The 144,179-nt window shown below is 36.9% G+C and overlaps 1 protein-coding gene and 2 non-coding genes across 9 annotated transcripts; 2 read left to right on the top strand and 1 right to left on the bottom strand.

Moving 5' to 3' along the window:
* Positions 1-40,247: 40,247 nt before the first annotated feature.
* Positions 40,248-139,282, top strand: NRIP1 (nuclear receptor interacting protein 1). Of its 7 annotated transcripts, none has more exons than XM_077878829.1 (5): positions 41,364-41,512; positions 59,736-59,817; positions 88,532-88,652; positions 118,304-118,480; positions 131,844-139,282. In XM_077878829.1, exon 5 carries the CDS (start codon positions 132,187-132,189, stop codon positions 135,703-135,705), a length of 3,519 nt encoding a protein of 1,172 aa, XP_077734955.1. In that variant the 5' UTR covers positions 41,364-41,512; positions 59,736-59,817; positions 88,532-88,652; positions 118,304-118,480; positions 131,844-132,186; the 3' UTR covers positions 135,706-139,282. The 7 variants fall into 7 exon arrangements, with proteins under 7 accessions (XP_077734954.1, XP_077734952.1, XP_077734955.1 ...); XM_077878830.1 differs by having other exon boundaries at positions 118,277-118,480; XM_077878828.1 differs by lacking the exons at positions 41,364-41,512; positions 118,304-118,480 and adding an exon at positions 40,248-40,357.
* LOC144302132 (small nucleolar RNA SNORA62/SNORA6 family) lies at positions 63,001-63,153 on the top strand. The gene has a single exon (XR_013369005.1). It is a non-coding gene; the product is annotated as a small nucleolar RNA SNORA62/SNORA6 family (small nucleolar RNA).
* LOC144302122 (U6 spliceosomal RNA) lies at positions 80,829-80,937 on the bottom strand. Its single transcript, XR_013368997.1, has one exon. It is a non-coding gene; the product is annotated as a U6 spliceosomal RNA (small nuclear RNA).
* Positions 139,283-144,179: the final 4,897 nt, after the last annotated feature.

Here is a 144,179-nt window from a genome sequence, read left to right as displayed (position 1 = left end):
TGCTTGGCATACATTAGGTGATTAATAATATTCGCTGAATGAATAAATAGGGGATAGGTGGTATCAATGCCATGTGAAGGAGCAATTTCTAAGTTAGAGAAAACCTCTATCTGCATTGGTTTGGGGTTCTTAGCTTTGTTGGAATTGATCCATAATAGATGTTGTCCTTATTGTATTCTAGGGAACTAATATAAAAAGTTATTCTATTATCTATAGTCTAATATGGATAGAATATTATAGTCTGTTATTCATAGTGGCTTTCTCAAATTCTTTTAAAATAATAATGGTAACAACAATAATAAGCAATACATATGGCACTTACAGTGTGCCAGGCACTTTGCTAAGTGCTTTTGATATCTAAATATATTTCATCCTCTCTTTAATCGTAAAGGTACGTACTATTATTATTCCCATTTTATAGATGAGCAAACTACACAGCTTACAAATCTAAGCTAACTACCTACCCCAACATTAGTTCAAGAAGGGAAATATCAAATACAGGTAAAATCCACAGCTATCTGTCTAGCAGTCAAGCCCAAATCTGAGCTCTGACCTCCTGTGCCATCTTTGGGGTGGTCTGGTCTCCTTTCTTATTTACCATTATTCATCCCTGATATAAAAGTTCCTTAATAAGAAGCGATCATCCCAGATAAATGGGTTTTGTTCCATTTGTCAAAGACAGTGGTGGCATCCTCACCATACAATGACAATACTAGTGACAACAGGAAAAGAAAAAGGAAGTCATAGTGTGTAAAAGGGGCTGTGTCACACTGTAGATTTCACAACATGTGTTTAACACAAGATGGAATTAACAATTTTTATTAGCCTCCAGGATTGATCATTGATATAGGATAATTTTCTTTTTAGGTGGTAGTTTTAATATTGCTGATTTTTGTGTCATCAAAACAGTCAGTTGGCATGATGACTCTAGTTAGGTTTCTTCCTCACCCGTTACATTCTCCTTCTTGAATTAACGTCGAGGTAGCTAGTGAGCTTGGACTCGTAGACTGTCAAAACAAAACTCGACCTTACATCTTGCATTACCACATACTTTTAACACATTTTTTTCTTTTATTTCACTTTTTGGTCACTTACACACAACACGAAATATAGAATAGTACTTTAGTGAGATCTGTCTTGAAAATACAATGACTTGGCTTTAAAAGCTAGAAACTAAGAGAGCCGTATTCTTTTTTTTACAGCAAATTCCTTTAGGTTATTAAAATCACCATGTATTATCTAAGTCAAATTTTCAGTAAATTTTTCCAGAGCATCCCTCTTGCTGCCAGTAATATTTTTTTAAAATTTAGTGTTCTATTTTCATTAAAATAATCAATCAAACAAACAAGACAGGTATCTACTTAAGACCAAACAGTTTCTATTCAACATAATCCTTTTGCTATTTAAAAAACACTCATCTTGGAATCCTGAGTGGCTCAGCAATTGACCGTCTGCCTTCAGCTCCCGGGCATGATCCTGGGGTCCAGGATGGAGTCCCACATCGGACTCCCTGCAGGGGGCCTGCTTCTCCCTCTGCCTGTGTCTCTGTGCCTCTCTCTCTCTCTCTCTCTCTCTCTCTCTCTCATAAACAAATAAAATCTTAAAAAACAAAACAACTCATTTAGTAATTTTGGATCCTGGTCTATCTGTTGGTTCATTAATTAGCTTCAGTCTATGCTACCTGACACTTTTTCAAGTCATAACTCAAGTTTGTATCACACTTTTTTCCTCTGAGAATTTCATGCTGATTTACTGATTTTCTTTCTAGAGTAAATTTTTTTATCATGACATAAATTAACTTGTGGGTTTTTAAAACAATGTCAAAAGACAACAATAAACAAAAAATATATATACTCAAAGAAACAATGATAGCCTTGCATAATGCTATGTGAACTCAAATTCACAGAACTAAGGAACATAAGACATTGCTTAATTTCTCCCTGGATTTGGAACCTTGAGCCTGCCAGCACTTTTGAGTTATCCACATACTAGAGGGAACTTCCACTTGGGTTGTAGTCATGTCCCTCTTTTCTCTCTTTGCCTATGTAGTATGAAAACCAAAAACTGTCAAAAAAAAATAGAATGTAAGTCATTCTCTTTAGCTTCAGAAAATATAATGTATGAAGTTTACTAAAACAGCTTCTAAGACAAAAACAGGAGACAAAAAGCAATGCAATGCTAAGACAAGAAGGAAAAGTATATACTGCTCACTTTCCACTACCTTCTACCTCTTAAAGGCTAAGAAAGGATGCAGAAGCATCTTAAACCCAGAGACCAAACCTAAAGCCACTCAGAGTATAATATGTGTATTTGGCATTTAGTTGATGAATTAAATCAGTATAAATACATAATCTAGATGAGTCCACTGACTTTTGGTCTGGAGGTTTATCATCTGGAAATTTGTACCATCTCCAATTCACCTAGTTTAAAGAAAAACAAAGAATTAGACCTTTTAACCAAGTGGATGCTAATATAATGGGTTATTCTACTTTATTTACTCTCTGGACTCTTGGTCCTTGAGCCTTTCTTTGATGATGCTTAGCTGGCAGTACTTCTGCATCAGTATTCTGAGCATCAATATTTATTGAACACCCACTGCAGCAAATGAAGAAGGTGCAGAAGATTAATCTAACTATGGACTGATCACAGGAAATGACTTATATGTCTTCTCTGGAGGGGCTTAAAAAGCAAATCCATGATTTCAGTTTGTTTTGTTTGTCAAGTGTAGGATGCAAACTTCTCCCAACTAAGGTTTTTAATAAATCATATTTATGCTTCTCCACCTCAGAATGATATGGTGTCTTCTGTTTCAATGAGTGAATCTCTGGTATTGTTTCAGTGTTGGATCTGTTTCATGATTAAGCAGTGAAATAATTTTGGCTGATGGTGTCATCTATGGTGAGCACTATCATGGGTCTTCTTTGTTTTTTTTTGTTTTGTTTTGTTTTGTTTTTAATCAAAAGAGAAATACTGAAACACTTGCTTCTAAAGAGTAATTAGAAGAAATATAGAATTTAAAAATAAAATTGGAAATTTTTCATGTCACTAAATAAAAGTTTAATTTGGAAAAAGACTTACCTTGAACAAATACGTCACACCTTTAAATAGGTTTAAGTAATGGATGTTATAACAAGCCACTGAGTTTTTATTGCTGCCCCGTGGGCAACAGTACCAATCTGTCAACCTGGACTTTGACCCAGGCCCTTGGGGACTCATATTCCAAATGTTTGACTATTATAGTGGAGTTTGAGATTTGAAGAAAAACACTGTAGATGAAAGTCACAAACTGTGGGTGTTGGAAAAAAGAGATGTATTTTCTGAGGCATTGACTTTTTTAAGTTTTTGTTTTGGCTTGGTTTTGGTTTCTGTCATTACTGCTTATGCCATAAAAGTGAAAACAAATATTATTTCCTTTCAAGACAATGAGTAATTTAGCCCCTTGCTTTAGAAATCCTGACACTAATGTGTTGCATTAAAACAAATGTTTTAGTACTCAAAAGACTCAAAAGAGTGCTAAATGAAATGTGAATGGTTTATGAGAATTCATAAATTCTACATTAAATGCAAAGAAACAGCCCAACTTTTGAATGACAGTGTTTATAATTGTTGACTTGGATACACAGTAAATCTTTTATTCCTGTCTTTAGGGTTTTAATTCTTAGGCTGGGTTATAAAAAGTAAATCGGGCAATTTAGAAATTCCCAAAAAATAATTTTTCTGACTTTTGTTCCCTCTCAGTGTTTCTATACTTAAATTATAAAATGGAAAAGATTAATGTGAAAAGTTAAACCAAAGATGTGGTGCAAAAGTCTCTCAAAATTGATACCCATAAAATTCATTTCTTTAGCTACTGTGTAATTTGTAAAACATTTCCATTGGTATCTTGGGCCAGTCTCCTCAGTATTTGATCTAATGGAAGGCATTGGAAAGATATTTGATCCTGCCCAGGCCAGCTTCTTAGGCCCACAGCAAGAGAGTACATAATGTGTATAGCAGTTTTGCAAATGAGCACTGCTATTTGCAAGGTAGAGCTTGGAGAATGTGCATGGCTCAGAATGAGCCTCAGTCTATGGTTGTCTGGGCTGTGCATGCAGGGGGCAGCCTGCCAAGGGTGTGGGTGGTTGTGAAAGCCAATCTAGATTTCATTCCCCAAGTGTCAGCCCAGAAGACAGTCCTTTTTTCTAATTTATCCACCCAGAGGGGCCCCTTTTCTCTGAATGGTCTGCCCAGGGGTCTGAAGTAGTGCCTTTTATAAAACACACACAAAAGATAGTCTGGCAATTGTGACATTGGCTCAGTCCAAACGAACATTTCTACTGAAAACACAATTCAAAATGCTTGTCATGAAAATGACAATAGCTCCTTTTTTTTGTATTTAAATACAGTAAATTTTACTCATTATGGAAAATTAAAATATTTTGTTTAGATTTACAACATTCTTGAGTCTATTATATATCGTCCATATGAAATAACATAGCTAGAACTAACAATATCAAACATGGACTAAGTGGAATTTTAAAACTTTGACATGTAGATAAACTAGGGAAATAGTTAAGAATAAAATCACAAGCAAGAGTCAGGCCTGGGTTCATACCCTGACATCACCTTTTGCTGGCCTGTCACTTCGGGCAAAGAACTTAGCTGCCTAAACCTGTTTTCTTATGTGAAAATAGAGCTGATGATAGCACCCAAGTCATAGAGATATTGTAAATATAATCCATATGCAGCACTCAGCAAAGCACCTGTTGGGCACACAACAAACACTGAATAAAATGTTGGCTTGGAGGAGGAGGAGAAGCAAGAAGAGGAGGATGAGGAGGGAGAGGACGAGGACGAGGCAAGGTGGCAGGCAAAATTTCTAAAATAGTTTCCAAAGATGTCCCCTACCTTATCCTTAATCTCCAGAATCTATGGATTTGATGAGTTATCACTTCTGTGATTATATTATATGGCACAGCTGACTTTAAGGAAGGGAGATTGTCCAGATGGTCCTGATCGAGTCCTGTGCACCCTAAAAGCAGAGAGCTTTCTCCAAATGGTGGCAGAAGAGGACACCACAGAAATTCATCACGTGAGAAAGACTCAGAGCCCCGTTGCTGGCTCTGAGATGGAGGGGGCCAGCCAGAAGGAATGCAGGGCCACCTCTAGGAGTAAGAACAGCTCCTTGCTGACAACCAGCAAAGACATGACAACCTCAGTCCTACAGCCACAGGAACAAATCCACCAACTTAAATGAGCTTGGAGGTGGATTCCTTCCTAGAGCCTCCACAACTCTGCAATATAGCCCAAGCAGGCCAACGCCCTGATTTCAGCCTTGGGAGACTCTGAGCAGAGAGCCCAGCTGTGTTCACATGACCTTCACAACTGTGAGATAATAAGTATGTGTTGTTTTAAGCTGTTAAGATTGTGGCAATTTGTTACACAACAACAGAAAACTAACATAGGCAGTCCGAGGTGTGGCTTGAAGTCAGGATAAGGTACCTGTTCTCATTGTTAAGGTGAATTCTCAAAAAGAAAAGTCATTTTTATTTTGGCTTAAAGAGATATCTTCTGGTAAAATTAAATTAAATTAATTAATTAATTTATTTTTGAGAAAATTTTTTTGACGTTTTTATTTAGTTATCCATAAGAGACACACAGAGAAGGAGAGGCAGAGACATAGGCAGAGGGAAGAGCAGGTTCCCCGTAGGGAGCCTGATGCGGGACTCAATCCCAGGTCCCCGGGATCATGACCTGAGCCAAAGGCAGACACTCAACCCCTGAACCACCCAGGTGTCCTATTTTTGAGAATTTTAATCAACAACTGAAAGGACTAAAGGGTAACATTTTGATTTGATTTTCCTAATAGCATACAAAAGTCATTTACTATAAAGAAGCAAATGTCAACCTTTCTGAGAGTATACAGAAGTGCTACCACTGGCCAATAAGGAAAACAAATAAGAGACACCTCCAGAATGAATTTTTCAAAATGAATGTATGGAATAAAATCCTCACTCTGGATCCAAATGGGAAAAAAAAAACAATTATTTTGCATTCATATATTGCTTGTACTGGCCAAATATGTTAAAAGATAGCATAGAACAAAAAAAAAAAAAAAAAAAAGGCACCTTCCGATAGTGCCTAGGCTATCACTGCTCAAAAGCATCTCAGTACAGTAAACAGCTAATACTTTGGTCTGCCTAGCATTTTTTTTCTTTGGGGAAGCTGCCCATCTTCCTGATGGGGTAGTTCTCATGGCACTATCTCTTCCCCCACAAGGCTGACATTTGCTTCATGTCAGCCAGTCAGAAGATCCCAAAGTGCACTTAGTAATTTCTGTGCATGGTGATTGATTCAGAGTTGTTCACAGTACCAAGCACTGACAATCCAGGGACCAATCAGGGACAGAAAGGAAACACAAACAAACAACAAATACCCCTAGCCTCTGTGGGTAAAGAAAGGCTGATTGTGTCCTGTATCAAACTCTTGATGATCCAGCCAGTGCTTTATTAAAGTTCTCTTCTCTTTATTTCTTCCTACAGCTTACTCTTAGGATTTTGCTATGCAATTATCATTTTACCTACTTTCAAGGTTATGAAAGGACAGGCAAAAGAGGAAATTTTCTGGATTACTATTTTTTGAGAGGTGGATAGTTGGGGAGAGCTAACTTAGATAATATGTGTGGGTATTGGGCACAAAGATTATTTCTGCATCTCATTTCCAGAGAACTCAAACTGGCTAGGCTACCCATTTACTCAATAAGTGAAGTCTCTTCAAACTGCATATATTCTAGGAAGCGAAAGCCTGGGGTTCAGCATCTCTGTGATTTGGTCACAAGTGAGGTGACTAGCTAATTTGGTGAATTGCTGTTTGAGCTTATTTTCAGTTGAACTTCTGCTGAGAGAAGAAAGAACAAGCAGGCAAGCAGAGAACATACTATATGCATCACTGAAACTTATTGCTTATCTTTATTGCATTTGAGTAAATGCTCTTTTTTTTGCTGCTGCCAAGTAAGTCATCATATTTTAGTTCTGCACTGAATCCCTCGGCAGGAGACGAGATTTGAATAGATCCAGAGTGCAGGAAATAAAAAGAATGCACATTATGGCTCAAATGCTCCTCTCTCCAGCCTCTCTCCCACTGCCTTCATTGGTCACTTGCACAATGAATACTACTCTGTGTGAAACGTATAGAAACAATAGTGAGTTTGTGTGTAAAAGTGTTATTCTAATTAAAATAGATCTTTGTTTATTCTTCTGATTAAAAAAAACACACGCTTGTTGTAAAAAGAAATACAGAAATGTATAGAAAAGAGATATACCTGAAGTCTCTCCTCTCAGAGGCCCATTAACATTTCAGTGACCATCACATAGCATCTTTTTTACATATATCTTCCTATATGCTATTATTTACATATACTCATAGTATGATTATCTAAATCCCATGAGCAACTTTATTTTTTTATGGAAATATAATTGACATACACCATTCTATTAGTTTCACATGTATGATGTTGTGATTTGATATTGTAGACACTGCAAACCTATCATCTCAATAAGTCTAGGGACCATCTAGTTACCATTTGTCACCATACAAAGTTAATGCAACATTATTGACTATATTCCCCACGCTGTACATTGCATCCCCATGACTTCTTAACTTTATGATATTTGTATCTCTTGCTTTCCTTCACCCATTTCTGGCAACCATCATTCTGTTCTCTGTATCTTTGAGTCTGCGATTTGTTTCATTTTATTTGTTTTATTTGCATAGATTCCACTTCTAAGTAAAATTCTGAGTTACCTGTCTTTCTCTATCTGACTTATTTCACTTAGACAAACTTATATTTTATACATTATTTACCTCTCCTCTATTTATCTTTTTCCTTCCATTCACACTTTTCTGCTAATCAATCATATGCCAATATATTATATATTTTACTCCAAAATGGACTTGTGTGCCACATACTTTTCTGTATGGGGCTTTTCCTGCCTAGCCACACATTGCTGAAATCCCTCAAGGGCAACTAGGATAAAATTAACACATTTCTTTTTAATGGTTGTGCAATCAACCTCAGTATGAAATCCTAAAATTTATTCAATTATTCACCCATTTATGAGTATTCAAATTGTTTCCAGTTTTGTTGCTATCACAAATAATGGTACAATAGGCATCTTTATATGTTGCTGCTTTTGTTTTTATAGAATAGTGTCTCAAAGTAGGATTGTTGAGCCAAAGGAATGCATGGGTGTGTATACACAGACATACATTTGGTGTTAGCACATATTGCCAAAGTGCTTCCCAGGAGAGCCTCAACAGTTCACATGTCTCCAGGAATGTCTAAGGATGTCTTTTTCCCCACAAGCCATTGAGCACCTGGACATAAACCATTTGTATTTACAACTTGATGAGTGAGATCCCATTGTTACTTAATTTCCCATTTTCCTAGTAACTGGTTAGGTTGACAAAATATATTTTACCCCCATTTTTATTGGCCACTTAGATGTTCTAATCTGTAAAATGTCTACCCATTTCCTTTGCCCATCTCTGGGCTCTCTTTACTTTACATAACCATTTAAAATCACAATGATTGTTATTTGAAGAACCAAAGGATACTGTGATCCTCATGTTTGTCTTTCCTGACATTACCCTCTGTCCTCATCTCTCCTTACATATGGCACAATTGGCCAACTGCTGTCTCTTTAACCATGTTTACTCTTTCTCTGAGAGTCCTGAAAACCTCCTACTGGGACAGCTCCTTTGGGCTGTTCTCCTTGGCTTTGGGGCTTTGGAGGATATTGCTATATACCAATTGTCATGAATAGATTATAAGCCTTTGGGGGAAGAAAAAGATTAATTTGCTTTTTTAAAGAAACATCTTATTTCTTATTTATCCAGGTATCTATTTATGGTACAACACACAAAAAAATAATGTCCTTCCCTAAAGTCCTAGAATAAGCTGTATTTCCTTAATAACATTCCTGGCCTGGGCTGGGGGTCTTTGCTGCAGTTATTTGAAAAAGAAAAAAAAATGCTATGTGAGGACACTGAGTGACCCAGTTCTTTTCATTTATTCCAGGTCACTGGTAACCAGATGAATTCTAGTTGTGCAGAAGGTTTAGTATTTGTGTAGACACGGGTTATGCTTCCAGTCTGTAGCTTTGTTTGAAAGCATTAAGTTTCTCGGCAAAGTGGGTGAAAAAGCTTGAGGGTTAGTGGGCAACCAAAATATGTGTATATTTAGCTCTGTTTGTTCTGGCAAACTTCAGAGCTCAGACTCGGCTGTCCTGGTCCTAGCACTGTGTGGCCAGATTTTACCTATGCCTATGATCCTATTTAACTTTTAATTTATCTAATCAGATGCCTCATTCTCATCACTGTATCCAAGACAGACCTCATACCCAGGTCCCTCCTGGCAGAAATGACAAAGTGGCTGATAAATCTTCCATCTAAATGGCAGATTCCAAACAATATAGCCAACACATGGACGTCAGAGCTGGAAATATAATATGCTCTCTCATTCTCGGTGCTCTCTTGTAAAAGATGGTTCACGCATATGCTGACAGTGGGGTGACTTTTAAGAAACTTGGAGCTCCGCACAAGAAAGCAAAGGAGCCGCTGGGCCTCCTCTGAGGCACTCAGGTAGGCCACGCATCTGGAGGCAGCCTGCGTGCCCTGCGACAGGCAGCGTGTAGCACCTGAACTGTGGAGCTCTCTCTCCATTCACTCATGAATCTTGCTTGTCTGGAAGCAATTCTTTCCCTTAAAGGGATCTTTTAATTACCAGCCTCTGGACTAACCAACCAAGCTGCAAAGCCCTGAGAGCAGCTGAGAGAGTCTTCCTTCCACCGCGGTCAAGTGCAGCCTCAGCACGTTTCCCTGCCTATGGAAGCAGTTTCTGTCAGCCACTTCCTGCCAAAGCCCTGAACCAAACAGAGTATGTTGTTTCAGATGCCACTTCATTATCCATAGGAACAGAAGACTTTAAAGGGAACATTTTCAGAATCTGAAAATTGTCACAAGGCTCTTATGTAAAACAAAAGCAGCAGATACCATGGGCCCTTTGGGTTAATAATATCCTTTCCCGGTGAGAGGAAATTTTTTTCTCTTCTCTAGTGTGGTGTGATGTTACTACGGGGAAAGCCCTGTGTGAAGAAGCAACCACAAATTTTCCCTGTTTATGAATCTCTCTGGCTGGGCCCCTCCTAAGTCAGGGCATAGGACAAGTGTAAATGGCAATGTAATAAAGTGGCCCTGTCCAGTAGTAAACTCAAGTTTACTGACACCTTATTCCAAACCATCTGAACAACAATGTTGCCGCTAAGTACAGATAAATACAGAAAGCCTGTGTAAATGGATTGGGATTGTGGGTTTTTTCCATGTTTTTGTCAGTGCACAAGGTTGATACATAGCCACTCTGTCTCCCAGCGAGAGGTAGACAGACAGATGCAGTCCAAGTTTCATCTCCATTAAAAAAGTTGCACCAATCGCTTCTAGGTTTAAGCTTGGTGAAAGGTTGTGATTACAGTTTGTAATAAGATGAGTCATTGTACCCAACTTAGTCATGAAATAGTAGAGCTAGAAGAGGCTTGTAGATGAGATCCAATTTTTTTGTCTGTCTCCACGTTAAGTTAATGAAACCAGCTAAGGCTACATTTTCCAAAGCGTTATTTTATGAAACAAAAGCCAAGCTATACACTCTGCCAAAAGAGAAATGTTTAAAGGAAGGCAAAGAAAGATTCTGGAAAACATGGAGACTCACAATAAATATTATAATATTAAAAGCTTTCGTATGACCTTCAATATAGAAAATGATTTAACTTGGTTTAACCTAGTGTTTCTCAAATAGATTTGACCACAGAACACTTTTTTTTTTTCACATGACCCGTTAACATGCAGTAGAACCACTGTTACACGGAAATATATTTTGAATGATGTTGATCAAATGATCGCAATTGCCAGAAGTTCTCCAGAGAAAATTTTAAACTTTCCTTCAGAAACTTAATGTCATCTCTCAGAAATTCTTGATTTCAAGAGAAATCTTCCTTTTGGTATTGGCCTATGTATTAAGAAAATGAGGATCACTGGCTCCAATTGTTGAGGGGGAAGGGCAGTTCTGTTACTCAGGTCCCTACTATTGCTATAGAGTAAAGAACACTTAAGCTTCCCTTCCTGAGAAGAAGCACTAACGGAGAACACTTTCCTATCTATTTGTGTCGCTTTTCTTCTTGACAAAATTTAGGCAAAATCATTGTTCTTGTCTGGCCTGATCTCTTGGTTCTCTTCTTTCCTTGAACTACACGTGAGGTTGGTTGTAAACAACCGTGTGTCTATGGTTAAGCATCTTATTTTGTAGCCCCAGTGATTGGGCTTGATTGGCCCTTGAGTTAAGATTTGTGAACTTCAGTAGAGGACGTAGCATGGTGAATGGAGGAAGGTAAGCAGCAAAGTAATAGAACTATACTTGGGTCTCAGCCCCAAGCCACACTCTCCAATTCAAGAAACCATGACTGTTAAGAGCAGGAGAGCTGATTCTATTCTTGAATTTTTACCTAATTGCTTGTGTCTGTTCTCAATCTGGTTCCAGAAATCTGAAAACCGGAAGTGAGGAGGAAAATAATTAATTGGCACCCTCCATCCCCAACACCTATTATCCTTATAATACCCTTTCATCAGTTGAAAATGATTATGAGGTCACCCTGCAGCAATTTCTTCTCCAGCTCAAATAATTCCGAGTTCTTTTCCCTTTTGTTCCCCATAGGTCCATTTGCCAACACTAATTATTTTTCTTGCTCTTCTCTGGTTCATGTCCAACTTTCTCAATCACTTAAAAAATATAGAGCCCCAAATGGGACAAAGACTTCTGTGGGTCTGGCTCAGTCTGAACTTCTAGATGGCTTGCTGGCCACCACAGCATTTTATGCTTAGTGGTGTATGCAAGTATATCCCCATGTTATATTAGCTTTCATAACAACAGACAGGCTGCAATGGCCCCACTCTGTGGCTCTACTATACTTTGCACTTCTGTCTTGTGAGAGTGCTTAACAACCACAATATTATGACAGTGGCACCACTTAGCATTTCTGACGAGGTTATCGATATTGCTCCTTTTTTAATAAGTGCTCCACATTATTATATGCTATTCCTAGTAGATCCTAGTAGGTGTCTTTCTAACTGTATCTCAAAAGGATTAAGTTGGTTTTGACTTTTCCTTGTGGTATAGGCTAAGAAAATTTCTTGTGCATTTTAAAAAACTTCAGAATATTTAGTCAAATGTACAACCAGTCATTAGAATCTTGAGTTTGTTCCTCAGTCTCCACATACTGCACTGTTTTGGGAAAGAACCCTTAATGTAAAGACCTTTCCCTACGTAACCCAAGAAATACTTTACAGCTTTGCAGTGTGCAGATCGCTTTCACGATACATATTCTCCTTCATTCACTAAACAAATATTTATTGACTGTATATCAGGAATTGAGCTGGGCACTACTGGGATAAAGGTGACTCCACTGTTATAAGTGACTCAGGAGGCTCACCGTCCTTGTGGCCAATGGGAATAACAGGCAGTGCCACATGGTAAGTGCAGGTGGGAGGAGGCAGTGCTTTTTCCCACGGGATGGGAGGAGGGTTTGCAGAGTAGGGGCCCATGAATGAGGCTCACAGTAACAGGGTCAATAGGCTCCAGTGGGGGAGTGGAAGAGAGAAAGCTAAAAACAGAAGTAAGCACAGATTCTGAAGGTCTTCACATGCTGAGTACTAACTCACTAGCTAGGGTATGTATCACCATCCAGTTCTGCAGATGACAACCCTGTGAGCCAGAGAGACACACAAATCAAATGTTAGAAGGAAGATAATTTCTGGTCTTTTGACTCCTGGACCAATTCTCTTTTACATGACATGTCTGTTATAAAAGTGATGAGAAGACTGCAAAATGTTTATGATTTCGTGTCCAATTTTTTCCTACAGCTTATTTTTTATTAAAGAAATTAAAACATGTTTATGATAGGATATTTTCAAAATAAAAATGAAGAATAAATAAAAATCCTAGGTAATGACATTTTGAAATATTTCCTGTCACTTATATATATGCAAATATTCATATGTATTTTATAAAATTAGAGCTAATGTGTATATAGTACACTGGTATCCTGCTTTTTCCTTGAACTAAAGTATATTGTGAATATTTTCCTCTTGCAAATAAATATGCTTCCATACCATGATTTTTTTTCCATACCATGATTTTTGATGATCACAATGTATTCTATTATTTGTAATCATTGTAGAATATTCCATTTATGGATCTAAAGTCACCAGTCTGTCCATTTCACTATCGTGGGACATTTAAGCAGTTTCTTTCTTTTTTTTTTTTTTTTTTAATACTTTATCTATTCATGAGAGACACAGAGAGAGAGAGAGAAAGAGGCAGAGACACAGACAGAGGGAGAAGCAGGCTCCATGCAGGGAGCCTGACGTGGGACTTGATCCCGGGTCTCCAGGATCACGCCCTGGGCCAAAGGGAGGCGCCAAACTGCTGAGCCACCCAGGGATCCCCATTTAAGCAGTTTCAAATAATTTGTATGAATAACACTTTCGTGAACAACTTGTCCACATTTTAGATTTTCTTTTTAGGATAAGAAATCATTAGGTCAGAAAGTATGGTGCTTTTAAGGCACTTGACACTTAAATGGCATATTGTCCCAATTTGCAATCCCACTAGAGATGAACAAAATGCCGGTTTTATTGCCAACACTGTGCAGAACATAAACAACTTCTTTTTGCAACAAATGGCTTTTGTATTTGATTCTTTACTAACTTTAGAGGACACGTGTCTCCACTGTACCAGGTTTAAGAATGGTATGCTAGGGCCCTATGGGAGTGACAGAGGAAGGGAGTGGAAACGAGAGGGATATATGTACTTTCCAACCACATTTGCATTTGATGACAAGAGCCTTCTATTTCTGGCCATCCTGGACCATTGTGGGAGATGTCTACCTGGCAAGTCATATAGAGACCAAAGTCTGTGTCATTCACATCTTGTGTGTGACAGATGAAGCGTCAGAGTGTAAGTCCTCCCTAGGCAGGAGAAGAGGGACACTTGTCATATGGCCTGGGGCAAGCAGCAGGAAGTTCGCCTGTAGGGAAGGCTGCACTGCCAGAGGCTGGACACTCAAAAAATGCCCTCCTAGCATCCTGTGGATATCCGCCCACTCATCCTCCTGGGCAGATGCCCACTCCCTTGAAGGGCAATTTCCTGAGCCATCATTCAGGCACACCTGCCACCCCCCCCACCCCCCCCACCCCCCGCGCCCAGCCACTGAGTCTTCACAGTTTCCACTTCCCTACCTGCCCTCCAACCCAAAACAAACACTTTAGTCTCCTCTCCATGACATTTTACGGAGAAGTATTGAGATTAATAGAGCAAATGCTCTTCTAACCACCACCCAAATGTAACAAATACCATTATTTTGCCAAATGTGCTTCCAGGGTTGCTTTCTTTCCAAGAAATAGAATGTTATACCACTCCTCATTCTAGTCCCTTTCCTCCCTCTTCCTCAGAGATAACCACAGGGTTGAGATGGTAGATCGTTCTATAAACTAGGTAACAGACTAAGGAAATTGCCAATTCTTTTTTCCCTTTCTGGGTCAACCAGATTTCTTCTCATTTACATATTCGAAGACACTGAGTTGGCCCTAAAGAGAAAAGAACTTCATTTGGAAGAGAAGAGTTCTTTTCCTATATATAAATGGTGTCATCAGAATGAAATGACAGGAGGATTCTCCTCCACTCTGGCCTCCATCAGATGACTATGAGCAAGAAAACAAACAAGAGGCAGTAAACATAAAAATCAGAAAATCAGGGGGTAGATAGTTGGTAGAGGTAGAAGCCTTATCAGAGAAAGGCAAACCTGAAACAGTCTTCAAAAATGAAATAAATTCTGAATGGAGAATTTAATGTTCAATAATAAAGAAATATGTAAGCCAAATATGCACAATATTTTGATGACATATGCAGGCTATAAAATCTTGTGTTTAAAGACTAATAAATATAGGGACATGTGCATGACAATGTTGAAACTTTTAATAAGGAATAAAAAAGGAAAAATTATAAACCACATACATAGTCCATAATACTATATATATGTACATATATATTCATATTTGCAAATCAAGTCATGGATAGAGAGATAAGACAAGTAGCAATCATTTTGCTTGTAGTTGCATGTATGTATGTTTATGTTTACATCTTAGGAAAAATGACTAGGATAAAAGTAAACTAAGATGTTAATGATTGAGTGATAGAATTACAAGTAAATTTTGTATTTCTTTTAATTTTCTCAAATTTTCTTTAGGGTTGCACAGGTATTTCTTTACATAATGTGTGTGTGTATAATAAAGTAGTGAATTTAGAGATAGGTTGAACTTAATTCAATAGTGAAGGCAATTTTGCATTCCTTTGGCAATCTTCAAAAAAACCAGCCTCTCTGAGAGCTACTCCATTGTCTGCAGTCATGAAAGCTAGAGAAATTTTAGTACATTTAAAAAAATGGATGCAAAATGGATCTTTATTTATAAGGAGGAAAACCTATTTGTAAAAAAGCTGATTTTGTGATTTCAATGTTTTTTTTTTTCATTGAATCAGGTTGAATAAGTTACCAATGTGATCAACTAAGCATAACAGAATTATCAAGTTGGAAAAAAAAGAGAGAGAAAGATTCAACTTAAGTAATTGATCCAATAGCCACATGTAGACACAGAATCAATGTCAGGGTCAAGATAATGAGAAAACAAGGTAAACACTTGTTTTGTAAAACTTATTCATATATGCTTAGGAACAATAATGGATAATCATGATTTTCGATTCAGCAATTACTCTTTTTAAACTATTTGCTTATGATGCTTGATAACAGGCAATATGTTTTTATAGTTCTCATTTTGACAGCTTTTCTAATGACATTTCTTTGCTTTTGGATGCAGCCCTCCTTTTTTCCTCCTTCACTACACAAACCACCAGAAATCTCAGCTGAATCAGGAATGTCTTGCTCTCAAAGAATTTTCTGTGAATAGAGGAGAAGCTATTATCCTACATTCCTTTACTTTTATTGTTGTTGGAATAATTTTTGCTCAGAAAATTTTAATTTCTGGTGACTTTATGTGAAAGACTAGACAAGCCAAAACTGAGTAGAAAGAGTTACTCATAAAATGAAACTTAGGTTGGAAGTCATAATAAAACGGATCTCACCTTCGATGAAAATGAAAAGGTCTCAAGAGATGAACACGCATAAACACATTGTCATCCACTAACGTATTAACAAACATTAGCGTGCATTAATAAAAGCCAAATGTCTTAGAGGTGAAAAGGGAATAAGATATCATCTAATTCAATTCCTTCCTCATTTTGTAGATAAGAAAAACAAAGATTTTTTTTAAAAAATGACTTGTTCAGATTGTAGCCAATGGTTCTCAAATCTCAATCTATTCTTTAAAAAATTTTTGAAATTTTTTCCAAATAGTTGCATGTGGTCATCTTTTTGTTCCAGTTGCACATTGTCTTAATCGTGGGCAGTCAGCACCAAGCAGATGCTTCATCACATAAACCAACAGGGCTTAGTGGAACAGACGCCTCACTGAAAGCTCCTCTGACCTGGGGACCTTCTGCCCATGCAGACCATACTGCAACTGACCAAGACAGTTTAGTTTAGTTTGGACAGCAGGTGAATCTAATGATGTCAAAAAAAAAAAAAAAAAAGAGAGAAAGAGAGAGAGAGACCACTTATAAGCCAATTGCTTTCAGAAGGGCTTCCTTAATATTGGAGTCCACTATAAAATTGGTGATTATTATATGTCATTATAGGAGGCCAATTTTTATGTGAAAGATCTATTTTGTTGATTAAATGAAATTCTTTTTAGTGCCATTGGGTCACACATAACATATGTCCAGTCAATTATTTTAGGAGTAGTTGAAGATTTCTCTTTTCACAGTAATAGTTTTTTTGGCAATCAATAGAGCTTTGAAGAACCATTTTTCTTGATAATGACCTAGATCTTTTTTATAGGAGGTTTTTTTCCCTCAAGATGGATAGACCTGGGTCATGAGAAAGGTTGATCATACATGCTTTATTGTTATGTTTTTAGTAGGATCGATGGTTTTGCATTCTAAAAGAATAGCACAAAAATAATAGTTTTTAGTAACTTGGAATAACTAAAAACAAATGTGGGTTTGAGTTGACAGATGTCAAATAAAAATATTGATAGTAAAGAGAGAGCTATACTTTTTCCAGGAAATCTCATCTCTTTTTATCCTACTTAGATCAATAAGACAAATTTAAGCTATATGATGGTCAATAATCTAGCCAGGTAGAAGAATCAATATTAGATATTTGGGAATTGACTTTCAGATCTAATTCTGACACAGTAATTTTTTGTCAAATAGTCATTTAACTTTTAATTGCTTCACAAATAAACTGTTAGTTTTTAGCCACCATTTGTGTTTGTGGGAAAAACGCTGCATGTTTACTAAAGGAAATACTTGTATTTTCTTTTCAGATTTTATTTATTTATTTATTTATTTATTTATTTATTTATTTATTTATGAGAGAGAGAGTGGGAGGGAGGAAAGAGAGAATCCCAAGCAGGGTCCATGCCCAGGACGAAGCCTGACATAGGGCTTGATCTCATGACCCTGAAATCATGACCTGAGCCAAAATCAAGAGCTGGATTGGGCCACCCAGGTGCCCCATAAATACTGGTATTTATGTATCATTCTTTGCTTCCAGTTTGTGCTCAGATTAAAATAAATAGTTCAGGTGGTCTGTTGACTTGTTCTTTAGTCCATATGTGTGATTTTATACTGTATAGTCTTTTCTCCCGAATAGGTTGAAGGGCTTCTGAAAGGCTTAACTAGTGACCCCTGTTGATATAAACAATGCTTATATTGACAATTTGTTTAAAAATCTCTGCCAAACTTGTCTGAGCTTTACCTACTCTGTTCATGATGGGGGAACCTTGTGGACTTATCCTTTCTCCCTCATTTTCATTCTCTAAGCAAGATACTTGAAGCTGTAGCTAATCTTCATGCCTGGTATCTATAGACTGTGGCACTTAGGAACAAAATTTAAAGGTTAGAGAGTGCCTTCAGGCTGCACTCACTGTCCTAGCTACAAATGGTAAAGCCATGATAATGGACTGCTCTGTATGCAGATGCCCAATGCAAGCGTCACCAGCCCACTGAAAAAGGAAGCAGGCCAAGACTCCTTTCTTATTGTCATCACACTTTAGGTGAAGAAGACCGATTTACTGCATCCCATGGAATTAGAGTTAGAAGGGTCCCATATCCAATTCTAATCGTGATAGATTCAGAGGGATCAGATAACTGCTTTATCCATGTGCTGATCCTGTGGACCCACCAATTTTCCTAAAAAGAAAGAAAAAAGTATATATATATATATATATATATATATATATATATATATATATATTCCTATGGGATTAGGCTGTGCCAGGAGAGCTTAAAGTTGGGAAATCTGGTAACACAAACTAGGCATGGAAAATTAATTTGTGCAGCTGCTTCTGCCCACCAACAGGTGTTTGTTCAGCAAGGACTTGCACTTTGTTCATTTCCAAAGATACATAGATAATTATCACCCCTTTTGGAAAATAACAGAAAAGTTGTTTTTTCCCCACCTACATCTACCATAGTCTTAATGAAATTCCCTTTTGAGATCCTTACCTATACTTAAATCAGCTCCATAGGAGTTGAGCTTACCTGACTCCATCCAGCTCCTGCATCTGCAAACTGAACACTTGATCTGAGCAGATGACAAATGGAAGACAGTTTTCAAACTTTCAAATGCATAGTGATTCCATTAAGTGTTCCAAGAGGTGAGTCTAAGGATTCTAGACCAAAGCTAATTACAAATATCGTTATTTTCATATATATCATGGAGCTCCATTCCACCAGTTCCTAACTAGCTGGGACTATTCTAAACATAGTGTGAATATACCATCTTGGCACCAAGACCAATATCATATTGAGAAGTTTCAAAGTGAAGTTTTTACAACTACATAAATATCACTAATCATGGAAGAAAAGGATAATCAAAGATGTCTGGTAATTCCTATGATTTTCTAGATAAACAGTGGTTCATGCCCTCCCTTTTCACTCTGACCATTCCGATAAAGACCTCCTCTGGAGCTGAAATGAATAATCTGACTCATGGAAAAGCCTTTAGCATTCCAACAGTTGGAAATTGACCCTTGTCCTGGACACTGCCTCATCTTCCACCATCAGCACAGCTAATGCTACAAGAGCATCCTTGCAAGTGAAGTCTCAGTGCCCACAGCTCTAGAAACCTGGTCCTTCCTGAAATCCATACTGCGTATGAATCAGTAAATTCTGGCAATCAATGCCAAGTCTGAGTCAAGTCTCCAGACAAATGACGACAAGGCATTTAAACACTGCAGCCTAGAAGAGCCAAGGCAAGCAGACTAGATAGGTGACATGGGCCATGTTCTTTAAACACTTCGACCAGTACACTGTCTAAATCTTGGGCACACCGTTCAGCAGGGTATGGTAGTACAGTCAACTCTCTGAGAGCTCCGCTGATCTGGGGACCTTCAGACCATACTGTAACTAACCAAGACAATTCAGTTTGGACCGCATACAAATGCCTGATCGTGTCAATGTCTAATAAAGGCACTACCCAGAGTCTTTCCCAGACTTTACAGGATCCCCATTATCTTAAAAAAGTGGCAGCATATCCCAGCAGAACCATTAACAATAGCTCCTTATTCTAGGCATGTCCTGGATCTCTGCCTAAATCCTGATCTATTGCTCTGCTCTTTGTCTATCTGGCTCCATTTTCTAGCCTCAGTATCTGTGACCCTTATCATTTGGCAACTGTCCTTTGGCATTTGGGGCCTTAGTTTTCTTCCTATTGTAAAAAAAATGAGGGAAAGAAACAAAAAGCCAAAATAAGAATTCCACATTTCCTTTCAATCACCATAAGTATTTTAATGATATGTCCTTACACACACACATTCACACATTTATGTGTGCGTGCACACCATAATCCTGCATCTATATGCACATATGAGATCCTATATGAAAGGTGTGTTTCACAGTGCCTAATATAACTAAAACACTCAGTAAACATGAGCTATTGTTATATTTCTGATTTTTAACTTGCTTACATTACTCAGCAACATATAATGAGTACGTTCCATGTTAATACTTATTTTTCTATACATAATTTTTTAATATTTTATTTATTTATTCATGAGAGACACAGAGAGAGGCAGGGACACAGGCAGAGGGAGAAGCAGGCTCCTCTCAGGGAGCCTGATAGGGGACTTGATTCCCAGACCTGGGATCACATCCTGAGCCGAAAGCAGTCACTCAACCGCTAAGCCACCCAGGCATCTATTTATACATGATTTTTAATAGATACAGAGGATGCACCATTATTCAATCCTCTATTGTGAGACACAATATTTACATTATTTACATTATTTTGCTAGTATAAACACAGCTACAACAAACATTATTCTAGTTAAATTTTTATATTCCAGGATAAATTCTTAACAATGAAATTGCTGGATTCAAAGAATATGCATAGCTAAGACCTTTCAAATAAAGTGATAAACTTGCCTGCAGAAGACAAGCTTATACTGGTTTACACTCTCCCAACACTCGCATATCTGGAATGTCAATTCATTTATTCATCCTTTTATTCAACAAATGGATTTCGTGAACTCCAATAAATGCTATAGATATGTTTGAGACCAAAAATACAAGGACCGTGATCTCCTGGGTATGCAGTTTTAAAGGGAGGGGGGAATAAATATTAAATAAATGTCACAATGATCAATTATAAAGTCCAAAAGCACCATGCCTATAAAAAACAAGTTTCTGTTAGATGTGTATTGGTTAAATATTGATGTGTAACAAATTACCCCAAACCATAGTGGTTTGAAACAACAAACATTTATTATCTTACAGTTTCTGTGGGTCAGGAATCTACTTGCAATTCAGCTATATCCTCTGAAGAGATTTAGTATGTATATTTGAAAGGATGACAGGGCAGGTCCTAGCGAAAGATTAAATGTAAATGAAGAAGAGAAATAAATCAGAAAATATCCCCAAGTTTCTCACAAATGACTATAAGCAATTTTGGTTTCATTATTACTATTTTATTGTTGTTATTATCATTTGAGTATTCAATAGATAAAAGTTATTTTCTCATTTGCTTTTTCTTTTGCATTTCTTTTTTATGTGTTCACTCGTGAGGGAGGCGTTTGGCTTAATTATTTTATGCTTACTATCATAGCACTCTTCCAAATGGTAGAATTCGTGTCAGAAACTTGGTCTTTTTTTTTCTTTAAGATTTATTTATTTATTCATGAGAGACACAGAGAGAGAGAGAGGCAGAGACATAGGCAGAGGGAGAAGCAGGCTCCCTATGGGGAGCCTGATGCAGACTTGATCCCCTCACACTCGGGATCACACCCTGAGCGGAAGGCAGATGCTTAACTGCTAAACCACCCAGGTGTCCCTAAAACTTGGTCTTTAACATCTTTTCAGTAATTTAGCCATTTTAAACTTTCTACCTAATAAACAAAAAAGTAAGATATGCAACAGTATGTTTATAAATGAGTATATAATATGAATTTATATTTGTAAAAGTACCTGTGTTTGTAAAGGTTTAGATTGTCTGTAGCACAAAAAAACGGAAATAGTGAGTTTTTCTGGAGATGAGAACTGGATAGTTGGGGGACAGAAAGAGGTTTATTTACCCTGTATAATTTGTCTTCCCTTAGAATTTAGTTCCTTATGCTGATATTATCAGTTTTAAGACATACTACTAACAAGTCAATAGGTATATAGGATGATTGTGCTGAAGTAAATAGGTGACAGACTTTAGTGCCTATTCTTTTGTCACCTTGTGGCTATTTTATCAAATGAACAAGATACATCCACAGGCCTCCAGGAGAATTCATTCTAGAATACGCTAGCTCAAAGACACGGGTTGTATCATTGTAAGAATTGAATATAAAGTCATTCTTGGTGTATGGTAGTTGGTAACCTAAGACCTTTAGTAACAATAGTATTTTGCTCTGTATATCATTGTCTCCTGTGCATTATCTACACCAGGTATCAATTATTTAGCACTCACTTTTGAGCTTGTGCATTATCTAGACTCTTTGATTCACATCCTTAGCTCCTCTGCCACCTGCCTCTTAATCATTTTCCTGCTCATTAATGGCTCCAGTGCGCATGGTCATAAAGGAGAGGCAAAACTGGAATAAAATTATTTGTTATTGTTAATTGCTCATATAAAAAGACTTTATGAGGAAAAAAGTTGAGTTTGGTGATAAAAATGAGGTGTTTTGATAATTTTAATTTATTATTTTTTTTCATTCTTGATTCTTTCACATCTATACACTCTACTTACTACCAATTACTGGTTTTTCTCTTCTGCTACCAAAAAATATTATCTGCATAAAAGACCACTTAGATGCGTTTCTGGCCACTCATTCAACATTCCAACATTTATCCCCAAATTGGACAATATAAAATGAAGACACAAAATACAGTAACAGTTGTTAAAATGAGATGTTTCAGGATAATAATCAAAGAAAACAACAACAAAATGTAATAATGCATGAAAAGGACAAAGTAAAAATGGTACGGGCCAACATAGGATGCATATAGAAAGGCCAGATGTAAGATGACTTCTCAGAAACAGTCCCAAAGAAAACACAGACCAACTGTTTAACATGCTTATTAAAAAAAACAGGGAGAAGAAACGGAAATGGAACAAAATCTAAAGATAGGAAGGAGTAGAACAGATAACTGAAATGGCACTCCAGGGGCCAAAAATTGTTTAGTAGGTGCCCAATATCCGTTCATTCTATTCTGATAACTGTTTCCAATTTATCTATTTGAAGATCTGTTCTTGGCCTCTAATCTCAGTTCTCATGATCTCTGATGTGAAAATGCAACCTTGATTCCAGAGACAGCATACAGTCCGGAGCTGGCCAAAGTATCACATTTTTCCAGCAACAGTAATTGGTTCCCAAAGATCCATGGCCCACCCCAAGCCAATCAGAGCCAGTAATGCTGATTTGGGGGACTGTATATTGCCCACTGGAGGAATCAGATTTGCCCCTTTGTGTTGAGCTAGGGATTGGGAAATTTAAAATCAGGAAATGTTTCCACCATCTTTTTTCTGTCACTAAAGCTGAGAACAAAGCTGTAAATGAAGCAAACACACCAAAAGTTCAGCACCCTGTCCTGCCAAGAGGAATGAGACAAATCCAGACTGGCAGGACACTGTGTGAACTATTGCCTGAACCAGCCCACATGAATCCATCCCTATCTCAGACTTCCCAGTTGCATAAACTAATAAATTCAAATTTCCCACTGCCCTTACAGGATTGAGTTTTCCTTGCACAGAAAAGAGTCTTAAATAATAGGTTTTATTCACAGAGGTTTCTAAGGGAAAGATAGATGGTTTCATTTTTGTCTGATCAACCAGTAGTTTATAGGTAGGGATCCTGTCATATGGAGACAATTTGCCATTCTTTTACTAGAAAGACCCAACTCAGGTCTAGTGGGGCCATAAGGAGTAGGCTCTTCCACTGGGCAATAAATACTAGTGGTTTCCCTTTCAAAAATTTAGAAAGTGGTAGACCCCAATGCGGAATCACTGAGAAAATATATGACAGTGGCTTACCTAAAAATTGTAATAGGAAATATTGACCTGTGAAAGAATAAGGCTTTGAGACTGAATAAAATGATGAATAAAATTGGGGGGCAAAGAAATGGGACAGTGAAATTCAGAGTAGAAGTGTGGGAAATGCAAAATTATTTCCATCCCTAATATAATGGAAATCTCTCTGGAGCTGGCAGCGTAACTGATGCCTGGAAAACATGGTCAATTTCACTGTGACATTGAAACTTGCTGAATTGAAACACTTTGCTGCCATCACACTTTGAAATCATCATCCTAGACTTGAACTTTTGGGAAAAGTTGAACAAGATCAAAAACTCTGAGTCACTTTTGTGATAGCTCGATGCCAGGAAGTGATGACCTCTTTGGAATAATGGGACAGTGACATCAGTTTACAGTGGGTCACTAGGTATTATGCAGGGTGGCAAGTTTTTGTGCACTATCCAGTAATATGCTTCTTGCATGAAATATGAGACCAGAGCTCTAATTCTAACAATGTTATAAACAAACCTATGCAATTAAAGCCTAGTGCATGACTGGAAGCAGAGATAAGCTAATAAGATTATAAACCAACTAAATAGATCCTGAAACCATATGATGACATCATGAAATTTTAGAAGATACAGCTGGCTTCCCGTGATATTTTTGCAGTTGGAAATATGTAGCATCTGCTCTTTCGCTTATCATTCTTTGCTGAAGTAGTTGTCATCTTAGGTTTCCTTTTATCATGTAGATGTGCTAAGTTTAAAAATAAAGTTGGAGGTTTTGATAGAACATTCCATCTAATTTCAAGGAAGAATTAAGCAAAAAATAATTACTGCTTCATAAACTAACTATAAATATGGGCAGTGCCCTGAGCCTTTGCACATGCATTAAGCAATTTTGTACTGTTGGAGCACCATCAACCTATAGAATGATTGTCTCTCATGCAACTGTAGAATGTTCAATCATTCCTTCTTGCATGCTTTTTCCTTCTTTCATGCTTTCGGAGGTAGTACACTATAGGTTTCTTTGGTTCAAGTCCCAATTTCTCCATTTACTAGCTGTGTAACTTTGAACGAGTTATTTAATCTTTCAAGTTCCAGTTTACTCTTCTATAAAACAGGAATAACAGTAACTGCTATTAATTGAGCCAATATTTGTTAAGTATTTTGCAGCATGTCCAACATATATAATTCTCAAATAAATATTATTTATTATTAGTCATTCACTTAACAAATATTTATTGAGGTCTAAATATGGGCCAGGCCCTGTGCTAATCCCTGGTAATACTTGGCCAAAAAAAAGAGAAATAGTCTCTTAACAATTAACTTGTGTGTAGGGATCATCTCTGACATTTTAATTGTCTGATACCAAACTGCTCCATTCTCTGACTCTCAACTAAGAAGAACTTTGGGAAACTATTTTCTGACATCCAGTGTTCAAGATGAGAAAGGATTCATCCAGAGAAACAATGTTAAGTGACACCTCTATAATAAAAGGGAATGTGTCCTCAAATTACATGCTATTATCAAAAATTTAATTCTAGGTGGTAGCAATGATGTGGGTGGACACATGGGAATGGATTCCGGAATCTGATTCTGCTGCTGATGGATGGACTTGAGGTCAGTCATACTGACTTCTCCTCTGGTTTCATTTCTGTTACCTCTCCTCTGCGTCTGTAACTCCTGCCACTCTTATGCCTGCTGGCAACTTTTCCTTTGCTGCAGGCCCAGCCACCCTTGCCATGTGTCCTGTCATCTCCATTAAATGATCTCAAGCTGTCTCCACTGGCACTGCCTCTAGTCGCTCCCAGATCTGACACGGCCCCTGCCTTCCAGAAGCTCACAGTCTAACAGGGTATAAGGTATTTGAACATTCAGCCATAGTCAGGCCTAGATGAACTAAGTACTAACAAAGAACCTTAAGAAACATTATTTTAAAAAAAGGAAAGTTTTATGAAGAGACTGGTATTTGAGCTGACTCTATCTTTTGATGGACAAAAAATAAAAGGAAGACCATCTCTGGCTACGGTAATGGCATAAGCTTCTAAAAAGGTCATCACTTTGCTGTTCTTTTAATAGTACAAAAACCCAAAACCAATGAAGGCTTTCAACACGATGATCTAATCACTTATATCTTCTGGAAGGGCATATTTAGGTCAGTTTTTCCAAGTATACATGTGTGAATGATGCTTCTGGTTTTACAGGGTGCCAGAAGAAACAGAAAGGTAGCTTTTTTGTTTTGCTTTTGTCCACTAGTTTCTTGCCTAACAATGTACAGCAAATGGTAGATGTTAATGCAAAGTCCATTATGATGTGAGTGTGTGGGGGGCAATGAGTACTGCCTGTGTATATGTGTGTAGGTGTGCACACACATGCACATACATACGTACGTACATACATAAAATATAAAACAATAATTTAGAAACAAGAACCATTTTGAATTTGAAAACAATTAGTCTAATTTCTATAAAATAATAGTAAATAATGGTAATATGAGGCATTATTATTTTCTGCTAGTATTAACTACTAATTTTATTTTGTTTCACATCCCAGAAGTATTGTAACTACCATAGGCTAATTCAAGAAGCATATGCAGAGTATCTGAACATTAATTACCAAATCTTTTTGTGATAACTTGATTAATATTGCTAATCCTCATTACTCACCTGAGCCTTCTAGTTATGATGCCTTTGATCCATAAGATATATAGAAACAGGACATGACTAAATGAGACAGTTTAGGCTCATGGTATTTAGCTATGTCAATGAAAAACCTTTAATGCCATCACAATACAGTTTCTTATCTCTCTTCACCAGAGTAGGACACAATACAGCATGAGAAATGCATATGCCCAGGTTTTAACAAAGAGCTCATTACCATGTTAGACTTAGCTGTGCTCAGTTAACTCTGAGGGATCAAAATAGAGGCAAATGATCCAAAGAGTGCACTTTATTGCCAAATGTTGTCCAAATTAAATAGATTATTTTAGCAAATGTTTCATTAGCGTTTGACTTAACAGACAAACCACTATTTTCCCTCTGAGCATGTTTTAATCAAAATGGAGAAGCCAGCAGATGCTGTTTGATAATTTTCAAGCCTATACCAAAATTTCTCCCATCATCAAATACATTTCAAGTTCCTTTAAAGGTGATATTAAGAATGTTTATGCCCAAATTAGATAGCTCAGTTCACTTCAGAGTTTTCTTGCTATTTTATGTCAATTCCCTTCCACACATCATTCAAACAGGATTAAATTATATATGCTTTAAACATACAATGTGTTGAAGTAGTGAAAGTCAGCCTAGCTTCCTGAAAAGATTAATTAAGTGCATCGGCTCTTTCCTGAATGGAAAGAACCTATAAATTTGGTTCTTTGATGCAAGACCGAGCTACTCCCCCACAAACGGGACTGGAAAAAAGTGTTGATCACAGGTAGGGCTATCCTAAAATTAGAATGTCTCATTCACATTATGTAATTGAGGAAATTTGAAAAAGTCTGACTAGCAAAAAAACTGACTCCTTCATCGGTGTATGGAGTATTTCAGATTCCCATTCTTCAATTCACTCCTTGTGAATTTTCTAAGACCTCTTCTAAGGAGTCCAACACAATAACTAGCCAATTTATTAGGAGGGATTAGTATATCGGAGCCACGGATACATCCTTGTCCCTGGAGGAAGGCAGGCTTTTAGGAGAATGAATAAAATAAAAGATTTTAGTATTTGATTAAGAAATTAAGCACTTGTGGCAAAATTTTTCTCATAACACCCTGAAATATTGCTTAAAATGAAAATGACTCTATGTTTTGTATAAATTCAATACCACGCGAAACAAGGTTCTAGTATGGTCAAATGGTAGCAGAGACTGGATTTAAAGACAAAATGCAAAAAGATTTTGACAACTATCTGACAGCTGATGCCCCCTGCCCCCGAACATTGAGAAAAGATAACCATTATTCGATTTTGAAAAACAGGAAATCTTGAAACATCAGTATTTTTCAAAAGCATGATTTGTGAACTGTTGGATTAAATTTTTCAATGGTGGAGGTATGATAAGTAAGAGGTTGAGAAACATAGTATAGGGCCATGAATACCCAAGAGGCATAATGAAAAGTAGCATAAATTGGTGGAAAGAGACTTAGGTTATGAATAAAATATCCCCGTTCTACCATACATAGTACCAACTCCACTTTTATAAGCTTTGGGGGACATCCAGTACTTTGCTTGTAAAATAAGAATCAATGCCTACCAGACTTACATTATTATGACAATATTCAAGAGATTCAATGTATGCAATAACACTTTAGGAGCTATCAAGTAATATCCTATGTCTTTGATTCTATGTCATATACCACTGATTCATCATTTGATGTATTAACATCTCTGAAATGGTGATGTGCCTTACCCTCACTGTCCGTGGCATCATTTGCCAGTCCATCTGCATCAAAACTTGCTAAAGGAAGGTCAGCAGCTTTGGAAAAAGATCCCAGAGAGAGTCATAGAGCACTCTTTTAAGAAATGCTACTTAGCAAATGCTTCTTGATGGCACAGAAGATTAAGTTGTATTATAACAAAACAAAATAAAACAAAACATAAGCATCAATGTTTGAGTCAAAAAGTGATCCTGGGGAGACAGACTCAATGTGAAAACATTTTAGGAATATCTTGAATATATTTCACTTATATCGTTCTTTGACTTATACCTAAGAGTGATAAAAGATTTAAAAAATCTATGTATAAGTAAGTTTAAGAGGGTTCTTCCAATAAGTATAAAATTAAAATTCTATGTGATGAAAAAGCATTCTGTTATTATCTTATTTTCTTACTTAATAGTACATGAAACGATGTGTTAGAAAGAAAATAGGTAAAAATAAATAAATAAATAAATAAATAAATAAATAAATAAATAAATAAAAAGAAAATAGGTACATAAATACACAATGTTACTATGAAGTTGTACTGAGTTGGAAAAAGGGCAGGTACTGGCACCAAAAGTAAGGCTGGCACATTGCATAACTTTGTTTGAGGAAGAGATCAGGAAATAACAACAACCAATACTGTAGACCTGTAAAGTTCTGATTTGCATGCAAGCCATCTGGGCATTAGAAAAGCAAATTTTACCCTCAGAAAGGAATCTGAATCTGCTTGCAATACCATTCTAGTCCTATATGTTAACACGTTGACAATCAACAAAACTTGCTGGGAGGGTAATAACATCTGCAAAATCCGTTTTGATGACAGGGCGTTATAGTAAGCAGCTTTTATAAACACTAATCAGTGATGACCATAAGAAAAAAATCATGTTGGTAAATTCATCATTTATGATATGGTTCAATAATCTCTTCAAAGGAAGAAATCCTTACTTGAACTCCCAAAAAACAAGCCAATGCCTCTTTCCCCAACAACACCCATCTTAATTACATCGTTATTAGAGAACATACCAAACTAATCAGCTGTCTCCTCAAATGGGTACCACAAAGCAAGTAACCATAGCGTGTTCATTTGATACCAAGAAAACCTTGATATAGTGTACTGCAGAATACTTAGTAGGAAATCAATACATAATTGGTGAAAGAATGAATATGTTTAATGTATTTTGTATATAAGATTCACAGGCATTCATTTGTAGGCAGACAGTCTGTAAATAAGATTAATGATGCTGTTACAATATTACAAGTCTTAATTTATGTGGTATAAAAGATAATGACTGTACTACAAATATTAGTTTATTGATCTACACACCCATCTTACCCTTCTAGTCTTACTAGCCCTCTTCACAGGCTTGGGAGCGTCAATCCTATGTAGTAAGTTAACTTTCCTTCACCTGCAATCAGGGCTACAGCTGATTAGAATGGGGTGGATACTTGTCCATAAAAGTACTCCACTGTCTGTTCAAGAGTCAATCAAATTTTCTTTTTGGAGAGTTGAACCAATAGACAGTTTGAACAAGTGGACAATGAAGACACGTTACTGGTGGAGCACCAGGATGAAGTTCTATGGTCTTCTGAGGGCTAATGGGACAGCATCTTCTTAGATTCCTTGTGCTTTATTCCTTAGAATTTCCTTTCTTTTCAAGTTAATTGGTATGTTTCTTTTCCTTAAAACCAAGATGCCCTATCCAAGAGCAAGGACATTTTTTTTTTGTATCCCATCAAGATCAAGATATATAGCATACTAGTTAACACTGGTTGATGAAATTTCCAAGAGCTAGAATACAATGAAATAGAATTAATGCAAAACATACCCCAATTTAATGATCATTGGATGAACTATTGTTTATTTTACAATGTGAAATATTTCACGTGCCTCAGAAAGTTTCGGTCTTGCTCTCTAGCAGAATGAACACTTTGGCCACTATGTTAAATACCATGGAATGACACACTAAATACCATTCTGATTTCTTTCTAGTATGCTTTCCTGCTTGCTAGAGATTGGAAAACTGAGTGTTACATACATACTAGTGAAGTTAGTATTTCACATGTGACCTGGTCTGTGCCAACCAGAGATGGCTTTATATCAGAGATGGGAAGTAGATAGATACAAACATGGCAGGCAGAAAGCATAGGACCGTTTCAGCAAGTAAGGTGGCTGAGTGTTTAGTTCTTCTATAGAGCTGTGATGGAGGTTCTAATACTTAATCTGTATCTTCATTAGTTCTAGAGGCAGGTGGTAGATAGAGTTTCTACTTGGCTATTCCCATAATGTAGCTGGACACTTCTCCTATGGATCTTTGAAGCCTGGTTCCTGGATTCAAGCCTGGTTCCTGGGTCCCAGCAAAAAGTTTGTAGATTGTCTATTATATCACATTATAATAAACCCTTCTGCTGCTTGAGCTGGCAAGAGTTAATTTTGTTTTCTGAAACCAAGAACCGTGGCCTATGTAGTAATTGGTACCAGAAGTGAGATGCTACCAAGTACAAATAGTGAGTGGTGGGGGTCTAATTTTAATGTGGTAGCCAAATATTTGCTTAACCTGTCATTTGCTTACCTTAAAAAAATCAGGCTATTTGCTGACTGAGTCTATAATGTTAAGAGAAGCAAAACAAATTTATGGCGTTGGTATGTGGTAGTTCATTTTTTGCTATTTTTAGCAAAATCCAATGCATTAAATAAACTCAGACTAGAACCAAACCTTCTTGAAACAGAGATGGAAGGAAGCAAAGATTTACTAAGGGAGGTATTCTCTGCCTTTGCATGTTAACGACACTGATGGAGAGTCCAATGATTTGGGCCTTGCAGTGTTGAAAAAGTCATCTGCCTCTGTACTTGAACTTGAAGAAGTTTTAAACTGTGGCCATGAAACTATAGTCTTAGCAAGAGGTAAGACTCTTGCTTTGTCATAAAGCAGCAGTGATATTGCTGGCAGTCGGTGATGAATTGTATTCCTTCTCCAACTAAGACTATTATTTCAGATGCTCTCAAGGTAACCACCATTAATTTAAGGGCCAAAGAGATGGGCAGAGTACAGAGCCTAGTAAATAAAAGAGGAGAATCTACAGGCTGAAAAACCATGTCTAGGCAAGAATTTTGGCCATGGTAGTTTATACATAGAACAGAATGAAAATAAATCAAGTCTGTTAAATGTTTGAAGGAATTATCTTCCCAAAGAAACGCTAGCTTGGTCTACAATAGTCTGTGGTTGTTAAAACTTGAAAGCAATCTCTATGTCCTGGTGTTTTAAAATCCATGTAGTCTCCAAGAAGGGCATCCTCCCCTGTGCCTACCTCATATATATTTGTTGAGGAAAATTGACAAGAAGAAGCCTCTCAGGAGCAGATCCAGGAGCAGCAGAGGTCAAAACATGAAGGAAAATATTCACGAGAAAGAACCAGGTAGCTGTCAGGTTGGCCAGCCAAGGAACTCCCTGCGGTGTTAGGGCAGGGAGTCCTGGCTATTCCTGCTTAGTAGGTCTTTATAATTATGATGGAATAATGACTGTTTCTCCTCCCTTTTCCGAATGGACAGGTTTATTTCAATAACCCATTCCTTCTACAAAATTTAAATGTGCTGATAGTTGAACACATGTCTTTAAAACTGAAGGTTTTAAAGGTTGCCGTCCTACAGGGAGTCGTGTCTGGGCTTCTTGGAGAGGGCTGCATATCACCCAAAAGTTTTGGGCAGTAGATTTGATGAAATCACAGGAAAAGACTTGTGTCTGTATCCCTGGAAAAGACAGTGAGACTGTTGTACGTATAAAAACAAAGGTGTACGTGCTGGTTTGGGAAACCAAAGAGGTAGATTACGACAGAAAATACTAATAGACTACTGTATGGTTTTAAACGATGCCCACACATTATTTGATACCCTTCCCTTCAAGATGACTTTCCTTTTAAGAGTGGAATTAATTTAACGACTTACCTCTAATTAATAGAATAAGGTGGAAATACTCCATGTGAATTAGGCGACCAGGTCACAGAGGACGTTGTGACTTCATCATTGCTTTCTCTTGGATAGCTTCATCTGGGGGAGTTAGCAGCCACATCGTCAGGATACTCAAGCTCATGTAGCAAGAACCCAAGGTCTCCTGCCAAGAGCCATGTGAGGACCTGAGGCTTCCTGCCAAAAGCCTTGTGAGGGATCCTTCTTGAAATTGGATACTCCAGCTCCAGGCAAGCCTTCAGATGATTGCAGACCCTGCCAATATCCTGATTGCAGCCACATGAGAGACCTTGTATCAAAATAATCCAGCTAAGCGGTTCCTGAATTTTATACCTCCCAGAAACTATGAGATAATGGTGTTTCTTGGTTTAAGCTACTAATTTTTGTGGTGGTTTTTTATGCAGCATGAGGTAACAAATCCACCCACTAAATATCAAGTCTCATCTTCTTAGAAACAAAACCTTGACTTTATCTGAGTATTATTCCTAGCCAAAATACTATGCACCCCACGCTCCCTCTGGATACATCCAATGGTATGTTAGGGGGAGTTATTTGATGGTGCTCTCAGGAAAACTAGTTAAAAAGGTGGTAGGCCACCCACATTCTTTCTGCCAGAAATGCAAATGTGATGACTGGAGCTGTAGCGGTCAACTAACATCAGGAGGCAAACTTTAGGGTGAAAGCCAAGAGCTACAGGTGACAGAATAGAAGCAATCTGGGTGCCTAAAGATGATGGCTTCATCAAGCCAGCTCCAGGAATATATTTGTGGACTTTTTTTACTTTCGAGAAAAATAAACTCCTATCTTGGTTAGTTCTTATCTCTGTTACTATCAACCAAATGTTGTTACTAGATGATGGAATTTGGAACTAGATTTCTTGGATATGACAGAGAGATATAATACAGTGAACTACCTAACAGGAGTAATCATTTAGTTTTGTAGAAATAGTTATTACTATAAATTACTGAGTTACGTATACATGTAAGCCAGCTTTGTGGGACATGAGCAGTATGTGCAATTTATACAGGATTCTCTTCCTAAGCCACCCCCAGAATTCCATATTGGCATTGCTGAAAGACCACACACACACACACACACACACACTTAGGATAGTGCACACTAAATTATTGGAACTTGGGCTGTCCTGATAAAACCATTCTTCTGTACTATGCCATTTAAGTATCATTAAACAGCTGAAGTTAATTTCCAATGTGTATTTTTTTTGGTTTTAAAGATTTATCTGTATCTATCTCTTTATATAGATACTATTTTGCTGGTTTTGGCAAATCATAGCAAGCAAAAACAATTTTGGGTTGTAACTATAAAAATGTTTAAAAAATAATTTTTTAAACATTTACAGACATTATTTTCTAATACATGTCAAGTTTTATTTTCAAAATTAGAAGACAGAAAGCTTCTTTAGTGTTTTTAGATATATAATAGTTTTATTTAGATATAATTGACATACCATATTACTCATTTAAAGTGTATAATTCAGTGGTTTTTGGAATATCCAGAGTTGTGCAAACATCACCACCATCAATTTTAGAACACTTTTGTCACTACAAAGAAATCCTATACCCATTAGCAGTCAATCCCCATTTCTTCCTATATCCATTAGCGATCAATCCCCAATCTTCAACCCCCCTTTCTACCCTGCTTTTGCCCTAGGTAGTCACCATTCTACTTCTATTTCTACGGATGTGCATATTATGAGCGTTTTATATAAATGTAATTATACAATATGTGGTCTTTTGTGACTAAATTTTTTTACTCAGCATAATCTCTTCAAGTTCGTTCATTATGTAGCATGTACCAGTTTATTCCCTTTTTTAAAAAAAGATTTTATTTATTTATTTGAGAGAGGGTGGGTACATGAGCAAGAGGGAGGGGTAAAGGGAGAGGAAGAAGCAGACTCCCCGAAGGGGGCAGGGGTCCTGATGAGGGGCTCAATCCCAGGACTCAGGGATCATGACCTGAGCCAAAGATAGACACTTAACTGATTAGGCCACCCAAGTGGCCCAGTTTATTCCCTTTTTATTGCTGAGTAGTATGTCATTGTAAGGATACACCACATTTGCTTATCTATCCATCATTTGATGGATATTTGGGTTTGTTTCTCTCTCTCTCACTCTTTTTTTTTTTTTTTTTTGATCTTGTGAAGAGTACAGATATGAACACTCATGTACAGATCCTTCTGTGGAGAAAAAGTCTTCATTTTTCTTTTTTTTTTTAATTTTTTATTTATTTATGATAGTCACAGAGAGAGAGAGAGAGGCAGAGACACAGGCAGAGGGAGAAGCAGGCTCCATGCACCGGGAGCCCGATGTGGGATTCGATCCCGGGTCTCCAGGATCGTGCCCTGGGCCAAAGGCAGGCGCCAAACCGCTGCGCCACCCAGGGATCCCCAAGTCTTCATTTTTCGAGGGTATATCCTTAGAAGTGGAATTGAAGGGTCATACAGTAACCATATTTAACCTTTTTTTTTTTTTAAAGATTTTTTATTTATTTATTCATGATAGTCACACACACACACACACAGAGAGAGAGAGAGAGAGAGAGAGAGAGGCAGAGACACAGGCAGAGGGAGAAGCAGGCTCCATGCACCGGGAGCCCGACGTGGGATTCGATCCCGGGTCTCCAGGATCGCGCCCTGGGCCAAAGGCAGGTGCCAAACCGCTGTGCCACCCAGGGATCCCCATATTTAACCTTTTGAGGAACTGCCAGACACTCTTTCAAAGTAGCCACAACACTTTAGTTTTTCACCAGCAATGTATGTGGGTTCCAATTACTCTATATCTTATATCCCAACATGTGTTTTTATCTCTTTTGTTTTGTTTCATTTGTTTATAGACATTCCTGGCAAGTGTGAAGTGGTAAAACATTGTAGTTTGGATGTGCATTTCCCTGGTGACTAATGACAAGGAGCATCTATCTTTCCATGTACTTAATTTACATCTTTGGAGAAATGTCTATTCAGAGCCTTTGCTCATTCTAAGTCTTTATTATTGAGTTGTAAGAGTTATAAAAGTAGATAATTTGCAATTTTTTCTTCTATTCTGTGAGTTGTCATTTCATGTTTTTTATAGTGTCCATTTAAGTACAAAAGATTTTAATTTTATTTAAGTGTAATATATCTACTTTCTCTTTTGTCACTTGTTCTTTTGATACCACATCTAAGATGGCTTTGCTTAACTAAGATCATGAAGATTTATTGTCACATTTCCTCCTAAGAGCTTTATAGTTTGTTTTTTACAGTTAGGTCTAAGATCCATTTTGAGCTAATTTTTGTATATGGTATAAGGAAGGGGTCAAATTTCATTCATTTCCAAACATATCTAATTGTCCCAGCATCATTTATTGAAGACTACTCTTTCTGCATTGAATTTTGTGAAATCTTAGGGGTGTGTATATGTGTGTGTGTGTGAGTGTTTGAAGGTGAGAAGTAATTTTAGTTCTGTGAAGAGATAAACTATATAAGAACTTTATGTTCCTTAAACTAAACAAATCTAAAACAGATACATCAGAGTTTGTATTTATTTCTTTTAAGGGTCAAACAAATGGTAAACGTACATTTGTAACTTTATAGCTTTCTTCTCTGTAGAACCCTGAATAATTCGGGAAAACAGAAATGCACTTTGCTTTAGTTGAAGGGTATCTGAAAAAGATGTCTGAATATTAATAGAATCATATTTCCTCAATTGATTTATTATATGGATGTATGTTTGTGAAATCCCAAAATTTTGTATTCATTTGACTGCTTAATGAGATCTAAATAACCTACTTCTCTCTCTTTTTTTTTAAGTAGGCTCCATGCCCAGCATGGAGCCCAACTCAGGGCTTGAACTCATGACCTTGAGATCAAGACCTGAGCTGAGATCAAGAGTCAGATGCTTAACCAACCGAGCCATCAGTGCCCCTAAATAACCCATTTCTAGATAAAAGGATAGGATTCCACTTCATACTTACTTTCAACTATTTAGACATACTAGACTGATATATCATCAAGATGGACATGTTTTCTTTAGCTTCATTAGGACTTTTTGCTTTTTGGATCCCTTAACTATACTAGAGATTTTCTTGTTTTGGGAATGAGAAGCCTTCATCCACATTTGCACTTCCCTGAAGTATCTGTCTTTTTCTTGCACATTTTCAGCTACTGGTACACAATCATTTTCAGACTTTTTTTTTAAGATTCAGTTTTCAGGATTCATTTCAGTGTAGATTTTGAGTGCCCTGGTTTTCTAGTCCTTGGCATTCGAGCCCTATCAAAAGTAAAAACGCTCCAATCTCATTTTGGAAAACTTCACAGTAACCTGCAGGCTGGGCATCTATACATCTTCATCTCAGCTCTTTAGACCTTTCTCAGTACCCAGGGTGCCGCGGCACATCCTTAACCACTGCGGCTTCAGGCAGGTGACTGCCTCAAACAGAGGCTGGACTGGATGGTATAGCCCAGGAGTAACTGGGCATGGAAGAACTGAAAAGCAAAACCTGGGCTTCTATAGAAGGTGCTTGGCAGTAACTAGCACAGAGGTAGTTCTATCTTCTAGGGAAGACTTCTTTAAAGCTCATTCAACCCCAAATTTATAGTGCTTTATTTCTGCCATAAAGCCAGTTTACGTTTACAGTCCACCACCAGAGTTAATAGAGATAGCCGTAGTTGTAACTACTGTATGGTTAATGAAGACACAGTACATAAAATGTAAACTTTGCTGATTTTCTAATTGGCATAAAAGCCTAGATACAAGAAAGTGGTTTTTATAACACAGTAGAGCTAAACACCAGTAATCAACACAAATAAAATCTTAGATTTAACAAGATTTAGATTTTCAACTTAAGGGATTTCTTTTCACTGTATTGTTAAATATTTCGTCTGTCCTCTAGAGCTGTTGCTGTCCAACGCAGCAGCTGTTAGCCACATGTGGCTATTGAACACTTGAACGTGACTAGTTCAAGTTGAGATGTCCATTGGATTGTGAAAATGCAGTGTGAATAAAAGAATTAAAAATATCTCATGGTGGGCAGCCCAGGTGGCTCAGCGGTTTAGCGCCGCCTTCAGCCCAGGGTGTGATCCTGGAGACCCGGGGTCGAGTCCCACGTCCATACGGGGAGCCCGTTTCTCCCTCTGCCTGTGTCTCTGCCTCTCTCTCTCATTGTCTCCCATGAATAAATAAAATCTTTTTTAAAAATCTAATAAATAATTTTTATGTTGTGCATCCATTAACATAATATTTTAATATATGGGGTTAAGTAAAGTATATTGTTAAAATTAGCTTTACCCGTTTCTTGGTATTTTTTTTTTTAAGATTTTATTTACTTATTCACGAGAGACAGAGACAGAGGCAGAGGGAGAAGCAGGCTCCATGCAGGAAGCCCAAGGTGGGAATCGACCCCCGGGTCTCCAGGATCACACCCTTGGCTGAAGGCGACGCTAAACCGCTGAGCCACCCAGGCTGCCCTCTTTGTATTTTTTTAAATGTGGCTACTAGAAAACTCAAAAGTACATATGTAGCTCGCATTTATGGCTCACTTTATATTTTTATTGGGTAGTGCTTAATCTAGAGGCTAAGGGGACTGTAGCAGGGTAGCTACACTGGAGTTCCATCTGTAAATATTTTTGTCAGTTGTCATAGTTTGCTAGTCCCTAGTTCATTGTGTATAATGGAGTTTCAATACTTCTCAATGTATATTTTTGTTTTCTTTATACCTCTCTACTGTCGAACAGCCTTTTTTCTTTTCTGAGAATCCCTTTCTTACTTTGCCTACCTGGTCAATTCTTACTTTTAATAGTTTGCTGAAGCATTATTTTCTTTGTGAAATTTTCCCTAAATCCCCTCCTCCCTCACCTATAACCCACCCAGGTAGAGCTAAACATTGTCCCCTGGACTATGACAGAATCTTGCCCAGTATCTACTGAGTGTTGTTTGCTGAGCACAGGCATACGTGGTGGAGATATCTAAATGTGAACCAGGGGGATATGGACCCTGTCTCTGCCAGCAGTGCTTGCATTTAGAGTGGGATACAGTCACAAAATGGTGTGAGAAATGCTGTAACAGCAGAGATTCAGGCAGCACATCATAAATGTACTTTTCCCAGATTCCTTCTTCGTGATGGATAATCATATTGAGAGTGAACCATAAACGTCTGATGCCATAGGAACCCAGGGTTTATAAAAATACTTTTGTGTTTAAGTGTGTAAACCGAAGGGCATCTTTTTCACATCACAATTGGTTAAAATGAGAGTCGTCTTCAAAATACACATTACTGAATAGGCATTCTTATATTACACATATGCCCAGTATCACTGCAATGACTCTCTTAGCCAGGAAACTTAGGTATTGATTTTTCAAAAACAAAGAACAACAACAAAAGAGCCCCACCACAATTAGCATGATTAAGTAAAAATGAATCCCACAAAAGGTGCGCAATTTACTTTCACTGATGCCCTATCAAAAAGAGTTCAGGATTTCAGGGACTGGATTTTTGTGGGGTTGAAGAGATAGATTAGTAAGAGGTGAAAGGCTTTGTTAAGTCCGCTAACAAATGGCGGTAGATTTTCTAACACTAGCATTGGAAGGCAGGACCAGTACTCTGCTTGTTGGGTCAAGAGTGTAACCTCACTTATTAGAAGACTGTTTATCTACCAGCCTCGATGATCCAAAACCCAGTTAAGGAGGAACACTAATGCTTTTCAAAGCAACATTTGGGTAGTCTGAATAGCCGTCCCAAAGTCTATGCGTTGAGGTTCATGTGTCTTACTCCTTGGTGAGCACATCAGTTTCTTATAGGACCTATTTAGTTTTACTTTACTGAATTGGGACAAGGGAGGTTATCTAGATTCCCAGTCTGCCCCAGACCAGAAGCTGCCAATCAGAAGAGGAGGAAAATATTAGAGACAGGCCCGCTGTGGCAACAGAGAAAAAGGCCAACAGATTGTCAGCGAAGGGGAATAGAGGAACTACAAAAGGCAGAAAAAAAAAAAATCACTAAGTCTTAACTTCCTAGAGTCCTTCAGTGCATTAATGGTGTATGTACCTCCTGGGAGCATCTTTTAACACCTAGGAAGAAGCCTGATGTAGAATAGAAACTTGATGTATTCGTTGAATCCACTACAACCTACCACAGTAAACACTTTTAATAATATTAACCCTCAATTTTCAAGAAAAAGTCAAATGAAGTCCAATAAACTGCTTAAGAAAAAAAATAACCCATTTTAGAAAATCTTTGTATAGCACTTAACAGTGTTGTTGTTGTTGTTTTTAAAGAAGTTTGACTCCTTAAAGGGCCAGATGCCAGTTCTGCTGATCATCACTTAATTGGAACAGTTCGCTTTGCATCAACCCTAGATAATGATGCATGTAGAACAGCCGGCTTGACTAAGTTGCCTTGAGCAGATTTCAAACTATGGTACATACACACAATAAGTCATCCTATGAAGTGTAAACTATATAAGATGGCAACAGATTGCACAGTTGAATCACTAGGGTGATGTAAAATAATTGTTCTAAAATGCACCATCACCATTCAGCAAACCCTTCGTACCCTGTGCCCAGCACTGGGCTAGGTGGTGGATTTATCTTTAGCATTGCTTTCACTCTTAAGATTCGAAGGTATGGCAGAACTTCCATTCATATTTTGAAAGGTTAAATGAAATTTTAAATGCACAGCACAGCCATTACATAACAGGCATAGAAAACTGTTTCATGACTAGGATAGTGGGTTTTTTGGTGTTTAAGTACTCTATTTCCAAATGTTATAGAATTCTTAAGGGTATGAAAACCTATATATAAGGATGGAGTGCCTCATTCACTCAAGTTTTGTATAATGTGCTTTACCGTAGGCATGCCCTCTCGGAGTCGAGGTTGGGGTTCAGCTGTACTTCAGCGTTTCTGTTTTGGTTTGGTTTGTTATGCTTGTTTTAATCAAGCAAAAAACAATTTCGGCGATGACATTCAGTTCCCCTGGTAAATTTTTTTTTTTTTTTTTTCACGGCGAGTTACTAACTGCTAGATGCTAGAGTCAGAAAGAAACCTGACGTCTGGGGAGGTGTGGAAGGGGTGTTAATAGTTCAGTTACGGTGTTCGGGGGCGCACTGGGGGTAAGGTTTGGAAGCAGGAAAGGCAAGGGGTGGGGTGGGGGAGGAATCACGGTTCGTAGGACGCTGTCTCCTCTGCACTTTCCCTCGCCGCCACCCCAGATCCCCCCAGTTCAGAGGCGGGTTCGGCGAGATTCGGCCGCAGGAACCCGGGAGGCTCCCCGGCGCGGCCGCCACGGCCTCGTGATGTAATTGTCACCTCGTACGGGGAGACCGGGCCGAGAGCGGGGCCGCCGAGGAGGTGGCAGCCCTGCTCTTTTTGCCTGGGCTGCTAGAGGGTCGGATTCTGGCCGGGATGCTGGAGATTGGCTGGCGGGCTCGCCGGGGACTTCGCGGTGACAAAGCAGCCGGAGAGAAGCCCTGCTCCTGGGTCCTACGCCCGCCGAGGAGCCGGACGCGCGCTCCTCAGGTCTCCCTCCCAGCCTCGCCCTCGGAGCCGCCCCCCCTCGGGCCCTGGGGGCCTCCCGCGGGCTGCGGCGTGGGGTCCGCGCGGCCCGGAGTTGGCGCCCCCGCCCCCCCCCCCCCCCCCCAGTGAAGCAGGACACACGGATGCGGGGGGGGGAGGCTGCGGGCGGGCGGGAGCCGCGGAGCGCGTGTCGTGCGGCGCCAGGGGACGGTGCCGGCCGCCTGCCCCGGCCCCCCAGCGCGAGCCCCCGGCCCGGGTCGCGGCGGGAGCCCCCGGCCGGGGGGCAGCTGTCCGGGCAGGGGCGGCGGCACGGAGCCGGGGGCCGGGGCCCGGGGGCCGGGGGCCGGGGGGGCGGCGCGGGCAGCCCCCGGCCCTCCCTCCCCGACGCGGGCCTCCCGCCGCCTCCGCGCCCGCAGCCCCCGCCCGCCGGCCGCGGGGCGCCCAGGGCGGGGGCTCGGCTCGCGCGAGCTGCGGGGCCCCGAGAGGCTGCCCCTGCCCCGGCGGCCATGGGAGGGAGGGGGAGAAAAGGGTTAAGAAACTTGGCTGAAGAGCTGAATGGCGTGGAGCGGCGAGGGGAGGGACCGGGCCGCGGCGGACTGGGCGGCGGAGGGAGGAGCGCGGCTGCGGGCGGGCGGGCGGCGAGCGAGGCGCTCAAAGTCAGCCTCGCAGACATTGCAGCAGAGCCCCGAACTCGGGAGGCGGCGGCGGCGGCGGCGGAGGCGGAGGCGGAGGAGGCGGCCGAGGCGGAGGCGGAGGCGGAGGCGGAGGCGGAGGGACTACCGGCCCCGCGCACGCCAGCCCGTGGCCCGCGGCCGCCCCTGCGCTCGGCGGCGCTGCTCGTGCGAGCGGAGCTCCCGGGGCGCCGGAGGACGGGGCGGCGGGCGCGGAGCCGCGGGAGCCTGGCGGAGCTCGGGGCGCGGAGCCGCGGCGGCCTCCGGTGAGTGGCGGCCGCGGCCGGGGGCGCCGGGAGCTCCGCGAGCTGCCGCGGGCGCCGCCGGAAACGGCCCGGGAGCGCGGCGGCGGCGGCGGCGGCGGCGGCGGCGGCGGCGGCGGCGGCGGGCAGGGCCGCGGGGGCGGCGGGGCGGCGGGGCGGGCGGGGGCATCGCCGCTCCCGCCGGCGCCGGGTCTTCCCGGGACCTCGGGGGGCCCAGGCGGCCGGCCCGGCAAGTTGCGGAGTTGGCCCCGGGCTCACGGTGGGTTCCCCGGAGGCGGCGGTCGCGCCCCGCTCGGCTGCCCCCTCGGCCCGGAGCCCGGGCGCGTGTGGCCGCGCGGCTCCGGGTCCTGCAGCCCGGGGCGACCTGGGCGGCGCCGGGCGCTGCCCCCCGCCTCCCGCCTCCCGCCTCCCGCCCGGTGCCTGCCGGCGCGGCGCGCTCGCTGGATTCCGGGCCAAGAAAAGTGATCAGGAGCAGGGACAGCTCTCCTGGCCCTGCCCGGGCCCCCGGGCCCCCGGGCCCCCGGGCCTGGCCGCTCGGCCCTTGCGCCCCCGCCCCCGCCCCAGCCCCAGCCCCAGCCCCAGCCCTCCCCGAGGGCGAGGCTCTTTGCACCCGAGGCCTCACCCATCACTCCCCCTGAGCCCCACGCGGGGCTCGCGTTTGGGGTGAGCCCTGCGGAGGTCCTGGGAGGCTTCCTTCCCCTCTTATCTGTGTCCTCCTTAGCTACTAGTGAATATTGTTTTATGCACGGTTTCCCTGGAAATATTCTACAAACCCTCCCGTCCTTTCCAAAGTAGTTTCCAAATTTCCACCAAGAGTTGCTGTGCAGTCTGAAGGAACAAAGGAATCAACTGTGTCTCACGGGCCAACAGGCTGGGAGTCTGACACATGTTGATCTCTGAAGCCTTACAGGCGGTCCCATCTCCCATCCTATTAGTGGTTTAATTGGCTGCTGAAGATAGTGAAAGAAGAACAGAGTGATGAGTACTTTTGCGTTAAATTTCTTAATAGGCTATTTTATTTCGGACGAAAAGGAAGACGTCCCTAGCTACAGGGACTTTTCACTCAGCCGGTGGGGCTGAGTTGGAGTTTGTCTCCGGTAATGTAAATGATTAAATCGTGAGATCGTGCGGGGGGTGAAAAACTGTCTTTAGGGGAAGAAAGACCGTCTGTTGATGTCCAAAGTGAAAATGGTTGTTGGGATCTATACGATGAATGCTTTTGCATTTCTGGGGGTGGGGGATTTGTGAAGCAGAAGGCTTTGGTAATTCATTCTTTAAAGTTATGAATTCCATGGAACCTGCTTATTAGTGAATCACAGGTTTAGCAAGTGGGTGTATTTTCCCGACGGATTATTCAGTGTTTAGTAACCAGGTTGCTACCTTCGTGGAAGAGACACTGAAATAAGTGGACTTTCTAAACAAGTCATGTTTCAATTGCTTGGCGCCCAAGTGTGGGTTGCTGCCTAGAGTGTGTTGAAATGTTTTTCAACTTAGAAATAAGTTGTTTTGGTTTTGTCCGGCGGTTTGGTAATGTCAGTTGGGTTTAGTTGGTTCAGAAAGTAGTGGCTTCATCACCAGTAGTAACTTTTTCTCTGTCTGGAATTAGTTCCTAGAGACAAAGAAGAAGAATCAGTCAATGGAACAGCTACTCCTCTGCAGACTGAGGGATAGTTAACTCTAGTCCGCTTCATTCAGTCTGGTGGGGGAAATACCTCTTTCCGTACTTACCTCTGAAAGTGCCCTAAGAGTGTCAGTTCAATACATATTAAAAAAAAAAAAAAAAGAGAGAGAGAGAACTGCTCATTGTTTGCTTTACTCAAGTGAGATCTCTACAGTGCTTTTGAAGCAATTGAAAACCATGTTTAATGTCTGTGGGAAAACTTGACTTAGATCCATTCCTTGCATTTATCTCCCAAACTCTGTAGAACTTGGATTTTACTAATTTAAGCACCCTGAAAGATTGTAAGTTTGCAATCAAGTGTCTGTAAAAGAGGCTAAATACTCTCCTGACTCTTTCAGTTTTAAGAGCAAAACATCATGATAAAAAATAACCTATACCACCACCTAGAGTCTGTTTGTTAGTTTATTGCTCCTAAAGCTTGCTTAAATTGACACGTCTCTTGTGGCTCCAGTATAACCAAAACATGATTGAGAAGTGCTAGTATTCGAAGGCCATCCAAGAGAACAATTATTTGTGTAATAAATAGCATGTGCCGATTTAAATTATCCATGCTACCTTTAGAAATGAAAATTATGACATATCAAGTTGAGTGGCTTTTCTCCAAAAGATACTAATTCAAAAGAATTTAAAACAGGGAATTTTCGGTTTGTGCTCCAAGGTAGTTCTCCCATTGCGTCAAGATCTCTCTGCATCGTTATCAGGGTATTTAAGAAATCTTGCAGATTAAACGTCATTAGGACTTTTCCAGGTCCACCTCAAACAAAAGCAGTAAGAAAAGTGTAAGGGAGTGTTTAAAACTCCAGAAACTCTGGAAATTCAAAAGGTAAGAGAGAATGTAGGCAAAGCAGACTTAACGGTTCAGAGATGTGAAAAGTAAATCAGTGTGAAATAAAGTGGTAATCTGTCTTGCTGGTAGTTTATACATGGTAAAGCAATCTGTTAAATGGGAGACTTGGGGATGGCAGCTTTAGTGCCATGTGGCTTATCACATTGTCTGGAGGAAGTAACGTTCCTTCTTTAAATGGTGTAACCTGAGAGAAAGATGGCCTCCAAGATCTTTAATTAAGTACCAGTTGAACAGAGAGAACTAGAGCACTGTATTAATTCTATCAAACATCACTATTTTAGAACATTGAGGACAACTAAAAATGAATTAACTCATATCTGAAAGCAGAGTTTTATGGAAGGTGACAGATGAGGCAAAATATGTCAATCTAATGGAACAAGTAGGGAGATAAGAAGATATGTCATCCTTGGCTCTCTAGAAAGATGAGAGGGAAGAAGGTTATTATTAATTGTACAGATTCCATTGCAAACCAATACTAGGAGGCAATGATAGAGAAGGTAATTTTAAATCGGAGTGGCTTGGGATATATGATGCTAAAGGGATTAAGCTTTTGATTTTAAGCCTTGCAGATTGTAAGAAACTCAAAAGCTCGTATTTTAAGTGTTGTGGAAGAGCAATACTAGTTTTGTGTATCAGGTTAAAAGATGATTCGGCCAAAAATAAGTTCCAACACATCTAATTTTCATCAAGAAAATATTGTTCGGTTTAAATTGTGATAGGTTCAGTTTTGTCTTTCAAACTTTAGATTGCTGGATACAGTTAGTGTTTAGAGTGTAGGTGAATAGAGAAGAATTGTACTTTATCTGTCAGTATTTCACCTTTCTCTGTATTGCTCTCTCATCTCTCACCCCCTTTTCTAAAATAAATAGCTTCTGCATTTTGGGGTGTGTTCTTTTATGAGAATCACCTTCATTTGTAGCTTCCTTTCTTGGCTGCGGCGGGTACAGTTTCTTTACTGCGGCGGGTACAGTTTCTTTACTGTGTGTTTTTTCCATATGCCCCTTCACGTGGCTAATGCATTTTGTTTTGTTTAAATACCAATTTACCATTTTTGTGGATGAAGACTGGGGAAAGAAGCATTTGCTCTTTTAATAAAGCCCCAGTACTCATGAGTTCTAACCGAGGACATATTTTTATGAAAAGCATATTGATTACCAAAAAGCACATTGATTACCATCGAAAAGTCAGACATCTGCAACAGAATATGGCAGGGCGAGGGACTTCAGGATATGTTCGAATCTGTGAATTGAATTGTTGAAGATTCATTTCCTTAGGTTGCTTTGGTGGGGGAGGGTTAATGGGCAAACTCCTTCTATAGTATTTAGATACCAGAACAATCAAAGAACTACAACATCAGGAGGGTCATTAAGACTTGAGAAGGTAAAACTCAGGAGTGTCAGATGATGAAGCAGGCCAATGGAATGGAACTGAGGAATATGTCCAGAGGTTGGAATGAACAAAAAGTAAATGGAGGAGAGAGATCTTGTTTCCGTATCCCGTTTGCATCTGATGCTGAAGCAGGGACATGAATTGCTGATGGTAATGGATTCCCTTTTATGAGGGCAGCAATATTATATAAACAGTGGTTGTTTGAAGGGGGGAAAAACAGCAAATTCCCCATTTGTGCCTTTGCACACTTTGCTTTTGAACGTCTCTAAAGTGTATCTAAGGTGGAAGATCAAAACTGGGTACCAGAAGAGAACCAGGAGTTACAGTTTGGAAGAAAATGAATTCGTCTTAGATCACCTTTTCTTTATTCTTTTAAGATTTTGTGATTTCTAAGGGTCTGGGTCTTACTCAACATGGGAAACAGTGCTGAGGTTTGGGTGGTGAACTAGAGACCCTTTTCATATGATTTCTGATAAAGATAACGATGTAAATAACTACAGAAAGAGTGTTTCCTTTAAGCATATTATCAAGGGCAGGGGAAAACTGTAACTAAGAGACATCTGAGGTCTTACCAGGATTTCTTCACAAACTATGGCATAAATGCCCATCTGTTATTTTCCAATTCCTTGAAAATTAACATTCAATTTGATGGATAGTGAATGTTTAGGATTCTCAAAATTAGAGGTCATTTAGAACAGACCTTTCCTTTCACCTTACTACAGTTATGAAGGGTAGTTTTAATTTTTCATAATAAATACAGCTGTTGAAATAATAGGATGTTATACTAACTGTTGTCACTGTAATAGTACACACTGTGCATTATGAACCTGGAAGTTCTGTCTTGCAAATATTACAAATAAAGCATTCCAAAACTTGTGGTATTTTAGGGTATCAGTACACCTGAAACAAGGTGATTTTCTTTTCATTCATCAAACATTGAGAAGAACAAGAAAGAGGGAAAAATGTGGCACATTTTACCACTGTATTAGCATTTTGTTAAAATTAATACCTTAAACCGTGCTAGGGATAACATTTGGCCTAGAACTCTAGGAATACTATAATGAGAAGCAGACTTAAAGAATTTATTAGGAGACTGGCAACTCAAGAATGTAGTTATGAAAAAAAAAAAAAGGACTGCACTATATTAGTAGTATTAAGATTTTTTTAAATGTCTTTACCAGATTTTAAGATAGATTGTTCTTGAAGATAATGTTATGGGTAATTAAGCTGATTTGGGTAATTCATGTGGGTTGTTTTTTGGTTGAATTAATTTCCAGAATAACTCCAGAATGTGTTGAACCTTTGGCTAGGAGGGTGCTTATGACATCCATTCCTCCCTTTATCCATCCTTCCACCCTCCCTCTCCTCCTCCACCTTTTCCTTTGACCTCTCCTCTTTCCCTCCCTTCCTTCCCATCTCTCCTTCCTCTTTTAATAAATAGGACTAGGGGAAGAGGCATTTTGTTAAGAAATTTGGAAATAGAATTCCTCCTCTGACAGGGTTGATAGTTGTGTTTGAAATTCAGAGCTAGCATGGTTCATTCTCCCCAGGAAATTTTTTGACTTATAACTTAGGGAATAAAAGCTCTAAATTAAAACTCATCTTGCCTCTTTAACTTTGCGTCATTTAGCAAAAATGTCTTTAAGGATGAAAGGAAGAGACCCTCATTTGCCTTAAATTCCAGGTCACTCTGACTAAGCCTGGTGTTTCAAGAAATATTAAACTAGAAGCCTGCTGGGAACTTGAGTCATCAGCTTAAGATACCACGAGGACCAGGACAACTCTTACTGACCTGATGTTGGTGTCTATTCAGAACTTTGATGGAAAGGAGTCTCTTGCGCTTGGACTTCTAATTAAGAAAGTTCTCTTTTTAGTCATGTGTTAAATGATAGGGCTACTCCTTATTTTCAAATCTGTAATTTGCTCATGAATTGAGGACAAATTAGGAAGTAAGGAGTTAGGAGCTCCTGTTGTTACTGGGGTGTCTTATTTTACTTTTACCTTCTTTACTAGCTACGTGAGGATACGGGGTAAAAGTCAGGTGATGAGCTTTAGGTAGATAAAAAGGAAAGCTTAAGTCCCATAGTGGCTACGCTAGCTTCTCCTTGTAGTTGTGTGCTTTTAACTGTTGAATTTGCCCATACTGTCTGCAACCTGTGAACATCTTGAATTATGTTACTGTGATTAAAAAAAAAGTTAGATGATAATTTAGCATTGTAACAGTTAGGAAACTATGTTTATATGCATTCTTAAAAATAAGAGTAGCATTTATGATTATTGTGTTGATTTAATGACATAATGTAGATAAGAGAGCTGACACCTGACAGAACATAATCCAAATTTGAGAATTAGAAGTTCAAAACAAAAAAGGGTCTTCTCCCTTGAGGGATCTCTCCAGAATTTGAGAGAAATGAAATCTTTAAGGGATTGTAACTGGCTTTTTCTTTTTTTAAAATATTTTATTTATTTATTCATGAGAGACAGAGAGAGGCAGAGACATAGGTAGAGGGAGAAGCAGGCTACCTGCAGGGAGCCCCATGTGGCACTCGATCCTGGGACCCCAGGATCAGGCCCTGAGCTGAAGGCAGATGCTCAGCTGCTGAGCCACCCAGGCGTCCGTGTAACTGGCTTTTGAAAAGCATACTTTCTTAGATACTTTTTTTTTTTGATTCTTGAATTTATGAATTTATAGTAATCTACAACAGCAGAATGGTAGATGTATACACTGGAAAAGAAATACAATAAGGAAAGGAGGGAGGACAGAAGAAGGTGGAGAGCACCAGGAAAAGGTGTTAGAAAACGTGTGAACCCCTCCCAAATAGGTTATAATAAGACGCATCCTCAAAATGAATTAATCACAGTTGCAGTTTTTTCTTGTAAAAGGAGTATTTGCACAATGGGTCATTAGGCTCAAGTTTGATTTTTGAAAAACAAATTTTTACATATTTGTTTTGTTATCCTACATGTACTTTTCCAGCTTAGGATCTGCTGCTATGACAATGTATGATATAGATAATGGGAAAGTCCTTTTATCTCTCTGGGCAACATCCGTAGAGTATAGAACAAGGAGATTAGTTGGACTTCTAAGTTCTTGAATTCTCATTCTGTGTATCAATGTATGCTGTTGTCAGTAAACAGTAAAGATTTCGAGCCTGTGGGTTTTTTTTAAAAATTCTTTTTATTTTATTTTATTTTATTATTCATGAGAGACACGCAGAGAGAGGCAGGGACATAGGCAGAGGGAGAAGCAGGCTCTCTTCGGGGAGCCCGATGTGGGACTCTGAGCCACCCAGGTACCCAAGCCTGTGGTTTGAAGAAGAGTAGACATGATAGGGTAAAAACTTAGAATATAGAAAAGCTGCCCTTTTTTGTGTTTTTCTTTTTTATTGAGAAAATAACAGGAAAAAAGGAATTGGGGGCAACTGCTTTGTCCAGGCATTGAGCTGGCTGCTTTACAGTTTCCATGTGACATTTAGGTGTCATTTTCTCTATTTACAAATAAAACTAGTCTGAGAAATTCTTTTTTTTAAATAATTTTTATGTATTTATTCATGAGAGATACAGAGAGAGAAGCAGAGACACCGACAGAGAGAGAAGCAGGCTCCTCATAGGGAGCCTGATGTGGGATTTGATCCTCAGATCGGGATCATACCCTGAGCCAAAGGCAGATGCTCAACTGCTGAGCCACCCAGGAATCCCAGAAATTCTTGAGATTGCACAGTTAATTTCATTGATAATAATTTGCTTTTTCATTGGAATATGCCATCTTTTTAAGAGAGAACCAGTCTCTATTTGATTTTTAAAAAGTCACCAAAAATCCTGCTCCCAAACTTGATAGGCACAGAACTCATGCAGCACCTCCAAATCTGCCCAGCCTGGATTCTCAGACCAGTCTCAGGAGAAAGGCACTCTGTTTCCAGTCGATAATTCTGCAGGATTTGCTGTTAATTCTCAAGAGAAATGTAGACAACAAGGGTAACCATGCAAACTCATTTCCTTCCTCAGATGCTAACCCTCGTGAAGTATATCACAGAATTACTGTGGAGTTCTGTGAGGCAGAGAAAGCAACTATGTGTCTTGATATAATTCATTAAAATACCTTGTCATGGTCTTAATCCAGGTATTCCCAAGGCTAATTATGTTTGTCTACTTCAAAGAGCAGTTGCCACAAATTCAGACCCCTAGCTCTTCCTGATTGAAAAGTTACAATTCTTGACTGTAACAGTTCCTGACATGAATTTGTTTTATTGCCCTATCTTCACCCACAATAATTTTATTTTAAAGACTACGTTATGCTAATAAACTAGTCTCTTTGATAGGAAGAGGAATTTAGTAATGGGATTGTGAATTTATCAGAAGGAAGTGGAAATACAAAGATGAGCATTTGACTTCATTTTGGGAGTAGACTATGGAAAGAGATTTTTAAGTTAGGGAGGTTTGTGGCATATAGCATAGTTTTAAGTATACATCAGAAATGCTCTTCTATTGTTCATTGTTTATAAATCTCTCCACCTCTTTTTACTTAACTCATTTAAAATTTATGGAATTTGGAACTCAAAAGAAGCCAAGTGGTTCCCTTTACGCTAAAAGATACAGTCAAATTAAAACTATATTGGAGACACAAGGATGAGTAATAAGGCTCATGTACATATTTTCTAGTGTGCTTTGGATTTGGAATTGCCAAGTAAATGTTGGATAAACAAAAGGGCTTCTATAAAAGCTGCAAAGAAATGTTTTACTATGATGTTTTATTAAGAGAATATATTGTATCTGGCCAAATAAGAGAGAAACTGTAAGTGAGCCATCTGGGGGAAAAAAACAAAAAACACTCCCCCACCCCCCACTTTCTAGAGTTCAGATATGTGGTTATATTATTTCCCTAACCCATTCATACCTTTTAAAAAATTTAATTGATAGACTGAATCTCCTTGAAGCCAAGGATTGAAGATGGAAATTCTGTATTCACCATTTAGTTCTTTCCCAATATCCATATGTTTGGTGTTGTTGACACAAAACAAACCAATGCATTGTTTGCTTTGTTAGTAGAACATTGCTCTTACCTATCATCCTAGTAATCCTTGACGGACCTGAATCAGCATCATATTTTCTTTCCTTCCTTCCTTCCTTCCTTCCTTCCTTCCTTCCTTCCTTCCTTCCTTCCTTCCTTTCTTTCTTTCTTTCTTTCTTTTTCTTTCTTTCTTTCTTTCTTTTTTTTCTTTCTTTTCTTTCTTTTCTTTTTCTTTCTTTTCTTTCTTCTCTTCTCTTTCTTCTCTTTTTTTCTTTCTCTCTTTCTTTCTTTTTTTGCTTTAGCTTTCACAAGTTGAAGTAATTACAAAGAATTTTTAGATTTTCAGATTGGAAGGAAATTTGATAAAAGCTATGGCTGCTCCAGGTTTAAGTATATTGGTCATAGAGGTATTTTGTGTTCCCTATTTTCAAGCAAGTTGGATTATAGAGGCATCTTGCTTAATGGAAGATCACACAGGATAGGTAGTTGATATGAACTATAACTCAAATAGTGATAAGTGCTACTTTTTGGCACTTATACACTTTTTTCTTTTGATCCGCCTTTCTCTTATTTTTGTTTCCTCTTTTCCCTGTTTTCTCAATTTCTCACTTGTCCTTTTTTTTTTTTTTAATTTTTTTATTGCCAGGGTATACTTGTGATACAACGGGGTAAATACTTTCTTATCTTCCAACATTATTGTCATTGTTAATGCTGTGATGAGCACTGTGTGTTGTATGGAAATGTTGAATCACTATATTGTACCTGAAACTAATATTACACTGCATGTTAACTAACTGGAATTTAAATAAAAACTTGAAAAAATAAAAATAAAATTTCCAAAACATGTATTGTTTGCATTTTACAGAGGAGGAAATTGAGTCCCTGAGAATTTATGTAGAGGAGGAAATTGAGTCCCTGAGAATTTAGGTAAATTCTAAAACTTGACAGCTAGTGGTTGGGTAAACCCAAGATAAGAAATCAAGTCTTTTTTTTTTTTTTTTCAAGTCTTAATTTATTTCACACTTTGCATTTGTTTAAGGCAGTCTTAGCAAGAGGGCTTGTGTACCACATGTTAAGAAATAGTTAATAACCTTTGGTAATGGATCCAGCAGTAAAGTCCAAACTGACCTTATGATTCCAGAAAGACAGTCTTGAGAAGTGGGGTGAGACAAGGCCAACCACATCCCCCTAGTTTTTGTAGTCTATTTTCTTCCTTGCTACTGAAATATGGTCTTCAGAACAGTCTTGTGATTCATGTATTCTAGTACTTAGAATGTACTTTCTAGGCTGAGAATTTAAAAACAAGTTTTACAGTACAGGTGCGCATCTATTCGTGCAGCAGCTTTGTTTCTACATGTTATATACATTTTGAGTTCTATTTAAAAATCAGTAGGGAAACTTCTGTTTGTAGATTAACAGAGTCAGGTACCTTTAGTTGACCAGTGGGATCAAACTACAGGTCAGCTCTAGTTATCACTAAAGAGTAATGTTATAAAATCGTTAGTGCAGGTAGTTGGGTCTATCAGCTCAATTGGGAATATAATACAAATGTCATGGACAGTGTTTCAGTGTTCTCCTGTGAAAGGGTAACAAGATGAGATGGCACTGTGTGGACTAGTGTAATGTGCCCTGAACCAGGTGCATCTAGATCCACCCCTCTAAAATGAGAGCAAGAGAAAAGAAACCTAAGGTAGTCACTTATATGGTCCACAAACTGCGTTTTAGCCAGAAAATTGGAAAGGAATATTCTCACTCCTGGGCCAGTGGGCAAGAGAGAATAGATGCTCACTATAGTCCCCAAGCCTCCAACAAGATCAGATTTGTCTGTCCCAGTTCTCTGTACCCCTGATTGCAATAGCCAGACTTCTTTAACATTTGTGTTTCTTAGTAGATTGTAAGCTCCATGAATAGGAGCTAATTCATCAGTGTACTGTTGGTACTGTAGGTGCCTGGCACATAGAAGGCTGTTACAAACATTAGTTGAATTGAACCATACCAATCCCAATTTATTGGTAAAATCTGGCTTTTGGGGGGTTAGGAATGGAGCCTTTATGTATTTATATGTAACAACTACTAATTATTATGTATAGCTAATTCATAGTAATTGCTATTCTACATGTTTTTTCTTCAGACTATTTAAATAAAGACTTCTAAAAGGAATAACAATTCTTCCTTAAAATTTATCATCGTCTTTCCAGGCATATTAATTATGAAGGAAAAGGTGAAATTAATGGTGACGTTATAAATACGTGGCACTTAAAGTTGTTTTGTAATGCTAAGTTTCTTCAAAAATACACAACGTACAATCTATTTGAAAACATGTTTAGCAAAACCGTTGGGGGCAACATTTAAGTATTTTTTAAGGAAACAACATTTTTTATAGAGCCTTATAGGTAGTCTCCTTAGCTTCATTTCCAAAGCTAAGAAAACTTACTAGCTAATAGTAGTGGTAAAGATATACTAGCTTGACACATTTACTCACATTGGATTTGACTGGTTGGAAAGATGAAAGTATTTCAGAATTTTATGTCTAGAGTTAATTTTGGTGTTCAGTAATCTAAAAGTTAGCTGCCATTAAGAATGACTTGATTCAAACCTTACTAAGTTATGGGACTTAAGTAATATATGAAGCCTCTCTGTTATTATTATTTTTTTCACTAGCAATTGCTCTTCTCTGGAGGTGAATTTTCTGTTAGAACATGATTATGTTCAACTAGATTAATAATGCTAAGGTAGTAAAGAAGTTTATTTTAAAATGGAGCTAAGAAATTTCTAAACTAGTGATTTTCAAATGCTAAAGGAAATGTATAGGTAATCTGGGATATATATTTGCAACACTGAGATTTCATAAATCTTCTTAAAATAACTTTAACCCAGTTTCTTGCTTTGTGAAGACAAAGTGTTTTACTAAACTTCATGCATGTTTAGAAGTCGGTATCTTTTGTAAACAGAAAAAACTTCTCCTCTCATGGCTCATATATTTTTTTATATGTCACATTCTTATAAATCATAGCAAAAAAAGATATGTAGGCTAGTAGACTATTGTCCAAGGTAAAAGGGTAGAAAAATAAGCACATTTACTAATTATGTGATATATTCTACTTTGTGCTTTCATCATGATTTATCCTGATTAACTGAATTATCTTTGCCTTTCATTGTTAAAGAATGCATGAGTTCTATACAGTAGTATAAATTTTCCAAAGTAGGATTCCTCAACAGAGAATCAGACTTAATTTCTATGTTCATGAACTGACTCTTATAACTAAGACATGGTGTCTCATATAAATTAACAGCATTTTCCTTTGCAGTAAAAAAGGTGAATACAATGCTGAATCATTATTTTACTGGTAATTGTCCCTGCTACAAGTGTTTGTTTTAATTCTGGCTACTCATCCATCCACGTATTTGACATTTTATACATCCTCATATATATTCCTTCTGATAATGTCAAGTGACACTTTCCTTTGAAGGTGTCATTCTAATAGCATGAACACATTTACTTTGGGTTTTAAACTCGATACCATGTTTTCTTACCTCTTAAAACATAATAAATTCCCTCACTGGATTTATTCATCATTTTAGTACAACTCTGAATGATCTTTCTTTTAAAAATTATTATACATTCTCCTTTCTGTGTGTCTCTCATGAATAAATAAACAAAATCTTTAGAAAAAAAATTACTGTACATTCCAATAAATGGTATGTTACCTTAACCTGTAAGGTTCCAGTAAAATGAGAGTATTGCTTAATAATGAAAATAGGTAAATGGGCTTTGGGCAGTCAACAATAAGGATAAAATTAAAATCTGACTTTTAATCTTTTGAAAATCTGAAATTAATATATGTTTTCTCACAAGAATCACAGGTGGAAATCTAAAATTTGTTAGATGTTATTGATCTTTAAATTATTTTCATGTGTTACAGTGAGAATAGTAAAAGAAAATTTTTCTAGCTGTGTGAAGAAAATAGAGGAATAATAACACACATTGCTATATGCTAAAACTAAAATACCTCAGTGATGACAGCATGTTAGTTTGGACTACATTTGATTTCATTTTACAGTGAATTTCAAAGTTTTTTATTTTTATATTTTGGAATTCTGGTAGATGTGAACAGCAATCCTTATACATATAGGTGTAAAATAGAGCTATTTTTAAAGATATCCAGCTGTGAATTTGTCCACTGGGGAGAAATTGTGAGTTGTAATTGCTTTCTGTAGCTTAAGTCATTTTCTCTGTTAAATACTTAGATGAAGCATTAGAAAAGAAAAAAAAATTGTATTCATACATACTGCCTTAGATTTGAGTGTTGCAGAATTTAGCAGTTTTTGATGATCATTGTTACTTTTAAAAAGAAAAAAATAGCGAGGGGATAGAAAGTTTTGTGTGTTTTGGGAAATTAGTTCTGAGGTCTATTCACATGCTCATTTATTTTGCTTTAGGCCAGTTTGTGTATTGCATGCTAGAGGGTGGTGAAAGATAGAAATTTGTGGTGAAAATATTAGTATCCTTAACAACCATTGGTTGGTTTAACTATTAATCAGAAATACCTTGGAGAATAAAGGATTAGAGCTAGTGATGAGATAGATTTCATTGTGGCTCAGCTAAAGCTATGAAATGGGCAAGTCGTTAAATGTTTTCTGGCCTCAGTTTCTAAAATAAGGGTGGACTAGGATCATAATTCGGTTCTTCTCAACTCTGTAAGAATCAGTATCACTTCAAAAATGAGGTTTTACTGTTGCATGCATGGAGTAACAGGGTGCATAGAACTAAGGGCTGGGAGGATGTCCCTTATGATTTTTTGAGGTTGGCATTTAATATTTTACAGCAAAGTTTTTAGTTTAACATAATTGAACTTGTACTAGATAGGGTTAATAGGCTAGAACAAAAGGTCAAAGCATAAGGCATTAGGCTTAATTAAGGGAGAGCAGGAGTGGCAGGAGTGTGTGACAGTTAAATGGGTTTCCCACAGACTAATGTCGGTTACAGTGCAACCATGCCTCAACTTAAGTGGGTTATTTTGTGCAAAGGGCAGCAGTGATTAGCAGTTTGACATGCCAGACACTTCTGGCCAATCCCATCTGTTTTAGAGGTTAAAAAAGCACACCTTTATGAGCTGATGGATTGATTTGTGTGCCCGTCTGGTAAAGATTAGAAGTCCAAGGCCAATGCAGTAAATGTCAGTTATAGAATATTGTACTTTCTTCGTTGGCTCATTGTTTTAACCGTCAACTGTTTTATAATGGTGGATTACTGCTGTTTATGGAGTTGAATGCAAGATGGGTGGGGGAACAGGTGAGAGAAGAAGAAAACTGTTTCCTAGATGGAATTGTGAAGTCACATAGTCTTAGCAGGTGTTTCAAATAGAGATATGGCATATTCTAGATACACTTGGTTTTATGGAGTGTTTTTGGCATGTTCCTTACGGATTGAGTCACGTTGTGCTTTTCTGAGTGTTATCTGAGCAACCCTGTCAGTCCAGGATTTAATACTTAAAAAGTGTCATATTTTGTTCATTAACCTCCTGGGGATGAGGAAACGGAAAAGAAAAGAGAAAATGGAAGAGGCTCATATACACGTGCACATGCATGCATGCATACTTGCTTTGTAGGCAGGATTCACTAGGCTCACCTGAGATTGATGCATGTTGTTAAAATGAAGTGTATCTGAACCTAGGCTCAGACTTCTTTCTTTCTTTGAGAGATGTAAGAGTGATGCCATTAATATAGTTCATTTTCAGTTCAAGGTTGTAGCCCATTTAAAGTTACACAAAGGCTAGATTGTGGCTATAAAAATTGGCTTTAACATGTTCTGATATCCAAGAAGAGGAAGATCCTAAATATGTGGATAAGATAGAATTTTAGATTATTGTGATTGTAATCAATGAGCTGTAGGAACACATGACATTCGGTGGTCATTTGGGTGGATAAAGGGGAAGTGTTCTAGAGATAACAAAAAGTTATCATCTTTATCAGAAAATTATTGTCCATCTGAGATTTAAGTAAGAATGTGACCAAGAATATTGGAAACAATATTAGAAGATTCTGATAGGCCCCCGTGCTTTTATCTTTGTCATAGGATATGAACCATCGATTGCCTGTTATATAGTTATACAAATTATACATATCACGTGGATCGTAATAGTAACTAATACTTTTAACGACATATGTATGCATTTATTTAACTGCTAAGCTAATCCAAAGTGAATTGGCTTACCTTCTAGAGAAAAATTGAGATATTTTATTTCTCATTTAAAAAGGACAAAGTCACATTTTGGTATTGGGGTTTATTTAGGAATATGGTACTTGAATAAATATATATTTATCCTTGTGTTCTTTGTGGAGGAGCATCACTTGAAACTCTTTGGATCTAATAGAGATTTGCATGAAAAAAAGTCTTGCCCTTCTGTGAGGGTAGAGAAGGTAAAGAAGCATACATTTTATAATAGTGTTGCTTCTCTTTTACTGACTCATTTAAATTACAAAAATTGGCTTGAGTCGTATAAAAGTACTTGGTTAGTAAATTAATCGTGGGAGATTTATCTAATTTAATGGACAGAAACTTTTTTTTTTTTTTTTGAGAGCTAGAGAGAGGAGGTAGGGAGAAGCAGAGGGAGAAAGAAGAGTGCCAAGCGGGCTCCTCATCTAGTGCAAGCCTGACGTGGTACTCAACCTTAGAACCCTGATATCCTGGCCCGAGCCCAAACCAAGAGTCAGGTGCTTAACTGACTTAGGTGTCCAGGCACCTCTGGACAGAAACTTCTTAAATGAATATTCTGGTGATGATATATAAAACCTGTAATAAATATTTGCTGCTCTCCGTTTGTACTAATAATATAAACCTTTTTAAAGCACCCCTAGATCCTATTTTAGTTTCCTTTTCTTTTCTCCAGTAAACTCAAGTACCAATATTTTCCAGTTTGTGTTAGAATTTGATAAGACTACAGGGAAATATTCCGGTGGGTTAACTTGTTTTTGTGTGTTTTGATATATTCTGAGGTTTTCAAAGAATATACATAGCCTTTTATAATCTGTGATAGTCTATTTCTGTCTGTTGTATTTCCTTCCTTTTACTAATGTTGTATTACTGACTTTGAGACACGTAAAGTCTGCTTCTCTAAGCAAAATAGTTGAACATACGCTTGTTTAGGTTATAAAACGTGAAAGCAGTAACTCTTAATATACCTTAGATCCTGTGTTTGTAGTTATTGTCCTAAAAATTGTTATAACTTTGTTATCTGAGTTTTAGTTGTTAGAAATTTTATGAGATAATGGAAAAAATAATAGCTCTGTTTCATCTTTTGATTTTAAATGCTAGTGGATTGTCTTTTACCTCTATTTAAGCAGACTGATTATATGATGAACTTATTCTAAAATATATTCTGAGTATATCTATATATTTATAGTTATAAAATCAGTGTGTATATATGTAATATGTTTCAAAAAGAGAACTCTGCACCTGTTGATTGCATTAAGCATTTGGTATCTTCTAATGAGGGAGGGAGAAGGTGCTATCATTCTAAGTGGATCATTCCTCCTCAGCAAATTGCGTACACTTTACTTTTTTGTATGCTGTGACCTTGCAGTCAGTGACTTCAGCCCAGAATAGTTTCAAAGTCATGTAAATGAATGCAATTAAGGTATTGCTTATCATCTTACATAGTTCAGATGGAACCTTATTGGATAGAGAGATTTGTTTGCTTTATGAGGAAGGTCAAAATAAGGTTAAATTTTATTACATAAAATGATTTGGTAATGTTTTTATTTAGCTGCTGAAAAAGTAATGTCCTAATAGGAAATGATAATGCTTTTTTTTTTTTTTTCTTTAAACCACTGGGAGGTCTTTTCAGGGTTTTTGTTTGTTTGTTATTTCTAATAGTTATAGTTCTATTTTAAGATGATACCTTCTGTCTACTTGTAAAATTTTGGGAACATTCTACCCTTAGTTATGATTCTAGGTATCTTTGACTCATACATGTAGGAGACATTTCCTGCTGCTGATGGAGGGTTGCTTAGGAGCAGCTGATGTATGTGCTTAGAGGATTTGTGTTAATGTCCAGTTATCATGCCAGTTGGTGCAGGACCTCAGAGAGCATGATTAGAGTCCTGGTTCAGAAAGGAGATCTGCTATCCTACCAGGCTGATTGTAAGGGTTGGGAGAGCATTGACATAGATACTAGAAGAATTTTGCTGATGAAGAACTGTGTGTATATATATGTGTGTGTGTGTGTGTGTGTGTGTGTGTGTGTGTGTGTGAGAAGTAATTAGAAGAAGGGCAGCTACTCTTCATTGTAGTTGACCTGTATAATTACCCTCTTTCCTTTTATGGATTATTCTTACTTCAGCATGGCATATTAATTGATAAAGTCTTTAAGATTCACTTTGTTGAGTAGGTACTTACTGCACATCAGCTCTTGGCCTTGCACCATGTTAAGTGTTGGAGGATTCACAGATGAATAAAGGGTTGGTTCACAATTACAATGAGAATAATAGTAAGCATGAGGCAGAGAAAATGATCTGGAAGCACAATGGTCAAAGAGCCTGCTTTGGTAGGGTGTTGAGAAAGCATTACTAAAAGAAGTTTGGTTCCCCTGTATGGTTTTAGGGAAACTGACAGGTACTGGTAAAATGAAATAACAATGAAAAGTAGCTCCTTTATTTTGGGAAGTCGAAGTTGCTATAATGGAATCAGGGTATCTGCATCACGCCTTCCTTATCACCAACCAGCTTCACTGTCCATTAGCCTATTGATCAATATAAAGCCTCCTCTGCCACCACAGTATTAAAGTAGAGGCTGTGTCTCTTGCTGGTCAAAACTTTTCACCTACTTTTTTATTTCTGGAGTTATGAACTTTCCTATATGGTTGATGTCATTCTGTATCTGAAGGCTTCTAATTCTCAGTTTAACATTTTTTTGTTCCTGGTGATCTAGAGAGAGGGAAAAAAAGAGGTGGTTCAAACTCTGTATTGACTACCAAATAATCCTAATACCTTTTCTCTCAGAATCCTTGATCAGAATTTCTCTTCATCACCATTAACTTCTCACCTTGAGAATAGGTGATAGTGTTTATGTATATAAAGACAGTATATTTTGGTAAATAATTTTATAATGGATCATCAGTTGCGGTCAACAGCTATGCCCAAGGAAAGCATGTATAATGAAAACTATTTTTTATTTTACATCTTTTGTGTTATTTTTTAAGATAATTTATTTTAGTAGTTAAGATTTCATTGTAAAACATGCCACTGAAATTCTTTGAGATAAGATGCACTTGAAGTAATATTTATTTTTCTTAATTTTCAGGGAGTTTTTGGACTGTGAGCTATTTCAGAACTCTGTTCTCAGGACCCATTATTTTAACAGTCAGGAGAAACACATCCAGAAGGTATTGTATTTTGTCTGTTGCTCTATTTTTTAAAATGTAGTTAAGCCTTTTCAATTATAGAAAGAAAATTATGTTGCATTTTGTTATTTATTTTTCTTTAAGCTTCAGATATTGATTAACTAGTTGATGTTTAAAATGGAGGAGAGGGATATATTTCAATATGGGTAATTCAGAATTTTTTGTAAGTCAATAAAAGAAATCTGGTTTTGGGGGGTGGCTGGGTACCTCAGTTGGTTAAGCGTCTAGCTCTTGATTTTCACTCAGGTCATGATCTCAGGGTTATGAGATCAAGTCTTGCATCCCAGTAATGGGATTACTGGATCCTAAGGTAGGTAGTTCTATTTTTAACTTTTTGAAGAACCTCTGCACTGTTTTCCACAGAACCTAAGAGGTTCATTTTTCTCCATATCCTCTCCAACACTTGTTGCTTGTTGTGTTTTTGATTTTAGCCATTCTGACAAGTGTAAGGCAATATCCCATTGTAACTTGGGTTTGCATTTCCCTGATGATGAGTGAAGACAAGCATCTTTTCATGTGTCTTTGGCCATCAGGATGTCTTCTTTGGGGAAATGTCTGCTTATGTGTTCTGCCCATCTTTTATTGGATTATTGTTTTTTGGGTGTTGAGTTATATCGTTCTTTGTATATTTTGGATACTAACCCTTTATCTCATATGTCATCTGCAAATATCTTTTCACATGATTCACTAGGTTGCCTTCTAGTTTTGTTGATTGTTTCCTTCACTTTGCTAAAGCTTTTTGTTTTGATGTAGTCCCAATAGTTTATTTTTGCTTTTATTTCTCTTGCCTCAGGAGATGTGTCTAGTAAAATATTGCTGTGGCCAATGTCAGAGACCTCATTGCCTGTGCTGTCTTCTAGGATTTTTATAGTTTCAAGTATCACATTTAGGTTTAATCTATTTTGAGTGCATTTTGTATGTGGTGGAAGAAAGTGGTCTAGTCCGTTGTTTTGTATGTAGCTGTCCAGTTTTCTCAACACTATTTGTTAAAGAGACTGTCTTTTTCCCACTGCATAATCTTGCCCCTTTGTCAAGGATTAATTGACCCTATAATTGTGGGTTTATTTCTGGGCTCTCTGTTATGTTCCATTGATCTATGTGTCTATTTTTGTGCTAGTACCATACTCTTTTGATTACTATAGCTTTGTAATGTAACTTGAAGTCTGGAATTATACCTCCAGCTGTACTTTTCTTTTGCAAAATTGCTTTGGCATTTTGGGATCTTTTGTATAAATTTTAGAATTTTTTTGTTCTAGTTCTATGAAAAATGCCATTGGTATTTTGATAGGGATTGCATTAAATGTATATATTGTTTGAGGTAATATAGACATTTTAACAATATTCTTCTAATCCATGAGCATGGAAAGGTATCTTTTTATTTTTTTTTTTTATTTTTTTTTTTTTGAAAGGTATCTTTTTAAATCGAAGAATTTACTATGACAAGGAAATATTGACGATACATTCAAATAGTTTATTAGTTATGCAAAGGATTCTTAAACTTTTAAGGTCATTATGAATTCTCCATTTATGAAAGTTTATCATGTAATCTCAAAATTAAGAGTATGTTTGAATAAAGTTGAACTCGTTACTATTTTTGATTAAAAACTGCAAATAAATTAAGTTTAGTTGTAGGATTAAGTAGACAGACTCTTATGTAAATTCAAAATAGGAATTGGTTTTAAGTAATTCTTTTGAAACTGACTCAAAATACTTAAGGCCCTTTAAAAAAAAGTTTCCTAAAGAAAACAAACTTTTTACCAAGCCATAATTTCATGTAGTCAAACAGGCACTCTTACTTGCTAGTTCAGTGATTTTTCTTTTTCCTTCTTTCTTCTTCTTCTTCTTTTTTTTTTTTTTTTCCACACAGCATACCCAGCATAACTAACACTATCCCAGGAGACTGTCTGTCTTAGGCAGTACTACTTCTGTTCAACAGAAACCAGCCTATGGCATTTTTTACTATGTGTTAGTTTTGCCTGTTCTTGAACTTTATACAATTAGAATCATATAATATGAACTCTTGTGTCTGAATCATATAATATGAACTTTTGTGTCTGAGTTTTTTGATCAACATTACATCTCTGAGAGTCACCCATGTATTGTTTTTTTTTTTTTTATTTGTACCCCACCCCAATTGTCCGTATTTGTTTGTATGATTATACCACCATTTATCCTTTCTACTATAAATGGATATTGAATATCTTAACAATTTGGGGCTACAAATAAGACTGCCATGAATTTTTTTTTTATATCTTTCATATCATAAGCATTCATTTTTGATGAGTATATGCACAGGAATGGAACTGCTGAATCATGGAGTATGTATATGTCTAACTTTAGTATGATACATACTTGGAGTGCTTTTAAGGATATTTGTGAAATGTCAATTAGTGTATCTCTTCTTAATGATAGCTTATACTGTGATACAGACTAATTTTTCTCTAACTTCATGTAAACTCTAAAATTGTTTTTTAGGAGGTATGAAATTTTACCATCTATTTAAAATAAGTTGCCTGTTTTCTGATGTCAGCATGGTATGTATTTGATCTGTGAAACTTAGATCTGTCCTAACCCTACGGAAGGAAAGGAGGACATAAAACCTTCCTTATATATATACCTACTACTGTGGAAATATTGAAAAAATGATTTTAAAATAAATTGGACATTTTGTACATGAAGCTTTTATTTTATTCTTGAATATTGGGATACCTTTGGAATATCTAAAACTATATACTCTTGAGTTACAAAAAACTTACTTTAGCATTTCTGATGAATCTTTCTTTCTGCCTTTATCTGTGTTGTGTTAATCTTTTTGGTAAAGTGAAATTATGCATTTTAGAGCATAAGTACTTGAGAAATTTTATGTCAGATCTTCTTCTTAGTCTTTACTATAGAACAGTGCTGTTTATTCAATAAAAGTACAATGTAAAAAAAAATAAATAAAAGTACAGTGTAATTTTAAATTGTCCAGTAAGCACATAAAAAAGGAAAAAGAAACTGAGCAATTAATAAAATATTTTCTTTAACCCATTATCAGCAAAATATTATTTCATTGCATAATTAATATAAAATTGTGAGATATTTTACATTTTTCTCCTAATAAGTTTTTAAAATTCAATGCATATTTTCACTTAGAGCACATCTCAATTTAAACTGGTCACCTTTCCTATTCATTGTTAGAGCTTGGAATTGAGGCCACAGCCTGGCCAGTGAACTCAAGTGTAGGGTAGTGTTGTGTTACATGAGGGGCAAGTCTGGCTAACACCACAAGGGTCTCTGGCCCAGTGAATGAGTTTGATAGTAATTCTTGCTGCAGGTGTGTGTGTAAATAAATATAAACACAAATACATAAACATTTAAAAAATAAAAATTTTAAAAAGACAGACTAGTCCCTTTTCACATGCTCCATAGCCACATGTGTCTATAGGTTACCATATCTGACAGCACAGTTACAGAATTACATCTTGGTTTTAAAAGACAAGGCTTTAGTCAAATCCATATCTAGCTAAAATTATCCTTTCTGGGCACCTGCCTGGGTGGTGCAGTGGGTTAAGCCTCCGACTCTGGGTTTCAACTCAGGTTGTTATCTCAGGCTTCTGAGATCGAGGCTCCCAGCCCCCCTCACCAGGCTCAATGCTCAGCACACAGTCTGCTTTAGATTCTCTCTGCCTCTCCCCTTTCTGCTCTTGTTCTCCCAAAAATAAATAAATCTTGAAAAAATTATCCTTTAAAATCCAATAGAAAGCTGCTGTGTCAAAAGCTAATATACCATCTTTCAGTATATGTCTCAAACTACCTGTTTTTCCTTCCGTGTTGGAATAAATGACATTTTCTTTGGTTGAACATCAGATAAAGCAGTTATCCAATGTTTAGGGGACATGTTGTATGGAAAATACATGTCTTTAACTGTAAAATCAAAATCTGTAACGGCAGGTTCACATCTTCCATCTTACTCTAGGTTATATGCTGGATAGGTTTTTAATCTTTGTTGCTTTTTTCCTTTTTTTAAAAAAATTTATTTTTAAAGCATGGCTGGTTTAATTTGAATGTGGTAAACGGAATGATGTAACTCCACTATCTCCTGCATAAAATAGGACAGTTAAAAAAGGTTATATGTATACATATAGATGTACCTATAATGATTTTTCATTAATTAGGATATTTAAAGTTACCTACATTTTGAGGGTTAATGTTTCTTCATGTATATATTTGCCAAGTAGGATAAATCAAGAACCATATGCTATCTCATACGAACTCAGGTCAGATTTTACTACTAAATTGGCTTGCTTTAAGCTTTTTTAGAGTTCAGAATATGGATAAAGTACTATTGACCTTCGAATGTGGTCACACATGGAGTTGTCATGAGGGACAGGGCACCTTTAGCAATACTTGACATAATTATATATGTTAGCTGTTATTTTGGGTTCTGGATTGGAGGTAGTTGTTTCATAGTCCTGTCCACTAACTTCTTTAATAATACTTACCTCTTCTTTTTTAAAAGAACTCAACTTTACTTTTTTGACACCCCGTTCTAATAGTGCATATTATGGCTACTTTTTAAAAATGAAAATCATCCTTCTGCTGAAAAGCCCTCGTCTTGGTTGTAGTAAAATTAAAGTTCTTGTATTTGCTGACAGGGCCATCTGCATCTTATTAATGAGGCCTAGTCTGGTGGCCACTCAAAGTGGAAGCCTCTTCTCCTTTCTTTTTCTACAGCATTTATCACCTTTAAGACTGCCATGAAATTAATCTTATAAAATGATTGCTCATTGATTATTTTCCTCTTCTAAAATGAAAGCTCCCTGAGGGCAGGAGTCTTTTTATGTTGTGCTCATCACTAGTACATCTGAAAGAACCAAGAATAATCCTGGGCATCCATTGGTACAACTACTGTGGAACAGTGTAGAGTGTTCCTCAAAAAATTAAGAACTGTCATCTGATCGAGTAATCCTACTTCTGGATATATATCCAAATAAATTAAAATCAGGATCTTGAGGAGATACCTTCACTCCTATATTCATTGCAGCACTATTCGCAGTAGCCAAGACATGAAAGCAACCCACATGTCCATCCACATATGAATGAATAAAGAGAATGCAGTATTTATTTCCATACCTTAAAAAATAAGGAAACCCTGTCATTTGTGACAACATGGATGAACCTAGAGGACATCATTGTAAGTAAAGTAAACTAGGCAGGAGCACAAATATTACACGTTTGCACTTATATCCAGAAAGACTTCATAGAAGCAGAGAATAGAATGGTGGTTACCAGGAATTCTGTAAGGAGGAAACTGAGGTTTTGGTCAAAAGGTATAAACTTTAAATGATGTAAGAGGAGTAAATCCTGGAGATTTACTGTACAGCACAGTACCTATGGTTAGCAAGACTGTATTTTATATTTAAAAATTTGCTAAGAGGTAGGTCTTTTTTTTTAAGATTTTATTTATTTTGGGGGGGGGAGAGGAGAGAGAGAGAGAGAGAGAGAGAGAGAGAGAATGGTTGGGGGAAGGGCAGAAGGAGAGGAGCAGGGAGCCTGATGTGGGGCTTGATCCCAGGATCATGACCTGAGCCTCAACCAGACACTTAACCACTGAGCCACTCCAAGAGGTAGGTCTTATGTTAAGTGTTCTAATCACACAAAAAATAAAGAGAGTGGGGAAAAAACTTTTGAAGGTGTTGGATATGTGTATGGCATTGACGATGGCAGTAGTTTCATGAGTGTATACTTATTTCCAAACTCATCAAGTTGTAACAGCATTTTGTAAATCAATTATACCTTTAAAAATTGTTGTTGTTCAGTGATAGGCATCTAGAAGGAACTCCTAAGTATTGATTAAATATTTCTTGAATGTATAGAGAAGCTACACTTTTTTTCCCCTCCCAGAAATTTGCCTTTGAGAATTTTCTGGGGGCGGAGAACATTTAAATCAAGAGAAAACAAAGATCTTCAATTGTATATATTATAATAATACATTTTGATATTTTGAATTAGTTGAAAGTAGTTTATCAAATTGATGTGTATATGCCTATGAAAGGTAACATGTAAATATGAGGTTTCAAAAAAATAGGGTTTATTATTATGGTCAGGTAATTTATCTTTTGGATATTTGTATATACATTTTTCCATTTGGGTCATAAAAATAATGTTGGTTCAGAGAAGTGTATTTATAAGATACTTCTTTCATTCTTAGGAACTAGAGAGACACACATGGTATTTTGGTATCTTAAAATTAGTATGAATCAAACAGACCTTGATAGTTTTTAAAAAGTAGTTTGTATGTAATAAAGTATAAATTGTTCATATAAACAATGTTGTAATAAAGTATAGATTTCATTTTATATAGACATTTTCTAATTGTAGGTTTTGAAGTTTTATTTTTAGGCCACCTACAATAAATGTTTTTAAAATAGTACAAAAATATAATCAAAGACTTATATTAAGAAATGGTATATGCTACCTGTATTCACATTGAAAGGAGTTGTTATAAATGTTTTTTCCAAAGCAGAATAGGTAACTTTTATGTGATGATTTAAGCAAAGTTTTCCCTGCAAGTCTGTTTACAAGTGTTTGGTTTTATTTTGTGCCTTTATATATCAACACATAATAGATATGACTATTTCAATAATCATTTTCATGAGAACAGGAGGAGCTATGTGTTTTGGTTTATTCCTTCTCTTTCTACTGCTCTCTTCCAAATTCACATGTTAGTATTTCATGCTTGTTAGACAGTCTCTTTCTAACTGCTCTTTTTGTCTTTTCATTTTTATTATTCAACCCATTCTACACACCGTAGGACAATAAGCCTTTCTGAAGAAAGTATTATAACTGAACAAAGGCCTTTGCCTAACAAGATAAAGGCCAAGTCCTATTTTTATCTGTCTCCTACTTATCCCAGCATCATATTCCATTTGCCTCACCCTCAAAAATGTTAACTGCACATTTCTTATGCTGCCACCCGGGTTTTGTCATCTTTCTCACAGGTGTCCTGTGATCCCTGCTCATTTTCTTTTACCAAAACACTCCCTGGTCTGTGATTTGAATAATCACCCTGAAGTGCCCTCTTCCACTGTCCCTTAGTAGTTGATGAGTACCATTCACACTGCATTTATTTAATTCGTCTCTCCTGCAAGATTGTAAACTTCTAAAGGGAAGGGATCATATCTTGTATAAATCTGTGATTTGTAAAACACCCAGCTCTAAGCCTTACACATAGAAGGTGATAAATCAAAACACTGAGGAGACAGTAACTCCAGGGTATATCCTGGAGCTTTAGAAACAATTAAGAGGGGCAGCCCGGGTGGCTCAGTGGTTTAGCGCCGCCTTTGGCCCAGGGTGTGATCCTGGAGTACCCGGATGAGTCCCCAGATCAAGCCCCATGTCGGGCTCCCTGCATGGAGCCTGCTTCTCTCTCTGCCTGTGTCTCTGCCTCTTTCTCTCTGTGTGTCTCTCATGAGTAAATAAATAAAATCCAAAAAAAGAAAAAAGGAAACAATTAAGAAAAGGATACAAATTCACCTGTATTACACAAGTTCCTTAAGCTTAGGCTGCAACAATTTCTACATGTGGTTTGTGTGAAGATGAAATGACAGTATGTGTGTTAGCAATTTGTAGGTTCCAAAATGTAATCTAAGCATTTCTAATAGTTCTCAAACTGCATTTTGTGGACTATATAAGTTTCTTTGTCTTCATGTAAAATGTATAGAATGTTGTTTTAATGTTCCTTACCTGACTAATGGCAAGATTGATTTAATATGTTAGCTGAATGTTTACTGTAATAAGTCTCATTACAATTCATCTGAAACAAGAAGGAAAATAGAGATGCCTTTGATGAAAGTAATAAATTATCTGCGTGGAATCCAACAATTTCAGAGATGAATGAATTTGAAAGTTTTGTTAACAACTTTCCAAAATTGTTCCTTAATTCATCATATTGAATTACATGGAGTAAAATACATTTTTTGAAGGGCATCATCTCACAGATTTCCATAAATTTCTCAGAGGTGACCCCATCCCTGTCAATTCTATTTCCTAGGAGTATTTAAAATTAAATAGCTTACCTGGCTAGTGGACATTCTATATGAGACTGAAATCGGGATGATGAATTTTTTTTTTTTTTAATTGGGTAGGGTATAGTTCTGGTGCTAAGAACAGCATCTAGAAATGGAATAAGTTTCTGATTTTCAGAGATTTTTTTTTCTCTCCAAAACAAAATCTAGGTATCATGTATATCTGGGATATAGCTGTGAATTAGTTGAAAGAGAGATAGGGTTGAGTTTCAGGGAGGAAATAGTATTATAGGACCAGCATCTTGAACCATGAATACAATCATTATCTGTAGATTCTGAAAATATGGTATCATATGGTCTTGTGTATTTAAATGCTCAGATGTTGATAACACAAATTGGTACCAGAGACTGAGTTTATTAAGTATGAGGCAGTGATTATGGTTTCTAAGTGTGTTCCTTACTCATGATAAAATATGATGTACAATTTGGATACTATTCCTTTGGCAACTAACTAGATTTGAGAAGTTACCCTTACAGGCCACCCAGATATATTTTAGATCGAGAGTTATGAAGCCGTTATTTCATTACCTAGGCCACAGTAGAAAATATTTAGCCTTTTTTAATGGTGACTAAAAATTGGATCCTTTGATTTTATATTATGTTACAGACAAAAATTCTGAAAGTCAGCTATTTATCCTAGTAGAAATAGATAAAACCTGATAGTGAGTGTTATTAATGTTACTTTGACAAGTATATTAAAAATATGTGCACAGAATTTGTATCAATACTGAGTTCATGCTAATTTGCTATTTACACAGTAATTTTAGTAAATAAGAAATGAATAAGTAACACTTTCATTTTATTTAAGTACTCCCATGAGTTTCTGTTAAGGGTGAGCAGCATTTGTTGGAAAGTTACATACAATTTCAACCTAGTCTGGTGACTACAGAATGCTGTTTTCTTAGCTTTTAAGTCTTTTGCAGTAATGTAGCCTGAGAGAAGGCAGAAATAGTTGTTTCTCTGTTTTATATATGTATAAACGATATGCAGTTGACCCTTGAACAACACGGCGGTTACAGGTACTGATTCCTGACAGAATCAAAATTCTCTAATTTTGACTCCTCCAAAACTTAACTACTCATAAGCTACTGTTTACTGGAAGCCTTACTGATAACATAAACAGTCTATTAACACATATTTTATATGTTATATGATTATATACTGTAGTCTTATAATATCTTTTTCTTATTTTTTTCATATTTCTAGGTTACATGGTTCATCTGTTTTTTCAAATTATTGCAGATCTCCAAAAAATTTTCCAATATATTTATTGAAAGATACACAGTTCAAAGTGTTTTTCAAGGGTTAACTGTATTTCTTTTACCCCTTGTGTAGATACAAAGAGTAGTCCTACCGTGGCCACAGTTTAATACAGTGCTAGGGAAAAATGCTGGTCTTAGAGGCATAAGATTTATATTTGAACTATAGCTCATCAAACAGACTGTTTACCCTGAGCCTCAGTTTCCTAATCTGTAAAATGAGGACATAATCTACATCAAAGGAATATTATGCAGAATGAATGAGGAAATAACGTTTGTTGTCACCGGTGTAATCTTCTAGAAAGACAATGTTTTATTGACAATATTGTTAATTCTCTGTGTTCCAAAAGAAATAAAATAGGTTTTTGGATGACTACTGTTTTACTCAATAGCATACCCTTCTAAATTAGGACCACTCTTCCACACATTTTGCATTTTTCTTTTTTTGGTTCTATTCCACTTGAAGAGTTTTCACAAACCCTGCTCCACGCTTTTGAACTCCTTTCAAGTTTGAACCAGTTACCATCTGCCACCTACTGACCCAGTTCTCTCTACTTCCTTCAACTGAGCTCTCCCCATACACACATGCTTATTTTCGTTGGGTGATTAAATTGGCCTTCATTTGATTTTTCCAATGATCTAGATTAATACAGGGTTAGAAACAGCAGCTTCTGCATGTGTTTGAACTATAAATAAAACAAGGTACAGAAGAACCAGTAATAATACTCCTTTTTTTCCCCTAAGGAAGACAGTTATCAGAGAAAACAATTGGTAACACCCCAAATGGACTTGCCTTTTTTTTTTTTTTCCATTGCATAGTACTTACAGGTTTAAAGTGATTTCTGCCTACATATCCAGGTTAAAAAAGTTTTCAGTATAAAGTATGAGTTGTCAAGTGACTCACCACATATGCAAGTACTTCAAAATGCATGCCCTTAACTACTATTTGAATTTTTATAGGTTTGTAGTTTTGCTGACTGCAAGAAAATAAAAGGCCTAGTGCCAGTTCTTACTGGGTCAAGATTTATTTTAAAGTATCAACATTTCCTCAGCATTTTGATACTTACAAAAGTCCTAGAAATTTTCCTGCAAGAAAACTTAATAGGCTTTATTCCAGTAAGGAAAATTCAGGGTGCTTACGCCATGGTAGGAACAAAAGCGATATATTTGGTGAATTTGTTTATAGAAATTGCCAGAAACCAGACTACCCTAGAGATCTATCTTTATTTAAAGAGGCAAAGACTAGTAATTATATTTGTTCAGCTCCAGGTACAGAAAATTTGGCCAATAATTTAAAAACAGACTGTTAGTCTTTTCTGAAATGATCAGGGGCTGGGTTGACTAGGGCAATTGGTTGGACACTGTGGAGACTTTATTCAGTAGTGGTTTGTGAAGTACATTACAGCGGCTTGAATTTGAATCCTCAGTCTACCCCTTACCTGTTGTATAACTTTGGGCAAGTCACTCCATTGCTATGAGCCTTAGTTTCTTCATCTGTAAGGATGAATAGTATCTGCTTTATAAATAGTGATTAAGTGAGATAATATATGACTTAGGACGATTGTAAAATAGTAGCATTTATTTGCCATCTAGTTAATTATAATGGCTGGGAATTAACCCTCCAAAGAGTAGGTTTTAAAACTTGCATTCCTAAAGAGTGCACTTAATAGGGCACCTCAGTGGCTCAGTTAAGTACCCAACTCTTGGCTCAGGTCATGAGCTTGGTATCTTGAGATCAAGCCCCTCATTGGGCTCCAGCTTAGTGTGGAGTCTCTGCCTGAGACTCTCTGCCTCTCCCTGCCCCCGCCCCCCAGTGCATGTGTGTTCTCTCTCTCTCTGTCTCAAATAAAGTCTTTAAAAACACACACACACACACTTGAATTGTTGAATTACTGTATCGTATACCTGAAACCAATATAACACTATGTTAACTGTACTGGAATTCTAAAACTTAGTTTAAAAAACTTGCATTCAGGGGATCCCTGGGTGGCACAGTGGTTTAGCACCTGCCTTGGGCCCAGGGCGCGATCCTGGAGTCCCAGGATTGAGTCCCGCATCGGGCTCCCGGCATGTAGCCTGCTTTTCCTTCTGCTTGTGTCTCTGCCTTTCTCTCTCTCTCTCTATCATGAATGGATAAATAAAATCTTAAAAAAAAAAAAAAGAAATCATGAAAAAATGTTTAAAAAAACTTGCATTCCATGTTGAGAGTCATTTAAGTATAGAAGTATATTTGAGATTTCTTTAAAATCTTTAGGAAACCACATTAGAGTCAAAGCAGTGTTTATAGCTAATAGACTGAATTTGACAAGAATTGAGACACTGTGGTGTGGTGTTTTGAACAAGTGTGAATCCTAACTCTGCCACCTACTTTATTGACTTTGGACCAATCATCTTACCTCCTGAGGCTCAGTGTTCTCATCTGTAAAATGGGGTAACTTTATAGGGTTGTTTTGAGAATTGAAAGAATGTCATTCTTGGCACAGTAAGGTTTAGTTCTTCTTCTTTTTTTTTTTTTTTTAATTTATTTATGATAGTCACACAGAGAGAGAGGGGCAGAGACACAGGCAGAGGGAGAAGCAGGCTCCATGCACCGGGAGCCCGACGTGGGATTCGATCCCGGGTCTCCAGGATCGCGCCCTGGGCCAAAGGCAGGCGCCAAACCGCTGCGCCACCCAGGGATCCCCAGGTTTAGTTATTCTTATTAGTCAGATACCCTTTTGGACATGGCCATGAGTACTTATAAGAAATATAGCCTGAATTTTTTTTTATGTAATATTTAATGTTGGAATTTTGGAATCAATACCCTTTTCCCCTTTTGTATAATGTTTATCTAGTTGACTTAAGATAAAATATTTTGAATCTCCTATAGTCCAAATAGCACTTAATTTATATTTGAAAAACACATTTTTACATATCATCTGCTATGGTCTGAATGTTTATTTTCCCCTCAAAATTCATATGTTGAAATTTTAACCCCCAAGGAGATGGTATCGGGAGGTGGAAACTTTGGGAGGTGATCAGATTATGAAGGAGGAGCCTTCACAGTGGGATGAGTTCCCTTATAAAAAAGGCCTGAGAGAGATCCCTTTCCCTTTCTGCCATCTTTGATATCGTGGAAAGATAGCCATATATAAACAAGAAAGCTAGATTCTCCCTGAATACCATGCTTGCATGTACCAGGGTCCTCGACTTACCAGCTGCCAAAACTCTGAGAAATAAATTTTTGTTGTTTATAGGCCACTCAGTCCATAGTATTGTTATAACAGCCTGAATGAACTAAGCATCCAATTTTATGGCTCTGTACTTTTAATCCAGTCTTTATTTCATGTTTCTGCTTTCCTTTCTGCTTCATTGCCTGAGAGTGACCCAAAGGAGAAGCAGGGAAAGCAGGAGTAGGCAGGATTGTCAATAGATGGTCAACCTTACCATGATCAGATATACTCTCAGGACTAAAGTCCTCAATTAAATTGACTCATGAATGCTTTCTCAAGTATTACCACAGAATGATTTTTAATGCTTTTTTTTTTTTTTTTTTACTATTGTTACATATACTGAGATTTTTTTTTTAAAGATTTTATTTATTTATTCATGAGAGACACACACAGAGAGAGAGAGAGGTAGAGACACAGGCAGAGGGAGAAGAAGGCTCCATGCAAGGAGCTCGATGTGGGACTTGATCCAGGGTCTCCAGGATCACACCCGGCAGCTATAAACCACTGCGCCACCAGGGCTGCCCTACTGAGAAGATTTTAAAGGAAATCTCTACTTTTCCCACCATCCTTCAATAATTTTTTTCAGAGCCATAACATAATTCATCCAGTAATTTTTCAAAGTGACAGCTAATAAGTGATTGGTAAGTAAATAGTTACCACATATTATAGGTATCATATTAAGTATAGAGTTGAGTTTCTCCTTTATAAAGTTAATTTTCTGTATCTTCTATTTGGTGATCAGTATGTCTAAAAGAAGCTATTTAATGGTATAGGAATTTTAATTTGTAGAAATTTTCCAACCTTATAAGACTTTTATGAGAAAGCACTGTAGTTTGATAGGTTCATACAGTGAGAACGTGAAGAGTTAAGTTAGAGTCTTGGATAGATAAAGCTTTGGCTTTGTTACTGACTAATGGTTTGGCTTTGAGTTAAAAACCAAAACCTGATGACTTTTTAGTCTTGGACTCAACCCATTACTGAGTCATGAAACCCGGCTTCCCTTCAAACCTAGGATTACTTCAAAGATGAAGGGGAACATTTGAGATGGTGTCCCCCACCTGCCTTCCAATGTGTGTACACACACAAAGGAAGTGTAATTATTTATGTTTAATTCATCACGTCCTAATTTTGTTTGGTCACGGGACCTCCCATGTACCTCCTTACCACCTAACTTCCTCTCTCTTCCCTTCCCTTTCTTCCTTCCTTTGAGTGAATACTGATAGTTCTGTAGAATCCAGTTAGGCAGATCATGATTTTGAGTACATTTTGCCATTTATTTCAAAGCTCTATATTTGGATTGCCTTTGTCTTGGTCATATGTTTATTTTCAACTCTTAATTAGGAACACACTGTTTATAAATTAATTCCTGTGAGAAAGTATGACTCATATTAAGAGGTCTTGTCTTATTGTCATATGACATGTTCTGTAGGCCTGCAGCATAGAAAAGGGGAAAAACACCTGACATCTATCTTCATTTTAGTTGGATTAACACATTGCAGGAAACTGTGTAACTATTTTTAACTTTTTTCTATGTGAATTAAAATATAAGTAATTGAAGACCTTACTAAACTAACTTAAACGAGGGATAAATACCCTATGCAACATGAAGTTTAGAATAGAGGTAATTAATTGTCCTAATGGTGTTAACAAGAACGCACAGGGTATTTTCCATTTTTCTACTCTGCTGCTTCTTTGCAATTGGTTGCAAGGTGGCCATTTTTCCATGCTACTTTTTTTTTTTTAGGTAAGAAAAACATTTCCTAGTAAACTTTATTGGCTGCAATTGCATCATATGCCCGTGCCTAAACCCCTGATTGGCAAAGTAAACAATACTTGCCTTAGTGGCTTGACCTAATCAGGATTTACCTCCTAAGAGAAAGAGTGTTTTACCAGCAAGTAAGAAGGGGGGGTGGGTATGTCTCTTAGAGGGCTGCTGCAGTGGATGACACAGCTAGGGAAGGTCACAGTTTTTTAAATTTTTGCAAGCTTCCTTCCTTATGGAATCACAGAATATAGACAGTCATGCCTTGATTCATTTGACATATGTTTATTGAGTATCTACTGTATTCCATTTATTCTCTGTCTTAAAAATAGAGCAGTGACCAGAAAAGGGAATAATTACTGCCCCCTTGATGCTTACATTTTATTCATGAGATAGACAAACAGTATGCAACAATTCAACTTCATGATATCTTACAAACAGTGCTAAGTAGAGACTGAAGCAGAGAAAGGAGTGTGGAAGGTCTGGGGCAGGGGTGTATGAAATTTTAGATTATGTTCAGGGAACATCTTGCCTAGGAGATAACTTAAGGAAAGGATGAGTTGATGTGATACTTACAGCTCTCTAGGAGAAGAATATTCTAGTCAAAGCCCCTGTGGGTGAATGAGGGAGAGTCACATTAAGTGAGGTCAGAGTGGGGAGCAAAGGAGTGACACAATAAAACGTGTTCACAGAATCACTTTGGCAGTTGTGTTAAGTAAACCAAAAGACATTAAAAACAGAAACAAGGAAACCAGTCAGGAAGCTGTTGTAATAATCCAGGAGATATGATGGTGATTTAAATGGGGGCAGTAAGTAGTAGTTGGATGTAGATATTTCCAAGGCAAACCCTACAGACTTTGCTGACAAATTGGATGTAGCCTGTGGGAAGAGGAGAGGCATCTAGGATGGCAGCCAGGTTTTTGGCCTGAACAGTTAGAAGATGGAATTGATATAATCTGAGATTAGGAAGAAGAGGGACTCAGTTATTGACATGTTAAATCTCAGATGTCAAATAAACAATTGATGGATGTCAGATGGAGATGTAAAATAAACAACTGAATATACGTATTTCTTGAAGATGGATCAATATATATATTTTAAAAGGATGACATTGGTCATTAATAACAGGGCATGCCTTTTAAAAGAATATAAATTAAAAAAATAGGGAGAGAATAGGAAATGGAGAAATAAAGTGTATACGGAGAGGGATATTTTATGTTCCATTGAACAAATACAGGGAAGTATTGGAGGTAATTTTAAAATAGACTAATGAAAGAAGCATTTATATACTGAGCATTTATTTAGTGGCCACTATAGTCTAGTTTCAGAAATTGTGTGAGAAGTATATTTCTTTCAATCAATACCTCATTCCTGAAGCCCCAACTTGTGTCAAAAATATACATAAAAAGTGAAATACACCGCAAGGATCAATAGTGTGGATTTAGTTTTTGTTCATTCCCTTTATAGCATGATGCAACAATTCCTCTAAAGGATGTTGTATTGTTAACCAAGTATGGTCTCCATCCCAATTTCCTCAGTATTATGCAACCTAGTTAAGACTCAGGCATAATATTCAGTAGTGATCCAAGCCAGGAAAAGAATTGCTATTTTATATATATATATATATATATATCAGGATAAATGGCTTTTCTTTTGAAGAGGAATTAGTCCAAGATGGTTTTTAAACCAGATTATATATTTGTTTGCATTTAGTGAGGATGCAGCACATAGCTAAGATTTTCTTTTTTTTTTCTTTTTTAAAGATTTTATTTAATTATTCATGAGAGACACACAGAGAGAGAGAGAGAGAGAGAGAGAGGCAGAGACACAGGCAGAAGGAGAAGCAGGCTCCATGCAGGGAGCCTGACATGGGACTCGATCCAGGGTCTCCAGGATCAGGCCCTGAGCTGAAGGCGGCACTAAACTGCTGAGCCACCCGGGCTGCCCATAGCTAAGATTTTCAATCTGTGTGTATCACGTAAAATGCTGAGAAACACCTTATAAAGTACCTTTTACATTATAGGTACTCAATAAATAGAAAGAAAATTTGATTTAGAACATTCACATTTCTAACTTATTTTGAAACTTTTAATAATATTATGCTGCATGACATAGGTGTTGCTTGGTAATAATGTGCCCTACCTACAATGCAAGGTTGTTGAGAATATTGAATTATCATGGGTTTTTTCAGATAAAAGTATCATAAAATAATTATAAGGAATTGTTTATTGGGCAAGACAGTTTTGCTCTTAAGGATGGGTTAGGCTTTTCTTATCACACTTTTTGCCAATCAGGGTGAGTATATGACCACTAGCCTATGCGATCAATGAGGGGAAATGTTTATAATTAGAGGGGAAATACTGTTTGGTCAGAACCTGGAGTATATTGAATTACTTCAGTTTGCCTATTTCTCATGTTAAGTAATTTTTGCAAAATGATCAACTCCCATGAGAGAGTTCTGCAAATTTGGAGTGATTAAGCAAGCATTTATGCTAGTTTTAAGACCAAATTGATGGTAGATATGAATTGGCCTCATTTTTTGGTTGACTGAGCTCTAAGTTTTTATCTACAAGTCTACTTTCCAGTTCTTTGGAGTGTATTTCTTATACCCTCCTTTATTTTGTTTTGAAAAAGAGATTTAGGAAAATCTGTTACCCAGCAATTAGCATTTGTTCATGTCTGCAAATTACGATGTTCACCTAAAACTATATTCTTGTCAAAGTAAAACTCTATTTTGCCACAACATGGCAGCTTATTTTTTATTATGCAAATAGAAATATATTTATATTATAAAGCATAATATTAAAATGATCCAGCAAGAATCCACCAACCAGAACTTGACTGAGAAAGTGTGCATCTATTAGCATATATCCCTTCTTGCCCATGGCCCTGCCCTTAATGCCTTCCCTGATTCCCTAATCAGTCTTCAATTTTGTGTTTATCACTTACTTTTTAATAATACTGGTTTTATCACATGGATCTTTAAGTAATATGCTGTTTAATTTTACTTTTTGTAAAGATTTATAAAAAGGGTGCATAGTTGCCTGAAACTTGCCTTTTTTGTTCATTATGGTTCTTTGAAATTTATTTATTGTATGTAGTTTGCAATTCATTTATTTTACTGCTGAGTAATACTCCATTGTCTGAATTTATTTACTGTACCATTGGTAGACATCTGGATTGTTGTTGCTGTTGGATGTTTTTGTATGCCTGTTTTGTTTTTGATATATCTATATTGAGATTGGTGTACTTCTGTACACTGATACAGGTATGTTTTTGCTATTACAATTATTGCTTATGTCTGAATTCTTTTATGTATGTTCTAGTGCACATGTGTAAGACTCTAGAATATATACCTAAGAGTAGAGGTATAGAGAATTATGATTACTTATATGAGTTTATTAATCAGTTATACAAATTTATGCCAATTGTTTTCCGAAGTCATTGGATCACAAATTAGTGGTTTATATACCACTAATACACCACAGAAGCTCCCAGTGAACCAAATCATTGCCAAAACTTGGAAATCTCAGGCCACTTAACTTTTTCCAATATTGTAGCTACAAAACGGCATCTTTACTATGTCTTCATTTGCTTTTCTCTGATTGCTAATGAGGTTGAACATCTTTTCATGTGATTACTCACCATTGGTGTTTTACTTTCATGAATTGCTCATTTATGTCTTTTGTCCAGTATGTACTTAAAACTATGCATTAAATATATTTATTTCTAATTTTTTTCAATTTTAAGTAACAACATAAGAAAGAAAAATTTTTCCTGTGAAGATTTGATGTGATGCCTCATCACCCTTGAATAAATGAGCGTATATTTCCTACAAACAAGGACATTGTCCTATAAGCTACAATAAAGCCATCAAAATCAGGAAATTAACATTGATGCATTACTACCATCTAATCCTCAGATCTCATTCAATTTTCACAAGTAGTCCCAATAATGTCCTTTATAGCAAAAGGATCTAGTTTAGAAGCACGCCTTCATTTTACTTGTCACATCCTTTCAGTCTCCTTCAATCTGGAACAGTTCTTCAGTCTTTGTTTGACTTTCAAGACCTTGGCACTTTCCAAGACTATACTGCATAGGCCACTTATTTTGTAGAACTCTCTTCCTTTAGATTTGTCTGCTGCTTCCTAATGATTACATGCAAGTTATGAATATTTGGCAGGAATACCTCAGACGTTATGCTGTGTCTTCTCTTAGTATCTTATCAGGTGACACATGATTTTCATTTTGACGCATTAGTGTTTATGTTAACTTGATTACATGATGAAGATGGTGTCTGTCACGTTTCTCTCTTGTGAAATCACTCATTTTCCCTCTGTTTTAGTAATTGTTTTGTGTGGAAGTGCTCTAAGACTATGTGACGATCTCCTTCCTCATCAAACTTATTAATTAATTTATATCAGTACAAATTCATGATTCTTTCTTGTATTCAGTGAGCTATAATCAGTTACTGTTGTTATTTATTTTGATGCTCATCTTGCCCAGATTCAGCCAATGGGATTCCTTTAAGGTTGGCTTCTGTGTCTTTTTGACTGCTACTTCCAGTTTCATTCCTACACTATAGAGTTTAATCACATTTTCTTCCTTTTTTATATATCCCCTTCTCTAAAAGTGAGAAACTTGCCTATTATTAACCTAAATTTACTTATTGGACCAGTCTCACTGTATGTAATCTACCTGCCATATTCATTGCACTCGCCTCCCCAAATTCTTAAGTTTTGAAGACCCTTCATGCGGAAGCCCCCTTCAACCCTATGTCAGTTCCTACAGGTACAGTCCAGTGCATCTTTTTGTGGGCACTCTCCTCCCCCTGATCAGTCATTGACATCTGTTGTGCAGGTCCTGCTTAACCCATACCACTCTGCGAAAGTTTGGGCTCTGACTCCCATGTCACACTGTTCCCTCCTTTCCAGCTTGAGTGCCTGCCTCATCCTGCTCAGACCCTGATACCCTTCATGAGGGATACTTTTTTGTATTTTGCCTATTTTTATTTTTATTTAAAGATTTTATTTATTTATTTTAGAGAGTGAGAGTGTGTATGTGTGAGCAGAGGGAGCAGCCTGAGAGGAAGAATATCTGAAGCAAACTCCCCACTGAGCATGGAGTCCTACACAGGGCTCGATCTCCTGACCCTGAGATTATGACCTGAGCTGAAGTTAAGAGTTGGATGCTTAACCAAATGACTACCCAGGCACCCGTACGCTTTTCCTATTTTTAAATAAAATGTTAAAGGATATACACACACACGTACATTCTGGATACTGTAGTGGTTTTTTCGTTTTTTGTTTTTGTTTTTGTTTTTGGCAATGTGCTTGGTGGTATTGTATTTAATCTTCTTTATTTTTTCTTGTTGTATTTGTTGATGAATGGAAGTTTTTAATGATAAGGTAGTTGAATTTATTATTCATATATTTATAGTTAGCCCTTTCTGTGTTTTAAGTTTTAAACCTTCCATACTCCGTTCATAATGATAGTCCTTTAAGTTTTATTTAAAAATATTAAAGACTTGGAGTACTTGGGTGGCTCAGTGGTTGAGTGTCTCTGCCTTCAGCTCAAGTCATGATCCAAGGTTTCTGGAATTCAGTTCTGCATCAGGCTCCCCACAGGGAGCCTGCTTCTCCCTCTGCCTGTGTCTCTGCCTCTCTCTCTCTCTCTCTCTGAGCCTCTAATGAATAAATACATAAAATCTTAAAAAAAAAAATTAAAGACTTGTCTTCTCTATTTAAAATTTTAATCCCTATGGAATTTTTACATAGGAGGGATCCAATTTCTTCCCCCCCAAAAATAACCAGTTTGTTCAGCACTGTTGAATGATTCCTCTTTCCTTCAGTGATCTGCAATGTTATGACCTTTGTGAAATATTGTTTTTGTTCTATATGAAGGTGTGTTTCTTCTCTAGCAGTCAGTATGTCTCTTTTCTGGAAGCACACTAATTTCATTAGTACAGCTTTATAATAAATCTTAGTGTAGATACAGCAAGTTCCCTACTCTATTCTGTTTCTGGCTGGATGGCTTGTCTGTTTGGGCTTTTGCTACTCCACTTATAAAACCTTTTGGACTTTGATTGGCATTGCATTAAATGTATCACAGAATTGTGATTTTGTGATACTGAGTCTTTCAATCATGAATATGGTATGTCCTCCCATTTATTTTGGTTGTACTTAATGTCTTCTGATATATTTTCAAGTTAATTTTTATTCTTCAGGTACGTTTTGTTGTTGGATTGTTTTTTGTTTTTGTTTTTTAAGATTTTATTTATTTATTTGAGAGAGAGAGATACTAAGAGAGAACACAAGCGGGGTGGAAGGGCACAGGGAGAGGGAGAAACAGGCTCCACTCTGAGCAGGGAGCCCCTGTGGGGCTCAATCCCAGGACCATGAGATCATGACCTAAACCAAAGGCAGATGCTTAAGGACTGAGCCACCCAGGTGCCCCTTTTGTTGGATGTTTTTAAAATGTTATTTTCTGTTTGTTACTAGTGTGTAAAAATGCAGTTGATTTTTTAGAAGTGATTTATATTTAGCCACAATGAACTAAACATGAATATACTTGTGTAAGTAAATGTTAGAAATGCTGAAAAACAAATAAACAAGATTAGAAATCCAGAATTTTACTCTGAAATTTTTTTGATATTTTAATAAATCCTAGGTTAATAATCCATCTCTTTTTTTTTAATATGGAGCGTTTCACGAATTTGCGTGTCATCCTTCTGCAGGAGCCATTCTAATCTTCTCTGTATTGTTCTGATTTTAGTAGTTGAAGTGAGCACAATAATCATCTTTTTAAATAAATTTATTGAGATACAGTTCACATACAATAAAATTCATCAGTTTCAACTGTTCTTTATAGTCATGCAGGTATGCAACCAATACCACCATCTAATTTTTGAACATTTTTATGATCCTACAAAGAATCTCACACCCATTAGCAGTCACTACCCATGCCTTTCCTTCCCCACTCCCAGTCCTTAGACAGCTGTGAATCTATTTTCTGTTTTTGAATTTGCCTGTTCTGGACATTTCACATAAATGGAATCATACAGTACATGTCTTTTTTTTGTGACTGGCTTCTTTCACTCAGTATAGTAATTTTCAAGGTTCATCTGTGTTGTAGTGTTTATCAGTACTTCATCCCTTTTCATTGGCTGGATGTTATCTTTTGTATTGAGTATATCATATTTTGTTTGCCCATTCATCTGATAGACACTTAGATTGTTTCCAGGTTTTAGCTATCATGAATAATGCAGTTATGAGCATGCATATACAGATTTTTTTCATGGACATGTTTTCATTTCTTTTCTATTTATACCTTAGAGGTTAGAATTTCTGGGTTATATGGTAATTATCTATTTAACTTTTAAGGAACTCCCAAACTGTTCTCTTTAGCGGTTGTACCATTTTACCCTTCCACCAGCAGTATATGAGACAGGTGAATAGTCCTCTTAAAACTACTTTTGCATTCTCCAAAGAGTAATTGTTACACATTAGGTTTATCTTTATGATGATTATTTTAAATAATGGGAGAAATGGCAATTTATTTTAACCTCAGTTTCATTTTAAGACAATTTGTGGTTCTATGTAGAATGTATCCTTTTTATTTTTTATGGCCTTATTGAGGTATAGTTTACATACTACACAATTCACTCATTCTAAGCATTCAGTATGATGATTTTGAGTCCGTTTGTTTAGATGTGCAACCATCACCACAGTCCAGCTGTAGAACATTTGTTGCAGTCAATTTCTGTTCCCTTCTGCTGTCCCAGGAGACGACCTGCTTTCTGTCTATATAATTTTGACTTTTCTAGACATTTTACATATAAACAAAATCATAAAAATATGTCTTTTATATCTAGCTTCCTTCACTAGCATTATGTTTCTTAGGTTTATCCTTATTGCATGAATTATTAATTTTTATTTATTTTATTTTGGTTACTACTTTAAGCTTATCCCTTCACCAGTTGATAGATATTTGGATTGTTTACAGTTTTTGGCTATTATGATTGATGCTGCTATAAACATTTGCACACAAATGACCCATGTTTTCATTCCTCTTGGTTAGATACCAGGAATGAAATTGTTGGGTCATGTGATTAAATATATGAGTATGCTGTTAAGAAACTGCCAAGCTGTTTTCCAAAGTGGCTGTGGCATTTTATAGTCCTATCAACAATGTATAAGGGTTTCAATTTCTCTCTATCCTGCCAAACTTTGGATTTTTTAGTTTTTTTAAAGTTATAGGTAGTCTAGTGAGTTGTATAGTGGAATCTCATTGTGGTTTTATTTGGATTTCTCTATTAGGGATAGATGGTGAGCATCTTTTTGTATGTTTACTAAATAATCATGTATCTTTGGTGAAATGTCTTCAGATCTTTAGCCTGTTAAAAAAATTATTTTATCTTCTTATTCTTTAGGTCTCAGTGTTTTAATATGTTAGATACTATTTCTTTATCATGTATATGATTTGTAAATATTTTCTTCTATTCTGGGGCTTGTCTTTTATCTAAGTTATGACTTGAAGAATTTGATGAAGTCCAATTTTTCCGTTTTTTGGTTTTTTAATGGATTGCTCCTTTATTGTCCTATTTAAGAATTCTTTACCTAATCTAGGGTCACAAGATTTTTTCCTATGCCTCGTAGAAGTTTTGAAGTTTTAGTTTTATAATTCCAGCTATGATTGATTTTAAGTTTTTTTTTGTAAATTCTGAAACATTTATACTTATTTATTTTTGCATGTGATTATTGACATGTTCCAGCATCATATGTTAAAAAGACCATTCCTTCCCCATTGAATTGCAGTGGCACAGTTGTTGAAATTCAGATGACCATGAATGTGAGAGTTGTTCTGGGTTCATCCTATTTCATTATCTGTGTGTCTGTCTTTTTGCCAATATCACACTGTGTTGATTATTGTAGCTTTACAGTAAGGATAGAAGTTAGGTAGTTAAGTCCTAAAGCTTTAATCTTCTTTTTCAGAATTGTTTTGGATATTCTAAATCCTTATTTAGATTTCATATATATCTTAGAATTAATTCCTACCAAAAAAAAAAAAAAAAGTATACTGGGACTGATAGATCAGTTTGGGGAGATTTGCCATCGTTTTTTTTTTTCTAAGAATGTTTTATTTTTTTTAATTTTAATTCCAGAATAGTTAACATACAGTGTTATATTAGTTTCAAGTGTACAATGTAGTGATTCAGCAATTCCATATATCACCTAGTACTCCTCACAAGTGTACTCCTTAATCCTATCACCTATGTCACCCATCCCCCAACCCACCTGCCTTCTGGTAACCATCAGTTTGCTCTCAATAAAAAGTCTGTTTTTTGTCTTCCCCCCCCCCTCTTTTTTGTCACTCACTTGATTGTTTTGTTTCTTAAATTCCACATATGAGTGAGAGCATATAGTATTTGTCTTTCTCTAACTTATTTCACTTACCATTGAACTCTCTGGCTCCACCCATGCCATTGCAAATGACAAGATATCAATTTTTTTTATGCCTGAATAATATTCCATTATCTATATCTCTCCCATATCTTTTTTATCCATCTGCCAGTCAGTGGACACTCAGGCTGCTTCCATAATTTGGCTATTATAAATAATGCTGCCATAAACATAGGGGTGCATGTATCCCTTTGATTTAGTGCCTTGTATTTTGGGGGGTAAATACCCACTAGTGCAATTACTGGATAGTAGGGTAGTTTTATTTTTAACTTTTTGAGAAACCATTTTCCACAGTGGCTGTACCAGTTTGCATTCCCACCAACAGAGCAGGAGTGTTCTTTTTCTCCACATCCTCATGAACACCAATTGTTTTTTGTGTTGTTGATTTTAGCCATTCTGATAAACGTGAGGTGATATCTCATTGTAGTTTGGATTTGCATTTTCCTGATGATAAGTGATGTTGAGCATCTTTTCATGTATGTGTTGGCCATCAGGAGGTCTTCTTTGGGGAAATGTCTGTTCATTTCTTCTGTTCATTTTTTAACTGGATTATTTGGTTTCTGAATGTTCATTTGTATAATTGCCATTTTAACAACATTGGTTCTTTTAGATATGTGAACATGGAATGCATATTTATTTAGATTTTCTGTAATTTCTCTAAACAGTGTTTTGTAGTTTTTCAGTGCATAGGATTTGGACTTCTTTTGTTAAATTGACTTTTTTTTTTTTTTTTTTTTTTTTTTAGAGAGAGCAAGCAGGGTGGGGATAGTGCATAGGACCAGAGAGAGAGGGAGAGAGAGAGAATCTTAAGCAGTTTTCACACCCAGCACAGGAGCCCTATGTGGAGCTTGATATCATGACCCTGAGATCATGACCTGAACTAAAATCAAACTAGAGTCAAACATTTAACGGCTGAGCCACCCAGGCACCCCTATTAAATTTATGCTTAAGTCTCTTACTCTTTTAGTTGCTATTGTAAGTGGAATTTTTAAAATTTCATTTTGGGGTTATTTCTAGTATATAGAAATGCAATTAATTTTTACATTTGAGCTTATATCCTGCAACCTTTCTAAACTTTCTTAGTAGCTTTTTTGTAGCCTTCTTAGAATTACCTACATACAAGATGATGTTGCCTGCGAATAGAGTTTTAACTTTCTCTTTTCCAATCTATGTGTCTTTATATTTCTGGCCTGATTGCACTGAGTGAACTCTCTGGTACAGTGTTGAATAGTGATGTCTAAAGGAGACATCTTGCCTTTTTACCAGCATTATAGGGCAGAGCATTCAGTCTTTTACCATTAAGTATGATGCTAGTTGTATATGCTTGTCTCAGAAAGGAATGGTTGTCTTCACCCTGAAACAATTGATTAATGTAATATACCTTATTAATAGAATGAAGGACTAGAACCTCATAAATATCTCAGTAGATGCAGATAAAAGAAAATCAAGGAAACAGAAAACAAAATAAAGAGTTTAAACAAAGGAAGAGGTAGAGGGGAAGCTACTTTACAAAAAGTGATGAGAAGCTTCTCTGAGGAAATGACACTAAAACTGATATTTAAACAACCTGAAAGTCCTAATCAGGCAAAGAATACAGTGAGAAGTAGTCCAGCATTTGGGATTGTGCTTTTCTTGTTCACTTTGTAATTCCAACACCTAGCACAGTGCCTAACCTCTAAGCTTTGTTCAGCTTAACACATAAATAGTTGAGTGTCTTGCTTCCTTAGAATCACATTCATTTTATTGTATCTGTCATTAAATATTATTTGAAATTATATATTTTGATGATTGCATAATATTCCATAGAAATATTGCATTACTTATAATTATAATAGTCATTTAAACACTTTCTTATTCATAGAAATGCTTCCTGTCTTCATGATCCAAAACATCTGGCAAATTCAGTTCCACTGACTTGGATTTAAGACTAATTTACTCATTTATTAATATAAGACAGTGTTAAAATATTAATCTATGAGAGTAGTTTCTTTAATATTATCTTTTGCTAACTTTTATTTAAATACTCTTTTAATTTATCTTTCATGTGATCATGTCAGCTCAAAAGGGTTAAAACAATGCTTTAATAGAAACCAGCTATTAAAGCAAACTATTCTAGAATGTGGCAAAGTATCAGACATAAATTGTGGGCTCTGGATATTTTTTCTTTATTTGGAAAATATAGACTCATGAACTTCACATACCATTCATTGCCAAGTGTTGAGACCACTGTAGGTGGCTTACACTAGAGAAAAGTTATATTTGTATTCCAGAGAACTACAAAGGCCCCATCTTTGAAATAAAATATACTAGAGTTTGAATTCCACTTTAAGCTTTTACTGGTTTTATGATTTGGGGTAACTTAAACTCAGGTTCCTCATCTATAAAATGGAGTTGATAATAGTCATCTCATAGGGTTGTTTTAAAGATCATGTATATAAAGAGGTTAGTTGAGTGTCTGATAACACAGGAAGTGCCCAGAAAACAAGAGCTACCATTAATTAATTACCTTTTAAGTTTCTGGTAGTCATGGGAGTATTAGTAGGAGTGGTTAGCTATACGGATTCCTTATGCTTCAAAGCTTCACTAGTAGATGCTGACCAGCTTGTTAATAATACGCCTCCAAAGATGTTTACTGATATTTTTGTGAGGAGTTGGATCATTTTCTTCACTGAATATACTTGAAGTTGGAGACTGTTTCTTGTCTACAGGTATACACAAAAGTTTGGCCCAAAAGGTGGTATTTTAAAGTACCATTAAGTTAGATCTTTTGACATCAACTTGTAAGTCACTATTTGCAGGATTCATAAATATAGTTATGGTTACTTTCTTTTACCAGCTTTAAACTAAAAGGTGATACTTTCTGTTTTTCAAGAAGGAAAGAAATGCATCTGAAAACTAAGCAATTAGATTCTTTTTGAATGTCAGTGCTTTAGTAGGTAATGTTGACTAGGGGCAAGCTGGGGTTGCCAAGATATAGCTTCCACGGTTGGGCCCTAGGGATTTAGGAAATCCCTGAGGCCCCCAGCATATTCTAATAGGAATACTAATACAATTGCAAATACGGTTATTTTTAAATTCACATATAAATCACTGCCTTCTAGTTATAAATAATCAGAAGTGATTGTTCCCTATTCCTCTTAGAATGCCTGTCAGAATTTATAGTCAAGGCTCAATTTAAATCCAAGATTTGTAATTTTGGGACATGACACTTAGCTGGCCTTGCTCATTGTCTCTTTCCCTTCTATAAAATGGGATAATGCCTTCTCTGCTCATTTCACTGAGTTATGAAGATCAAACGAGGTCATGTCCATGAAAGCACTTTGTAAAGCACGTAGCTTACTAATTATTACTCCAGTTTATCCTGTCAGACCTGCCCTTTTCTCACTACTGTTTAGTAGGTCACTGGTAGAGGTGACATGATAGCTCAGAACTCTGTAATATGCACCACCTATGAGGAGTGTTTTACTTGTGCTAGGGAATGGACAGTTGTAGACTATTGGTATTTTCATCCCTTGTTTTATTTATTACCAAAGTAATACATGTTTATTATATAGAAACTGGGAAATATAAATCAGCAAAAAGGAAAAATAAAAATTACCTCTAAATGAAGAAATAATTGCTACATTTATTTTCATATATTTTTAAAATAAATTTGGTTAAATTGAACATAATGTTCTGCTTCCTATTTTTATCACTTATTATATGAGTTATATGGAATGCTATCCTATAATTTTTATATTTTAATAGCTACCTAGTATCCCATGTAATATACCAGAATCTATTAAACTAGTCTCAAACTTTTTATTTTGACATCTAATGGCTGTTTTCAGTTTGTTTGTTATTTTTTGAACTATTAAAAACAATGTATATAATGACATACTTATGGCTAAATACTTGTATATATCCATTTTTTTTTCTCATTAGGATAAACCTTAGACTTGGAATTGCTACATTAAGGTGCATGGAACATTTTAAGAAATTTAATTTTTTTTTGTTTTATTGAGTTATAATTGACATCTAATAAACTGCATATTTAAGGTTTACAGTTTGATCAATTTTGACATATGTATACACCCATGAACCTATCGCCACAGTTAGTATCCTTTTATAATCCTTCCTTCCTGTACATTCCTACCCCTTTATCCCCAGGTAGCCACTGAAATGTGTTCTCTCCCTGTGGAACACTTTGCATTTTCTACAGTTCTTTGCAAATGGAATTATATACTAAATATTACTTTTTGACTGGCTTCTTGCACTCAGCATAATTATTTTGAAACTCATCCATGCTGTTGCTTATATCAATTGTGCATCCTTTTTTGTTGCTGAGTAGTAAATATTCCGTTCTGTGGGTATACCATAATTCATTTACCTACTGATAGGCATTTGAGTTGTTTCCAGTTTTTGGCTATTTAAAATAAAGCCGCTTTGGAGATTGGTGTACAAGTCTGTCTATGGACATAAGGCATATAATATTTATTACATTTTTGTGCTAGAAGGTTACATAGGTAGTATTTTGTAACAGGAAAGGTTTAGTTAAAAAACTATAGCTATGTTTTTCTTCCCTTTTTTCCTTGTTAGTTTTCTTTTTTCTTTTTGGATATGTATCTTTGGGAGGGAGGGTTTAGAATTTTTAGATGTGGCTTAATTGGATTAAATTGACAGAAATTTGAAATTAACAGGTTAATAAAGCACATCCTAGCAACTATAAATCTTATTCACAGTTTGTTTGCTTGAAGCATCTACTTTTATCAAATGCATGGTCTAAAAAGCAAATGTTACATGCTTTCCTTTAATGAGGTTTTCCTAAGTCATAAAACCGTATTTCTCTGTTAAATGACTGCTTCTACATTGAACTTGAATAAGAAAAAATACTGGGAATAGCTTACAGAACTTCACAAAAGATATTCCAGAATCTGGTTTTCCTTTTCCTCAGATGCACGCTAGGCCGAAGGAGAAGCGGAGAATCTGAAGATTTCAGATGACATCAGAGCTACTTTACAACAGCCTTCCCGATTTCCTTTCTCAGAAAGTAGAGACAAACTCAGAGACAGATGGTGAGAATATTTTTCTTGACTTCTTAAGGCTCAATAATGGTGATTTTAATATATTTTAAAGAATCCTCTCTTAGTTATAAATTAGCTTGTAATTACCAGACTTACTTTTTTTGTGTTTTATCTGTCAAATTATTTCATTAGGCACAGCGTGGTTTAAAAAAAAAAAGTGAATAAGATACAATTTTAAAGAACTTACAGGGAAAGTATAAGTATAGATAAATAAATTTAACCAACCAGTAGAAAGAGGCTAAGTGCCATAAGAAAGACAGAAAAAATTTCCTTCTGAATTTAAAGGATGTAGATTACTTCTGGAGAGGGGGATTGGGAAGCTTGAAATCAGAAATAGTGTTTGTGTTGATGATACTTAATTTGTTTTACCAAAAACCAGAGAAAATGGACAGTTAATATAAAACCTGAAATAGCAATCTGATTTCAGATAAAAAGTTAATTATTGTTGTGAGGAAAAATAGGAGCAATATTTGGTTATTGTGGGTTTATTATAGTCTAAGTCAGTGATTTTTGAATTATATAAAATGGTTACCTCTTATAAGGCAAATAGTATATTAGCATTTCTAAGAAGTAATAAAATAATCTGACTAAATTAACACAAGTAGGTGGGCAGAACAACAGAAAGAGATGGGTGAGTGGTTAATTCTCCTTGGATTAACACTCCTGTTATCTAGTAGAGCTACAACCTAAATGAATTTGTCCTGTCTTAAGCTCTTGGACTTTGTGCTGCTTTTGCCTGGGCAGAGAAGCACTCCAAGTAAACCAGGAAAGGACATAGTGATTAATTATTGTGCTCATAATTAGTTGTGAAGAGTTCACTTTCAATTAGCTAGCTGAAAACTCTTGTTAGAAGAAAGCAGATAAGATATCCTAAAATTCATGGTGTTTTAATGGCCTCTGATGTTTCTAAAGGGGGATGGCAACTTTGAGCCAAATTTGTTCCTTATCTTAGGTATAATATGGTTGGCACGGTGATGATACAGATTCCTTTCTCTTCACTATTCTGGTTATGTTCAGAAAAGCTAGTGAATAACTTATTTAATCATTCTACTTCTTTCTTATTTTGATCATTCTGTTTATTCTTTCTTGTAATTTAAGTATGAAAATCTTTAAAACATTCTATTTGTTAAATAAAAATCACAATTACTAATAATTATTTGGTTGCTAGTCATTCTTCACATATTCACCTATTATTTTTTCCTCTAAATTGAGATTTTAAATCAACCAGACTTGTATTTCTTAAATGCTGAGTTCTTTTATTTGTGTTAATGACTGATAGTCTGAAATTTGCTTTTATAGTTGTTACTGCACCCCAATTCCCAACTTTTAATTTTGTTAAGTGAAAATTGTAATCATGCAAATTCTTGTGACCTACAAGATATAATTAGTTTGTTGTTCTTAATTTGTCAACGCCCTTGTTTTACCAAGTAAGCAACCACCACTTATGACAGTTGGATAAATAAATTATAGATAGCCAGCTGGCAAATTTACATAGCCAGTAAGTTGTCTTTGAAAAATGATCAAATTTAGATCTTTCTCTCAGATAGAAAAGATAGATTCTTTAGAATGTACAATGAATAGTTTTGAAAGCATATAAAAATGAGCTATTCATGATTATCATCTATATATATTTAATTTTTTTTCAAGATTTAGAAATGAATATGTTAATTGTATGTTTTCTAAATTATGTTTTGAATGAGAGTTCTTGATCAAATAAATTTGGAGAAATTGTCATCATATAAAATATCTTTTAAGTAGGCATTCCATTAGCCAGCCATTGGATTCTCAGTTTCCAAAAGGAGGGCCTTATATAGATTAGTATTTGATAGAAAACACTTGAAGACTCTGAATTAATATATTCCATGAGGTCTACTATAGTTTGTCTTTCATACAGCTGCACTCCAAAAAACAGGTATGTCACTTTTTTTTAAGAGAGAGAGAGAATGGGGGAGGGACAGAGAGAGAGAGAGGGAGAATCTCAAGCCGACTCCATATCCAGCGTGGAGCCCTACTTGGGGTTCAACCTCAGGATCCTGAGATCATGACCTGAGCCAAAATCAGGAGTTGAATGCTTAATCCACTGAGCCTCTCAGACACTCTGTACATCACATTTTTAGGTAATGTCCTTCTGAATGAGAGGCCAAAGAAGGTGATTAGGAAAAAAGGAGAAGAATTTGATTAAATGAATATTGCAAGCCATATAAAGTATGAAGTGTTTATAAAACTTCTCAGTGCCTTGGGCCAGATTTCCTTTGCTCAGTTGTCAGCTCCTTTTGGAAAAAAAAAAAGTTAGTCATCCCATATAACTAACAAAATAAAAACACAAAAAAGTGGTTTTTGGGGACTCCATATACTTTCTACGCTCTGTTTATTTCAGAGTGCAACATTTATTTATTAGTGAACTTTGGTAAATATTGATAACATAAAAATAATGACTATCTTGGGTACAATTAGATATAATTGACCATAAATCAATTTAGCTTAAACACTTTGAATATACTCATTTTCTCACTAAGTGGAGTTTTTATTATAACTCATGCATTCTCACTGGGAAGAGTTCTCTAATGTATGTTTTTTTTTCTAGTTTAATTAAATTGTTGATAAGTATTTCAACACATGTTTTAAGTGCTAAAACTTTTCCATCAGCTTACAGAAGTATCTGTATAAAGAGACAATGGCCAATGATTTTGCTGGTTCTAACAGATTGGGTCACTAGGTTAGTAAAATGAGTCTAGTCATCTACATGGAATGCCTTCCCCAAACTTTATAAAATATTTCTCAAAGTAATGTTTTTAAGAAATCACACTGTGAGGGGCACCTGGGTGGCTCAGTCAGTTAAGGATTGGCTCCTGATAATAGCTCAAGTCTTGATCTCAGGGTCATGAGTTCAAGCCCCGAAATAAAAGGAATAGCACTTTAAAAAAGTGTTTAAACTCCTACACAAGATATTCAGTTGAGAACATGGTACTGGTGAAACTGAGATCAGTCCAGAATCTAGGTGAGTTATTTTAGATGGAATTAATTCCCTAAACTAACTTAGCTTTCTCAACTGATGTTTCCCTGGCTTTGTGGACAGCCTTTGCAAGAAAATGTGGATGATGCACTCAAATGAAGCATTAATTTCCAAGATTGCTTTAACCCACTCCTTAATTTCCTTTCCCACAGCCAGCATCTTATCTCAGAACGCATTTCTCATCTTGAATGCTTGTGCTGGAAGCCTCCTTACTTACGCCTTTGTCTCCACAGCCATCACATTTTCCTAAAACTTCCACTTTGCTTGTGTTAGTTTTCTCATAGAATAATTCAGTGATCCCAATAACATAATGACCATAGGAAAGTAACAGGCCTTCCTTAATTCTAACTCACGATTACAGTGGGAAACATTAATATAATTAACATTTTGCTGAACTTGGTGTCATTAAAGGATTGACTTTTTAAAAGTCTTTTACTTGGCACTTTAATTTTTTTTTTTAAAGATTTCATTTATTTATTAATGAGAGATACACAGAGAGAGGCAGAGACACAGGTAGAGGGAGAAGCAGGCTTCCTGCAGGGAGCCTGATGGGGAACTCAATCCCAGGACCTCAGGATCAGCCCAGAACCAAGGGCAGATGCTCAACCGCTGAACTACCCTGGTGCCCCTACTTAGTACCTTAATTGATGTAACTACCTAACATTTTGAGAGGAAAATTTACCACTATACCAAGCCACCATGTCAACTCAGGTTTTTTCTCTCCCATGAAAGATTTCATAATTCTTTTTTTTTTTAATTTTATTTATTTATTCGAGAGAGAGAGAGAGAAAGGCAGAGACACAGGCAGAGGGAGAAGCAGGCTCCAAGCAGGGAGCCCGACGTGGGACATGATCCTGGGTCTCCAGGATCACGCCCTGGTCTGGAGGCGGTGCTAAACTGCTGAGCCACCCGGGCTGCCCTCCCATGAAAGATTTCAAATGAAATAACTAAAATAATTTTAAAATGTGTTGATAAGAGTGTTAATTCACTTTCGCTTCTTACCCAGACCCTGGTCATTTTCACTTAAAATAACTGTAATAAACCTGATATTCTCCTTGATTCTCTGCCATGTTTGCCCTTCAACCACATGGCCTGTGGTTTGCACATCCGAAATGAGTGTGATTCTAACAGTAGAGTTTACACATTTTATTTAGATAACCAGAATTTCCTTACTCACTTACTGGATTAGAAGTATACTAGTCATTTTCAAACACCATTTATTTTCTTTTTTGTATTGACTTATAGAAATTATTGATGGGACCTGGGTGGCTCAGTCAGTTGAGCATCTGACTCTTGATTACAGCTCAGGTCATGATCTCAGGGTCCTGGGATCAAGTTCTAGGACAAGCTCCCACACTGGGCATGGAGCCTGTTTAAGATTCTCTCTTTCTCCTTCTGCCTACCTCCCTGCCTCTCCCCACCACCATGCAGGCATGTGCACTAATGCACCCTCTCTCTCTCTCTAAAAAAAAAGAAGATAGAGTATTGGTAGTACAAGCTATGCAAGCTCTAGCTTGAAGCTTTTGTCTCCAGTTGACCCTCCTCCTTCCTGCCATCTTGCATCTTGTTCTCTAAGGTTCTCCAGATATCTGTGTGAAGGACCAGTTTTTGTTTTCACTTCATATATTTTTTTAAAAATTACTTATTTTGTATTTTTAAAAAGCTGTTATCTACAACAGATTGGAAATTAAGAAAAAGGCACACAAATTACAAGTCCAAATTTCTCATCATTGAATTTAACTGATAGTAAATTACATTATCAAATTCTATAAAACTTTCTAATTACAGTTTCTGTTATTTGAACAGAATTCAAATATCTGTGATTAGAAAACTAAAGTTTCTAAAACCTACTTTGTGCTGTTGCTTTTCCCTGCTGGGACTGATGCGCTTCCTCCAGCTTGAAGAGTGCTTTTTAACTTCTGTTCGTTTGGCAAAACCTTGATTTTTGCCAGTCATGTAATGTGAATTACATGCCACCTCTGGGGTCAGGTGCCTTCACTGACAAACGTGTTCGCTGCCTGTCTACTTTCCAAGAATTTCCCCTTCGTGCTTTTTTCACTTTGTGCATGAGTTTTCCTATAGTAGTATCTCACTATGTTGTGGATTATATTTTTCCTGATGGGGTGGGGTAAGCCTACTAAGGGCCAGTTTATCACTTAGCTATCCTTCTGTCTTCAGCTCTCAACATATAGCTTCTTTATCAATAATTGTGGATTTGTTACTTCTGGTATGGTAATTGCCGAAGAGTAGAGACCATGCAAAGAATGATATTTTGTATCATTTTTAGTTTCCTAATTTTCTTTTTTAAAAGGTCATTCTTTTCTTTCCCCTACTCAAGTCTTTAAGACTTTTCTGCACAGAGAATAGTATTTGTCTGGTATAGTTAATAGTGTAAATTCTTGAAAATTAGAAAGTGGAGATTTTGTTTGAAGATTAAAAAAAAACAAGATTGAAGTTCTTGATTCTGTTACAGTTAGACTAGCAGCAGTTCTCAAACTTTTCAGTCTCAGGACCCCTCCGGACTCTTAACTTATTGAGGACCCAGGGGAGCTTTTCTTTGTGAGGGTCATATCAACCAATATTTTACCACATTAGAAATCAAAACTGAGAAAAATGTTAAAACGCAAGAATATACAAGGCTATATTCCATTAGCCATTAACACATTAGCCATGACACGTCATGTAGCCTCTGGACATCATTGTACACTCTGAGAGAAAGAAGCAAAAAAGCAGATAACAGGTTAGTATTCTAAAAGTATTTTGACCTCATGTGCCTCCTAAATGGATCATGGAGACTCTTGGGGTCCCTGGACCATGCTTTCCGAACTTCTGCTTTATAGGAATTTGCTTAACTAATTGCCAACAGAATATTCTGTATTTTTATTTCAATAATGTATCCTAGCCTTTGTGTTTGTAGGTTAGTAAATTATTGGAGTTTTTAAAAAATATTTGCAAGACTTATATTACCCACCCTTATATTAATGTCTAGACATAGAATGTGCTGGAAACTATTACCAGTGGGATGGAGGTGCTTATTCAGGGAGAAGTCATTTTATTTGTAAATACTTGGGAAGGTCATTTCTAGTTGTGCCCTGTCACTACACTGGCTTTCAATTACTAGACCTTTTTATGACTTGTGAACCTCCAAATACTTCTCCTGTGGTGCCTCTTCTTACTCCAGAGGGCTTGGAGATTTAGTCCCTCCTTAATGATCTCGAAGAGTAGGTTTGCTTCTTCAGGGAAGTGAGAAATACTCCCTTCAAAATCTTTCTTCTCTCTTTTGTTTTGACCTTCCCCTCCACTTGCTTCAATATGATCCCTGATGCTGGCTTTCCTTTTCTGAGAGTACAGTCTGCTCTCTGGCAGATAGTTTCTTGGCCTTAGTGTCTCCTCTTCTTTTTTACTCCCTACCCTCTTACCTTGGCTGATACTCTGTTAAATTCCTTCTGAGGTCTTAGCAGGACAGTCAGTCTCTAGAGTATTTGACGACTCTCTTCAAATTGCATGGGTACTGGGTCTTCCCAGAGAGTTCTGGGATTTCATTGTGTACCTTGTCAGCCGCGTGGGAATACTAAGATGGTTGCTAGTTGAGACTTAAATCACTGACAGCTCAATATTCTTTTTTACTAATAGTCTTTTTGTTGTGTAATGGTGTCATGGTGTGAAACTGTAATTTAGAGACTTATCATTATAAGTGATACATGAGAAGCACAAAGCTGATAGAATGTTGGGACTTTTTATTTTTTAATTCTGAGTTCTAAACATAGTACATACTCAATAAATGTTTGCTGGAGTAATTTTATTCTTATTAGTGTTGATGAAACCCTTGATGTGATAGCTCCATCAACCACATTATGGTTTAAGCCAGACATCTCTCTCTTATAGCCAAGGGAAATATGTCTCCATACTATCCTGAAAAGGTACATATTGCTGCCTTACTAAGCAAAAATTCTTACCTGATACCTAATGAAGATTGTTCTTTGAAATGTACAAAATCCACATCTCCAACAGAATCTGATTTTGACTCTTACATACCTCTATCGGAGTTCTTAGTTTTCTTGAAACCGTATAAATCATGTCAGGATTTGTGATTTACAAACCTGGACTTGAGAAACAATAATCTTTTTTTTTTTTTTACTTAATGTATTTACTATTAAAAATGCCCTTTTTAATAGCACTATATTCTATAAATTGCTTTCCAACGATTCAGACCAACCTTTATTGTTTTTTTAGTTTATCTTTTTCTTCAGGGTTCCTGCCCCCTGCCTTATTTTGACCATGTTTTCTTCTCTGCACTAATTCATCTCAAATTTCTCCCCTCCAAGCCATGAACAACTCTACAACTTCTGTTTTTGTTTTTGACATGCATTTAATCATAGCATTGCCTGTAAACCTTCCACTGCCCACCAAGATAAAGGCCAGCTCCTTGGCATGGCCTTGATTCAAAGTCCTTGGTCCCAATTGCGTTTTCAGCCTAATCTCTAGTCACATTGGACCATCCCCTTCCTGTATCACACTCCGCTCTTCTCTGCCTTTGACTATTATTTATGTAACCTAGAGTGGCGCCATTCTCTTCTCCCTGGCCAGCCTTTCCTTGTTTTTTAACCATAACTGACCACCACTTAGGACACATATACCTGTGAACTGAAAGCCTAGTTACACTCACTCTGCATTCCTAGAGTACTCTTTTTTATAGATCTCAGCCATAGCATTTAGCACAGTATATGCTCTTGACTCCTTTTGCGCAGAGACAAGAAATTCACATGTATGGTTCACTCTCATGCGTTATCTACTTACCAGGTATTACTTTACCCTTTTCTTGTCCCATTCAGGAAAGCATAGCAGAATTCAAATAAGTGGAAGTATGTTGAGTTACTCAGAGTAGTCTTGAATTTACTTAGTCTTTTTTTTTGTAAAGGGCAGAATTTGGAACCTGTGGGACCTGAATAAATTCTTACCTTTCACTGAATACTCTTTACAACTAATTATGACATACCTTACATCTGATGATGACAAACGAACATGTTATAGAAGGAGGAATACTTAAAATGCAAAATCCTAAAATCACTGTTACAAAGTTTGTTCCCTTAGACTATTGGGAGCATAGCTACTAAATTAAACTTTGAGAGCATTGCCAGGGAAGACTCACACCCTCTGCTGGCATTGATACTGTTCTCTGGATACATGCATTGGAAATACTGCACACAATAACAGTATATTACACTGACTTTTTGTAACAAGGCTGACATTGCTTTATTTTACATATGTTCATTTTCACTATGCTGATTTTTTCCTCTTGTAGCCATGTATCCATGATGTTAGGTAGAAGAAATTTATAAACATATGATGTAATTTTCTTTACCTGTTACAATTTTAGTAAGCTATATGTAATATGCATGAAGTTTGTGACTTAGCCAGCTAGAGGCTTATTCTTAAAAGAAAAAGAAATTCTAGAGATTAATGTTGATGGAAAGATTTCCTTATTTTTAATTTATGACTGTTCCGCAAACCTAACAGCTAACAAATAGAGCTTTAAGTTTTCCTATCACTGCACTAAAATATGGGCAAGAAGAAGATTCCCCCCAATTCTTTAATAAGTGCAATGGGAGGTTTAATTGTGAGGATTGGTGGCTGCCCCATCCTTTGTGATCGCTTGCTTACATAATTTGTTATGAACGAATGCTTCTAGGTAAACTCTCTCTCCAGAAAGCTGGTGATTTGTTCTGTGCTGCTTGGGAAGGGTTAAGAGGAGACAACATCCTGTCAAAGACCTTGTTTTTAATTTTGCCTCTCACACTGGCACAGATCCTGCTAAGAGCAGCCCAGATTAGTTCGGAAAACCTTTGAAGAGATTTAAGATGTCCTTCAGCCAGTTTGAAGGTTTTTGTCTTGCAAATCCAGTACAAGGGCGCCTGCAGGCATCTCGACCCTTGCTGTGCTGCGGATGCAGCTCAAGGTCACACTAACCCGCCCTGTGACATTCAACAACAACAAAAAAAATTATGCGGTGAAACTGCTTCAGCGTTTAGCCAACCAACAACTTCCTTTAGTAAGGAACTGAGGAAGAAGTCTTTTTTCCCCCCTGCTTTTTCTTTTTTGGGGGGACTCTGTGAATTTTTTGCTGTAGGAAATAATCCCGGATTTATGGTGTGTGTGATGACAAGGTCATTTCTTAATTAGAACACATGTAAAGAACAAAGCTAAATGGCTTCAAAACAGCTTTGTAGTTGATGGAGAGGATTTAAATTATTTAAAGAGATAGTCACCCATGTATGATGGAAGCTGAATTTTAAAGGCATTAACTCCTTCATTCCGGTCTCCTTGCCATTTCTTTCTCTGAATCCTTCGGTTTGACTTTAGAAGGTGGCATTCTAAACTAAAGGAAATGTGTAAGTGCCCCCCCCCCTTTTTTTTTAACAGGGTGAAACATAATTTATGAATCAAATTCTTGGATAAACTTTTAATGGAGAAGTTTTCTGCCGACAGTTCTCTCATGGAAATGTTATCAAATGACTTGATTTAGGAGCTAGGAATTATGAACTTTTCCTTCTGGCAACTGTGATTTATTTATAATATGTTGGAGGGGATGAGCGAAGGGCTTTTTATTGCCTCACCTTGTCTCCCTCTTTTTTGCCCATTTGTGATTTAGAATTCTCATTGAGCAGTTTATCCCTGCTTCTTTAGAAATTGTAGCGCAGATCATCCAGGTTTCTCAACTCTCAAAGAATCAGTATAGGATGGTACATGCTTTTTCCTAAGGAAAAAAAAAAGTCATGTTGGTTTAAAGTGGTCTTTAAGAAAGTTGTTTCTGATCATACATAACTTTTTAAAGGCACAGTGAAACCATGTCCACAAACACTAAGCCATATTAGATTCCCTCTCCTTTATGGGGCTCCTTTGCCTATTTTGTTCCTCTGTTGTTGCCTCCCAGTGCTAACTACCAAAGACATTCGTTGGAAAGAGTCCAGGTGAATTGGCTTTCTATGCTTGAGACTTGATGCATATCACCTCAGTAGGAGCAGAGTAACCTGAGTAACTTATAGTTGATTTTTAAAATATGTATCATACACAGAAGCACACATTGCAGTTATTTCTTTATCCACAGAATCACACCATGTAGAGAAATGTAACGTCAGCGTGATGATATTAACATCACAGTTGTCTTAGAATTCATACCCAGTTGCTTTCTTGGAGACAGTTCCCCGTGAGTGTGATTAAAGTAGCATCAGGGCAAGTACTTGATGAAGATGGATAATATTTTAAGTGTGATTATTTAAATTGATATTTTAGATTTTGTGGGCCACGCTTAAATTTAAGTTTGAGGACATAGCATGATAGATTGTGTAAGGAGAATGATTTAGAATTAACTATAGACCTACTGTTCTGAAAGATTTCCTTCTAGTCCAGAAACAATTTATTTGGGTATCTTCCATGAAAAGTGAAAAGGTATGTATACTTCTAGGTTATGGGTATTTTAAAGGGTTTTGGGTTTGTAAGAAGAAAATGCCAGAGGGAAAATCTATATGCAAGAAAATGGTTAGTGTGATTGTGTGCATCCCTGCCCTTGCCTGGAGTCTGGTATGCCCTTATGTCATATATGACCCAGGCTCACCTGCTAGTAATTTCTAATTCACTGTCCTAATTCATCGATTTGTTATCACTAATTGTTCTTCATTTACTTCTGTGTAGTTTCCAGTACCTAAAGGGTTGAAAGGTTGCTGTAATTGGCACCCGCAGCTGCTCTTTCTTTTGACAGGGGATAATTTTGCAGCCTATGCTTTGTGTGACAGCTGCCTAATTGGGCATTCTCCCCTTGTAGCAAGCCTGCCTCCTCCAGCCTCCCTGCTGACAAATGGTGGTGGATTATAGATGAGGACACGCTGACCCATTCGACCTTGCTGAGACAGCGGGGAGGGGCCTCCTGCTACTTGAGGGAAGCTTTAGGTCATTTAGAGGGCAAGGTCATGAGCCAGGTGGGGAAATGACATGATATCACATGACAGTAGCCTGATGACATGGTCAGTGTGTCAAGGACAAATGCATCAGTATCGATTAAACATTATTGCAATACTTCATTGAAGGCCCTAGTATTTCTTAATTGTTCCTGCTGCATTTTTTTTAAGAGAAGAGTGCAGAGTAAGACCCATGTTTTTATAGCAGTGTTAAAGCATTTGTGTACATGAAAATAGAACTGGTTTAGGAAGCCTCCTGTTAAGTTTCTTTGATTATCTAGAGTGTTTTGTCCTTAACTGTTGCTTAGTTTGCAGCCCCTTGACCATCAGGACTTTTTAGGAGTTATTTGAAAATTAAGGCAGGCAAATCAAAATGAGGTTAATATGTGTTGTTAAAAAATATTTAACAACTTCTGTCATCACCCTACTCAATGATTGGCATACCTTTTCACGTTTGGGATAAAAGAAGAAATAAGCCAAGTAAAAATGCTTTGTAGAGAGGAACCTCTGGATTTTGGATTTATGACATCAAAGTTATCAGTATGCTACCATAATTATAAAGTGTTAAAAATGTTTTTTAAATAATTTTGAGACCTGAAATTTTTTTTAAAGTAGCGTGGGGCTACACTTAGTATAAAAACTTTAAAATAAATGAAAATCTTTTGGATATCTTTTCACTATTGGTAATGCACATGCTTTTCTTGAAGAAGTGGACGTGAGCTATTATATTACTTTTTTAAGTGCAAAATCTTAAGAATCTTTGCTGAGTCCATTAACCCTATGTTAGTACTTGAAAGTAGAAGTCCATGTAAATTGTATTGGATAGTCCAATTTAGAAAAATGCCATGTTTAAAAATCTGAACAGTGTAATGCAGAGAATACTGATCATGATTCTCATTTATGGAAAAAAATAATTATTGTTGGTTACTGTGGATCTAAGCCCCCAGTCCAACAGGAGGTAATTTTATGCTCCTGAAATAAAAAAATCTATCAGTGGTAAAGTGTGATGAATTAGTTCACCGAAGTAGACACATCTGTATTTTCATGGCATGTGCATGGGTGTCTGTGTGTGTGTGTGTGTGTGTGTGTGTGTGTGTGTTTAATTTTGACCGTGCTGTGCATGTGTTAGCTGCTCTCAAACCCTGACTCAAGCTTGGTGGAGGTTTAATCCTGTGCCCTTGTACACGTAGACTTGATTAGTAGTTGTGGTTATCTCAGCAGAAGACATACCGCCCTCCTCCTAGTATTGGTCGGGACCCGGGCATTGGGGAGTCAAGGCAAAGGAGAAAGAAAAGAGATCTTACATTAGTATTCTATGAAAGCCTTACTGTCTGCAGAACAAATTGATTGCTCCGGTGTACCTGTGCTTGGCACCACTGCTGTGAAAGAAAGGTAGGGTTGTAATCTGTTTTATTGTATTACATATTGTGACACTCCAGGAATATTTAACATGCGCTCTTTCTATGGCACGTGCTTTAAGTCTAAGTAAAGAAAAAGGAAATAAATGAATGTAAAGTATACAAGAGCAGTGGGCTACAGCATTGTTTACTTCAATCCATGAGAGTTCATTCGAATAAGATAATTGTGTTGAAAGCGTCACTAGGAACATAACCTGATTGATAACGAAACCCTATAAAGTGTTCTGAGGCACTAATCTGCTTCACTGCTTGAAACATGTCAGGCAGAGATGAAATTCAAGCTAATATTATAAGATTTTAACCACAAAATGAATGGGAGAAGTCATGGAGGACCTAGTTGGTTTAGGAAATGATTTTTTAATTATTTTTCAGTATATTACACTGTTAAAGGTCCTACATAATGTGGTGCAGAGAATAAGAAAAGAGGTTTTCCTTTAAAAAAAAAAACACGGTAGCCACTGTGCCACCTTCAACTATATTAAGTAAATTAAGAAATATGTTATTTACTTTATTCTTTTACTAATTTCATTCATTTGTACAAACATTGTACTGTTTGATTCTGTCATGGGGAATTGAAACATTTTTTGTAGGTTTTTTTTTTTTTTTTTTTTTCCAGTTTGTGAATGTCAGATACTTGTAGTGTAAAATTTGGGATTGCTTATAACAAATTAAATATTTCATAAAATGGTTGAAGTATCTGTGATTAGGATGTTACCCCTTGCCATTTTCAGGCATTCCTGAGATGTTGTGGCTGTACTTTTCAGGTTACATATAAATCTGCACTGTGAAAGGGATAGGAGAAATTCTTCTTGTCCCAGCCTCTTGCCACATGTGAACTGCAAGTGCCCTTTGCCTCCTATGTCTCCATCCTGATCCTCCGATTATAATCAGAACCTTGATTTAGGAAAGAGAAGAAGCAGAATAGCTCACTGATGGAATTAAAGTTGTTTTCCATTGTTTACTTTTCCATTCCTGAAATTAGTATATAGCTTTACAGTTTTCAGATGACATTTTACTTCCATTTAAATGTGTAATTGTTAAAAAAATTAGTAAATGTGTAATTGTTTTGCATATACTAATTTTAATATCACAAAAACATCCTGATACAGAAGATCAGTGAAATCAAAGGTCATAGACATCGGTCTAGACTTGCTCTCAGATACTTTCATAGAAGATGGGTGAATGGAGAAACATTTTTAAGCACTTGTTAAATAACAAATATACCAAATCTTGATGTGATTAAAATTTAAGGTCATAGTATCCATAAAGGGATGGGATGTTTTCAAAGAACTTTTAAACTTGATGGCAAAATTAAGGCTATTAGATAGGTTTTCAGTTGAACATAAGCCATCAAAATGATTACTACTACATTCTTATATACCTAGTTTTGTAGTTTTTTTCTTATTGAAAGAATGTAAATTGAGTTAATGTAGAGGAAAAATAAGCCATAGAACTAAGAACCAGAATATTTTCCAGAATAAAACATGTTTTAAACTTTTTCCAGCTTTAATTTTAGTTTTTTAGTTTTGTAAGTACTTTACAAACTTTGAAAATTTTGTTATCTTTCACCGTATCAAAAGAAATGCATGGCATGGATATATATAATGTTCAGCCAACTCAGAATGGGAAGATAGAGAAGGGAATACCAAATAAAATAAATTGATATTTATGTTTTCTTTTCCTATTATTGTCATTCTTCTTCTTCTTTTGGTGGACTGGAAGGTTGTTTTTTGTTTACCAAAGTACCCACAATTCCTATTGTACCTGGCCCATAATAACTACTCAGTAACTATTTCTTGGTCAAATGAATAAAAAATGTTCAACCAATCACCTCACCCACCAACACACACACTTTGTGTTTTCTCTCTTGTCTATTTACAGTTTCAGTTTTTGCTCTGCTGACTATAGTAAGTCCTTAGCCTCAGCTTCTTTTCTGAAAGTATTCTGTGTGTCAAAAAAATAGAGATTCATTGTTTTAGAACCAACCTAGGGGCCATGTTTATAGAATTGTCTTACGGGCAGAGTCATTCAAGTGACTGCTTTTACATTGTTATTCCTCTGAACACTGGACAAGGATATACAAACACACTTAGAGTTCTTCACTTCAGATTGACTCCATCTTTTTCCCTCATGTACTGATCTATGATGCCAAATTTTTTAAAGCTATGAAATCCATTTCTTATTTAGATTCATGTTGTGAATCTAGGTACATTATGCTTATTAATCAATATCAACAAATTACTTTGAACATCCAAGAAAACTGCATGTTAACTTAAGTCTAATCTTGATACCTTGATACCTAGGTACATGAAACATATGGAGAAGACAAATGTTTAGCGTGTTATCATGACCATTAATTTAGGCCATGAAATGAAAGTCATTAATGAAGACAACTTTAAATATGTGGGTGACAATTCTCTAAGCTCAGTTAATGAGCAGATGTTTTTATTATTTGGTGTCTATTAGCGAGGTTTGGACCAGGGTTTTTGAGTGATAGGAACCTTAGAAATCAGTTAACAAGTGAAAAATCTTATAGCCACAACAAAATTTAATTCACATCCAAGTAGGTTGTAAATTAAAGTGAACTGATACATCATTTTATACACACACAACAATTGTGGCTTGTTCTCCATGAATGTGGACCCAGAATATACCAGAAAGAGTGAGAAAATATTGAGTATCATTAAAAAAGGCACTAAAAACTAAGAAGGGACGCATGGATAGCTCAGCAGTTGAGAGTCTGCCTTTGGCTCAGGGTGTGGTCCTAGAGTTCCAGGATCGAGTCCCACATCGAGCTCCCCTCAAGAAGACTGCTTCTCCCTCTGCCTATGTCTCTGCCTCACTGTCTGTCTTTCATGAATAAATAAAATCTTTAAAATAAAATAAAAATAGATAAAAACTAAGGAAAAATCTTCATGTAAAAATGTAAAGTCTATATTATAATAAATCTGTGACTGGTACAATTACAAATAAACACATTATAGCCTATTGATATTTAATATTTTATGGCAGTGTTTCCCTTAATAGTGTAATAACGGCTGAGCAGAGAAAGAGAATAGCTAACAGAGAGTCTTGCTGGATAGTACGAACCTCCAAGGTGGGGGATACTAGCCAGGCATGGCCTCCTTGAAGCATAATTAAGTGCTGAACTGCCAAATTTGAGAAATATTCTAATTGTTCTTGGAAAAATTAGACTCCTGAGGATGGAGTTGGGGTTTGCAGATAGATCACAGCAGTACACGTCAGATGAATATCCAAGTTAAAGAATGAGAAAGTCTATCCAAAAATCCATGCTTGACAAAAGTAGACTCCCCTTCATCTACTTGGGCTGAGATTCATAACCTCATTTTATTTCTAGCAGAGAAATGAAGGAGGAACTAGAGAACGGACAGGAAACCAAATTGACCAAACATGGAAACAGTGGGAAACTAGTGGATGTTGGAGGTGTGGTTTGGGGACTTGGGCTGTCTCATGCTCCAAATTCAAGTTTATATAAAGCTTGCAAGTCATAGGAATTGCAGTAAACTGTTTCTAAGCCTTTCTGTCCTATTAGTGGGGAAAAAAAAAAATCTCCACTCTTACCTCTTTGATTCAACAATAGCAAAGTTTACAGGCAAACTATTTAACATCTCTAAACCTCAGTTTGCCCATCTTCAAAATGGGCATTGTTATATATCTACCTTCTGAGGTTATTATGAAGATTAAATGAAAGGACACATGTATAGTGCCTGGACCATTATATATATGTATTTGAGAATTTTTTGTGTATAGGGGTTTGTGTGTCCCAATGTAAGACAGCTATGTCCTGTGCAAATGTATTCTTTATGCTACTATTGTTAATAGAGGACTTGACTGGGTAACCATAATATGATGCAATAGAATTTTTGGATATTTCAAAATGAATGATACTGTCTTTCTTTTATATGCGGTATATTAAAGCTACATATAAACTCTTATTCCAATTTTTTTAACTGTCAATTTAGTTTCAGATTTCAACATTAAAAAAAAGAGCATGTAATTTTAATATCATTCCCTCTCAAAAGTACATACTACGTCAGTTATGTGATTTTTTTTGTATGAAATATCTTAAAATATGTATAAAAACTGCATAATTTTCACGACCACCTTTCCATATAACAGTGTAAAAGCGTAAGTAAATAATGGATCTCAGTTTAAAAATAGAGTAAATAGGGATGCCTGGATGGTTCAGTGGTTGAGTATCTGCCTTTGGCTCAGGTCATGATGCCAGAGTCCTGGGATCAAGTCACACATCAGGCTCCCTGCAGGGAACCTGCTTCTCCCTCGCCTGTCTCTGCCTCTCTCTTTGTCTCTCTCATGAATAAATAAATAAAATCTTAAAAAAATAAAATATAGTAAATAATATGGAAAATGAGAAGCTAAAGGAAATAAAGTTTAATTTGTTTAAATCTTAGCTAAAAAGTTTAGTTTTCTTCCAGTGACACTTGTAGTTTACACACCCTTCATTTCTCCCTTTAGTATAGAAATTACTTAGCAATTATAGACTTTTGTATTTCTTTCAAGGACTGAGGTGATCTAAGTGTACAAATGTGAATGCCAAATAAATTGCAGTTAACACAATACTTATGCAGAAGGCACAGAAAAGAGGAATATTAGAAATACTTCATGATTGATCTGAGTTTAAAATTTAACTTTTTCATTGGGTAGTACTTATAATTTTAAAAGAAGTTATTTCTTTTGATCTTTGGAAAAGCACAAAATCAAAGGATTTCTTAAAGTTATATCTTTTAAATGTCTTTACTTGGCTTAAGTGATAAATTTAAGTGATTGTATATGTATTTCTTATGCTGCAAGTTTCTTTCAGTATCAAAGTTCTGTGTTCAGAAAGAAACTAAGAATGTATATAGATATCCACTTATTTAGCCAAAATTCAATTGCCTCAGACATATTTGTGGCAACAGAATAAAACTAATCCTCATCTTTATGATGCAATAATTACAACATAGTGGTAGAAGATAGGTATTAAACAAGTATTTAAAAAGCAAGGAGAAGTAAGCAAGCAAAAAACAAAAACAAAAACATAACACAGAAGGAGAGAAAACCCAAGACAGTTGTGCTCTCCTGAGTGCTTTGCTAGCGAATAAAGCCATTGGGAAAGGTTTATGGGAAAGGAGGTGACATTTAGGCCAAGTCGGGGAAAGAGACAAAGGAGCTAGTCAGAGGAAGAGCCTTCTAGGAACAGGGAATCTCACATACAGTGGCTAGAGGGCTAGAAAAAAATTGTCCATTGTGGCACTGAAGGAAGTCTTTGTAGCTTAAATGGTGCTGTCTAGTTTAGTAGCTATGAGCCACACAAGCTTTCTCTGAATTGAAATGGGCTCTAACTGTGAAATATACCCTAATTTAGAAAACTTGGTGTGATGGAAAGAATGTAAAATATCTTAAGAACTTTATATTGAGATCACAATATTTTGGATATATTGGGTTAAATAAAATATATTCAAATTAGTTTTACTTTTTTTTAACTTTTTAAAAATATGGCTACTAGAAAATTTTAAATTACATTTTCGGTTCTCATTGTATTTCTGTTGGGCAGCAGCTTAGTAGAGTATAATGAGTAAGGGACTAAATGACTTGAGATAAAATTGGTTAGATTCACTGGAGCCAGATTATACAGGGCCTTGTGGACCACAGAGGAATTAAGACTTTATTCGAAGTGAAATAGGAAACCATTATGGTTTTTAGCCAAGGGGATTTACCTTTCACAAAGATCATTGGCTACAATGTGGAGAATGTATTGGAGGGGGGCCAATTAGGAAGCTAGTACAGTAGTACACATACACACACAGCTAAACTAGTTATCACAACAGCTGTCAGATAATGTTATGTAAAAAAAAGTCTTGTAATCATTAAGGAGTTTCTCAGTCTTACTGATGGAATTTCTTAAGGTATGGATGTAGGCACTGGTTTAGTTTTACATGTATAAGAATTTTCTTTCCTCCATGTTCATGAAATATTAAAATTCTTATAAAATTAAATCTCTATCAGCTTTCCAGAGCACTGTAATTCATGGAAAATAGTAATACCTCAAATCATGTAATCATGTATGACTTTAAACATTTTTAAGAGTTTTGACAAACCTAAAACATTTCTTAATACTTTGGGGTTCAAGTAATTACTTGATGATTTGATGGAAGCTGTTGACATCATGGGTCCTGCAGGTCTGTACAGCTACCTTTCTGGGAACCTTGGTTCTTAAATTTAAGAAGCTTCATCATACTGTACAGCCTTAATCCTCCCAACTATTCTCTTGGTAGAGCTTATTCTCCTTCTCTTGTGCATGAAGAAACTTGAGATTTAGCGTAATTAAGTAGGCTGCCAAGGTTATTAGGATAGTAAGTGACAAACTGGGCAAAACTCAGATCATTCAGATACGTGTTGTGATTTCCTCTTATCTGAGTGTTCCTTTTATGCAGTATACTTGTGCATTTGTGTACATGAATGTGAGTTACATTTGTCATTTGTTTTATTTGGCTTGAAAGCTGTATTTGTAGTACCACTATTTAATTTATATAACATTGGAATGATTCATAACTTTAGCTTTTTACTGTCATGCTATTCTGTGGTGGTACAGGTTTTGGATTGTTTTCCATAGTACTGAGAAAATGTAAGCCATGTCAACATAGTTTTGGTGGTTTTTTTTAAATTGTTTTTTTTGTTTGTTTTTTTATTTTGCTTTAGAGGGAAAAATACAGCTTACTATAGAATCTGCTTCCACTTATGTGTACTTAGAGGATACCAGCCACAATACTATGTACTTTGCATGTTTTATGTCATTAAATCCTTTTTACAGCCTTCTTAGATAGGTCACATTATTCCCAGGATCTCAGAAAAGTTAATATCTGAGTTAAAATTCAAAGTCCAAATTCTTAGCTTCGATATATTATCGATTTTTTTAGGTATACTGAACCAATTAACTTCCCAATATCCCTGCTATGGAACATTGACACTGTCAATAGTATTTTTCACTGTAAAAAGAAAGGTCATTTAAACATTAAGTTTTTAAAAATCACATTTCTTAACCGGATTAAAGCTGATCCAGTGTTATCACTGACAAGCTGATACTTTTCAGTAAACTAATGGTTTTATTTCCTTTAATTAAATGAAAATAAGGGGGGGGGGCGGAATCAGGTAACACTTAAGTTCTCCTTGTATAGCATAAAAAATTAGCAGTTTGCTTTTAATGGGGGGCCTTATAAACAATAGGGTAGTGGAATCAATAGTCCCAATACTATGACTAAGCAATGTGCTGTAACTTAATGTACCACGTCACAGTAAAATACCTATTATATGGTTCAACTTTAGATTTCAGATTCTGTTAGATATTCTATTAGTTAGCTACTGATATTATATAAAAGGGTGTTGAAAATACTTGAGTATCCAAAACATTTGCAATATAGCACTTCTACTTTAGTTTCCATTATACTATTTGATTTTGGAAAGGATAGCTTTTGCCTAATTGATATAAAATTATATTAAAACAATCAGTAAATTATCAGTAGTATCTTCCAGAGAAATAAGTAGCACAAAGAAGAAAATTAACATTTCCTAAGGACTTGCTGTGTTGTATGTTATATATATGTTATTCAGTCTACACAACTGTCCCTTTAGGTAAGCTGGTATCGTACATATTAAACTGAAGCTTGGACAGATTTATCTGGAGTTGCAGAGCTAGTGGATGAGCCCCAGTACTACTGTTTGTGAAGCTCACAGTATGTTTTATAAATGAAAGCTGGGAGGAATTTTTTATTATACAAATTGTTTGAAGGTGTAAAAGAAGCTCTTTCTGAAGTGAACTATGGAAAATCTGACTCTTAGGCTTTCTTCATTTTAAATTATTGACATTAAATCTGGTAGGATTGGAGTGGTGTCTAACCCTATGAGTAGCCACTACAGTAAAATAGTTTCTGGAGTCTAGCCTCTCGGTCCTGACTTTTTGTTGTTACTGGTCTCCATTTTCGTTGGTTACTTCCAACCCTCTTTTGTCCCCTGGCCCATCGCAGATCACACAAAGGTATAAATAATTAACAACGCAAAATACAGAAGTTATCTTCTACAATTGTAGAAGTGTTCTTCCTGTTGACAATCTTTTTTAATAACTAAAAACCAAATTTAAAGGTTTTAAGGAGGTTGAATCATTTTTAAGCCTTTTTAGTCATAACTGTACTAAGATTTGACTAGTATCAACTATCTGATGACCATTTTTCTTGATTGTGTAGTTAAAAGTAGAAATTCCGGGCCATTTGTTTTGTCCCAGTATTCAGGTTTTAATGTATAATTTTGTTCTTTCATTTTGCCAGTTATACACAACTCCATGGAGCCCTTTTTATTCTGAACATGTGTTCCAACCAGTTTTACTTCATAATGTTTATGCCATTGAGTAATATATTTAGAACAAAAATATTAAATGTGGGGACTTTTTTCAGTACCCTATATATGTTTTTACTATATTGAAGGAGTCTCCCCACTTTGTGTCACTCTTTTAGAGAGTATTCCTGTAGTGAACATACAGGAACACACCTTTTGAGAGGGTGACAGGACACGGTACTCAGCAGGTCAACCATGGCAACTATTTTATAGCAAACCCATGTTTGCAGTTAGACTTTTTTTTTTTTTTTTTTGAAAACACTAAGTCTTTTCTTCTAAAACTTTGAATGGTATTCTTTTATGTAAATGAATACAGAATCTTATCAGCCATTTCTGTGAGTATATCATAAACCACTATACTCCCTGAAGCTGAATTAGTAAGACATTCAGGATAGGGGAGAAAACACTTGTCCGAGAAACTGGGGCAGGTAGGGGAGAGGAGGAAAAATTCTTAAAGGAAAAGAATCCTGGATGAGGTTCCTTACCATCTCAGATATAAACAGACAATATTTAGAGTTTCTTGCACTTTAATTCTGGGAATATTTTTGGCGAATCTTTGCACATGCCTGGACTCTAGAGTATGTTGTGGGGAAAGTAAAAGGAGCAGTGGGTAGCATGTTTCCTCTGATTATGGTATGCATAGAAGAGTATATTAATTTTGCATTCTAGTCACTTTTTGAAAATGTGGTATCATTTATGCAGGTATTTTTATTTCCTTTTGATAGCCATGATAATTATCTCTAAAGCACAACTGCAAAAAAATTGGAGTGACACTTATAAAAAGTCTCTCTTTTGTGAGTAAGGAGGAAGATGAAAGAAGGCATTTTATTCCATTTAGAGTGGAAATACATACTTACTCCCTGAAAGGAGCATCAGTTCTAAGAGATGGAGAAGAGAAAGAAAGGCAGAATGATTAGTCTTAGCTGTACTAAGAACATTCTCAAGGAGGACTTTAAAATAGGAAGCTAAAATAACTAGAGCCTGGGGAGATGCGATAGAATCTTAAAGAGGATCTTGTTGAGCCTTCTGCTTTTAAATGAGTAAAGTGAGGCACAAAGAGATAATAACACAAGGTCACTTTTTCTTTTTCCTTCAGTATCTCTTGTAGTCCCAGAGTTCCAGGAATTGGTCCAGATGGCCAAATTCATTGTCTTCCTCTTTTGATCCTGCCCTGGTCCTATTAATAGGAAGAAGCATTTACATGATGTGCAGGAAGGAATTTAGTCAGAAGTATTTGGAGAACTGTCACAGTAGAACCTTCTGCCTCTTGTCTTATTTATCCTACCATGGAATAACTGTTATTTCTGACTCCATCTTTGGGCAGTTATTATCAAAACATTTTGCCCAAGGCTATAATCTCGGATCTGGAACCACCAAAGTTTATTAGAAGTGGAGACAGGTGGAAATACAATAGTTGACAGCAGGAAATGAAACAAGAGAAGCATCTGGAGCTCTTAGGTACATCCTGGACTTGCTTGACCCCGGGTCACCCTGCTTCCCACCCAACTTCACTAATGAAGTTTGACTGCAGACACGATACCTGTATGATGCTGCTCACCATTAGATGCCATACCCATTTCCTATTAGAAATAGGGGTATATTTTTCTAGAAATGGTAGAGGTTAGCTGAATCCAGATCCCCTTATCTAATATTTTGCTATCTAGCCCTCTGAGTAAGAACCATCTGGTCTTTATTTGCTTGTGAATTTCACCATAACCCATCTACCCACCCTTAGTGCTTGGTTCTACTTTAGGAATTCGTTTTCCACATCCACTCACACATATAGCTTGAATATAAGTGTCTCCCTTAAGATTTTATCACTTCTTGTCTGATTCCTACTGTAGTTCCCTGGCATGGACCCTTACCCTTCAAATTAAGAGAAAATACCCAGATTGTATACTGACTGGGTAAAGACATTCCCTCTAAGCTTGCCTTATTTTTCAAACATTCATTCTCAAGACCTTAAACCTTGTTTAAGGCTCATCATCTAGGGCTTGGTCAACCATAGTCTGAGCCACAATTCGGTATTCCTGCCTGCATTAGTAACTATTAATAACCCATCCTGTTCCCACTCCTGTATACCATTGCCAGCATAGAGAATGGGACTTTTCCATCAATACCAGGAACCTCTGTACTTCTGAGTATCAGCAGCACTGATGAGTAAAACACGTAGAATAATTTAAGGCTTGAGAATTAATAGGTAGAAAAAAGAAGAGCGAGGTGGAAAGAGGTGGAGGACACAAGAAGGAAGAAACGAGAGAAAAAAATAACAGGCTTAAGCAACTCTTGACTATTGCCTTAGGCTAGCAGTGCTAATATCCTGATTTGAACCCACTGGATAGATATGAATCTGACTCTGAGGTCTTAGGAACTGCTCTTGAGTTTAGTAGTCCAGATTTGTTGTCATCCTAACAAAATTACAAAATAGAACTCAGGAACATGGACAGGGAAATAGGCTACCTGTGCTCTTTCATGGTTCCCTTTTTTCCTGATTGAGAGAAAGATCAATATTCTGTCTTACTTTTCATGTAAAAAGAACAGTGAGTCCTTATTTCTTTTCTAGTGGCCATTTTTTAAATGAATTGCTCTCATTCTGAATATGAGAAGTCATTCTTAATGTCAGGCAGTTTCAGTCCCCTTTGCCCACACATGTGCATGCATACCCACAGCATATATAAGTTCATGTAGATTCAATAACCTCAGAGTCAGTTAAACTGTTTGGCTAATATGAAAATAAAGATTTATCTACTTTCAAATTTAATAGAGGGAAAATGATAAAACAAATTAAACTGTAAAGTTCTTCAACATCAGTAAGTTTCACACAGCTGCAGGATAAGTTGACGAAAGGACATGTTCAGCCAGATGGCCTGTGCTGGCCTCCTTCCCATTCCTGCAAAAGATATGTTATTCACTCCCAGGGTAGCTCAGGGAAAGAGCTGATTATGGAATTAAAACAACCAATGTCCAATTAACCCCTGTTTTGGTCAATGTTTCCTACACAGTTTGGATAATTGGCATACTTTAGTTCCGTCAAGGGAGGCAGCTGGTTTATTGGTTAGTTCAAGCTCCTGGGAATAAGAAATTTGAAATTCTGTTATCAGCTCTGCCCCTACAAACTCTAAGTATGACCTTGGACAACTTATTTACCTCTTCGTGTCATTAGATTTCCCCATTTGAAAACCGGAGGTACTTGTTGCTTTTAGACCATGTATGAGGTGGAGACACTGTAGGAAAAGTAAGGGAGAGTGTTGATATTTGCAGAAGCCTTTAAGACTATCAATAAAAAAGGTACAGTTTGTCTTGTATAGTATTATTATAAGGATGCTGTGATTGCACAGGACAGAGGCTCACTCCACAAAGCTCATGTATGGTGGATTTTTTCGAGACATGAAGTAGGTTAGGAACTCAGTGATAAGAGTGCATTGTACCTCCTTGAAACTGGAAAACCATTCAGCCACTCCTGACTGTCTTTTCTTTCTTCCTTTTGCTTTCCTCATCTTTGCTTTTCTGTATATGCATACTTCATTCCTTTCTTTCAGCATACTGACTCCTCAGCATTGTCATCTGTGTGATGTAGCCTCATTAAGGCAACCTAAAATGAAGGTTTTTCCATTTCATTGAATTTCTGATCCCACAAGAAGAAATGTATTGATCCAGTTTAGTTAGGTTCCCAACATTCCCACATTTCCTTGTGGCTTAATGGACTGGGAACAGATTCTTTAAGAAAAAGGTCTAGGGAAGAAAGAAATAATAGGTATCCTTTGTACCTAAAATTACTCTGGTTTATGGAAACATGTCTTACAAAATATTACAAAATTAAAGAATTAATTAGCTAGGTTATTAAATTATTTTACAGATCAAAAGTTTTGGGGTTTTTTTGTTTTGTTTTTTAGTTTTCCAGGATATACAGGGATTATGTTAAAGCATTCAACAGATCATTTTGAGTGGCTCTAATCTATCAGGCACAGGATTACAAAAGAAATTCAAATTCTCATGGAGCTTTATGTGTGGTGACTGGCAAATGAAGAGAAAAAAATATATTATTTTTTATTTATTTTAATTTTTTTGCAAAAGTCTGGTGCTATGGCCATGACTGATAGAATAGTTAACATTTATCAGGTGCTTAGAAGATAGCAGATGTTATATTAAGTGTTTTACGTACATATTTCATTTAAGACAACAGCTTTATGAACGTTGGGAACCCGACAGCAGCTTTATGAGGTAGGTAATATGATTCCTGTCTTCCAGCTAAAGAAACTGAGCCCCAGGAAGGATAGGTGATGACCAGAGTCACCTACTAATGAATTAAAGAGTCAGGAATCCACAGACTGTTCTCTGAACCACTGTGCTTTGTGGACTTTCTAATAAAAACAGGAGACTTAGGACAGTAGAGACTAGATTTTGGAGTAGAAAAAGTAACCCAAAGTTTTCAGAGTTCTATAACAAAGTATTTGCCTTACCAAATGTTTCCAAATTCACTTTTGCTGTACTCTGTGGCAGTTTTACGTACTAATAGAAAGGACTAGAACAGAAAACCCTACTTAGGTTTGGATGAGCTACTTAAAGGCCTGTTTAAGGCATCCCCCAGGAGCCTTTTATACATTGCTTTGGCCAGCCAGGAGTTTGTAAAGAATTGCATCTTTGGGGTGCCTGCATGGCTCAGTCAGTTAAGTGTCTGTTTAGAGCTTAGGTCATGATCCTGGAGGTCCTGGGATCGAGTCCCACATTGGGCTCCCTGCTCATCAGGGAGTGTGCTTCTCCCTCTCCCTCTGCCCCGCCCTACCACTCATGCTTTCTCTCTCACTCTGTCTCTCTCTTGCAAATAAATAAATAAAATCTTAAAAAAAAAGAAAAAGAATTGCATCTTTGTAGCAACCACCACAGACTAGAGCCCCAGAACATTTATCTTCTTTTGTTTGTCCTTTGTTAGACTCCTGTCAACAGTGGAATTTAACTATCTTATCTAGACCTTAACAAGGTGATAGATTTAGTCAGTGGAATATGGCAGCTCTTTTCTCATGTTTGAAGGATAATTCAAGGATTAGCCTTGTTGTCTGAGGCCTCTAAAAGACCAGCCATAAGACTAAGAGGAGACAGATTAAGGCCCAGTGCAGGGAAAGAATGTTTATACCATTGCACTTGTTCAAATGTGGAACAAGTTCCTAAATAATAGATAACCTAGACTGAGTGCCTGCATTGTGCCCGGGCACTGTGCTGAGCACTATATGGACATTGGCACATTTACCCCCTCACAGAGGCTCTGTGACATAGGTTTTTGCACATTTATAAATAAAACTTTGAAGAGTAGTTAACTTGCTCAAGATCAGTTTACCAACTAATTGGTAAGAACCATTTGGTAAGTGGAAGAGCTAGAAATTAAACCCAGAGCTGATTCCAAAAGATACCACCTTGGAAGACACAGTCCATGGTCACTAGAGGTTTTCAGAAAAAAACTAGACAACCAGAGTTAGCAAAGAGGTTATAAAGGAGTTTAAGCATTCTATGGAGTGATTGGTTAGGCAGGTCACCTTTCACTTCTCCCTTAACCTTTAAATTCTAATCCTGTTGTGTTTGTAGAATCAATTTGCAAGACATACTGTTAGGAAAACGATAGTTGGTGGTAGAGTTGTTATGGGAAAAACAGTTTATCTTTCTAAAAATTAGCTCCTCTACCAATTTTATACAAGTTCTATGAATTTCTTTTCCCAGTATTATGCAGACTATGGTGTTTGTCATTTTAGCTTTAAAAGGAAGCCATTAATCCAAGTGAGTAAAGTGCCAGGAAAAAAAAAATGTATTTATAGAATGAATGACAAGGAAATTTGATTAGAAAGTTGAGTATCTTTAAGACAAATAGTAAAAAGCTTTTGGGATACAATCAGATATGTTTTGTTTTTAATATATATTAAACAGTGGTTTATTGTACATTTTAGAAAATTTGGCTTTTCAAAAATCTTATCCATTCTGCATCAAACTGAGATACTTTTAGACCTACATGACTTCTTAGCCTCCTCACACCTGAGAAACATTTAGGTGTAATAGCATGCCACGAAGCAAAAAGAGACCTAAAGTTTACCCTTTCAGCATGGTTCAGAGGAGTGAATGTCCTGATTTTATATCACTACTAACAGCGCCGTGCAGATAGGGTGAAAAGTAGAAAAGACAGCAGTGACATGTTGACTCTTCTTGCATCAGTATTCAAGACCTGCTTGTATAATTGTTTTTATTGAATTGGTTTTTGGTTTTTCAGGTTTAAGTCTTCAAGAAATAATTTGATTACTTTTACATACTCTAATTGAATCACTTTGGTAGAATATTGTTTTTATTTAGCCAGATACAATAATGAAAGCTCACACATAAAGCTCTTCAGTTTCAAATGAAAAAGATTATCCTAAGAATAGCTTTGACCAATTAGATTTAATCTTTATCACATAATTTAAAGTGTTCAAGTTCTTTACTACCTGATGATTTTCTACTTCAGTGATTGATTTTTATAGTGGACATAGAGAAACAGTTTCTCAGTTGTGCTTGATATAAGGTTAATTCATAAAGCCTTTCTTTCCCCATGTTATCACAACTGTTTTTTTAGGATGAGTTTGATTCGTTCGGTTTTTGGAAATAAATCTTTCAATGTATTAACTTCATTTCTTAACACATCTCTATCATATGAAAATTTAACAGAGTAATACTTTAATGTTAACTAGGTTTTATTCAGTTTTCTAGAGAGTGTATAGTTTGAGAGGGGAAAAATGATTAAAAAAGAAAGCTTTATGATACCAGTATTCTGAAACATTTGCCCATTCTAGATATAGTCTGTTGGCATATTATAACTTGACTGGGGAGACACTAATTAAAGGAAATTCAATGACTATGATCGTTTTGTTTTGTTTTTTAAAGAAAAACATGTTGAAAATACAGATCTTATGAAAACTAAAATCTTCCAAAAATAGATATATATTTCTAAAATGTTTAAACATTGTATTTTTCTAACAGGTACTAGTCACACGGTCTTCCAAACATAGAACTTTCTGCATAGAATAAAATACTTTATTACTCTTTAATCTTGTGATTATATTCACAGTGGAGGGGGAAATGATATCTTGAACTCAAAACCAACCATTATAGATATCATTATCATATCATCTTAAATCTTAAAGTACCTTAGAATTATGACAGTCTACCCCTCATTTTACAGACTCAGGCTCTAGGAGGTTGACTTGTTGCATGTTCTACTGGGAATGTTCCCTCTGCCAGGGGCTGGGACATAGGGATGACAAAGATGTAATCCTTGCCTAAAAGTTGTTTACCTCTAGTTGAGGACCAGACATAAACCAAAATACAATTTTGTAAGGAGATGATTGAAAGATCTACTGAGTGCTGTGAAGTCCTAGAAATGAAAAACTATCCTCACCCTGTGGAGTTCAGGGAAAGCTGTCCAGGGAAGGGGGGTGGGGGTGGGTGGGTCCTCAGCTGAGGTTTACAGAATAAAAGAGATGTCTTATTCCTTTAGCCTGATTGTAGGCAAATGGGGCTTATTGTATTATTTAAAAATGCATTATATGATGCATTTTTATATCTGGTATATTTCATCAAATGATGATGATGTAGGGACTGTGTGGGTAAATGGGGGAAGGGAAGGGCACGGAGCAGAAGGTTCTTTGCTCCCACTGTTATGTCCTCTTCATGTGTAATGACAATTTAAATATAAAACAAATTATTCATTTTATATAAACACTACATTTGAAAGCACGATAAGGACAAAAACAATAAAGCAAAATATAAACAGGAAAAATTGATGTAAGGATTTCAGTCATTGATTGATGTTAGAGTTAAACTACTAAGCATAGAAGTAATCAAACTAGTGGACATGTATGTGCCTTTCCACATATCATCATTCTATCAAAAAATGATATACATGATAGATTGAGATTTTAAAGCTAGAGTATATAATTTTTTAATGTAAAAATGTCTCAATTTTATGAAGTAATGTTGATGGTAGATAGGAGTGGTTGTTTTTAAGGATCTTCAATGCTAAAGCAAAAGTTGTTCTGAAATGTTTTTGGTCCAGTGAGTATTTTTTTTAAGATTTTATTTATTTATTCATTCATTCGTTCATTCATTCATTCATGAGAGACACACACACAGAGAGGTAGAGGCATAGGCAGAGAGAGAAGCAGGCTCCATGCAGGGAGCCCGATGTGGGACCCAATCCCAGGACTCTAGGATCATACCCTGGGCTAAAGGGAGACGCTTAACTGCTGAGCCACCCAGGCGTCCCTGGTCCAGTAAGTAAAGTCAGAAAAGCTGTGACTTCTATTACTTACTGAGCCCTTCTCATTCCTTCTCCAGCTCTGAAGAGCCTCTTATAAAGTCTCTTCACTACCCTGTCCCCCAACTTGGTCCATATCGGTGTCTGAGTGTCAGGTGCCGAGGCAGGGGCCAGATGCAGCTGTCCCTGCTGCACAGACCCAACAGACCAGAGACCTGGGTAGCAGCAAAGCTGTGGTTCAGGTTGGCAGCTACTGCCTGGAGTCCCTGAGATTATTACTGCAAACATTTTCTTATGTGCACAGCCGTGCAAAAGGCAGGTCAGGGAAAAGTATGGGTGGCAATTTCTTCAATAAAAATGAAACCATTTAAATAAATAGCCTACTGATGGATGGTATGCCAGTAGCTTCATCTTCCCAATTGAAGAACACATTTTAATATTACCCTTTAATATTTAAAGACCAAAATTCTCCAGGTACATTGTACATACTCTTGTTTTTTGTTTATTAATCCCCTGGGGTGGGACCCTGTCAGGTTATTGATGTCTCCTCTTTACAGATATCGTCATTATGTCTGTCTGCCCAGGTGACATTTCTCTGCCTCGAGCTTACTAAAACCTTCAATCTGGAAAGCTTTGTATTCTGGGCCAATACAGGCAAGAAGGATACTGTGATGTTTACCATTTCAGGAAAATCGAGTCAGAGTTCCTGGATCACTCAGAACAAAGCAGCACTTTCACCCAGGCAGCGCGTAATGAAGAATGTTAGTTGATTGAATGATTAACTGATTAATTGATAAATGATTCCTCTAAATAGACTTTAATAGTATGTAAGGAACTCTATTTGTTTTAAAAGAAAATAAATGTTGATGGATTTCTGTGATCAAATTTTTATATACAAATTAGTATCCATTACTAGTAATTTTACAATACCTAGTCTTTTTCTGCCTGGTAAAGGAAGTTCCATTTTTTTGTGGTATTTAATTTGATACATATTTTTTTTTTCTTTTTGGAGAAACCCCAGTGTTTCTAGTATAGTACAATTCTGGTATTTTTATTTAAACCTATTTAATTACCAAAAATAATTTTGCAAAATGAAAATTTGATCATTGAGCACATTTACATGTGCATATATCCTAATTTGCGAATTATATAAAGCTATAGTAGGTGATACTTGATTTAACAAGGAAAGCTATAATATATTGTAATTTACCCCAACAGCATTATGTATCCTTAAAAATGGTAATTTTTTAAATCAGAACACTTTTAGTAAGAACATTCATCCCATAACTTTTGGTTCATAAATGTAATTTAAGATCAATTCAATATCTTGTTTGAACAGCTAAAACAAAAGGCATGGTTTTGTTAGATAATTGCACTGTTCAATAATATATTCCATTAAGAATCACTTTTATTGCTGTTGTCAGTAACAAAACTTTCTTCTTATAATTTGGAAGTTATCATGGAAGAGTGGATACATTCTAAAATTTTCCTGGTTGAACCAATTTCTAGCAGTTAAATCTGTATATTTGGGAAGAAGTGTCCCAAGATATCAAGGAATATACAGTTAATTTCCACTTCAGCTGATACAGAGGTATGGGGGAGCATAGAATGATTCAGGGACCTGCAATTTAAATTAATTTCAGGTTGTCATGGCAAAGATCAGTAATAGCAAAAAATTAACATGCAAGCATACACATACATATACACACATAAAAACTTGTAATTCTGAAATACACATACACAAGTTTCTCACATTCTGTGATCAATGCAACATTTTTAGAAGAATATGCTTCATAACAAAAAGTGCATGAAGATCTTATCTTCAAAGATGGGGAACATTTTTAAAACAGAGTGTACCCTGTGAGTAAATGCAGAGTATCTGGTAAGTGTACTAAAAACCCCAGGAGCTTTGATCAAATGCCAGCTGTTACATCAGTTCTGTTGGTAATCTTTCTTACTGATCTGTGACCTTGACCTTGTGCTTGTATCTGTATGTCAAATCTATTTTAGGGATGGGGAGACCATAGTTGAGTTTAATAGGATTTATGCTCCAATCTCAAAGGATGCCCTGTTGTGTACACACACACACACACACACACACACACACACACACACTGTAAACAATCCCAGGAGAAGAAAGCACCATTTTCCATTATACTTTATATCTTTTTTTTTTTTAATTTTTATTTATTTATGATAGTCACATACAGAGAGAGAGAGAGAGAGAGGCAGAGACACAGGCAGAGGGAGAAGCAGGCTCCATGCACCGGGAGCCCGACGTGGGACTCGATCCCGGGTCTCCAGGATCGCGCCCTGGGCCAAAGGCAGGCGCCAAACCGCTGCGCCACCCAGGGATCCCCTATACTTTATATCTTGATAGAGATTGGAAAATATTCTGCTTTTGAAAACCGATAGAAAGCACCAAGTACTTCAAAGAGTTATTGAAAAGGGTTAAGAGAACCTGTACCTTCTGTTTATTTTATATTTAAACCCTTTTTCCCACACATATGTGCTACCAAAAAATTTATTTAATGAGTGTTTTGTGTTTCTTCAGAGAAACTGTTGTTTCTTCAAGAACAGTAGGAGGCAGTGAACAGACATTAATATTAATATTAAATAAACATCATATATATTCTTTATCATATAATGATTCTCTTCTAGATTTTTAAAAGTTGTAGTTAGAATTCATTTTAGCTAACAGTTTTCTGTCTTTTCAAGATAATGCACCACAGCATCCAGGAAAGCATTACATTTTTGGAATAGAAATTATTTGGCAATTAAGCACTTTCTCTAGTTTTTTCTTTCTTTCTTTTTTTCTTTCTTTTTTCTTTCTCCAATTTTTTCATCTTATTTCTATTTAAAATTATTTTTTTTAATAAACTGTAGAGGCAAAGTAAAATGGAGAATGGATTTCATTGAATCTGATTCACATAAGCCTTCTGAGCATACATAAGCCTTCAGAACAAAGAAGCTGTTCCTTATTTTGCTATATCAAGTATAGGGAATATTTGTTTCTGTTGTCAGGACAAATAATTGTCCTCTTTCTCATATGCATTTCTCTATGTTATCAAGGATCCTAAATCTTTACTATTGCATTTTATTTAGTATGTAGTTATTGTGAGATAAGCAAAAGCTCTAGTTTGAATATAAACTCGTATTTAACTTTTAGGTAAACATTTATTTGAAATTCTGTGATACCCTATCCCCTTAAAGAAAGCAGTGAAGAGGGAGGGATCCCTGGGTGGCGCAGCAGTTTGGCGCCTGCTTTTGGCCCAGGGCGCGATCCTGGAGTCCCGGGATCGAGTCCCACATCAGGCTCCCGGTGCATGGAGCCTGCTTCTCCCTCTGTGTCTCTGCCTCTCTCTCTCTCTCTCTCTCTCTCTCTCCCTCCGTGTGTGTGTGACTATCATAAATAAATGAAAAGAAAAGAAAAGAAAAGAAAAGAAAGCAGTGAAGATAAATAATCTGGGGAGATTGGATGGGTAGGGCATATGGCTGTTTCAAAATCATTTCCTTCCCTCAGACTTCTCTAGAAAGACTACAACACATATTGATCAGGACACAACTTTCTGATAGCATTGTCATCTTTCTGATTAAAATGCTTGCCATTAAAATAAATAAATAAATAAATAAATAAATAAATAAATAAATAAATAAAATGCTTGTCATTTTTATCAACTACAATTTGATAAATTACTTGGAATCATAGCATTTTAGAATCAAAGCATTTTAGAGTTGAAGAGGTCCTCAGATACATATGTCCTTCTATTGAACATTTGAGTCAGTCAAGCACTAGTGTGTCCTAGTGACTCTCTCTTAATAGGGAATGTGAGTGACACTCTTTTACTCCTATGGAAGCAGCTGACAGCAAGTTAAAGCTGATGGACCTGGAAGTTAGGAGCAAATTTGGCCTTGGGCAAAAATATGTAAGTCCCTCAAGTGGCAATGGAGGGCAATCTGGGCAGCTGTTTTACTCACTACAGTGTCAGTGGCTTCTCTTACCAGTCTTTGAAGACTATTTTCATCTAAAATGAAAACCCCTGGGAGAGGGCAAATAGCTCTTTTGTTCCAATTTAATGTTGAGGCCCTCAACTATTTGAGCAAAATGTTTTTAGATAAATTTATTTTCTTGGCACCTGTCAAATTGTACAATCACACATCCATCTTTTGATAGAGATAATACTACAAAGAAAGTGACTGTCTTGAAATTCAAATTATATCAAAGGACATCAATGAGTATTTATTCCTTTTTTAAAATAAATTAGAAATATGTTCCAATAAATGAAATTTCAGGCTTCCTCTTTTACCATGCCCTCGTTATTCCCTGCTTGAAATGGCAGCAATTGCATGTTCCTTCTATTTTTTCCTTAATTTTTTTTCAAAAACTTTTGTTTTTCCCATTTCTGTCACTGATTTATTACGCTTCTATTATGTCGTGGTGGTCTGTTAGATTTTATTTTAATAAAGCCACATCCATTTATAGATAAGACCATTTTAAAGTGGAATAAAACAGTAGTTGCAATAATTAAGAGAATAACAATTGATACTTACAGTTTTTCAGACAAAATAACTCAGTTTTTCAAAAGTTTACAAATACTTAGGATTCTTTTGTTTTTCCAGTTTGAGGAACAATTGACATACATCACTACAGGTTGATGGTGTACAGCATAGTGGCTTGACAAAACATATATTGCGAAATGATTACCACAATAGATTTAGCTAACTTCCATCTTCTCATATAAATGCAATTTTTTAAAAAGAAGAAAAAAAATTATTCAATTATTCTCATGATAAAAACTCTTAGGATTTACTCTCTTAACGACTTTCCTATGTATCACACAGCAGTGTTAGCTGCATGTTACATCCCTGGGACTTATGTATCTTATAACTGGAAGTTTGTACCTTTTAATTACCTCCTTCCAGTTTGCCCTTCCACAGCTCTCTGCCTCTAGTAACCATAAGTCTGATCTCTTTGAGTTTTTGTTTTTCCTTAGTTTCAATGTATAAGCGAGATCATAACATATTTGCCTTTCTCTGACTTACTATTTCACTTAGCATAATGTTTCAGTGGCCATCCATGTTGTCACAAATGGTAGGATTTCCACCTCTTTTTATGGCTGAATAATATTCCTGTGTGTGTATAGCTTCTTTATCCATCCATCCATCCATAGACACTTAGGTTATTTCCATGTCTTGGCTGTTGTTAATAATGCTGCTGTGAACATGGGGAGCGCAGATATATTTTCAAGTTAGTATCTTTGTTTGCTTTGGACATATTCCCAGAAGTAGAATCACCAGATCATATGGTAAGTTTATTTTTCATTTTTTGAGGATCTTCCATACTGTTTTCCATAGTGGCTGTACCAGTTTACAGTCACACCAAGAGTGTACAAGGGCTTTTTTTCTTCACATTCATATCAGCATTTGTTATCTCTTATCTTTTGATGGTGGTCATTCTGACAAGCATAAGGTGATATCTCATTGTTTTTTTAATTTGCATCTCCCTAATGCCTAGTGATGGTGAACATATTTTCATGTACCTGTTAGCTTTTCATGTATCTTCTTTGGAGAAATGTCTCTTCAGGTTCTTTGCCCTTTTTTAAAATGGGTTACTTGGGGTTTTTTGCTATTAAGTTATATGAGTTCTTTATATTTTTAGGATATTAATACTTATCATATATGTGGCTTGCAAATATCTTTTCCCATTCCATAGGTTGTCTTTCCACTCTGATGATGATTTCTTTTGCTGTGTGGAAGCTTTTTAGTTTTATTAGTCAACTTGTTTATTTTTTATTTCATTGCTTGTGCTTCTGTTGCTAGGTGTCATATCCCAAAAATTGTTACCAAGACCCATGTCAAGGAGCTTTATTCCTGTTTTCTTCTAGGAATTTCATGATTTCAGGTCATACATTTTTTAAGTCTTTAATCCATTTTGAGTTAATTTTTGTGAATGGTAGAAGACGTGGGTCCAGTTTTATTCTTTCACATATGAATATCCGATTGTATCAACACCAGTAATTGAAAAGGCTGGCTTTTCTCCATTCAGTATTCTTGAATCTTTTGTCAAATATTAGTGGACTGTGTGTGCTTGGGTTTATTTCTGGGCTCTTGATTCTGTTCCATTGGTCTATTTCTTTTTATGCAAATATGTGCTATTTTGATGACTATAGCTTTATAGTATAGCTTGAAATCAGAAAGTGATACCTCCTGCTTTAATCTTTTTTTTCCTAGGATTTGGGAAGGGGGTGCTATTCGGTGTCTTTTGTGGTCCCATATACATTTTAAGAGTGGTTTTTATACTTCTGTAAAAGAAAAAAATGCTATTGGAATCTTGACAGGGATTGCATTCAATCTATAGATGGCTTTTGGTAGAATTGACAGTTTAACAGTATTAATTGTTCCAGTGCATGAATACAGGATACTTTTTCATTTATTTGTCTTCTTCCTTTTCTTTCATCAGTGTCTTGTAGTTTTCAGAGTGGAGATGAGTCACTTGCTTACATTTATTTCTAAGTATTTTGTTTTTGATCCTATTGTAAATAGGATCAATTTCTTTTTCAGAAAATCTGTCGCTAAGTATATAGAAATGCTACTGATATTTGTATGTTCATTTTGCATCTTGTGACCTTACTTAATTTATTGATTACATCTAACAGTTTTTTGGTTGGTTGAGTCTTTAGGATTTTCTCTATATAAAACCATTTCAACTGCAAATAGGGACAATTTTTACTTCCTTTCTAATTCTGATACCTTTATTTCTTTTTCTTGCCTGATTGTTAGGACTTCTAGTACCATGTCTAATAGGAGTGGCGAAAAAAAAAAATAGGAGTGGCAAGATTGGACACCATTGTCTTGTTTCTGATTTAAGAGCAGAAACTTTCAACTTTTCGTCACTGAATGGGACATTAGCTGTGGGTTTGTCATGTAAGGCCTTTATTATGTTGAGATATTTCTTTTATGCCTAATTTGTTAAGAGTTTTTATCACAAAAAGATACTGAATTTTGTCAAATGCTTTTTCTGCATCTAGTGAGATACCATCATTCTTTTTTTTTTTTATTCCATTAATGTGATGTATCACATTGATTGATTTGCTGGTGTTGAATCATTTGTGCATCTCAGGGATTAGTCCCACTTGATCATGGTAAATGTTTCTTTTAATATGCTGCTAAATTTGGTTTACTAGTATTTTATTGAGAATTTTTGCATCTATATTCATGAAGGATAGTGACCTATAGTTTTGGGGGGGGGTGTTGCTTTTGCTTTATTTTGTTTTCTAGTAGTGTCCTTTTTCTGGTTTTGGTGTCCAGATAATGCTGGCCTCATAAAATGATTTTGGGAGTGCTCACTCCTGTTTGATTTTTTGAAGAGCTTGAAAAGGATTGGTGTTGATTCTTCAGAATTAAATGAAATTCACCAGTGAGGCCATCTGGGCCTGGGCTTTTTTTTTGTTGGGAGATCTTTGAGTACTAATTCAATCTTTTTACTAGTAATTGGTCTATTCAGATTTTCGATTTCCTTTTTTTTTCTTCCCTGATTCAGCCTTGGTTAGTGGTATGTTTCTAGAAATTTTTCCATTTCTTATAGATTGTCTGTTTGTTGGAGTATAATTGTTTGTGGTAACCTGTACAATCCTTTTCATTTCTGGGGCATCAGTGATGGTAATGTCTCCCTTTTTATTTATAGTTTTTGTTGACTTGGGTAAAAAATAAATTTTAATTTATAATAGAGGGTTTGCTATTGTCTTTACTTTTTAATGAAGTCCCAAAACCCTTGATCTGAAATGTTACATTTTATTTCTTGTTTTGTGAAATTTAGTGTTGAGTCGTTGGCCCTTGGTTTGAAAAGCTTAATCTCACACATTTGTATAGAATGTTTGGTGTCATGTCCTCTTGATAAATTTTTCATGGATTTTTGTTTCCTTTTCACCTTTTAAAACTTTCTTTCACAGTCTCACCCTAGAGAACACCAAGAGTATTCTAAATTATTTACCTCAATTTGTATTGCTTTAATAAAAGGTTCAATATTTAGGACTTTGGAATCTTCCTAGTACTTAGATATTTTTCTTTTAATCCTTAAGGGAACATCTTTATATTTTTTTTAGTCTTTTTTTTTTTTTTTTTTTTTGTAAAAAGCATCCCTAAAATAATCGAAGGTGGAAATTAAGTAATATTGTCCAATGGGAGTTATTCTTGAATGTTACAATTTAGTTACTTTTGCATTTTGAAGAACCAGAGCCAAAAATTAAAATGCTCATTAAAGTGGCATTGGAGAAATACCTTTAAATTCAATACTCAAACAGGTATTACTTAATAATGGATAAGCAAGTGGAAGAGATTTCATGGAAACAATTGGAAGTCATGAGGTATTCACTAGATATAATTTAAATACCATACAAGTGACTTCGTAGATGTTTAATCACTTAAATGTGTTTCAGTGGAGAATTTGTTTGGAAGTAAGATACTGAATCTTTTCCTTAAAAACAGCTGGATGCTGGGGCACCTAGGTGGCTCAGTTGGTTAAGCAGCTGCCTTTGGCTCAGTTATGATCCCAGGATCCTGGGATGGAGCTCAGCAGAGAGTCTGCTTCTCCCTCTGCCCCTCCCCATGCTGATGCTCTCTCTCTTTTGCTCTCTCTCTGTCAAATAAATAAAAATCTTAAAAAAAAAAAAAAAAAGCTGGAGGAAAACCAATTCATTATTTATTTATTGTCAAACAAAAGTAGTCCCATATATAAGAATTCTATTAGATTTATCCTTCATTTATCCAAGTAAAATTTTATTTTACCATTTTTAAAAGTGTTTAAAAATTCAGATTTTCCCTTTGCTTAATAAGCCATTTCCAAATAGAAAGTGCAAAGTGCATTGCAATGAAAATAGTTTAACTACTTCAAAGAATCAATATTAACACTCATTTGGGAACTGTTAACGTGCAAATTATTTACAACTATCTTATTGATTAACATTCGAAAAAAAGTTCAAAATAATTACATATTTTTCAGATACTTAAAAAAAGAACATGCAACTTAAAAAAAAAATACACTCTGAATTCATACATTTTACTAGATATTTAAACTAGCCTGTGTTGAAACTTGGATCTTTCTCCAAATCTATGCATATGGTCAAGAATTCTTTAATGATTTAGTTTGATTTTACTATTTTTTTAAATTTAACAATAATAATTTTTTACAGTCTGCTAGCTAGAGCAATAAAATGTCAATTTTATAAAATTCAAAAGATTTTCATGCTTATAAACAATTTTAAATTAATAAAAGATTCAGTTTATAATTTTAACATTAGTAGTTGTACATGAACTTTATTAAATTGTCATGAAATGCATTAACCCTGGATATGCTGTCAAGTAGGGTTCTTTGGCCCTGGTGTTAGTTTTTGAAACTTTTTTTTTCTAACTATTAGGAATGATTATATTACATGACTTTTATTTTTTAAAGTTTTAATAAATGTGTTTTTAATAGAAAAAAACAGTTATTTTGCCATTACTATATGTGTCTGTTGGAACCTTTTGTAAATCAATGATACATTATGGAACCTTAGTGATCTTAATTTTCCTATGTCTTTAAGTATTTTGCTATTTTCTGATCTTGAGAATTAATTCATTTTTTTTTCCAAATATGCCAAGTAAGGACTAAAATAATAAGTCAAGAGAAAAATGGAAGTGCCTAGAAGGATGATGCAATAGTGAAATAAGTCATCATTATATCACCTTCAGTTTTCTTATTGCATAGCCCATTATTCTATAACATTTTCATGAATGTTTAAAAAGTCTAGAGACAATCGTCTTTGTAGTCTTCCTATTCTAAGTTTTTAGTAAACACAATGGAGAACTCAGTATTTTTCATTTTCCATCTATAGCATCAAAGAAAAGAAAGTTGGCATAGGAAGATGCTTCAATTAGATGAATCAGAGGATGACTGCAAAGAGAATGATGGTAGTACTCTAGGCATGAATGATGATGGTGACATTGACTGTATAAGCAACATCGTTGACTGTTGTCTTCAGATGACAACATCCTAAATGGATTTTTCAAACTCAGGCATCAATGAGTGAACAATATAGTTCAACAATATAGTTCGTTTTTTTCCCAGGCTTATTGAGGTATAATTGACGTGTAATAACATTGTGAAAGTTTAAGGTGTCCGGTGTGATTATTTGATATGCATATACATAGCAAAATGATTATCATAATAAAGTTAGTTAATGCATCCATCACCTCATATTGTTCTCATTAACAATATATTTCTAAAGATAAAAAGGAAATACAGTATTTTATATAGTCAATTGATCAGTAAGAAGGGTTTGTTTCATCACTATTTTGTGACAAGAACCTCAATGGTCCTGTTTAGCTCAAAGGAATAATAACAGTATTCTTTCTTTTATGACGTTGACACATCCAGATTTATTTGAAATGCTTCATAAGTGGGCAAATATTGAAAACTGGGGTGTAATAAAAGAGACTGGAAGAAAATAGATGACTTGAAAATGAGATAATCCATTGTGTTGATCATTGTAATTGGTTTTAGTAAAACTAAAACTAAAAGATAAATATATTTGGCAATTATGGAACAAGGAAGATTTCTATCCTCTCTTCAGCATAATTATGAGCTGTTGAAGATTTCCAAAGTAACACATTTTGAATTATACAAGTACAAAGAGAAGACCCAGAAGTGGTGATAAAGCTTACCTCTTAGATTTACCAATCTGGAATTGGTACTTAGAAAATGTTTCCAGGTTCATGCATGACAGTTGATGAGCTGTCAGTTGCCCATTATGGATATGTTGTCTTTCAAAACCAGGAGGTTAATGGATTTAGTGTGTGTACATTTTTATTTAAAATTCTGATGTTGTTTCATAGTATCTCTTCCTTCTTACTCTGTTAATTATTCATAAATTGACTTAAATATTAATAAAATGTTTGTTGGACCCAGACGGTAATGGTGATGGTATTTTTCTTGGTATATTGAGGGTTAAACGAATCCATTAAAATTACAAAGAGCTGATTTTGATTTAGGATGGTAAATCTAAAATTGAGATTAAGTCACCCCTCCATATATGATTAAAGGTTACACTAAGCTTTTTGTCAAAGTCAGTTTTTCTAAAAATTTTATGGAACCACCTTATAAAAATGACAAGTAAGTTGAAACAAACATTGTTCAATCAGCTTTTATCACTGGGTAGGTTTTATTTTTTCTCCTTCATATACATGTATTTTTAGTGTTCATTAAAAAAATCTTTCTTGGGTTTGCCTGTCATATCTGCCAACGTAAAGTTTAAAGATAGGATATTAATATAACCTATTTTAGTTTCTTAAATAAATTTTTTCTTGTAAAATCTCATGAGAGTTACAAAACTTATGAGGCCTACATTTGTTCATTTATAATTTTTTTTCCTGCCTCCTCCTTACTTTTACTCTCTTTTGTTGTCTTTTACACACACACCCCCGGGCCCATAAACCAAATGTTGTGGATGATTCTGTTACCTTTGCAATGAAATCACTTAGCAGTATATGTCATATAAGCAAAGTCTCTTCCTTATTATATTTATGAAGAGACCATTGAGTATCTTTAAATAGACACGGGCTCTAATAAAATCATTCTTGAAGTTATGGACATGCAAGTAGGTACACTGATAAGCCATTGCATCACAGTATTTTGTAAAATACTCCAGTTTTAAAATATATTGCTTGCCAATCTCTCAAGAAGTCTGATTCTTAATAGTGTGTTGACATTTAGATATTTTTAACCAAATATACTCAAGTAGTGTTAAACATCTGGCAACATTCCTAAGTAATACATATATAAAATTTAAAAAGCAAACAAACTATAAGTTGGTGATTCAAAAATAATGTGGTTGTCTTTTTGCTAAAAGAAAATGAATCAGGCTAAAACTAACTTTAAATGATTTTAACTTTAAGAAGTCTATTTATTAGGTGGCAGTAATATTTTACATCATACCCTAATATCTATAGTCTTAGTGAGCTGTACTGTATCCAAGCACCTTGCCTCCTTTTGTTTCTTTTCTAAGAAATTTCTCAATTAAATTCTGTTCTTTATTATAGAAATATGAAAAGGCATGATTTGGGAAAGGTAGGAAGGATTGTTAATGATTTCTCCTGCTTCAGTTATTTAAAGGAAAGAAAAGGAAGTTATCTGAAGAAATTCGGCTCACTTAGTTCCCTGAAGAGTTTTAATAGTAGGATCTGAGTAAATTCAGGCTTTAGATAGTCTCAGAATTCCTTCTTTCTTCAGCATTTCATTTTTTGCTAGAACGATGGAAGGTATTACAACTGAGTGCTTCTGGAAGCAGCATCTCAGGAAATACTCTTTGATTTACAGATTCATCTTATTAAAAAATAGGTTTCTATCAGAAGGTCTTCCTCCCAGTTTCGTAATGGTGATGTTTATACAATTTAAAAAAAAATTAATGAAAAATAACCACATTGACTTAGAATTTTCTGAAAGCAATTATTCATCTTCCCTTCAAATCTATCCTAAATTTATTTCCTGCCCACTTTTCTACAGGATGATGTGATTACCTATTGTGTACACAGTTACATTTACACATATTATAGTAACTACATTTTTTTTTAAGATTTTATTTATTTATTTGACAGAAAGCAAGAGAGCACAAGCAAGGGAGATGGAGAAGCACGCTCCCCGCTGAGCAGGGAGCCCAATGCAGGGCTCGATCCCAGGACGCTGGGATCCTGACCTGAGCCAAAGACAGGCACTTAACCTACTGAGCCACCCAAGTGTCCCAGAAACCACATTTTCTGAACTAAGAAATTGGTACAAGTACCTTGACACATTTTTCTAAATTAATGATTTTTATTTTAAAACCTTACAAAACTTTTTCAAATCATGTATAATATTTGAATTTATTTATACTTATAATAGCGAAGTCACACAAAAAGAAATAGCATGGGTGGGGAAAAGGAGTATTTTCTGTGAGGAACACCTTAGAAACAGAGTTACGGGTTCACCTGTAACCTGTCTTCTGCTTCTGTTAGGAATGGACCACACATTAAAAGTTCTACATACAGCAAATGAGTGAAGATTTAAAAATGGATACATTAAGCCTCTGATAGACTTGATGAGCATCTAGAGAATCACTCTCTTCTGTTTCCAATAGGTCATGATAAAAATGAAGCCTGTGATTATACTTCAGTATTTATGAATATGACTAAGACTGTCACACTTTGCATAGGCCTACAAGATACTTGTCAGTGCTTCCATTTCTTTAAAAACAGAAATCCCACGGATTACTTATGGAATATGTAATGTTTCAAGAACGATGTCAGAAGTGAACCTAATCTGTAGTATTCAACCCTGCATCTAGCTCATCACATGAGTCCATGTCATGTGCATCTCTCTTTTTTTTTTCTGCACTTTTACTTTTTCCTTCATAAGCTCCCAGTAATGTAAGAAAGCTAATTCTAGCTCCCATATAGAGCTATGTCACTATAAAAGAGACTTAGCATCCTTATTGTTACTATGTGGAAAGTGCTCATGAAAATTCAGAAACTCAAAAAAAAAAAAGAAAGAAAGAAAGAAAGAAAGAAAGAAAGAAAGAAAGAAAGAAAGAAAGAAAGAAAGAAAGAAAAGAAAAGAAAGAAAGAAGGAAGAAAAGGGAGGGAGGGAGGCAGAGAGAGAGAGAGAAAGAAAGAAGAAAGAACGAAAGAAAGAAAAAGAAAGAAAGAAAGAAAGAAAGAAAGAAAGAAAGAAGAAAAGAAAGAAAGAAAAAGAAAGAAAGAAAGAAAGAAGAAAAGAAAGAAAGGAAGGAAAGAAAGAAAGAGAAAGAAAATTCAGAAACTCGGTGTGCTTTGGAAGACAGTTATATAACACCAAAGTATTTTCTTTAATTGATTTGATCACTTTAACAATATGGGTTAATTTATAGGACTTCCGGTAGCGATTTCCAATTTAATAGGAATGGCAAACTATGTTACTAAAGAGGTGGCTATAATGCATATATACGTATGTACGTTATGTTTTACATACATATACGCACACACATATATAGACTTACAAATACTAGATTCTTTTGCTTCTTGGTATCGTAACATAATATTAGTTATGCCTCTTCTTAACTTTTTTATTTTTATTTTCAGAACACCGCTGTTGGCATTTAATTGGAAACAAAAGATGAAGAAGGAGAAGCAGTGTATTCACTAAGGATTCTATCCGCCCGCCGCCGCAGACCTGTGTATTAAGGAATTCTGCTGCTGCTTCTTGTGGAATTGATCAGCTCTGTGGTCAAACTACTTTGGAATCTGCCTGCCTTTCCTCTTGTCACAGGGAACCCTGGTTGGAATGTAACCGTGCATCTCTGTCTGATGACTATGGAAGGTGATAAACTGACCCTCACTTATTAAAATTACATCTCACTCACCCACAGAAAACCATTCTTTAACGTGAATAGAAACCAAGCCCTTGTGAACACTTCTATTGAACATGACTCATGGAGAAGAGCTTGGCTCTGATGTGCACCAGGATTCTATTGTTTTAACTTACCTAGAAGGATTACTAATGCATCAGGCAGCAGAGGGCTCAGGTACTGCCGTTGACAAAAAGTCTGCTGGGCATAATGAAGAAGATCAGAACTTTAACATTTCTGGTAATGCATTTCCCGCCTGTCAAAGTAATGGTCCAGTTCTCAATACACATTCATATCAGGGATCTGGCATGCTGCACCTCAAAAAAGCCAGGCTCTTGCAGTCTTCTGAGGACTGGAATGCCGCGAAGCGGAAGAGGCTGTCTGATTCCATCGTAAATTTAAACGTGAAGAAGGAAGCTTTGCTGGCTGGCATGGTTGACAATGTGCCTAAAGGCAAACAAGATAGCACATTACTGGCCTCTTTGCTTCAGTCATTCAGCTCCAGGCTGCAGACCGTTGCTCTGTCGCAACAAATTAGGCAGAGCCTCAAGGAGCAAGGATATGCACTCGGTCATGATTCTTTAAAAGTGGAGAAAGATTTAAGGTGCTATGGTGTTGCATCAAGTCACTTAAAAACTTTGTTGAAGAAAAGTAAAGCTAAAGATCAAAAGCCTGATACCAATCTTCCTGACGTAAGTAAAAACCTCATCAGAGACAGGTTCGTAGAGTCACCACATCATGTTGGACAAAGTGGAACAAAAGTCATGAGCGAACCGTTGTCATGTGCTGCCAGGTTACAGGCTGTTGCAAGCATGGTGGAAAAGAGGGCTAGTCCAGCCACTTCGCCCAAACCTAGTGTTGCTTGTAGCCAGTTAGCGTTACTCCTTTCAAGTGAAGCCCATTTGCAGCAGTATTCTCGAGAACACGCTTTAAAAACGCAAAATGCGAATCAGGCAGCAAGTGAAAGACTTGCCGCCATGGCCAGATTACAAGAAAATGGCCAGAAGGAGGTTGGCAGTTTCCAGCTCTCAAAAGGAATGTCAAGCCATCTCAATGGTCAGGCGAGAACATCATCGAGCAAGCTAATGGCGAGCAAAAATACAGCGTTTCAGAACCCGATGGGTGTTGTTCCTTCTTCCCCCAAAAATGCAGGCTATAAGAACTCACTGGAAAGAAACCATCTAAAACAAGCTGCTAATAATAGTTTGCTTTTACATCTTCTGAAGAGCCAGACCATACCAAAGCCGATGAATGGACATAATCACAGTGAGAGAGGAAGCATCTTTGAGGATAGTAGTACCCCTACAACCATCGATGAGTACTCGGATAACAACCCTAGTTTTACAGATGATAGCAGTGGTGACGAAAGTTCCTATTCCAACTGTGTTCCCATAGACTTGTCTTGCAAACATCGAATTGAGAAACCAGAACCTGACCAGCCTGTTTCTCTTGATAATTTAACCCAGTCCTTGCTAAACACTTGGGATCCCAAAGTCCCCACTGTAGACGTCAAAGAAGATCAAGATACCTCAAAGAATTCTAGGCTCAATTCGCACCAGAAAGTGACTCTTCTTCAGTTGCTACTTGGCCATAAGAATGAAGAAAGTGTAGAAAGAAACAGCAGCCCCCAGGAAGTACTCGGCGATGTGACCAAGTTCGGTAGCCAGAACTTCGCGAGGACTTCCGTAATAGAGAGCCCCAGTACGAGCAGGACTACCCCCGTGAGCACTCCTCCTTTACTTTCCTCCACAAAAGCAGAGTCTCCCATCAACCTTTCCCAACACTCTCTGGTCATCAAGTGGAATCCCCCACCGTTCGCCTGCGGCTCCCAGGCTGAAAAGCCAGCGACCTCCGCGTCGAACCCCCTGATGGACCTTACAAAGAGCAAAGACCCGCTGGGAGAGAAGCCGGCCCACAGCGAGGGCGCACAGAACTCCGCGACCTTCAGTGCCAGCAAGCTGCTGCAGAACCTGGCTCAGTGCGGAGTGCAGGCGTCCGCCCCGGGAGAGGAGCAGCGGCCTAGCAAGCAGCTGCCGAGCGTGAACGCGGACCGGCCCCTGGGCGTGGTGGAGAGGCTGAGTAGCCCTCTGCTCTCAAACAAAACCAACGCGGCGGAAGACAACAGGGCGTTCGGCAGTCCAGCGGCAGGCCCCGAGGCGGGACTTTCTGGCTCCGAGATCGAGAATCTGCTGGAGAGGCGCACTGTCCTCCAGCTGCTCCTGGGGAACCCCAACAAAGGGAAGGGCGACAAGAAAGACAAGACTCCTCTGAGAGATGAAAGTGCTCAGGAACACGCGGACAGGGCTTTGAGCGAACAGATACTGACGGTGAAAATAAAATCCGAGCCCTGCGATGACCCGCGCAGCCCCAGTCCGAGCGTGCGCCTGAGCCCCGACGCCAGGGGCGCCCCGTTCCCAGGGGCGGCGCCTCCCGCGCAGAGGAGCGCGCCCGACGGTCTCAAGGCGGAGCCCGTTTCACCGCAGGATTTCTCCTTCTCCAAGAACGGCCTGTTGAGTCGGCTGCTGAGGCAGAACCAGGAGAGTTACCTGGCGGAGGAGGGGGACGGCAGCCGCAGGAGCGGGGAGCTGGCGCTCCTGGAGGCCAGGACCCTCTGCGTGGTCCCCAAGAAGAGGAAGCTTTATAGCGAGCCCTTGGAAAACCCGTTTAAAAGGATGAGGAACAGCGTAGCTGACGCCGCCGACAGCCACGGCGCCCCGGAGGGGCTGTACGGGCCCCCGCTGAGCCAGCAGGAGCTGAAATGCAGCAGAAGTGATCTTGAGTTCAAATTCCCCGGCAGCCAGGGCCCCGCGGGCGACGCCGAGCACCGCGCGTGGGCCCGAGAGAGCAAGAGCTTCAACGTCCTCAAGCAGCTGCTCCTGTCGGAAAACTGCGTCCGGGATCTGTCCCAGCACAGGAGCGGCTCCGCCGGGGAGGGCAGGAGGAAGGGACACCGAGGCGCGGCGGGCGGCGGCAAGCCCGAGCTGAGCATTCCGGCCCTCGACGGGCTGCTGTACGGCCCCGCGCAGCCCGGCGGCTGCGGGGACAGCAGGACGGGCCCCGGCCCCCGCCCCCGCCCCCGCCCCCGCCCCCGCCCCGGCCCCGGCCCCGGCCCCCGCCCCTGCCCCTGCCCGGCGCGCGCCCCGCCCAGCCCCCCCTTCCCCGAGCCCGGGGGCTGCGCGGGCTCCAGGCCGGAGCCGGGGCCAGCGAACGGCTGTGCGGGCGGCGCCGGCGACAAGGGCCCCATTAAGTGGGTCATCGCCGACGCGGACAGGAACGGGTACGAGAGGGACTGCCCGCGGCTGACCAAAACCAACCCCATCCTCTACTACATGCTGCAGAAAGGGGGCGGCCCCGTCGCCGGCCGGGACACGCAGGACAAGGACGCGTGGGGGGAGCCCTCGTCCGCGGAGAGCGTCGCGCAGGTCACGGTCAAGGAAGAGTTCCTCCCCGCGGCGGAGACCAGGGCGGCCGGCTTCAGCCTGAGAGGCCCCTACAGCAGCCCCCCGGGGAGGAGCGCCCCTCGCCCGCACAGCGCGGACGGGGAGGGGTACGGACTGCTGGGAAACGTGCTGGCCATCAAGAAAGAGGCCGAGTGAAACGTACCCGCCATCCAGCTCCCGATCTTCTCTTTCCTTGTCTTTTCTTTTCTTTTTTTTCTTTTTTTTTTTTTTTTTTTTTTTGCAAACTGCTTAGTATGAACTTGCGACCTGTATAAATAAGAGCATGATTTGAGAAAAGCATGGTATAACTGAAACTCTTTTCATTTCGAGAAGCATTGGTTGCTGGTGATGTCTAAATATGCACACTACTTTTTTGCTTTACGTTAGATGTCATGAGGAAACTACTGAACTAGCAAATTGGTTGTTTAACACTCTGTATGCACCAAACAACAACTGTGAGTAGCCTATGAATGAAAATCTTTTATAATCCAGTAATAGGCGTAAATTAAAATGTAAATCTCCATCCATAGTGGATTAATGCATTTTGCTGCCTTTATTAGGGTACTTTATTTTGCTTTTCAGACGTCGGCCTACATAACACATTTGTTTTTAAATCCAAATTGTTCAATGACTCTTTAAATATTAATCGTTGAATTAAAAAAAAGAACCTAATTCACTTCTCATTATCCGATTCAGAAATAAATTAGAAAAAATATGCTTACATTTTTCACTTTTGCTAAAAAAAAAAAAAAGAAGAAGAAGAAGAAGACGTATTTATTTTTAACTCTTGGAAGGGGTTTTGTGGTTCCCAATGTGTCTGCCCCACCCCAGTCCTTTTCAATATGTATTTCTTTAAACCTTGTACTACTTAGTAAAAATTGATTACAATTGATGGAAGTTTGATAGATCCTTAAAAAAAGGCAGATTTCCATTTTTGTATTTTAGCTACTTTACTAAATTAATATTCCTCCTTTTACAGAATTAGGAAAGTTAACCATTTACCTTCAGGTGGTTTCCTGAATAGTTGACTATTTAAGAAGTTGTTTTTAACAGAAGCAAAATGGCTTTTCTTTGGACAATTTTCACCATCTCTTGTAAAAGTTACTTCTCACCATTTCTGTGGTACCTGTGAGTCTTACGACCAGGGTTTCTTAAAAGCTGGACTCAGACCACCTGCATTAGAATCATCTGGAGCACTTGTTTTAAAATGCAGATTCCTAGGCAGCATCTCAGATCTACAGATCAAGAATCTCTGCTAAGTGGACCTGGGAATCTCCCAGCTGCATCTTAACACACTTCCTAGATGTTTCTTCTGCACACTCAAGTTTGAGAACCATTGCTTATGACTTTTCTCAGAACACAGGACTGTAAAAAACAAACAAACAAAAAACCAAACTACTTGATGCCTATATTTTCCCCAATACAGTTATACATCAACTCAAAATTTGCAATATTGTAGTTCATATATAACCGTTATGTCTTTGGAAATCGGGTTCAGAATACTTTTTATGACAAAAAAAAAAAAATTGGGTGGAGGGGACAACTTTCATATCTGGCTCAACATCTCAGGAAAATCTGTGATTATTTGTGTGTTCTAATGAGTAACATCTACTTAATTAGCCTTAGGGATGGAATAACAGGGCCACTTACCAAACTCAGGTGATTCCAGGATGGTTTGGAAACTTCTCCTGAATACATCCTTAGTTTCTATTAAAATCATTGTCCTAAGAACATTGCTGACCAAGACAAAAATATTTCTCTCAAACCCAAGAAAGGCACTCAACTCAGATTGACTAAAGAGAAAAGTACAGAGGGCACATATACATGACAAAGTTGCACACAGTCCCTCCATTGGTCCTACTCTTTTAAAATTGCAATTAAGACATAAACATTGATGTTCTCTTGGAAGAACTTCTTATCGAGCCACATGGGGTTTTGATCTTGAAACAAGTCCCTATGTTTTAAGTTCAGCTTTCACAGTCCACAGTTTGTTCACCAGATAATACTTTTGTTTTTAAAAGTGAACCAGGTTTGCAACTGACCTATCAAAAAATTGTTATATAATCAACTATTAATTAGAAGGAAATCTATTTGAAGTTGTTCTACTTGAAGTTGTTTCTAAGATTTTTTATATTAAAAATGGGCGTTATTTCCTATATGATCTAAAACCCTAAATGATTATTTTTTTCTCAAAATGATTTGTAAATAGTTACTGGATATATTATAAAACAATAGTCAGGAGTGAATATTATGCTACATCATGGAGAGATGAAGGCGTATGCTTATTCTGAAGTGAAAATCCCACTGGCCAGTGAATATATTCTATTCCATCCCATATTGACTCTGTGACAATCTTATTGTCTCCACCATATAAATAAGTTTTTAAGCAAGTCATTTTTTTTTTTTTCCTGCCATTGTGAAAGGTCTGCAGCCTTAGAGGTATGCTAGAAAAATTGTTGGTATTCCCCTTTGGTCGGGGGAAAATGGGCTTTCACAAGGGAGTGAAATTTAGGTCAGGGAAAAGAGTATCAAGGGCCAGCATTGCTATCTTTTTGTTTGTTTCTTTGATTGGTTGGTTGTTTTTGTTGTTGTCATTGTTAACAGTTAAAGGAATGAGGATATGTAATACGTAGATAAACATGACCAGAAGAATGATGTTCTGATTTACTAGAGAATGTCCCCAGTTTGACTTTAGGGTGATTTTAAAGAACAGTCAGAAAGGGCATACATCCATAACTTCACTTTGTTTATGCATATGTAGTTACAAGACGCGCATACACACGTTTTCAAGGACTATTTTAGATATCTAGACAATTTCTTCCCGATGAAGTCGTTTGTGAAAGGGTACTACAGCTCTCATTGACATCAGTAAGGTAGCATTACCTGTTTATTCTCTGGTACGTGTTACAGAAGAGTAAACTGGTGAGAGTATATATTTTATATATATATATATATAATATGTATATATATATATATTGACTTGTTACATGAAGATGTTAAAATCAGTTTTTAAAGGTGATGTAAATAGTGATTTCCTTAATGAAAAATACATATTTTGTATTGTTCTAATGCAACAGAAAAGCCTTTTAACCTCTTCAGTTTCTGTATATTCCATGTATAAGTGTAAATATAATCAGACAGGTTTAAAAATTGTGCATGATGTATACAGTTGCAAGTCTGGACAAATGTATAGAATAAACCTTTTATTTAAGTTGTGATTACCTGCTGCATGAAAAGTGCATGGGGGACCCTGTGCATCTGTGCATTTGGCAAAATGTCTTAACAAGTCAGATCAGATGTTCATCCCAACATGACAGTATTCCATTTCTGGATATGACTTCTGTGGTTTAAGCTTTGTGAAAGAATGTGCTTTGAATCCAAGGGTCTTAAAACTTTTTAAAATCAAGTCAACCACTTTTCAACATTAAGAGTTCACACAACTACTTTCATGAATTTTTTAATCCCATTGAAAATGTAATATTATACCAGGAGTATTCCAGTCTGCTGGAATACAGGGACATTACCGTTCATATGAATTTTGGGGTTTACACAACCAATTTTAATGCTATCGGCTTAGTAATATAATTTGTCATTTTTATTAGAAATTTAATTTCTTCATGTGATATCATGAAACTGTACATACTGCGGTGTGAATTTTTTTTGTTTTGTTTTTTAATCTTTTAGTGTTTACTTCCTGCAGTGAATTTGAATAAATGAGAAAAAATGCATTGTCTATGGTTTCAAATGACTGTTATTTTGTGGGTTTTCTCTGGTTTTTAGGTCTTCCATAAATATAAAACTCTCTGGTCATGGAAATAGCAAGTCTTCAAGACTGCTTTACCCTTCTCAGGAAAAGAAGGAAAATGAAAAGAGAAGAAAAAGAAGGTGGCCATGAGTTAATGTATCTAGAGGCAGGGCAATTGAAGCATAGCTCAAAAAGACAACCAGCCTACCTAGCCTCACTTCTGTTATTTGGTGTGTAACTGAATGATCACTGGAGATTTTCAAAGTGGGAAGAATTTGTGAGTGTTCAGAAATAAAGATTTGATAAATTTTATTAGGTTTTCATCCAGTTTTCACTGAGTGTTATGTTCATTTTAAATTTTAAAAAAGGGCACCTGGGTGGCTCAGTCTGTTAAGTGTCTGACTCTTGATTTCGGCTCAGGTCATCATCTCGGGGTCATGGGATCTAGCCAGCCCCAGGTTGGACTCTGTGCTCAGCAGGGACTTTGCTCAAGATTCTCTCCCTTGCCCTCTGCCTCTCCCCCCACTCCTCCCCCCCACCTGCTTGATCTCACTCGCTCTTTCTCTCTCTTTAAAAATACATAAGTATTTTAAAAACAGAAAATAAAGGTCTTCAGTCATCTCCCCAAAATGAACATATATGTGTGTGTACCCACACATCTATATGTAAATATATATGTATATAGTAATTAGTAGTTAACCATGCTAAGCAAAATATGTAATAAGTAATGGAGACCAATTTATTTAGGAAAAAAGGAATTCTTGTAACCAATGGCCTGGGAACTTGTATTTTTACATATATATTATTAATGATAATTTAGGAGGAAGGCATTTTCCCAAAATGAAGGTCTATTTTCTGGCACTAAAATAAGTCTGTAATGAAAATTCTGCAGCTACTATCCCAACGTTTATAAGTATTGTCTAAAAAAATAACTGAGGAGCAGAATGCATTCAGCTATTCTGTTATTAAAATATTGAAGTTACACTTTGTGATAATATATGGATACCATCGTTAGCATCAAAAGATGGATGCACAACCATGTTTTGTTTTATTTATTGATTTATACTGTGAAAATACATAACAAGACCATTGAGTAATTGCCTAGTAAGGGTTTCTTTTATTTTAGTTTATTTTTATTTTTATTGTTTTAGTTTGGTTGTTTATTTAAGTAATCTCTACATTACTCTACATCCAGCATGGGGCTTGAACTCGTCACCCCCACGTTCGAGAGTCTGCATGCTCTTCCAACTGAGCCGGCCAGGCACCCCCCAAGGGATTTTTAAGAAGAGAACAACAACTTAGTTGTTCACTTCACTACAAGATAGGGCCAATGACTTAAACATGGAGAGTCTTTATTAATCAGAATTTTTTCTACCACTGGTATCAGTAAACTGTGACCTATTTGGTTATTTAAAAAAAAAAAAAAAAAAAGTAGGTTTTAAATGTTTGTTACTAAGCATGTCACTTTTTGTTTATTCCATGAAACTTAGAGGACCTGGTAAGGGTTGGTGGAGGGATCTATTACAGTACAGTAATATTTACAACATCTTAAAGATGTTCATCGATAAGTTAAAGACTCCTGCTCTGAAAAACCAAAATTAATGTACTCCTTGTTTTTACCAGAATAATTGGAAATAAAATTCAAGTCTTATAAATGTCAGTCCTGAGGAAGTGCTGCCGCACTTGAGAGGTCCTCTCTGAGTGTCTAACAAGCAATATGTAAACTCGAATTTTAAAATAGTGTACTTCTGCAGTCCGGCGCAGCAAGAGGATTTTTGAGCCATTCCAAGCAGTCTTTTTACAGCCTTTTCATTTTCACAAATACCTAGACAAATTCTATTTTCCAGCCTTTGCTTTTACTAAGTTTCATTGGTAGGTGCTCTAAACTTTGACAAAAGTCTGTGACCATTTTGGACTGTTTTACTCATTTTTGCTGATACAACATTCACCTGTGAAATCACTTCTGGAAAAGGAAGTGGCCTACCACGTCTGGATGTTGTAGCCTGTGTTTTTCAAAAACCATCAACAGGATCACAGAGGAGAGCCAGAGTGCGAATACATTGTCTGAGGTTATCTTTTCCCTTAGCTAATGAATAAGAAATGATAATTTAAGGATATAGTAGTTAGATGATTTTCTCCAAAAACCACAGCTTTCCCTAAAGACTGGAAAGGTTGCCTGTGGCAGCCATTACAGGTAATCATTTGATAAGCACCGGGCAAATCCTTGGAAGACTGTTAGCACCCCATTGGGTGTGCCAGCTAGCCTTGCTACATCCCCTGGTGTGCCTTCTGACTTCTGGCCCGGCCTGCATTTTCACATTTTTAGCTCATTCTCTCATCATCCTAACACCTTTCTGCCCATCATCACAGAACATTCCAATGTTCATACCTTCCCAAGAAGAATTCTCTATTTACTGAGCACATCTGCCTTCTTGGCCTCAGTGCCGGCAGTCATATGACACTGTCTGCCTAAAATACCTCCCACCTTTGCCCTCTTGTCCCCATTCCCAGATTTGTAAACTTATACTTCGCTTTAAAACTTCACAAGTATTACCTCCTCAAAGAAGCCCTCCCTCTGTGATTCCTCTGGGGCAAAGTGTGCTGTTCGGGCCTGTGTAATCCCATAATGCTTTATGTGGACTCCCTCGAGGCAATCATTAGCTAACAACATACCTTGTATTCCTTCTGAAGGCAAGAAGTGTATGTCCTAAATCTTACATGCAAGTCCCAATCCTGATGCATAGCAGTTAACTCAGTAACACGGATGCCTCGTCAGGAAATGAATGAAAGGCAATCTCTTCTTACACAAAAAATGAAAGGCTGCCTCCCCTCGCCAGTCTGGGACATGAACAAAGTAATTTATGTGGTAGGGACACATCCATTCCCCTGAAGCAATGGCCAGCCTCCTCAGCCACCTCTGGCCCTAGACCATGTTTGTGGTCCAGCCCACGCATCCTCCCTTCTGCTTTCTCTAGTCTATGGAAATGCAGTCTACTAGGAAATTCCTGATACTTAGAGGAGCTGGTTCTTGAAAGCAGAATGGAAACTGCGGTTTTGCCAGTAAAAGGCTAATCACCTGCTTGCTGTACCCCATCTTCCTACAAATAACAGTGAGCATCTTAGAAGTTGTGCCTTTTAGCAAAGAAGCTCTCGACCCTTCCAAACACCACCTCTGTGCTGAGATAGGCCCGAGGCAAGCATTCGTGGCTTCTCCCGCCACCAATCATGAATGTGTTTATGTTCCAGAGGGTTACATTTGTCCGAACTATCCAGGCAGGACATGCTGTCTTGATGAGTTTGGTATGACTAACTCCTTGATGGTGAGACCCTCACCAGGGTAGGAGCTAGAATTATTAGAATAGAATAAGCTATTTCAGATTCTCAAGGGAATCTGGGCCCCTGAGGTGAGAATATGCAAGAAACTAGTGCCACATATGAACTAGTCCCCTAAAATGAATATTCCTTCATCAGAGGACTTTGATGACAGTAACATAGCTATAAAACCAAATCACCAGGTTTTAAGAGTATTAGAAAAGTAATAGGTACAGTGATTTGTTAGGTGTGGAATAAAAGTGTGTTAAATTGATGTGAAAGCAGAAACATCTCATGTGTGGAACTGGACAGACAGATGTCATTTCCTTTTATTCTGATATAAAGTTAAAGTAATAAACATGTTCATTTTTAATTATTGCATTCTATTCAGAAAAACTGCATTTCCTGTTCCCAGCCCCAAGAGAAGAAATAAGGCCTTTGTGGAAATCATGCTCGTTATATGCCTAAATGGCCTTAAGGATTAGCAAAATAGTATTAAAGATAAAGTGATCACAAGAAAGTTATACTCCAGGACTTTCTTTTGCTCCAAATTGAAGCTGTTTGTAATGGGAGGAAGGTTCTAAGAAGCCAAGGGTCTTAGAATAGTCAAAGTACAACTTTCTAAAATAATGACGACATTGATGCCAGTAGGTGAATGGCATCATATAGGATTTAGAGGCTTCTTTTTCTCCTCCTCCTCCTCCTCCTCCTCCTCCTCCTCCTCCTCCTCCTTCTTCTTCTTCTTCTTCATGATTTTATCTATTTCTTCATTAGAGACACAGAGAGAGAGGCAGAGAATGAGGGAGAAGTAGGCTCCCTGTAGGGAGCTTGATGTGGGACTTGATCCCAGGACCCCAGAATGACAACCTGAGCCAGGCAGATGCTCAACCACTGAGCCACCCAGGAATCCCTAAAGGCTGTTTCTGATCACCAAGTGAACTCACTCAAGCAGTAATATAGGCCAGAGCATCCTATTTATATTTATCAGATTGCTTTCTCAATCTCTCTCTTTCCCCCCTCTCTCTTTCTTTCTCTCCTTTTCTTTCTAAATATATGATAGATTTATAGAGGTATAATTCGCATACAGTATAATTCACCCATTTAAAGTATATAATTCAAGAAAAAATAAATAAATAATAAAGTATATAATTCAATGGTTTTTAGTATATTCATAGAGTTATTATAATCTCTAGAAACATTTTCCTCACTCCCAAAAGAAACTCCATTTCTTTCTATTGTCTTAGATAACTACTAAATCCAGTTGCTGTCTCTGTAAGTTTATATATCCTGAACATTTCATATAAATGGAATTATATATGATCTTTTGTGGATGGCTTCTTTCACTTAGCTTAATGTTTTCAAGGTTTATTCATGTTGTTGCATGTATCAGTACATCAATATTTTTTATTGATTAATCATTTCCCATTTTATGTATGCCACATTTTACTTACCCATTTATCAGTTAATGGACATTTGGGTTGTTTTCGTGTTTGTCTATAATGAATAATTGGGGATCCCTGGATGGCGCAGCGGTTTGGCGCCTGCCTTTGGCCCAGGGCGCGATCCTGGAGAC

The sequence above is a fragment of the Canis aureus genome, chromosome 30 (genome assembly GCF_053574225.1).
Source record: "Canis aureus isolate CA01 chromosome 30, VMU_Caureus_v.1.0, whole genome shotgun sequence".
Taxonomy (NCBI): Eukaryota; Metazoa; Chordata; class Mammalia; order Carnivora; family Canidae; genus Canis; species Canis aureus.
Note: the sequence above shows the minus strand (reverse complement) of the source record. Positions and strands in the feature narration are given on the sequence as shown.

Excerpts from the sequence above, each read along its gene's own strand:
- NRIP1 (XM_077878828.1), top strand. The coding sequence starts at position 132,187 with ATGACTCATGGAGAAGAGCTTGGCTCTGATGTGCACCAGGATTCTATT.